This window comes from Anser anser (assembly GCF_964211835.1).
Source record: "Anser anser genome assembly, chromosome: 1".
Taxonomy (NCBI): domain Eukaryota; kingdom Metazoa; phylum Chordata; class Aves; order Anseriformes; family Anatidae; genus Anser; species Anser anser.
In genome coordinates, this window is record NC_139720.1 from 117,926,209 (window position 1) to 118,036,505 (window position 110,297).

The 110,297-nt window shown below is 43.2% G+C and overlaps 1 protein-coding gene and 1 long non-coding RNA gene across 3 annotated transcripts; one reads left to right on the top strand and one right to left on the bottom strand.

Annotated features, from left to right (window-relative positions):
• Positions 1-9,144: 9,144 nt before the first annotated feature.
• On the bottom strand, positions 9,145-16,329 carry LOC310892641. The gene is made up of 3 exons (XR_014578282.1): positions 15,786-16,329; positions 15,318-15,383; positions 9,145-10,733 (listed from the first exon to the last, which is right to left on the bottom strand). It is a non-coding gene; the product is annotated as an uncharacterized lncRNA (long non-coding RNA).
• Positions 16,330-16,477: 148 nt separating this feature from the next.
• AGPAT3 (1-acylglycerol-3-phosphate O-acyltransferase 3) lies at positions 16,478-108,141 on the top strand. Of its 2 annotated transcripts, XM_083820680.1 has the most exons (10): positions 16,478-16,702; positions 57,011-57,131; positions 90,359-90,585; positions 95,281-95,450; positions 95,630-95,791; positions 98,407-98,560; positions 99,013-99,115; positions 102,069-102,144; positions 104,367-104,565; positions 105,051-108,141. In XM_083820680.1, exons 3-10 carry the CDS (start codon positions 90,408-90,410, stop codon positions 105,137-105,139), a joined length of 1,131 nt encoding a protein of 376 aa, XP_083676806.1. In that variant the 5' UTR covers positions 16,478-16,702; positions 57,011-57,131; positions 90,359-90,407; the 3' UTR covers positions 105,140-108,141. The 2 variants fall into 2 exon arrangements, with proteins under 2 accessions (XP_083676806.1, XP_083676807.1); XM_083820681.1 differs by lacking the exon at positions 57,011-57,131 and having other exon boundaries at positions 16,482-16,702.
• The last annotated feature ends 2,156 nt before the right edge of the window (positions 108,142-110,297 follow it).

Consider the following 110,297-nt stretch of genomic DNA (forward strand, 5'->3'; position numbering starts at 1 on the left):
CAAACCATATCATCCTTGCAGGAAATGGCCATAATGAGCCCTCCATAGCCACCTAGCCCTCCCAATTAAACCTTCTGCAATACTGTGCATGAGCAACCTGACTCCAAGAGTATTAACAGTAATGTGTGACTCTGCAATCTAACAACACGCTTACATTAATATTATGAAATTACTGTTTGCATTGCAGTAATTCCCAGATACTCCAGTCAAGAGCAGAGCCCCTATAGTGCTGCTCTATTGTAGATTAAAGCTCAATTTATGCCCCAGGGAGCAAGCTTTCTAAAGAGAAAAAGGGAGTCCCTGCTGGTATACAGAAGGAAGTTTAATTGACTCCTGCCTGGGTGTGCTGCATTACCCCAGCTGAGGATACAGCCCAAAGGAGCTGTGACAGAAGGGGGATAAAGGCCAAGTGCCTGTGCTGATTGTATGCACAAGCCACTCTTGTGTTTCCCACCCTACTTTTATGTCATGGCTATGTCATCTCACCTCATCTGCCTGTTCCTCAGTGCATACTTTTAACCTCCCCCTGTCCAGCCACCACACACGTCCATTGATTAACCTTTCTTTCTCTTCATATGTACGGATGGTCAGTTCCTAAAGCCACACTTCCCTACCAAGACCTCCTCCAAACAAGTCTCCATCCCCTGTCCACCCTGAGGACACCTTCCAGCTGATCCCATCCCCACCAGAGCTCCTTCCATCCTGCCAGTGAGCATCTTGTGGATGTTCCCATATCCCTGGGGAAGTACTACTCTGACCCCAAGGCCAGCACACTCAGGGGTCAGGACCCAGAAGCAGGGTTGGTGCCTGGTGTAAGGTTTTTGGGCAAGGGGCAAAGAGGAACACTTCAGCTCCCTCACCTGTGTGTATTGCTGCAAATCATTTATTAATTGTGTTGAACGAAAGGCAAATGCCACGATGGTATTTCTCATCAGTATCTCACCCTGGGAATTGCAGCCTTTCTAATTGAGACAGAATAAGGGAGTTTGACTTCACATTTTTGTTTTCCCAAATTCCGGAGAGCTCAGACATGACTGCTTACACAAGCAGTAACCCCACTGTTTAAATGACAAGTTAAAGCTCCAGGGTTCAGCAGCCATGCCTGCTTAAAAGTAACCACAGTGCTTGATTTTGATTAATAAGAGTTTTGCCAATGGAGCTGGTAGAAATGTCTTATTCCCTGATCTCCTCTTGGATGCTAATCTGTAACGCTGTAAACAGACTGGTTTGTTATATTCTTAGGAGAGGTGAAAAAAAGATTGGTAAGGAAATATCCCCAAATATATCAAACTGTACCAGGGTAGAAAATGAGCATCAGTTTGATACAATGGGGAGAGATTTTCCTTTTCAAAATTGGACTGGTATCACTTTTTTTTTTTTAAAGTACATAATTTTATCTTCCTAGGTGATACAAAACCACCTTCATTACCATCTCAGCAACCTGGTAAAATCCTAGCTATGTTTTCAGTGTTGCTGCTTATCTACTGTGACTCACACAAGAGCTGTTCCACTAGTATTTTTCTTCACAATCAAAGCTAAAAATAATTGATGTCCCTGTAAAGGGACAAAGACTCCATCAGATAGGAAGAGTTTTTATTAAGCAATGGGAGTTTGTTTTGTTTTGGTTTGGTTTTTAATTTTAAGAGACTCGCTTGCAGAAGCAGCTTCTTCTGTTGTACAAGATTTTCTTAGGAGCAAATCAATGCATTTAATTTGATTTTGAACCTTGCTGCACAATCAATAATGTCTCAAGTCTGGAGGCAAACCTCATGGAAAGTGACTTCAATCTGAGATTGCAAATTAGTATCCCCAAATTCAGATATGAAATCCCTTTCCCAAAAACCAGGAGTGGTTTGCGTTTCACCGAATGCATATTAAGAAGAGGGCTATACATGCTAGTTGTAAGAAGAGGCCAAACTCTGGTGTTGCTCTGAAAAACTGCAAAAATAAGGTGTAGAAATACCCAAAAGACTGCGCTCCATGTCTTTATAGCCCTACAGGGTAGTCTGTTCTCATATGTGGATAAGTATATTTACTACTTCAGATGCCAGTGATGGCCATGCACACTTGCCCAAACCCTTGGGCTCTTGCCTCTGCAGTGACGTGCTCGTGCACGCATTGGATGGGAAGACAGAATAAGGTCAGGCAGCATCTCCTCTTTATTGGCTCTCTGCCCTGATTTTTTTGCAAACCAAGGCACATCCCAGGCACGTTCACTCTTTGCATGACTGGGCAGTCCATCTTACTGTGCGACTGCATCATCCACGTTACTCACTGCAGGAGGCTAGAGAGGTAAGCATTTACACTGGGACTGGATTAAGCAACTGGCAATCTCTGCCAAAACTTTTCTCCTTTTTATAAAACACCAGCTATCTAGATTTTAGGCCTTCCCTTCACCCTTTACCCAATTTCATCAGTTCTCTTGATACTCACATTATGGTCTATTTAGCCCAGCCCCCATTAGTCATATCAGAGAAAAACATGCATTTCTAGAGGAAAAATAATTGAGCTCTGTATTGCTTCGTGGCACGCGCATGTGTAAAGAAGCCTGACTGCAAACTGTGAGCATTTTGGGGAGGAGACAAGAGACAATGTAAGAATGACCTTTATCTTTTTGTGACAGATGGGAATTTGGAAGCAATTCTTGATTAGTGTAAGCTGTCCTCAGATTTATGTCCACAGATTCGACGGATGTGACAGTTAATTTTGACTGCAGACTTTCTTTTTCTTTTGGATTATTTCATTTTTTTCCTGTTTACATGTGCTTGCAAAAATTCTCTGCAGAGCATTGTAATTTAACCAGTGATGGTCTACATAGCTCTGGCTCTTTCTCACACGTTATTTGTAATTTCAAAGGGAGCTTTATTTAACAGGAATGCCATAGTGAAGGGCTGCCAATATTTTGACAAGCAGTTCCCACTGAAATTTACCCCTTTAGCCTGTGACAGACCCTACTAAGCACCTTGAATGGATGAGTTCACACAGAAGAGGGATTTGCAGATTATAAAGCACATGGAGTTGTGATTATGTAGGTTGAGGGTCTCTACAACACAAGCCGCCTTCCCAAAAATTGTATTAGAGCCTTGTCATCTGGGGGAAAACACCCTCAAAAAAGAAAAAAAATATATATATATATTTTTTTCAATTTTAAGGTTGCCAGAAGTAGGAAATCCACCATAACCATTGATTCAGCTTTCTAATGGATTGCCAGAAATGGGAAACCCAGTGTTAGTACAGCTTGGTAGTGGTTATCCCTGGCCTCACATTCTGGATTTTGCGTGATATTTTTAGTTTGGGTTTATAGCTTCGGTGAGTCAATTGGAGTTTTTGTTTGGTAGATGGAAGAGCCCTCACTTATCAGATTTCTGTTCTCATGCAGGTATTTACACCATATGATCTAATTATCATTCTCTCCTTATTAAGCTAAATGGTCTGAGCTACCTGAGAAATCCCAAATCTAATTTATTACCCAGTCATCAAGAACTGATCTGTAGAGAATTAAGGACATTCTTCTTGTCATGTCTTTGTTGTCTTGATTAAGTTTGTCTTCAGGCATGATTTTGGGATAGATCAATGCTTATTAATTTCTTCTTCTTTTCAACTTGTTGCTAACATGTTGCCCTCCTGAGTGACTCCGTCAGGACTATTTTCTTCAAAGACAGGTCCTCCTGAGGCTGTGGTGAGGCCACACTGGTTGCCCAGCTTTCTAACTACACAGGAGTTGGAGTGTCAAAATTGAACCCCTCGGTCCATGTCACTCTTCCTAGGTGCACCTCCCTTCCAGAGCCATTGGCTGTCCGTGTGCGCTCCTTTTCCTAATTCAGAAATTCTTTTCTCTCAGTAGTCTAGAGATTCCCCAAAAGGACTACAATTTATTGTGTGTCACGTGAAGCTGTGATGCTGATGCTGGAGTGCACCCTTACAAATGAATGGCCTGTTAATCAGTTCGGTAGGCCATATGCTATGAGTTACACTGGGAGGCTCGGCCCCAAGAAAGGCAGAGCACTACTTCTGTGGTCTCCGGGCTTGTCTTGAGCAGGATGCTGGTCTCCTTTGTTTTAGAGTGAACTTCCCAACACATATCACCTGTATTTCTTGGGCAGCTGGATTTGCATTTTGAGAGCACGCTTGACTATTTCATGGTTTCTGTTGAGCAATTGTCCACAGTGTTATCCCATACAACTCTCCTCTGTGATCAGGCGTCTCATCAGTTATTTGTTCCCTAATAACAACTTCTGGCTGTGCAGGATTCCACAGATCCTCTCCCCACAGATTGTGGAGCTCTGCTCACCCCTTGCTGCACAAAATACCACGTTGTCTCCCCAGCTGCCAAGAACTCCTCCCTGCCCTCCTCCCTCTGTGATTAATTCCTTTCTGCCTTGAATTTGGGAGGAACATGGCATTCAGAAAGCATTTTCCCCTTCCATTTGATATGGACTTTATCTTAATATTACCTAATGAATGAATTCAGGCAAATGACAAACAAAATTGCCATATAGTATTTACTACAACTCTTTGTACATATTTTCTGGTGTGTTATAGAATAGAATGCTTCCATGTAAAATGTTCAGTATATACAAATTGGAGAAAAAAAAAAAAAAAAGAAAGAAAGGGAGAAGTGGACAAAATGGAAAATGAAGATATTTTCTTTGGAGAAAGGGAGGAAAAAGAAGGAACTGATTTTGGCACCTCACCAGGTGTGTGAAAAAATGTGCCATATAGTCACGATCTAGAGCTTTTAAAAAGAAAAAAATAATAATTGTAAGGACTGTAAAGGTCCTAGTTCCTGGTAGGTAAGTTTCAGAACAACAGTAGGTTTGAATTTAAGAGAAATTCTTTGGGGAAATCCTATCAAACTTCCCTTCTGTTTCTTGCTAGAGTAGTAATGAAGGGCTCCTTGGAACTGCTGCCGGCACTCACTGTGCTGTGCCATGACTGAAGATTATGGCTTCACTGTTTGGCCCAGCCATAAGATTACAGCCAAATCAGAGCTGTGATTGCATCAGTTTCACTTAATTCCCTTTCTTGATTTAGGGGAAGAGAAAACAATGTGAACATGAAATTTTCTTCCTCTTTCTGACAAGGCAATTATGCTGAATGAATCGTTCTTAAGACTTATCTTAATTGTTTCTGGTTTTCTGCAGTACATTTTCTGTGTTTCTGGCGGGTTTTTTGTGTGTGTGTGTGTTGTTTTTATTTTTTTTTATTTTTTTTTCTCTGATAGAAGCTGCCCTTAAACTCCTAACTTAATAATTTCAGACTACTTTGCACGGCAGGTAGAACAACAACTATAAAATTTAATGCTGCTAAAGGAATTGTTGTCTATATCTATACATTAGAACCATAAATGTGTACGATCTGCAGGCAGTGAGCCTAGAAAATCTTTAATTCAAGATTGCAGATACTTCCTCTTATCTCAGTGACATTGCAAAGCATTAGTTAATCAAAACTCCTTGCTTCTGTGTCATCCCATGCTGACGGCCAGAAGCTCCCTACACAAGTTCAGCACTCGATAGTAAGACATTGCTGGTGAAGCTCTGAAAATTGTTAGCAAACCCAAACGGCCCAAGCCTTCTTGGCCTCCTGATTACAGTCAATGCAGAAGGTCCTATTGCTTTAACAGGTGTTGAATCAGGTTCATGAGGAAGAAGACTGGGTAAAAACCATCTCCACACAGCAAGTCCCTGGGCAGTCATGAAAGACTATCCTGGTCCACACTCCCTCCCCGGCTGTGAGAAGGTGCCTGTATCCCCCTGTCCAATATTCAGGGCTTGCCTGCCCGGACTGGTGATGGGGCCAAGGCTGTGGAGCACTGCTCAGTGAGATGAGCCTGATGCCAGCAGCTAGGAACACGGCAGGGAAGAGAGTTTACTTTGAGAGAGTTTACTTAAAGTCAATGAGACGGCACAGGAGGCATCTTCCAGGTACAGGTCCCACTTTACAATCAAATAATTAATGCCCACTAAAAACTAGGACTAGGACCATCCCCAAGTTTAGAGGTAGGTAAATAAATGTTGAGATGTCGGTGTGCTTCATCCACTGTTGTAATGACTGCTGTTACAGCAGAACCCAGGAGTCCTTGGCAATTAAACCCATGGAAAAAAATACAGAAAGCTAAGAGCAGATTTCTTTTTAAAGTCTCCAAAGAGTTAACTGAAAGCATCCTCTTTGTTAAATATGTCTTAAATTTCAAGCAAGGCAAATATTCCATACCAGTAGCACACTACCTTGGGATCTTTTTCCTTTCTTGTTTCTCCCTCTTGGCAGAATTTGAGCTGATTTCGTGCCTTTTAATGAGCTGCCTCCCAGCTGGAAATTACAACTTCTACTGTTTCCCAAACATCCCTGTTCAGACTGTTTTATCAAACACACTAATCATCAGTATTTGTTCTGTATGCTGCTTGGTGGAATATGTTGTAAGGAAGCAATGTCTTGTTGATTTGAAGAAGGAAAATCAGGCTATTAACTTTTACTCTCTACCTTCTCAGTACTTCCAGCAGTTAGTTCTAAGGCTGGAAAGCTGGTCTGTACACATGGGGAATGAAAGCAGGTTAATATACCAATTTAGGACAATGAATTTTGTTTCAGGATCCAAACAAGAAGAATTTGTTTCTTGCTTGTGCTTTATGACCACTTTATTTTAATCTGGGAAAAGCTGAAGGCATCACAGCAATGGACCTCTCAGCTGTCCTTTCCGTGTGGCAGGAGCGACGGCACTTAGCTCAGTCCTCAGCCATTATCTGAAATTTCTCATCTGGGCTGAAGGCACAACAGGTTGTGATGGATGGCTCATTTGGACTAGTTTCGCTCCTGCTTCGTCACGCCTCTTTTCCCCAGATGTGAGATGCAAACCCAGCCAGAGCGTGCAGCCTTGGGTGAGACCGTGGCTCCTTGCAGCCCATTCATCTTCATTACCTGCCTCAGCTGCCAGCAGCGACAGCAAAACAGCTCTCCAGACCAGCGCCACCGGTGGTTTTCCCTGTGGGAGGTGTTCCTGGTGGAACAATTTGGTTTCTCCTCAGCCCCACCTAATGCCCAGGCGGCATCAGCCTGCCTGCCTCTGTGGGCTCCCCAGATACAAGTGAGCTCCTCGGCCTGCCTGGCTGCCTTCCCCAATCACCTGCACGGCAGTAACGCAGGCTGTTGTGCTACCCATGCCTCTGCGCCCATGCTGCTGGGCCCCGGCGGGCTCCCTGGGCTGTATTTACTCAAGATGCTGGGCTGCAGTTTGCTCATCCCTGCTCTACAGGGCTGCTTTGTCCACAAAAGCAACTGGGGAGCTGCAGCCATGCAAAATGTACCTGCACCTATTCGTGCGTGCGCGCGCTGTATCCCACCTGCAGTACTTCAACACCTAGTTCTCTAACAGTTCTGTCGCAACAAATATTCCAATGTCAAATTCTGTATAAGCAAAAAATCCATTTTTTATATGCAAAGGTTTTTCATGGATCGGAAATTATTGCACCCAATAGTTCTATTTTGAATCCATAGTAATTTCAGTCATGATTTAAGGCATAGATGATGTTTGCTCATTTACAGAATCAGTCTTAGGCTTCCTTGTCGTTCATTTTTCAGCTCTTTTCATTTAGAAAATTTGATTATTATTGCATTAAAACCATTAAAATAGGTCATTTAAAAATTATATATAGTTTTACACTACCTCATACTTCTTTTTCCCAAACAGAACCTGTATAAGTTCTCACTAAAGTAATTACCTAATTTAACATACATTTATTCCAGGGCTTAATTTTTGCATTCTTAATGTACTGAGTAATATAATGTCAGTAAAAAAAAAGAAAATTAATTGGATGCTAATTTGTGCCAAGCACTACTAATAAAGAATGGAACTCATTTAAAAATGTGGGGAGTCAGTATTTCATATTTGAGATTTATTTGCAATAGAGCATTCACTGGCTACCCGTTGGCATTTAAATTTTTAAACAAAGGAAAGACTACCTGCTCCTATTCTCTAACTTAAAAGCATCTCTTAGATGTTCTAACTGCTCAAGTGATTGGACTTCTTCACGTTTTTTGAATTTAACAAGACTTGGAAAGAAAATCTTTCAACAATGCTTCTTTCCAGCCCTGAACAGCTGCTGATTTTAGTATCTTGCCACATATTCCCTTTCTTTAATTTAATTTTATTTTTTTCTGTTTCATGCTTTGTGGATACTGTGGATTTTAAAAAGGGCAAAAGTGTCCTTTTATTAAATTCTCTGAAGATGATAATACAACAGCAAAACCAGAGCATACTGCTTCTTTTACTCTTTAAGGGTCATACGATCAAGGAGGCTAATGTGGAAACTTCAGCTCTTGGTACCACTAAAGGCAGAAAATGGTAAAGATGCTTTTTAGGGAAACATCTATGTTTTTAGGCTTGGTTTACATATGATAATATTCTCTTGGTAGTAGTTTATCAATAATTAATCAGTAATCAGTAGTTGCTGCATGGCCATAAGAGACCGGTGTTAATTCCTGTCTCCTGGCTCTCTCCACGCCCACGTTTGGCACAGGGGAGTGTGCGGCTTGTGAATCCCACAGTTTCTGTTGGGAACCCCTGTGATTATCCAAGTCAGCAAAAAGCCTGTAAACCTGGGGGCTCCAAGCTCTGTGTTGCCTGCAGAAACCCTAATGAGCGCTGTCTCATCCCAAAAGCCAGTCCCCAGGGAAGAGGCATTATTATTGTCAGTGAATCTTGCCCCAGGACAGTTTCTGGAAAACAAAACCAGCAAGAACAAACAAACAAACAACAGCTACAAAGAGAAAGAAGCAGCAGCTTTCTGATACTCCAACACAGTACAGCACTGCGGAATTCAAGGCATGTCATGAAGCTTCAGCGCCTTTAGTGATGATTGATTTGGTCCCACCATCCAGCAGAATACTAAGCCTGTGTGTATCCTCCTGCGATGACTTTGGAAGCTCTGTTTCCCCACTGTGGTCTTCAGTTAGATCAAAGCAGAATTCATTTTTGGGACAAAGAACTTTGTCATGCAGCTTCATGTGATAATTTGATGATCCCTCATTTATAGATAGGGCTATACAAAAAAAAAAAAAACATCTCTTTCTTAGACTCTGTGCCAATGCTAACAGGCTTTTGCAGCTCCAGTCTCACAACTGAAACTCATGAAGCACCTGTTGTCCATTTTCTCTGAAGCCATTTTTCTTACTAGGGGGCTTGAAGTACATTACACTTACCCAGCACTTCACAAATCCCTGTTTTTTTTTCAAAGATTTTTTTTTCATGACAGCAGAGACAGTCTGCTCCTTATGACGATCCACTTTGATCTGCCTCAGAGGCCTCCTATCAGTAATTGCTGCTTTTTTCTTCTGACACAAATGCATCCAAACATTTCTTCCCAACTGCAGATTCACAGATTCACAGATTTCTCTAGGTTGGAAGAGACCTCAAGATCATCGAGTCCAACCTCCGACCTAACACTAAGTACTCCACTAAACCATATCCCTAAGCTCTACATCTAAACGTCTTTTAAAGACCTGCAGGGATGGTGACTCCACCACCTCCCTGGGCAGCCCGTTCCAATGCTTAATAACCCTTTCGGTAAAGAAGTACTTCCTAACATCCAACCTAAACCTCCCCTGGCGCAACTTTAGCCCATTCCCCCTCGTCCTGTCACCAGGCACATGGGAGAATAGACCAACCCCCACCTCTCTACAGCCTCCTTTCAGGTAACTGTAGAGAGCGATGAGGTCTCCCCTGAGCCTCCTCTTCTCCAGGCTGAACAAGCCCAGCTCCCTCAGCCGCTCCTCGTAAGACTTGTTCTCCAGGTCCCTCACCAGCTTGGTCGCCCTTCTCTGGACTCGCTCGAGCACGTCCATGTCCTTCCTGTAGCGAGGGGCCCAAAACTGAACACAGTACTCGAGGTGCGGCCTCACCAGAGCCGAGTACAGGGGCACAATCACTTCCCTCGACCTGCTGGCCACACTGCTTCTTATACAGGCCAGGATGCCGTTGGCCTTCTTGGCCACCTGAGCACAGGTGCTAAAGCACTTCTGATAATACCGAGTCTGCCGTACCTTACTCTCACTTCCATTTCTGGAAAATCCAGGCTGTAATGTGACTGCAGAACTGGCATTTCTCAGCAGTTGTGTTTCCTGAATTTGAAGCAAATCAACATCAGCCACGGGATTTCTAAAGCTGTGTGAATTATCAATGACTTCCATGCTCACTTGTGGGGGGACAATGTTCACCGTCTCATTTCTCCTCTCTACAAAGCTCTAGAAATGTGACAGTTACATTGAAATCTGCTATAAAAAAATGGTATGTGCAACAAACTGCAAACAATTCACCAGCATTTTGTAAACCAGAGCATCAGTAACAGATGTACAGACCAAACAGATACTATGATAGTCAATTTTCATTTTGGTGATGTCTTGGGAAAATTACTCATGCGGAAAGATTAACATATATAGAAAGACTACAAAACCATACAGATAAGCCTATCTGAATGAAATGTTGCCACAACCTTACATACTAGTCCCCATCTTGATCTGGGGAGTAATTTAATATAATACCCTTAGCCTACTGCATTTATTGATGGCACAAACAGGGTCTGGGTTTTGTCTTGCATATATTGTTGTAGCAGCAGTCTGACTCTGCTAGTATCACCAAAGCCACACCTGAGAAACCCAGAAAGGAGCCAGGTCCATGGATCAGGGGTTGTATATGATGTCAACAGATAATGCTGGACAATTATCTTGGGCTTCATTCATACCTTAGGGAGAGAAAAGTGATTTTTTTTTGTGATACATACAGCAATATCACTAAATCTTTGTCATTTTAAAAGAATGTTTACTGAGTTTCAGGCTGGCAAAGCCACAGATTGCTAAAGAAAAGCATTTTGAAGTACATCAAAACCATAGGGGGAAAGCAAATTCCCTTCCACATAACAGCACTTCAATGCACTACACAAACCATGCTTCCCAAACCAAAAGAGAACATCTCCTTCCACACAGCCGTAGGAAATCAGTTGTCATCTATATCAGGGATCTGGCACACTGCAGTCTTTTATCTTGTCATGTTTTACATGTTTATACATAACAGGGCAGCCTGCCAGCAGCTCAGGCCAATAACAGCAGCAATGGCTGAGCTACGAGTGGGTAGGTTTTTGCTGGAGCAGCACACGAAATAGGTATGGTGGTTTGTCAACATTCAGTTCTGAGTACTGGGGCACTTCCCACAGTGCTGATTGCCATTAAAAACACAACAAAACGGAAACGTATGTTAGTGCCGTTTGAGCTAGAGTGCAAGGTGCTGCAGCTGACAGAAAAGCTCTCCTTATGAAGGACAGAAGCTGAGGAATCCGATTTGCATTCACATTTTGGCCCCCATCCACCATTCTTGATGGGCAAAGGAAAAACAATTCAATAAGCTCCCAAAATTCCTTTAAAGACTCAGAAAAAAAAAAAAAAAACGGCCAACTCCATTTTCTATGTCTATGGCAAGTATCAGAAAATTCAGAATTAAGAAACACCGGTAAATTCAGCTCTTTCTCCTTGATGCCATGTGTTAAGTAGGGTTTTCATTTTCGTTAGGTCATCCTGCTTTGCCCAGATGTTTCCTATGGATGGACTGGGTCAGTTTTTCTCACACTGTGGTCTGGGAACCAGGCATGATTCATAACTTGTTGGCACGTGGCAGACAGAACAGGCTACCAAAACTCAGCATTAAACATACATGTCTCTTTCCCTGTACGCAAGCAAGAAAATATGCAGGGTTCACAAAAGAAAACCTAACTAAGAGATAAGCCAAGGCTTTCTCTGGAGCGTTATGTAGCCCTTGGACCAGATAAAGGAGCATCAGACTATGCGGTCTCCAGGGTCCTTTCTAGAGCCAGACTTCTGTAGCCTCACAACACACCACGTGTTGGATTTGTTCCACCCAACACAGGTGTTTATACCCAGCCGGGCTCCCCCTTTTGTCACGGGGACCCAGGCCTTGCTAGGAGAGCAAGTCTTGCTTGGCACATACTGCTGACAGGAGTCAAACCAAGGTAGCTTTTACCCAACATTTCCTCAGATCTAATTACATATATGACTGTGATCCTGCTTTCCATGTAGAGAAAAACTCCCACTGATGTTAATGGGTATTTTTTCCTTAAGAAGTACCAGATACGGCCCTTAGATTACATGGAAAAATATATAATTTCGATATAAGTCAACAGCGTTTGGTTCAGCTCAGAATGCCTTGTAAGAAGAACAGGACTAAAACTCACCTCAGGGCATCCAAAGATAAAGAATGCAATTTGAAGAAAAAGTATAGGGAGCTGTAGTTACAGAAAAAATGTGTATTGTGTATTTGTATTGTGCAAGGTTTTGTTATTTGCCTAGCAGCATGACCTATTTCTCAGCATCATGTGATTTTTGTATTGGAAGACTTCTGTAAAGAAGTAGAATTGCTTTTCCAGTGGGAAAGATACAAATCTGATTTTCCTTAATTCTGCCTGATAAAATATTATAATGTAATTTTTCTTTTTTTGTATTTAAACTTCATAAGTCTTTTGAAAGCTACATATGTGTAAAGCATATGCATCTATGTATCAGTTGTTGGCAGCATGTAGCTTCATTAAGTTTTTATTCAGAAAATGTACAACACGGAGAGAAAATCCAAATTAAATTACACTTGGATTTAATATGATTTAAAGACCATCTCCCACCACAATCGTGGTTAAGCACTTATCTAAAATGAATGAAGGGAATCTAAGCCACCTTCCATGCCTCTTGACTTATGCTGGTGCCTAAGTTTTCTGCATAAATTTGGCTTAGCTGCCTGAAGTTTTTTCAATTATGCACACAGAGATGAAAATCTGTGTATGTCACTACTGGCTGAAATGATTTGGCATTCCTAAAACACTAGCATTGAGAGAAGACAAAAAAATCACAACATAACTGAGACATTTAGAAAGGAGCTAGCTATACAAACTCAACAGCTTTTGAAAAGCAGGTCCCTTGAAGTATGTGCAGTTAGACACTCAAAGTCGGCAGTCCCTTCTGAGATTGTTGATATATCTGTTTTAAGCTTGTGACTTCTTCGTTTCTAGTTGTATTTCTTCTAACACACTGGAAGCATCGTAATTCCAGTGATAGGGCACTTCTAAGGCTTGTATAACTCAAAAGTGACCAAATGAAAGCGGACTACACTTTCCCAAAGGAAAAAAATGCTTTGTGAGTTGAGAAATTTCAGCTCTAGCAGTAATTATTTTTCAGGCAATTGCTAGAAAGTATGTATTTGTCAAAATCATCAGTGTGACAATACTGAGAACACAACAAAGTAGAAAAAACTAGAAATGATTATAAATGCAATGTTGAACATTTGGTAAGCTAAGAGGATATTCAGTTAGGTTGGATTTAAAATACTAACCTCTTAGATGAATTCTGTCTTTATATCCTTTGTATTACAAGCACATCAATGTGTTGTATCTGCATGGCTTTTTTTTTTTTTTTTTTGGTTAAGACCTCCAATTAATGAGGAAATTTGGCTTAAATTTAAGATAGGATGTGGCAGCATGAGCAAATAACAGTGTTGCTGCTAGGTCGTGCTTCTACTTGTGTGACCAATGCTGTGTACTGGCATTTGCTGGAGTGCCCCTGGATTTTGAAGACCCCATCCAGCAACCAATTCAAGCCTCCTTGACCTTTCAGCAGCTGATGCATCACGGCTCGAGCAGTGAGCATGTGGAGAACTACAAATGGTTGCCTGGCTTCTGCTCACTCCCGAAGTTAATCAGCACTTCACGGCAGTTGACGGGAAGTAATGAGGAGCTGTCTTTGGAACGAGGTGTTGAACATGACTCAGATACAGCTCAGTATTGAAAACGAACACGGAAACATCCTCCAGCGATTTCTAACCGCTTGAGAAACCAGAATGAGATTTTTGGGGGGCTATACCGGGTGTGATGGGTACAAAAGGGATACATTTCAAAAACAAAGAGAACTAACCGCGAGTAATGTTGAAGAGAAAGTCTCTTCAGATGGAGAGGAAATCTGTATCTCGTAATTATATTCATATTTTCAGAAAAAAATTACAAGACCATTGAAGATCACTGTAAGACACTTCCCTTCCAGCAGACCCTGCAGACCAGTTCGGGTGACATGAAACAGCTGCTTTCCCGATACTCTTAGATAGGTTTCAGCCACTTTGATGTTTTAAGTGGTTTTTGCTCAATAGAAAAGACTAGTACTGCTTTATTTGAAATCTTGCTTCATGCACACAGTGAGCATTGCTTCTGTGGAACAGCTCATTTTAAGCCTGGGGATGATAATAGATGAACATCAGGACATTTGCTCTCAGTTTCACTCCATGGTAATGGTCAGCAATTTACAGAGCTGTCAGTAACTCAGAAAGAGAAGATGCTGCTTGCCAGTAAGATGTCAGAGTGCAGTCGCGTAGGAAGGTGGAAATAAATTTCTTGGCAAACTTTACAGATGCTACTTTATTTTTTATTTTTTATTTTAATGCTGTTTCTATATTCACCATTTCTATTCCCAAACTTTAAATATATTTTATTTTCTTTCTCTCCCTATCTCTCAGGCTAAAATATCCCCTCCACATTCAGATCTCAGTTCTGATAATTTGATTGTTATATACACAATGCTCATATAGACTTCAAAGGACATTACAAGCACATAAGGACTGCAAAGTGGTATTGCCAAAGTATGATAAAAGTAGGGTATTTTCACTTTTCTGTAGTTAAAATTTGGGTGGAGCAGAAACAGGGTCAGGCAAGCTTAACTGTCTTCCTGTTAGTGATACAATCTGAAAAGTCTTCTGACTGAAGAAATTAGGTTTTTACAATTAAACTGTCACAAGCTACTTCTCTTAGATCATTTCCTTGAATGAGCCTTTGTTATCTGGAAACAAACTTGTGAGGTACACGAAAAGTTCACGCAAGGGAAAAACAGAAGCTGTGCAACACCCCCATTTTCTCCATCCTCGTGCAAAACCAGATGTAGCACAAAGCCAAGCTGCAATCACCTGTGTACTACTACCACAGACAACGAAGACAAACAGGAGGCTCAGCACTGGAACCCTCAGAGGAATGGTAGATTGCTTCTGTTTCGAGCTACACAGGAGGCTGCAATCATCTGCGATGTTGTTCGGGAGTCACAGAGGCTGCTTTAATTTATGGCAGCCTACTATAAAAATACAGCAGGACAGGAGACCGGCCGAAGATTTTGTGATTGGACAAGCCGGCATGGGCTGAGCAGCACTAGATAAGGCTGGTCAGAACTGCCAGCAAGAGGCTGAGCTGGGGGAGGAGATATCAAAAGAGGGAGAGAAGAGAAAGCTACGTACGCACCTGACCTAGGGCAAAATCTCTGCCTCGTACTAGAATCCACACTCAACTGGAAACCGGTAGCGAGTCCTGCGATAGTAAAAGCACAGCAATTAAAGGATTTAATGGCACCTCGAGTAAACACAGGACATGAATATTTAGATATCACTTGCGTGTACTTTTCTAAAGTAGATCCTGTTACTACGTTCTGAATGTCATAGACTGCAGGTGAAAGAGGGGAACATTCAGAACCTAAGCAAACGATAAAAATGCTTTTTTTTTTTTTTTCCCCCCAAGATCTCCCATGCCTGCTGAGGATAGCATGTTTTATTCTGATGATCTGGAGTGCGTTATGACCACTGTTTTTCAGCATTACTGCCTCATGCTAGCCTCCTCAAAATCCCCATTCTGGAACCAAACGAACTGATTTCAGAGGTAATGAACGCTCACAATTTCATTTAAAAGGCTCTGAGAGTTGCAAGCCGTCATTACCTTGAAAAGCAAAACCAGTTTAATAGAGGCATCAGGAAGGCTTTGGGAGGATAACCTCAGGTACTGGTATTTCAAACCGGTGTCCCAGCTGCAAAGGCTTTAGGGCAGGTTCGTGACTTCCATCCACTGCACCGGGAGGGAGGAGGAAGAGGGGAGGAAGAGCTCCCTGCTTGGGGCTACTTGTGGGGGGGCTCATGGAGCTCTGTTTTTTGGCCCAGGACCGAGGGAGCTGTCATGGCCCCGTACCGCTGCCTCCTGATGAGAGTGGGCGAGGGTCTGAACAAAAATACTCCTTTGTGAGATTTTCTTTTTCTTATGAAGAGAGGTCCCAACCTGTACTCCTTTTAGTCTACCGTGCTGTGGTGGGACCGGGACACAAAGACATTGTCGCTCTAGAGCGTTACATCTTCTTAAATCTTCCATTTTTCGGTGCGCGGTGACCACCCCCAATTCCTCCCCTTTTCCCCTCAGTTCGCAGCCGGAGCCGGGCCGTCACCTGCCGGCGGCGTGCCCCTTACCGGCCCCTCACGGCGCCGAGCCCGCCCCGCCGGGCCCTACCGGCCCCGACCCCGCTCTCCCCTCGGGGCTCCCGGGGCGGGGGCGCTCCCCCCGCCGCCCGCCCCGACCTTCCTCCTCCTCCTCCTCCTCCTCCTCCTCCTCCTCCGCCCGGCTTCTCCTGCCCCCAGCGGCCCGGGAGGAACTGAACGGGCGCCGCACAGGAAGTAGCGGCTGCGGGGAGCGGCGGCGCCAGCTGGGGCTGCGGCGCTCCATGAGACCAGGCTCCCGCAGCCGCCCGGCCCCGCTCTTCCCCGCCTCCCGGCACCGGCACCAGCGGCCGAGCCCGGGGGCTGGAGCCGGAGGCTGAGCCGGCCGCAGGCGGCCCCGGCTTCTTCCCGAGGAGGCGGCGGGGAACGCAGGTCGGTGCTGGGCTGGGGAGGGGGGTGCCGTGCCGTGCCGTGCCGTGCCGTGCCGAGCCGAGCCGGGCTGAGCCGTGCCAGCGCCCCCACCCCGCTGCCGGTGCTGGCGGCTCCCCCCCCCCCCCCCCCCCCGCCAGGCCCCAGCGCCGCTGCTGCTGCGGCGGAGACAGCGGGAGCCGCGCCGGGCCCGGCTCGGTCCGGTGGGGTGGGGGGAAAGGGGGCACCCTTGGGTAAAAGGGGGCACCCTTGGGTGTAGGGGGGCACCCTTGGGTGTAGGGGGGACACCCTTGGGTGTGGGGGGACACCCTGAGGTGGAGGGGGGGGACAGCCTTTGTGCGGGGGCGGCCGCTTTGCGGTGTTGCCCCCCGCCTCCCTCCCCCCCCGGGTGTGCGGAGGGTGGGCGAAAAGTGAGGGAGCAGCCGTGGAAATACGATGGTGTGGGCAGGGGGAGACCCGCTTGCGAGGGCAAGATGGAGAAGAGCAGACCCTATCGATCGGGGAGGGTGAGCCCGGTAGGATGTTGCTGTGCCCGGGTGCTGCCCTGGTGATGCTGATGGGTTTAATCAGCCGCTAACCTGACGTGCGGGCATCCGAAGCGATAAGCACGTTGGTTATCCCCCTGTAGCTTTTAATGCCCTGTGTTTAAAGGCAACTTAAGTGCTGAGGCAGAGCGCTACCTGCTTGACACCTCACCCGTGTGTTCATCTCTGGTGTGCCCTCCTCTGTGAGCCTTCCTCTCCCGCCCTCGGTCCGGCGGCGAGCGGCTGCGCAGCAAGCACGGGGCAGAGTTTGCAGTGATCTTGGGGCTCTTTCTTCAAAGCAATAGTAATCTCATTAGCTCAACCTGTGCCTCACGTTATCAAACTCATTGATTCCAAGTCCAATATAAACTTAACGGCCTTTCCCCCCCCCTCTCCTGCGCTGAGGGGAAGAGGCAAGGGTCCAAGATCATGAGTTTGCCCTGGGAGAATTGCTGATAGGTACGAGCGTGTTTGGAGGTAAAGTGGCAAGCGCTCCACTCGTCCTGGCGGTGTTCCTGGTGCTGGACTCAAGCACTGCTACCTCTTCCCCTCTGCACTTGAGGCTCTTTGTTTGAACTACAGGTCAATGGGTGAAGTTCAACATAATCACAGATAGGTATGCGTATTTTATGTGTTCTTAAGTTTGGTTCTATCAGCAGTAGCACCCATACAGTCATTTGTTTTAAGACCGCAGCTGGATACGAGGTGATGGAGTATAACGGAGCTGTAGCCTGCGGTGAACTCGCTTTGCTGCTGCGAGTGCTGGGCTGGTACAAAGCTCCTTGCAGTGTGAACAATTCCAGGCCCTTGGCTTTTAAACATGAATGTCCTGGTCTTTCTTGTCACTTCCACAAGAACCTTGGGTTTTGGTTCCCTTTTTGTGCTCTAGTCCTTCCCCTTAACTGTTTGTTACTGAACCTTCAGTACTAAAGTTAGGTGCATTAAATTCAGTACCTTTGTTCAACTTTATTTAAAGACAATCTTAAGTACTCTAAGGAACTTTTATTATCCCTTTCTGTCTTTAACTTCCACCTTCACCTCTCCGCCCCCTGCCCACGCTTAATTAGAGGAAGCAGGGTAGAGAACAGTGGGTCTCCAAATATAGCTTGAATTCAACAAGCACTGGGAGAACGCCTGACCAGACGGTCTGCGCTGCGCACGACTGAAGCGGCAGCACCACTCACCAGAACTTTGTTCTGTGGTTTAGCAGCGCCTCGCGCATAGCTCAGGCACGGCCTTGCTCGAGAGTGCCTGAGTTGTACCTGACAAGTGCTGAAAGCAGACCTGGCTGCAGCGGACGTGGTGTTGAGCAGAAGTAAGGGTGCTATTTACTTTTCCCTGTTTAATTTCTTTCACCCCCAAAGAGGTGTATAAGCAAATAGGACAAAATTCTGTTTACAGTTACGTGGAGCTCTGCTAGCGCCAAGTGTGCGTCCTTTTTCCAGCAGGAGCAGGAATGCTTTCTGCCTGGTATTAATCTTCTTACGAAATGAAACTATTGCATAGTCCTGTGCTAGCTTAAGTTTGTGTTTTTTTTTTTTTAATTTCTTTCTGCTTCTGTTTGTAGAAAGATGCATTGTTTTCAAATCCTAAATGATGTTTTGCATACTTGAGAAACTATTACGGAATGATTGGATTTGAGGCTTACTTTTTATGGGGAATTGGTGTGAATAAAGTATTGCTGGTAACTGAAATGAGTTCACCTATACTAAATCTATGATAGCTATAAATTACTGTGGGCTGCTTTTATGCTTTATAGAAATACAAAAACCCCAACAGGGGTTGCATTCAGTCTTGCTCCTTTGGCTTATGAGAACATAAATCTTGTTAGCAATGGCCAAGGTCCTGACAAATGTAATTGGCATCTGCAATGGCTAATAATGCCTTGTTCTTTCAGTGCTTTTTGAGTGTTAATGCTGATTATTGGTGGCTGTGCGATAGTCTGCTTATAGTCAGTGCTTGAACAAAGAAGAGGTGATTGGTACCTTGAATATTACTAGAAATGACAAAACGTGAATGGAACCATAAATCTTATTGCATCCCGGACTGTTCCGCTACCTTCTGGTGCCGAGCCCCTGGTAAGGATTCTCTGTCTACACTTGCATTTCAGGCTAACGTCAGGAAACTTTGGCTTGTGGTTAGTTCTTAATAAGCAATCGATATCATCTTTTGAAGTAAAACTAAAAGGGAGGGGATGTGGAGGCGTTAGAAGGTGTTATCCAATTTTCTTGCTTAACTATGAGCAGAAGAAACAGAAATTCCCAGGCCTCTGCAGTGTATGTGATGAAGACATTCTTAAAAGTGTTGCGTTAAAATCACTTTGCCGTCCGATAGGTGCTCTGTGGGGATTCTAGATGTGAGTCAGCACCCGAGATGGGGACCGATTAGAGGCAGGACACAGGCACCAACAGGTGAGATCCAGATGATCTCTGAGGTGCTTTGGGGCACCAGCAAATGAAGCAATAATCTCTGCTTCCTGTTTTGGGGTGTTAATTGCAGAAGTCCAAATTGAAAATGGCTCAGAAGGAAACAAACCCTTGGTTTACGTAGTTCTGATGCTCCTGAAATCAGCGCATACCTACGATTTACCAGTAAAAGGTTCTTGTGCCTTTGAGTTTGGATGTGTTCAGGAGCGTGCGAGACGTGACAGTGGTGAGAAGCCGGGCGCTTACAGCTGCTACGGACAAGTCATAGCAAAAATGAAAGAAACGTACGTCTCGTTTGTGAAGACCAATCTGTGAGCACTGCTTTCGGACCCAGTCCTTCACCACAGCACCTTGTTCTGCTGTGTCTTTATCTGTCGCTACCTAAGCCTACAGGAGGTAGACAGCGAGACTGTGTGGTTTAGTAGACGGGAGGCAGGAGGTTTGGGTTCATCTGTGCCCAGGTGAGGTTTCTGTATTGTAAAAAGGAACCGAGAGCCAGGGTGACTCTTTTTCCACCCCAGGTCTGTCAAACTGAACTTTTTCAGTAGGAGAGGGCAGCGACCAGCCAGGCTGGGATACTCTGGCGTGTTACCAAGGCAGTGCTGGGTGAAGGTTATGGTACCTTCTGGAGAAGAGGGAAGGAAAGCCGTATCAATGCTACGTATAGCTCAAGCCATGTGAGGATACAGCCCATCAGGCTGCTGGACAAAAGAGAGTATTGTTCTCACTTTTCTGTTTCATTCCTCTGTTTTATGAAGAAGTTGTTGCAGTTCTGGCACCCTGACCTTTCCCTGAAGTTGTTGACCTCTGCCTGAAATAAACCTGGGGGAAAGCTTGGACTTGTTACGTCTCCTTGCTGTGTGCTACTGGTGCTTGTGTTGCTTTTTTGTCTCTTATTTCCTCTTTGCTGTTCTCAGGCATGCAACTTCTAATGTGCATTTTGTAGAGGGAGAGCATAATTTTGGGTTACTGATTGCCCTGGGAACCAGGGAACCTGGGACTTGGGCTTTGTGAGACCTACTAGTGCAATGCTGACTTTTTTTGTGTACCTGTAGGTGCCAATTCCTTGGTAGGGAGCTAAGATGAAGTAGTAGCAGAAGGGAATAAACTTTCTGCTGCATCTTAGATGGGGAATGAAAGCCAGTGTACTGACTAGTCCTAGTACTATTATTTGTCTTGCAGTGGTATCAATAACGCGTTGTTTGCTTTCCAAACAAAAGATGTGGTCTGTGTCCCATGGATCCTTTGAAACTTTTTGTAGTGGAAACAGTAGTTCTCATGGCCAGCCTTGGTGCGGTCCTGTTGTCTAATTGTGACGACCGCTGTTGTTTGAGACTGCTTGAAAAAATGCTTGTCCTTGAAGGAGGTGTTGAGCTCCCAGTGGTTCATGAGAATGAAGGGGCACGTAGATTCCCTGTACGTTTGGAGTGCAACAGTTTAAAGAACATTACAAAGGGAAGAGGTGGATCAGAGTGTATGTTCAAACACTTTCAATCCAACTCCTCCTCTGTATTTGTATCTGTGGAAGAGCTGTTTAAAACTTTCAAAGTGTTTCTGCCTTGGTGTTTAGAGCTCTGCAGTGGTCAGGTTTAAGTAGTACGCCCCTGGCCCCTCTCCGTGTGTAGCACCTCTTCTCCATGCTGACAGGCTCTCTCCTTTGCTGTAAAGGAAATGGGATTTCAGCACAATTTTTAGTATTCTGTTTTTTTTCTTTCTGTTATTGTTCATGTGTGTTAGCATTACTTAGGTAATTATAGTGTGTTTGGTAGGAGTCCTGACAGCCTAAACTGAGTTCTTTGTCAAAAATGTAATGTTTCCCTTTTAATTAAGAAAGACTAGAACCAGCACCTGAATCTATTAATTAAATAGTCAAAGTTGATATCTATTTAGGATGTATTAGTGAGCAAAACAAAATGCATTTCTCACTGAAATATTGCCCAGAGTAAATGAGCTTCTGTGAGGCTTTTCTGTGGTGGAAAAAAAAAAAAAAATCTGTTGGTACTGCATCTGTCGCAGATGCGTGGTCGTGCAAAATTCATGTGAAATCTTTCCAAATTCTATGGGACTCAAAACAATAGGCACTATTTCTTCCTCAGAGCTCTTCAGAAATGTTAAATAATCCTTGTGACAGCCCTGTGAAGTGGGCATTGTGGTAATTTTTTAATGGATGGCAAAACAATTAATCGGCATTGTCTCCATCTGTACGGTGGCAGTGGGATTTTTCACAGTGCCCGAGGCCTGGCCTGCTGCTGCTGAAACTTGCAGCCCCATTAGCAAGGGGTGGCTCAGTCCATCTTTCTGCTTTTTCCCCTGCTGTAGCAGTGCTGATGAGAACTTCTCGCAGGTGCGGTCGTCGTCAGCATGGAGGTGTGTACCTCAGGTAGGTCCCTGCGTGTCCTCACGTGGGAGAGGAATTTCATGTCTTCTGTGGTTTTCTGGCCAGCATCGCTTCTTGGAGGAGAGGCGTGCAGAGCTGTTGGCTGTGCTGGCATCTGTAGAAGTTACAGTTCGTCTGCCTGGAAAAGCAGCATTGCTCGAATCGACTTTGTGCAAGTTTGTTCATCCATGGGATGAGGTCCTGGTAGAGCTCTTCCTGCTGGGCTCCTGCCAGGCTGGCCTTGCGCAGGGTTACCTGCTGCCTCGAGGCTGGGCTCTCCAGTCCCTCTGATCTGAAAACGCTGCAGATGCTGCTGTTTCCTTCGCTATGTGAACCCCGGGGGTATCGGTAAGGTGAAAGAGGTTGGGGTCAGCTGGACCAGAACTTCCCGTTCCGGGTGCTGTATCCGTGCTGTTCCAGGTCACGCCAGCATCTCAGCCTTTCTTTGCAGCCTGGCTTTGGTTGCTGAGATGTCTCTCTCTCTTCTCCTCCACCATTGCTGCACCATGTAACCCTTCCAGGAGTTGTAAATGCCACAGCAGATGGCTTGGGGAGGCAGTATCTGTAATTACTGTTGCAAGATTTGCCTAAGCTTGACTCTGTACAAAGAACGCTTTTTTTTTTTTCTTCCCTAGAGATTCAAAGTTGTCGGTACTGCAAATGCAGATTTGGTCTTTTCAGGGGAACACGATAGTTGAAATGTATGTGTTATGTGCTGATTCAAAAATGTTCTGCCTTTCCTCGTAACGTAATTCGTATGATGGTCTAGTGTTAGCAGTTTTCAGTCTCCTGCTGGGTCAGGTTTCAGGTTCCTGGTAGTGTTGTAGGCTGGACTGCTTATGGACCCAAATTTTGATAATGGGTGACACACCGTTAAATAACACAGCCAGAATCAGTTTATTAGATAAAGGTGGATTTTTAAACCCATTAGCTTGACTGGTAGTGTTACACAGGTTGCAGTGGTAATGTCGTTCCTTCTCCCTGCTGACCAGAGACGCGTGGCTATATGGTTGACCTGTGCATCTTTAATACCTAATGCAAGTCTTTTTGTCTCCCAGTTGCAGCTGTGATTGATGGATCCCATGCCTTGCATGCACGGGGGGTTCTTCCAAGGGCTCCCTTGCTCCAGGCACCTTCCTGCAGTCCTGGGCTCCCTACCAGGGTGTCTGAGCAGAGCTACTCCTCACTCAACACTCTGGTGCCCATGGCCCTTGGTTTATTGACTGTATAGTCAGTCTCCACGTTAAATTGGAGTTAGAAGAGGGATCAATCCAAAGGAGAAGAGAGGTTTTCATTTCTTCAGTTCAGTTAAGGTGCTGTAAGCAAAAGCGTGCAGGCCTGCTGAACAGCATTTTATTTCCTTCTGGTTTTCACAGCAGAGGGTGACAGCTCTGGTTCCTCCAACAGCTTCCTGGGGATGCTCACAGGTCAGAGCTGGAGTCCCTCCTTTCCTAGGGAGCGTGACGATCTGGTCAATGTTTCAGAGATTTTTAAAATTCACCTTGTCTGTAAAATACTTCTGGCTAAAATTTTAAGCAGCAGTTAGAATTTGGACCAGATTCCAGATCCTGCTAGTGTTCTTTTTCTGTTTGTTTATCACTGGAATCATGGAATCAAGGTGGTTTTTGGTATTTTTTTTTAATTATTTTTTTTATTACTATTTTACTTGTCCTTAGCTTTCCTGGCCACCCACTGGCAAGCTTTCCTTGAAGGAACAGAGTCCCATGTCTTCAGTAGTCTCTGTTCATAACTAACTCTTTTGAAACTTGTAAATGTTTTTCTTGTTGAATTTGTGTGTGGCGTCCCTCTGTGGAGAGGGCAGCTCTTTGAAAATAGATGTTTCGTTTACAGCTAGCACTGTGACAAGAACGTTTTTACGAGCTTTCTTAAGACTTGAGATTGCGTAAGCTGAAATGTAATGTACCCTAAGTAATGTAGTTTGATTTTTGTCTCCTCAGGTTCAGTTGTTTTTGATGGTGGAAGCTGAGCTGGCTAGCTTAACTTTCCAGTTGCATTTTCCCCAATGTCTGTCTTTGATGATGGTTCAAGACCTATCACCACCAAATGCTGCTGGACTCCTTGCAAGCCTTCCTACCCAAATACCTGACCAGAAAACAATCGATGAGCTCCCTCCTTCTGCACACCCAGAAAGTACTGAGTTCGCATGCCTTTCCTTAAAGCCATACAGCAGTATGTCTTAAGCTGAGCTCCAAAGGCAGGAGCACTCCTCCTGCCCTATGGATCGCTGGATGCTGGGAGGCTGTGCAGCAGCGGGGTCACAGTATAGGATCACAGAATATTCTGAGTTGGAAGGGACCCGTGAGGATCATTGGGTCCAGCTCCTGGCTCCATGTGGGACCAGCCACAAATCAAATTGTATGCTTGCCATGGTCCTCTGCTCTTCCCCGGCTATTATGTGCTGGCCTCTGCAAGGGATGTATTGAGTCTGGGTGGATCTTGGCTATGACCTGGTGTAGATATGCCTGTTTTCTACCTGGATCGTGCTCAGCCCAAGAAAGCGCATTCAGCCTTGCATTTGAAATTAAAACTTTGATCAAAATGGCATTTCTTCAACTTGCTTCTTGCAGCTGAGGCGATGGCTGTGAGCTGAGCACTGTAACTTTATTCATGAGAGAGGTTTTGAAGCATAGTCTTAGAATGAAGATGTCAGCTAAACATATATGTATGCTTATGCTATTAGATGTGTACAGTTAACAAGCAAGCTTTCCTGTGCATGTAGAGAAACCCTCTTGATGATAGTTTTCTTTTTCTTTAATCTATAAACTTTTGCCAGCAACTAACTACCTGAAAGGAAGGTGTGGGGAGCTGGGAATTGGCCTCTTCTCCCAGATAAGTAGTGATAGGACCAGAGGGAATAGCCTCAAGTTGCGTCAGGGGAGGTTTAGGTTAGAAACTGAGACATTTCTTCTCAGAAAGAGCAGTCAGGCATTGGGACGGGTTGCCCAGGGAGGTGGTGGAGTCACCGTCCCTGGGGGTGTTCAAGGAAAGGCTGGACGTGGTGCTTAGGGACATGGTTTAGTGGGTGACATTGGTGGTAGGGGGATGGTTGGACCAGGTGATCTTGGAGGTCTCTTCCAACCTTAATGATTATGTGATTTTAAGGAATTAAGCTTTACTGGCTGAAGAGTTTCATTTTAGTCTGTGTATTATAGGTTTTGTTGGGTTTTCAGTAGCAATATTATGCTGGCCAACGAGAACTGACCTAGGTGGTGCTGATATTAAATGGAATTTTTTGTAGCAGCTTGGAAAGTAGGCTTTGTAGCTTTCCAGGATTCAAAGGTATTAATAGCTGTACTGGAAAAAAAAAAAAAGGCAGGTTTCCTTGGTTTGCTGTATACGGGCACTCACAGCATCATCTTCATTATATTTCACAGTAAAAGCCAGGTAGACAGTGTTCATTGTCACTGAAATAATAGGACCTGCTGTATGCAACCCGTTTTGAGCCTTACTTCTTTAAAGTAACATGCCTGTATTTTTCTCGAAGCAATATAATCTCTTCCTTTCTTTTTCTCTTGTGACATTTTTTTTTTTAATATGCTAAACATTAAACATTTTCCACAAGTGCAGGGATCTCGGTTTCTTCAAGCTCCCTGGCTCTCAGTAAGCACCCATATGGTAGGTCGATGTTTGAAGGTTGAACCTTTGCTTTTCTTTGAAGGCACTGCGAGTGGGAAGGCAGTGCTTTACATTCATCTGCACCAGTTCTTCAGACACCAATTTAAAGGCTGCCTTGATGGATCCCAAAGGAAGACGTGAACCACCAGGAAGAGTTATCCGTGGATAGCTTGGCTTGCTGTGCCTGAGAAAGGAAGAGGAGGAGTTTTTGTTTGAGGGAAACAGTCAAAAGCTTTACAGCTCTTGGCATTGCATTTGAAATTAATGCTGGTTGCTCTTCACACCCACAACTGCTGCGAATGAAGGAACATCCGTTGAGGACATGATTGGGTTTATAGCATCGGAGTGAAGGAACGTCCAAAGAGAACGTGGGTTTAGGATTGGCTTAACACGTGTTTCCTTAGTCGATTTATTTTGATTAAAATCTTTGCGTAGATGGCTTTTTTAACTGAATATTTAAGCAAGTTGAAAGCAGGCATTTTACTGTCTCTCTTTAATTTGTGCTTGGTTTAGCTTTTTTTTTTTTTTTTGTTGAAAAGATACTGCTCTCATCCTCCTTCAAGAAAAAGTGGATTTAAGTTGTTTGGAAAAAAATGCCTACTATATTGTAACTCTGACAAGGAGGCACGTGGGTTAGGTAAAGAAACTGCTGGCTTTTAAAGGGATGGGCTCAGGCCAAAAAGTTTTGAGAATGGCCTAAATCACGCTGTGCGGTTTGTAAGCTCCCTTTATGACCCTTACACACATTGTGTTCTAAGTGTGAGCCTAGCAGTGTTACGTAGATGCTTTCACTGGCTGACCTAAAATAACCAACTTAAGATTTCCTTTGTGATTTTTTTGTCTTTTCCCCTCCTGCAACAGGCCTGTTCTTTTTGAATTGGTCGGTGTTACCTTTCCTGAGCTCTGGCTGCACAAAGAGGGCACAGAGCCATATTACCATGTGTTCAGGTTTCTGCCTGACCCAGCAGCACGATGTGGGGCCGAGGAGCAGGGGAGAGCCTCTGGGTGGGAGCATTTTGTCTCAGGGCAGATGGGGCTGGCTGTGTACCACATGTGTAGTTGGCTCCTTGCTCCTCCCCAGCGCATGGGGACGTCAGCACTGAGGAAAGGTTGGCAGCGTCTTTTCCAGTGGGATTGCAATTTAGTCTGGAAGGGGAGGAGTCCATCTGCTGGCACTCTTAATCCCTCTGCCTGAATAAGATCAACCACAGCAGCCTCACTACTTGGTGATATCGCTGCCTGTGTTCATTTGTGCCTCAGTGCGCTGGAGTCTCTTCTTTAGTTCTGTTCATTAACACTGCTAGGTTGGCAGAACGTCTGAGCAAAAAGAGAGCCCAGGCTTTCCTGTGTTTGTACCAAATACCTGTTTTGATGATAACCCAAACCACAGTGCTTTCACTTAGCAGTTCATAAACTTGAACGTGAGTCGGTCTTACAAAAACCCAGCCAAGCAGCCCACAAAGCCTCCTGCCCCAGGAGAAGAAAACAGACGAGGTAGGTTGGGATGCATGCACGCTGCTGTGATATGAGTCTGCACAGCTTGTTTTAGGCATCGCCTCATAAGGAACCCCTTTTCCCAAGGTCACATCTGTGAGAAGAAATGGAAAAAAGTCACCGGGAAGTCTGGAGAACGTTACCAAAGGGGAGGCTTACAGAATGAAGTCCTCTCTATGAAGAGGACGCTTGAAAGCCTGCTGCAGAGGAGAAGGGAGTGATCTGCTCTCCGTGCCCACTGTAGAGAGGACAAGAAGTTACAGGTTTAAGATGCAGAAGGGAGGGCTGGGAAGCTTTGGAAAAAGCTTTCTATTGCCAAATGGAAGTTATGAAATCTCTGATGCTGGAAAGAACTCAGAAAGAAAGGATCCTGGCAGATGCCTCCGGGAAGAGTTGGGGCTTGGTGCTCCCGCTCTGGGGACGAGGGTGCTGTGTCCTGTGTGGGAAATGCACCGTCATTAGATGTGGGCAAGGGGCAGGGAGGAGCCCAAGGACATACATTCTGGCAGCCCTCCACTGTCCTCAATGCTGCTGTGCAGAAATGAGTGGGTTGAGGGTGAGAAATTAGTGTTCGTGATGAAGCGAAAGGTGATGGAGAAGCTCGGCTATGAAAGGTTGAGGGCAGCAGGGTGAGGTGACCTGTTGGAATCCCCTTCAGCTGTGCACGCCGCAGTGTTGTTTTGACAGAAGCTCATGCTCCAAGTTTGCTCTCCTCTAGGAGCCTGGCGTGCTGTAAATCCCAGCACAGGGCAACACAGACCAGTCTGTAAGTCAGAGTGACCCTGGAGGGGTATTGGGATTTTTGCTCTTCTGGCAAGGGGTCCTTTCAGACAGAGGCATCCTCACATCTTATTTTCTAAGCATGTGGGAACAATTCAGTTGTGGCCCACGTGTGCTCCGTGCAGAAGGTGGAGCGAGGGAAGGTGTGCTGACCTTACAGATCAGCCTGAATCCGGGTACTGCAAGGACCGTGGTGTCTGCTTCCTTTGTTTTGCTGTTTCTCAGCCGCTGAGCTCTCGGTAAATTTCTGTGGCACTGAATTAATTCCTGACAACCAGCCAAAGTACCTTAGAGTTGCTCCGGCCAGAAGCTGTAACTACCAGCGATGTGTGGAGGGCACTAAACAGCAGCTGAAAGGCTGGGCAAACCTCATTCAGAAGTAGCCAGCGTGTGCCCTCGGAATTTCAATGCGAGCTCTGGTCCGCTCTACAGGAGAGCACTGCTCGCCTTTTTGGCGTTACAGCCACTGCAAGAAGCTGGTGGGTGCCGGAGTAGTTTTGCAAAATGAGAAGTGATGAATTAAAATCTTGAGTCAAGTTTCTGGCTCGCTGTACTGGCGAATGAGTATTAGAGACGAAGTAGCAGAAAATTATGGGCTGCGATGGTCTGTCACTCCATACGAACAGCAGAGAAATACCATCCAGCTTCCTGAAATGCCGTCTTTTATGCGTGGTATGCCTAAAATTGTTTGGCAGGACATATGGTCTTCGCATGTTGGTAAAACACAGGCGATCTAGGATGCTCCACACAAGGAACTTCTTGTTCTTTGTGTTCTCTCCTCGGCAGTGGCCAATGCCTAACCTTGGCAGTACTGAACCGCGGTCAGCTGCATCTGAAAAACTCATTGGAAGTGTGGATATCTCTCATGTAAATGAGACACAGCTTGCCTCCTTATGGCTGTGAGGAGCTTCAGTCTTCCTGTCACTGACTGTAGAGCGTGTGCATAGGTAGGAGAGACAGAAGAGATAAATTAAGCCTCTATTGAATGACTCAATAGCTTTTGTGTGAGTTCGTAACACGCTGCTTTTTTAAAATGCCATATGTTCTTATGAGAGGGGAGCCCTGCTGGGTTTCTGCCTTAATTCCAGAGTGCCCTTAAAATGTGATCCGATAAGATGGAAGCGGTGTGGATGCTAGCGTCTAGTACATGGATCCCAGATCTTGGAAGACCCTGATTTTTTTTTTTTGCAAATACAGCAATATCTATGGTTCACAAATATGATGTAATCCAGTGGAACTACACCTGTGAGAGGATATAAGCAGCAGAAAGCTAATGCCTGCACTTCACCCTGCTTGTTTGCTCTGACAGGCCAGCGAGTCCTCGTTAGCTATGTGCTTCTAAACCTGAGAGTAATAGCTGTACAAATTAAAAGTCTGCTGCACTGATACAGATCCTCCCTGCAGCTGCAACTGTCCTACGGCAACTGTGTTTAACAAGTTGTAACAGTGTCAAGTGCACACCGTTGATGGTGAAGTGATTTTTATTTTTTTTTCTGCCCCCCAGCTGGATTCCTGCAGGAAACTTTAGCAAAGGAAGAGGGTGGATCTGCTCAGGCAGGTGAATTTATGCATATCCGCCTTATCCTGAAATCTTGGTGTAATTTTCTCTTGTTCACCTCTTCCTCCTCTTCCTCATTTCGTCCCACTTACTGTGGGTTTTGTCAGGGCTCTTTTTAAGCATTTAATTCAGTTGCCAAATTGCAGTAATGAGCAGGTAAGTTTAATGCTGTGTTGCACGATAGATGAAGTGATTGTGCTAGCACTGCTTAATATTGATCTCTGTATTTGATTTTTGTATTTCCAGTGTAATTGGATCAGCTTTTCTGTATTGTACCTGTAACCATTTCTTTTCTATGCTGGCAGTGTGAGAGAGGGGAAGGAGGAGCATGGAGGGAATGAAAAGGACTTTTCACTACTCCTGTGTTTTCCTAGATTTGTGTTTATGCATGTGTGTCCGCTGGCAATGAGCGGTACTGGCAAGAGGACTATGGAGCAGGCCTGGGGTGTGAGGTCTCCAGAGCAGCTGGGACCTGGGCTCCTGAGGGGTGAGGACCCTCTCTGCTCCATCTGGGCCTGGGTGACCTCGGCCTGGGGCTGCAGTGCTTCTCCCTGAGGCTAACAGCAGCCTGTGTAGGTAGTGCCAGCATTTTGGCTATAAACGAAGCCAGGGGGGTTTGGGGAAGGGTCTTTGCTGAAACAGGGGAGGGTGCAGAGGGAGATGCTGAAGGGGGAGGCTGTACAGAGTCATCCACTCTGCCTGTCGCTTCCTTGCACTCCTTTGCTCTGAATTCCTGGAGCAGATCTCTCCCGGCCTCTCCTTACGTCTTCTCCCACCTCCCTTTCTCCACCCCCTCACCCACAGCTCTCTCCCTTTTGCCTGGTGGAAGTGAGTTTAGATCCTGAATCTGCTCGTTGCCAGACTCCTTTCTTTCCTCCAGCGTGTCCTCGTCGCATTGCTTCTGCTTCTCCCTCCCCTCTCCCCGAGCCGAGAAGCTTCCCCCAGCTCTGGTAGAGGACGGGAGGGCAGAGCTGTTCTCCAGAGCACTCGTGCAAGTGTTTAAGAGCCGCTTCCCATTTTTAGGGTGGCAGTGTCTCTGCTTTTTCTAGGGAGTCCTAGTTTGCTGCTTCGGGTCTGGATGCAATCCTAATTTATGTAGAGATCCTATCTTAAGACTTGTTCAGATGTTAGCTGTGCACAGACAGCTTTGCAGTTCCTGTGATGGAAGTGATAGTTTCTGCATGCTGAGGGAGTTGTGTAAGCTTGCTAAAGACCCTGGTTATATTGGCCAGTTCTCGACGGCAGCTTTTTAAGTTATTTGATGAGAAGTTATTTTGGGAAGAAGAATGTAATCGGGTCAAAAATCAAACTTCAGCAAAGGCTCATTTATTGTGTACGGGTATGTTTCGGTTGCTGGGCATTACTCACAATGGAAGAATTCAAGTGTTCAAACTCATTTTTACTGGTGGTCTTTCCTCTTGGTCATGCGTGGCTTTCTGACGTGGTTTCATTTTGGACTACCAAACACTGATTTCTGTTCTGTATTAAATGTACATTGACTGTCTATTGGAAGTGTTTCACTGAAAATAGTAAAGCCTAAAGGGGAACAAAGCCATTTCCTTTTTTTGCCTTAGTGTTTTTTGGTAGATCAGCTGTGGTTATGTTTTGTCATGACCTATAACATTCCTAATATGAGTTTGAAATTCAAAGTCCTGTCAGTAAACAAAGCAAAACCCTTGTAAGATGAGGTGGAGTACTTGGTGTCTACAGCCATGCTTCTCTCGTGTTTGCTTGTGGTATCAAGGTGGCTCTTATCAGTGATCACAGCGGCCTGGGAGAGCAGGGTAGAAGGCACGTGCAGGTAGAAAGGACTTTCAGAAAGCCTGTGCATCAGGCAGTTAATGTTTAGAGTCAATGCCTTTGATCCCTAAAATACAGGTTTTTGAGTTTGTACGGTATGCTCCTCCATATAGGAGCCTGATCTTGCTCTTAAGAGAAACTGCCATGATATTTCATAAAGCTGTAGTGGGAAGTAGTGTGTACATGTACCAGTGGACTGTACAGGAGTACAGTGAAAACCAAGTCCTTCTATGCTGTTATCTTCTATTTGCCTTCTGTGCAGCTCAGTTTTTAGTGTGTGGTTCTTTCATGGTCGCTGTTCGCAAAATTTCAGACCGATGCCGTGCGAAGTATTCCAAACATTTACTTTGAGAATTCATCTTTCTCATCTCCACACCGTATTGTGTGGCCTTTCATCAAAGGAGTGTGCTGGAAGGGAGCAGGAAAGTAGAAAATTAGGTGCTGCAGAGTCTGGTGGGGTGATCTGAGCACCTAGTGTCATTTTAGGGACTTCAGGATGTTTCTTCTGGCCTGGAACCACTACTCTCAAAGAGCGTTGGTTTCCCAATGGTCTGGTATCACATCGGCTGGCCCCTTGTGGATGTCATGGGTATACAATGTACATATGTGAAAATGGCATTTGGTGCCTGTGTTTAAAAGCAGAAAGCTCCTCCATAAGCATTGGTAAGAACTTCAAAGGAACAGCTTTTTTTTCTGACTGGTAGCCCAGAAGTGTTCCTAATTAATAGGCATTTCCTCAAACCTCAGTTGTCTTCACCTCCCTGCCTCAGTATTTGTCTGTTTAAAGCCAAAGCTTGAAGTGCCAATAAGCAAATACACCCATGGGTAAGCACATGAGCTCTGTTTAAAGTTACTTGACTCCCACAAAGATGCCATTTAATTGCTACGTAACTTGTTTAAGTTGCACTGAAATGAAAATCTGAGTACTCTATAATAAAGGAACGTTGCATGGATTCAACGCTGCAAACATGCAAGTGTGTGAGCATGTGAACAGCGTGGCTTCAAAGATGTAGGGTTTGGTTTATGGGACTGGAAGTGCTGTAAACCCTAATATTCTCACTGTTGGCAGGATCAAAGTTTTTACTACGCATTAAATAGTTTCCAGGCAGCTGAGTAACATGTGTCTGATTGTTTCCTTTCTTCCCTATTCCTGGCTGACAGTGTCATAGTTGTTTTAATGAAATAATCTTCATCATACCAGAGGCATGCTGTCAGACAAAATGAGCAAGGTAGTGAATGGATTGCCGCAGTGAGATTTTGCTTCTAGTTTCCCACTGTCCCTCAGCACTGTACTTCCAAACTAATAAATAAATCGGAATACTAAGTGATAGCTTTGTAATACATCTGATGTTTTAAAGAAACAGAGGAAAACATCTCCAGTGGTTTCCAGCTGTGGAAAAATATTTATCGCGTGAAGAGCAAAGGCATTCCCTAGTAAAAATTACAATTAAAAATTGTAATTGTCATAATCATCATCAAAATCTGAAATATTCCTTATGAATCAAAGAACCATAGTTACAAAAACACCTTAGAATAGAAAGTGTGATATCCGTTTTGAGCTGTGGAAGGAACGATTAGTGTGGATATTAAGACAAAGCACAGCCTCTGAAAAGTGGTCACATCAGTGATGCCAACTCAGGTAAGACTCATGGAGTCTCTGAATGTTGTTGGTCTTGGTATCTGAATGCCTACCAGAAATTTAACTGATGCATGTTATTTGGTCATTAAACGTTCATTTTGAATTTAAAAGCAAGACAAAACCACAAAAGCAACAACAAGAACAACAAAAAAAAACACAGAACCAAACAACCTCCCTATATGCAGATGCATGTAAAGAAATCTATGTAGATTCAGTTGTTTAGTGCTTTCAGTAAGCATTTCGTGTTTTAAGTACCTTTCCAGGAGGGGAGGCATACAGTGGAAGGAAAGAAGTGTTGTTGTTATTTAAGTATTTATTTCTTTTCTAATTTTTTTCATGTCCAGGGAAAAGCTGGAGTATAGTTGGCGGAGTAGAGATGGTGGATAGTTTTAAGAATCAAGCAATAGGTAGAACCTTAAGCATAGAAAGGAATAATTAGAAACCTTCCCCCAGTTTAGTAACATACGCACATCTCTTTAGTAACCAACACTTCTTCAGAGGATGTTTAATCCAGGTTATTGTGCTGCTGAAAAGCAAACATCCTTTCCTTTGGAGTGCATCAAATGCTGGTTACAGTCGTAGTTAATGTCTGATTTCAGAAGAAAAAGTTAACTGCGTGTTTATTTTTGCTGTTCCTTTATCTAAAAATCAGCCAGGACTTTGTATATGGGTCAAAATATATTCTATTCAGTAGTGTGTACATTGTAAAGCAAACAGTCTTGATTACAACGGTGTTATAATGTTATAATGAAGTGGATAAAGAATACTGTAATTTGTGATTTCTAAATAGTTCAAAGTGTGTTTAGGGATTGTAATCAACCACTGCTTTGTGGTGTGACAAATTGCTGGCCGTGGGGCTGAGCCAGTCTCCATGGGGCAAGCAGAGCTTGGGCAGGAGGCGGTGCTGGAGCATGGAGCACTTCAGTAGGTGGTGGCCGGGCAGGCTGGCAGCTTCCAAAGCCAAGTGTGGGTCCTGGAGAAAAGCACTGCTGAGAGCTCTGCGGTTCCTTGTGTCCGCATTGCTGGATGAAGTGTGCCCAGAGAGAAACCTGCTCACGTTGACTTTTGCCCAGCGGTAAAACTTGTTGAGGGTTACGACAGTATTTCCCAGATTCATCCTTCTTTCTATCAGCAGCACCAGGGTTGACCTGTGAGATAAAGAGGGCATTCGTATGTTTGCTTTACCTGTGCACTTTACCCTGGTTATGTGGCTTTTCCAAATGGTATTTATGTTTTAAGCAGTGTGAGATTGCGGCTGGATCTCTGAAGGATGTCCTGTATCAAATTCTGAAGAGAGTGGTGTTATGTAAATAGTGTTGGTAAATAATTGCCGTTCCTCTCCGGACGTGGTTAGAACAAATACAGGCTTGGTCCAGCCGATTTAGCAATGCCTTCCTAATCGCTTGACATGGCAGCGGCACGTGCAGTTGGACACGTCTGGCAGTAGCAGGGTGTGCAAACGTGCAAGCATCTCACCACCAGCTGGTGAGCTCCCGGGGAGCGTAGCATCATCTGGGTCTTCCGCGGATGAAGAACAATGTGTAAACTTGGAGCCAGCAGTCCCTCTGAGTCACTGGTGTTCCCTCAGGTTCAAGTGTAGGTAAAGATGGGAGGGTGCTCCTGGAGGAGGCTGTGAGCTGGTCTTTCGGGCGAGTGGTTCCTCGGGTCACTGTTGTCTTTAGGAGCCATCCGTGGTGCCTGCAGCTTGTTGGGCAGCACACAGCGCTCCTCACGGACACCTCTGAAGGCCTAAGTCTGTCGGCTTAGTAGCTGCAGGAATTGCTTGTTATGTGTGGAGTGGTGCAACCATATTTCTGTTCGTTAAAACGGGATGGTGAATTGATATTTCAAAGTGATTATTAGGCTTGGGGGTGAGGAGAAGCTGGGAACTCGCAAAGGGAAAGCAGCAGTTCACTAGCTTAAGGCTTCTAAATATCTTCTACAAGTCCACTTACACAACTGTCAGAGCGCTTAATCCATTTACTGCTGAACGCACTACACTTAGGAGGATGCTTTATCAACATGGAATTTTATTTTCCATGTGCCATTTTAACCTTTATGTACATTGGTTTGTCATTTTATGGATTCCATACTCCTGGAACAGCAAACTTTTTTTAAAATCTCTCCAACACTTAGGAAATGTTGTCTTCATGTATGAATTTGTTTCCTGTGGTGATAATAAGGAGACTGTTTTCTTCTTCCATAGTATATAGAAATAAATAAGTGCTATGGATGTAGAGAGCATCTCACATCGTTGTTGTTGTTTGTTTGTTTTTTTTTTTAGTTTCTTAGTAGGATACAAGTGGCTCTATTGTTCTGTTTTAGCCACTCGTGGTATCTGGGAAATGAGGATGAAAGGAAGCCTAACCCTGTGCTTAGAATGACAGCTGGGTGTGTGTGAAAACAGTTTTCTGACATTTTTATACCATGACTGTTTTGCATTGAGCATGAAGGGAGGCTGCCTTACTGTGGTTCCCCCATCAGTCAAGTTCAAAAAAAAAAAAGTGTCTGGTTCCTCAAGATTACACTGTTCATTTTGTAATTTCCCTTTATCCTTTGTGTTTAAACATTTTGTATGGAGAAAGATTTTTTTTTTAATGACTTATTTGGACAATGTTAGTTCTGTACAGTCAAATGTTGTTGTCTTTTTTCTTTGATTTTTAAAAAAAAGGCATGCTGTGAAATTAATCTGAAAAACAGTAGGTAGATCGAAAAAATAGGACTACTCTTTTTAACAAGAATAACAGAGCTCCAAGGAGCAGAATGATTGGAAGCAGAGGAAAGTGCACACATGAGAAAGAACAAATTATATTTTTTATGAATATGCTGTTTAACAGGTAAAAGCCTTTCTGCATGGGGCATGAGTAAACTACGTTAGTGTTTACTTTCATTGAGTCACTCTGGAGTCATTTGACTATATCTATACATTAAGGTCATTTTTGTCTCTCCTGATATCTCCAGAGCAAATGCTGCTTGGGGCATCTTGGTGCAGGTCACTGAGCTGATCCGGGGTAGTATTGCACCAGCTGTGGAGAGACTATTGGGGACTGAAGGAGGAAAAGATGGAGGGGAGAAAAACATGCCTTCAAATGTGTGGTGTTGTTGTTGCTTCAGAGTGGAAGAAACTGTATGGATGAAACCGGAATGTAGGTGAAAAGCAAAAGGAGTTTTACAAAAAAACAAACAAAAACAAAACAAAAAAACAACAACAACAACAACAAAAAAAAAAAAACACACTTTACTTTCCTAAGACTTCTAGAAATCTGATTTTCCCTCAAACTTTGGACTTTTGCCTATGACTTCTTGTGTACACGTGTGATGCTGTGTGTGCATTCTACCTTTTTTTCCCCTAATGACAGTGCTCAGTTACAGTGTAAGCTTTCTTATAGTATTTACCCACTTAAATTTTTTTTTTCCTGGATGTGATTTTTAGAGCAAAGGTAGGAATAAACTGAGATCTGATGAGAGAAGTGATCTCTTACGCCTCCCCCAGCGCATTACCTACTGTACAGTGCCTGGCAAAGGTGAGAGAAGCTTGCTCTGCTGCAGTAAATCAACTCTTTTACCGTGTTCAGAGGCTGATTGCTTTCACCGATAGAGCCGTAAGCAAGACAAAACAACTTGCTTTAAAGCTTCCATGGCTAATGAATCGGTCAGTACATTTTGATTTGCTTTATATGGCTTGCCTGCTTAGCTGCACCTGACTCTGAGGTTCAGGTCTTTATGCCGTTATGCGGCAAGCCTGTTTGATGTGGTTATTGTCACTTGACCCCAAGGCTTTTGCTGGGAGAAGCCAAGAGAGAGACTTCAGGTGGGTAGTCCCGTGCTTCCTCTGCTTTTGTACATTGATACCTCGTGTGCTGGTGTCTCCTTTCCTTTTGCATAGATCACACCGCCTGCACGCATCCGATCCCCCACGGAGCCGATGTCCAGGTAGAGTTTCGCTGCTGTGCCTTGTCACGTAGCTCACAACAGCAGAGTAAATAAACAACGGCTGTATTGATCAAGGCAGCATGTGGAGCAATATAGGGGCTTTAAAAGAGCACCTGCTTACACATTTCATTTGGCCAGGGGATCACTGGTTATAAGGATTTGTCATCTGCAGGAATAGGCTGTGTGTAAATCTGATGGGGTGTTTTAGGTTGGGCATTTTCCAGGCTTACTGTCATCTGGCATCGTGCACCACCTGGGTCGTGTAAGGGCAGTCCGTGTGCCACATGGGTGCCACCCAGCTGGACCTGGATTCTCTGCTGCTGGGGACTGCATGCTTGAAAAAAATTCGCCCTTGAAAGAGTGATCTGAAGCAAACATCACCTTGACTCCTCCTTGCTCTGTCTGCAGCCCGGTCTCCTGCACAGAGCTGGTTTCTCTTGTCCAGTTTTTCCTTTCTCCCATGCCTGTTCAACTAAAAGAAATAAGATGGTTACATATGTCCTCTTGGTTTCTCTTTTTAGGCTGCTCATCCTCATTCTAGTTCATTATCCGTATGCTTTCTTTGTTTACCCTTGTATCATCTTCTGTACTTTCTCCTTCTTTTCCTGTCCCACCTCCTTCGCTCACCCACCTCGAGTCTTGGGTCGCAAGCCAAAGGCAGAGGCTCTAAGAACCGTCCCAAGGTTTTAACCCCATGTTTCATAAATCTGTACCTCAGCTACGACTCGCCTCCATGAGAAGCATCCAGACTTGATTTCAAAATGCTTAGTCATGAAGACTACCCTGGCCCCTGTGGGTTGTTCCAGCAGCTGGTGATCTCTGGTGTACGTGGCATATAATCCAAGTTTTTTACTTTCATCCAGAAAGTGATGGCTCTCATTGACCAAGCTTTAGGCACGGCCGCTGTGTTTTATCTGCCATAAAACTTGTTTCTGTGTGGGGACTCAAACTGATAAAGTTTGCTTCGTTTTTCCTTTTTTTTTTCCCCCCTCCTTGAAACAGCTGTTATTGTTGGGTCTACTGCTGAAGGCTTGTTTTCTGATGGCTGCTGCTGTTTGTAAAGCTCTATTCATACCTTTCAGCCTGTGAACATTATCCTTGAACTCCTGAAGGCAGCACTGGGCATGGCAATGCAGCAGCATGATGGTCCCCTCTCCTGTTTATATCAGCCCCTCTTTTACACCCAGGCCCTGTTTGTTTTTCTCATTCCTCTCCATGCTGCCTGACAGTCATCTTGCATCTTCTACATCTTTTGTTGCTCCCATTTCTTTTCCTGCCTCTCTTACAGAATTCCCTTACCTGCTTTGCTTCCCTTTGCTCAAGGACTGTCCCTGCTTCAGATGATGTGGGTATTTTTCTCTTCACTGTTTCCCCAGGACCTAAATTTTACTTTTTGGGTGGAGGGACTGACCAGTTTGAAAGCCCCTGAGCAAGTACTGAGAGACTATTAAGATGGGTCTGCTCTTAAGACTAGCTTTGGAGGAAATAATGATCCCAAGTCATGAGGCTCGCCAGCCAAGGGAATTTAATACGTACATAGTGCCCTCCCTTTCTTTTCAGCCCCTTGGTATTTAGAAATAAAAAACCTGCCTTTTTGCTCTTCCAGGTGGCTGTCGAAACAAAGCATTTGTGGGGAAAATAATCCTTTCAGTCACCTGGGAGAAAAACAGTGGAAAAAATCACCAGAGTTGATTCATGAAACCTGGTATTATTAAAAACCTTGATGGACAGGCTGAGTGCATTAGATTTATTCAGACTACAACAGTAAGGACCCACTCGCTTGAAGTCTTTTATAACTTGCAGGGCGTGAAATAAGTCATGGAAGCTGTTGATTTTTCAATTCACAAAGGAATGCTGGAAGATGCTTGAGAGAGTGAGTACTTTCTTCCTGCCTTCAATTTAACAGTCTGCCTGTTCTGGGGAAAAATGCTGCTCCTCTTTGAGAGGTCATTCACATATTCAAATAACAGTATGCGGAAACAGAAAACTCTTTCGGAGCAGGTGTCCAGAGATGCAATAAAAGATATCTGCTTGTATCTCATTATACCTGTCTTTACAGAAATCTAGTGAGTGAGTCTCTAGTTGCCAGTAGGAGAAAGCAGCACTGGCCCAATAAATACAATATCTGTAGCAATATTAGATAAATACTGTTATAGATACAATGATATTGTTACAGCTACCGTGACAGAGCTGAACAATAAAGAAGAGTCCCACTGGGAGCAACTGAAGCATCATCTTTCTCACAAACTGAAAGCTCTTTTCTGCTGTGTGGAGAAAAAGGACAAATAACTAGAACTTCAGTATGGGACACGTGTGAGGCATTAGGAAAAATTAAAAGGTCAGATTGTGTACTGTTCGCATTGAGGTTAGAGCCTCGTGTCTCAGCTGGCAGAATTGAGGTCAGTTTTGTTGTTTTATGTTTTTCTTTTTCAAAGAAAAGAAAGGATCTGTCAGTCTGGCATAGGAATAAAAATCCACTCTTGTTCCTTAAAGTCTCAAATTGCTTGGAACAGACTGTATTTTGTGAAAAGCTCCTGGAGCATATGTGCATTCATGGTTATAATTCTTCCTTACGTAGTTTTTTGCTTTGATGCTTGAAGAGTGCATCAGTCCTAGAGGTGGGACGTTACTGCCATTGAAAATGTCACAGGTGAGGAGACAAGGGGCAAACTAGTGTTAGGCTGAACAAAAGTGTGCAATGTGTTTTTGCCCCATAATACTTCTCTGTCCTGTTAAAGGGGCTTGGGAATACAGTTCATCAAAGCTGGAGCTGGCCCGTACCTTTTATTATGGGTTTAATATAACTGATCTGTGACTTAGCTGGAGGGGCAGGAGGATGCTGATCAAATCTCTGTAACCAATAAAAACCAATTAGAGAACAGGGCATATTTATCAGACGTTTTACAGGCAAGAATACCTGGAAGCTTTATCTTGTGTGATGAATAAAGAATTCTGCTTGTGCAGGTTTCTTTTAGTAGTGGTGGCAAATTTTCATGTGAAGTACTGATAATGTATTTTAGATAAGGGCTTGTTCTGTGTAAATACTTCTGTGCAGGCAAGTATTTGCATAAAATTTTTCGTTAGAGTAAAATAATCCAGAACACATCCACCTGATGGCTTTAGCCTTGAATCAACGCACTTGCATGGCAGCTTGTTTTTGCAAGATTAGTAAGCTATAGGCTCTTCACTTACCTGCTGTTTGGTCTATCGGTGCTCTGGGATTCACTTTCCAGGAAGCTTTTCCAAGGACAGCAGGTTATTGCAACTGTGAGCCCAAATCCTGGTTCCTGTGATTCTTCTGCCCTTTGCATTTCCCATTTTGGGGTTGCTGTCAGGCAGCAAAGCAGAGCCATTGCTTGGTGGCACGATCCAGAGTCATGAAGTTATTTAAGCTGCAGCACACATCTGCATGATCACACAGCTTGCTTGCTCTGCCCGTTCAGTGCTGTGGCTTCTCAGCTGATCTGGGTGGAGGAAGAAATGCAACTGCTGCTTTTGGATGCCCTTATCTGCAGCAGCCTCTCCTGGAGATGTATTTGGATATGGAAATGAGCGTGGCCTGATAGGAAGAGATAGCCGCGCAGGGCAAGGGCAGCTGCTGGTGGGAGCACAGCCGCCGTGTGCTGGAGGTCATCTTGGCAGAACTGCTGCTGGTCCGGGGCAGCTTGGCACAGGAGCAGGTGGATGTGAGAGTTCCCCTCTGCTTGGCTTTCTCTGCAGCTGCCGCTGCCTGGGAAATTGCCGTCTCCTGCTGCTCCTACGTACTTATGTCTGTGTCTTCCTGGTATTGTGCCTGCTCTTGGCACGAAGAGCCACGTGGCAGTATGCTGAAAGGCAGCAGTGGCTCCCAGAGTGTCTTAGGGTCACTGATGAAGCCATCAGTTTGGAGCCATCCGTCTCCCAAACAGGCCCCTCGGTGTCTCAACAGAGAAATGTCACCTTACACGTTTCGGAAATGGGCTAACTGGCAGAGGCTGGGGACATCAGGATCCTTAAACTCATTCCAGCATCTTTGTCAATGAGAAAAGAACTTGTGTTTTAGAAGGATGTTTTTCCTACAGTTGCTGTGGGTAGTGACTTGCTTGCCATTCCCTTGACTTCGGTGTTTCACGAGCAGTGTTTGTTGTTGTTTTTGTTTTTAAGGTGAATGGCAGCCTGGAGGGCTGTAGGGAGAGCACCTCATGGCAAGGCTTGATGCTGCAGTCTTGAATGCTGCTTTTCAGGTGCTTGAGATTGTCTTAGGGGAGGGGAGGAAAGGAGGAGGTGAAAACCTTGCGTAGCAGAAGAGGTGCAATAACCTCTACAACAACTGAAGAGGCAGGAATTGGGCTGTGTAGGGTTCCTATGGGGAGCTCAGCTCTGCTGTTTTGGTCCAAGGGCTTTTTAAGGTTTTTATAAAAACAACTTAATAGGAAACACTTCAAGTTTTTTTTGCCTGTAACCATATGAAAGTTACAGAGTGAAGCTAACAATGCAGCCTTTAGGCCAGTGGACTATAAGTTGCTGCAGAAAATATCCTCAAACTAGTGCAGGTTTCATGAAATACAGCTGTAAATATGTCACAAGCTCATTGCTTTTGGATGCACCACTGATACTATCCTTGAAAGAATTTTTATGGGTTTTCCTTTATCTTTGCTGTGTTTTGTGTCTTGGTGCTTCTTGCGTGTGCAGTATCAAAAGACTTGGGTTTTGCTGTTCCAACACTTTGGAGTTGGAAGGGAAGTGCCCGTGGCTGGATTTCTAAGGGAATGCATTTGTTCCTTATGGGCTGTAGGATGTGCTTGGTTGGGGATGGCAATTATAGCCAAGAAAACTGCACCAAAATGTTTTTAATTCAATGGTCTGCTCCTGCATCAAATTCAGCAGCTGTTTCATAATATTGGTATCTTCTGCAGCGCTGTCCTCTGCCAATTCTCTCTTCTTTCCCCAAGGAGAGTGTGCACTGGTGAGCTGATTCATCAGCCCAGTGATTTGAGCTGTGTTCAAATCAGTTCTTTCCCCAGGCCTCAGAGCGTTGTCCAAACATAAACAGGAGTGCATGGTACAAAGGTTTTAGTCTATAGCTCTGCTGAGGAATTTCCCTCAGCATTTATGAGGGTCCTGTTATCCTTGTTGGAGGTGGAACATTTCTGTCCCCTCTTTCAGGCAGCTTGCCAGATCTGCCTAGCCCATTCCCTGAATTTACATTTTGATTCCCTTCTCTCCCTGACACCCAGTTTGGCTACTCCCTGGAGTGAACTGCCTCATTTGGTTTTCCTTTTGTTCTGCAGCTGTTTCTTCCCTCTTTGGGGAGCCAACACCAAGGTCCACCAGAGGATTTACGTCTACGTAGGGATAAGTTAAGTGTGAGAGAGAGAGAGACCTGGTATTTCCGATTTCAGTGGCTGATAATCAGTTTTGGTTGGGATTGTCAGGGTGAGCATCTAGTGCAGGAACTGGGAAAGCACAAAAATAGAGCAAGTAATTACTGAAAAATTCTACCTGTCTCTAGAAATAGTGTTAAAGATTGGTGTAATTTTTTTTTGGTGAATATGGAGCAGTCAGCTTTGCTTGGCCTTCTGGCCTGTCTTTTAGCAGCGTGGGTCTGGCAGTAGAGTATTGCCTCAAGTAACAGTGGCTACACTGCTTGGTCGGGTGCATGCAAAAGTAAAGTCATACCCTTGCATTAAACTCTCTGTATAACTTGCAAATCAGCACAAAGTCCAGCAAAGAACAAATAAATAGGGGGAAAAAAGGGGAAAATAGGCTTTTACAGCAGTTTACCCTCAGCCCATGAGATCAGAGAGGGCTTCAGATCCTGAGAGGCTGATTAATACTAGCTCAGTGTTCGATAACCTCTGGCTTTTTGAATGTCATGTTTAGAGGATGAAGTGGAAAATATACCCATGTGAAAATGTTCAAATTCAGGATATTGCTCAAACTGGAAGTCAAAAGGACTGTGTAGTTTGCTTTTCTGCCCTTATCGGTTGTTCAAATATACGTCCTAGTCTCTGACTTTTCTAGTAGTTGTAGTGACTATAACTATAAAAACAAATGTAGGCCTTGTGGGGAAAGGAGGATTTAAAAGGCACCTTCCCAGCAGACACGTCAAACAAAAGTTTATTAAGACAACCAAGCCCAAAACAACAGAACTGTAGTGCAGTACAGCACATAGTACTCACAATGCCTTTTTAGCAGAAAAAAAACCTCTTCCCAGCAGTGTGGTGCTGGGCTTTGGCCTGGGTTTTGGCGCTGCCCTCTGTGGATTCTTCTGCACAGGGAGACAGTCTCTTTGCCAGAGGAGTTGTGGCTGACTGGATCTGCCTTGGTCAAGCGTGCGGCGCAGCAGGAGCAGGCCAGTAGATCAGGCTTCGGTTTTGTGGGGTTTATGTCTCCTTAGTGTTCTCTGCATTCAGGTTAGCCTGCTCCCCAGACGCACGGCCCTCCCAGTGCATGTGCTGCAGAGGTCTCTGAAGAAAAACTGACCCACTGACCTCTGCTCCTTGGACTGTTCCTCCAGGAAGTGTCAAATTGTCATATGTCTTCTTTCACAGGAAAGGTGCTAGCACATCATTTCCTTGCCACTAGTGCCTGTGCAAGCATCTTGTGGGATCAAAGTTAATTTCTGTTCCTGCTCACTTGAGTGACCCATTCAACCTGCTGCCTTAATTAACCTTAATCAGCCTGCTGACTCTATGAGATTGGTGTTTTTCACCACCAGCTGCCCAAGGAGCACAACCAAATGGCCAAACTCTCACCCTCCAGGACGTTCTGTAGTTTGGGGAACAAGGCAAAAGTAACAACTTTCTCAGAAGTTTTGTAGCAGCTTTGTCTCTGGCCCTGGTGGGCAGGTTTGGTGTATCAGGATGCTGTTGCCCTCGAGACATGAAATGACCAGCAGTGGGCACAGAGCCTTTGAGTATGAAAGGTCAAGGCCTTCTGCCATCAGACGGCACCGCATCTCTGCTGTCCCCAAATGAAACACTAGCAGCCCAGACCTTGCGCAAAAGAGGGACTGTCATCTGTAAAATCGCATGACCTTCAGTTCATACTACCAGTGGTGAGCTGATATGGGGTGAGCGGGTCCGGTCTGGGTGTAGTTCAAGGCTGTCTTCCAAACCTTTTAGCTTAGCGTAGTGCATGTGGGTGGTATCAACAAGATAATCTGGGCCTTTGCTCTCGGTGAATCCCCAGGCAGTGTGTCTATTGATTTCAACCTGCTGCCTGGCTCAGAGCCACCGTTAGGTAAGCAGTAGGGGCAGCCGTTTGGCAGTCCTGCAGGCCTCAGACCATGGAATGGGATTTCTGGGCCGTGGCCTCGTATCTTGCCTTGTTGAGGTGGAACGTGTTTCCTGGTCCTACCCCCGCAAAAAGTGAGTATTTCCAATTTCCTCTGAATCACAGGTGGCTACTGAACCCTCATGGCACTGAGAAAGTGGGTGAGTCTTTTCTCAGGCCCTTTCATCCTCTTCCTGCAACTCCTTCCGTGCTGAGCCTCCAGGGACCCTGGGAGACATCTGCAGGAGGAGGATCATCACTAGGGAAGTATCAGGAATTGGACTGGAGCACTGCAGCTCACCCTCGATGACCAAATGTAGTGAATGGTTTTCAAGTTTTCACACTTCTTGAAATATGAAAGAGGGAGCAGAGTGAAGGGAAGTGTGTTACTGTGCTTGACCACTGCAAGAGCTACTCCCTGCCTTGCATTCCAAAGAAATGGAAACAGCCCAAATCATGGTCACCATCAGCCATAGATGAAATTGAAAGCATTGCTGTGGGTAGTGCCTCTACCACGTTATCAGCACATACCCTACTGTGCTGGGGAAGTAGGTGGCCAAATGTCAGGGTCTTTGTGGGAAGCCCTGGAAGAGCAGAACAGGCATGTGCTTGGTCACCAGGACTGAGCAATGCTTTTGTACAGGGTAACAGTGGACTGATGCGTTCTGGTTTAGCTGCTTGCTATGCTATGAGCAACAGCAGTCTTTTGCCCTTGTGGAATTGCTTTTAAAGGCATGACAGCCTTCCCAGTCAGACTGCTGATGTTTGTTTTGACTTTTAGCAGATGCAAGATCAGTGCACTGCAATTCTGTTTGAACTCTTGTGCACACACCCTTCTTCCCTAGCAATGGGTATAGAAAAGCAGTGAGCTTACCTGGGTTGGAATCAGAGATGTTAATGCAGGAGGTTGTTGATGCTGGCCACGGGGGAGAAAGGAAAAAAGTTGTCTGTTCCCTGCGTGTTGATGTTTCCCCACCTGCAGGGTCTGGGAAGGGGAAGCTCAGTGATGATGGAGGCTGCGCTGTTTTACAGAATCTCCTGTGTGCTGACCCTGGCCCCAGTGCAGGCACGTCCCTTTGTTCGGAGGTAGGGTTGATGTTGTGCCCAAAGACCTGTTTGAAAACGTCTGTAGCAAGGGTATGCCTGACATGTGACCCCCATGGCCTTTAAGAAGGCAACCTTCATCCCCTTGATCTGTGCCACTGATTACCAGTCCTCTTGCACTCCCAAGTCAGCAATCTTGCTCCTTGGTTAGTTGGCCACCTCTTGGCACTGGAGATGCCATGGCCGCCTTTCAGCATAGCATGATGAGCAGTGCTGTCTCCATGTGACTCCAGGTGTCACCATGCTGGGTCTTCTGTGAGGCTGAAGGGGTTGATTTTGCTGTAGGAAAGGACATTTGGAAAGAGCACATTCAAAGTAAAACTAAGAAGTGGCAGCATTCAGCAGTAAAGAAGGCTGCAGAAGAGGGAGGGCAGGTGTTGAGGAAAGAGAAATGGTACTGAGGCAAGAGAGGCCTCAGTGAAAGATGAAGCGGTTTATGAAGAGCTGAGAGCTGGCGGTTAAAGTTGAACATAAAAGCACACTACTTAGGGCTATGGTGTGCCCTTTGCACTTTTCTCTGTTTAGCAGAGGGTATTCCAGGTATTGCGTAAGGCTGTCGGAGTCTCCTGCTGGCTGCCTGGGATACACTGGAGGACTTTGGGGAGGTGCGGCCTGCCTGTTGCATTGGATGCCTGTGTCACCAGTGGGCTCTGGGCTGACGCTAAGTGGATCTTCTGATTTGGTTTCATCCTAAGGGAGTCTGGTATGTGCACACCAAAATCATTCTGTGACCGAAGTCAGTGTGCCATAAGCAGAAACTATGAGGTGTTCCCTTCAAAAGCAGAGCAGCGCTGTGGATTAGTGTACAGTTTTAGGTCACTTGAGTCAGCGGCTTCCTCAGTGCCTTTGCTGGCTATGGCTGGGTCTCAGTGATGGTCTTGCTTGTCTTTCCTTTCTGCTTTTTCCAGCTTGTCATACTAGGGGCAGGTGCTGGAGGTCTTGTTGCAGTCTTAAGTCCTCTGAAAGAAGCTATTTTTGTAGCCCATGTGTTGGAGACAATTCTCTGGACTGCAGCACTGCTGTCCTGGGAGTGACCCCCCCCAGGTTGTTTGTTTGGATGTGTCCTTGTGAGTCGGTGTCCCTGGCTTTTGTAAGGAATCAGCCCATATCTTTAGGATGTCTGCAGGGCTCTGCTTGGAGAGGCATGTTGGAGGTCTCCAGTACTGAGAAGGGTATGTGAGAGACGCTGTGTCTGTAATTACAAATGGGTTATACCTAGCTGCATGTTACTGCTTTCAGTAGTTATACAGGTGGTTTCACAGGTTATGTGGTCACTTTGACACCAGAGTACTAACAAAAGCCACAAAACAGCTTAATTTGGACATTAAATAATATAGCAGAAGGGAAGAGTGCCGAAGGTGAGAGAGAAGAAGGAAAAAAAACTTACTCAAAATGCATGTTTCTGGACAAACTTTTTTTGCCATGCTTACTCTGGAATTTAATCCGTTTTGAAAAGGGGATTATTCAGTTCACAAAAGGTAGACAAATTGTATGGGAAAGAATTGCAATGTGAGCTCAGTGGATTCTAATCCAGGAAATAAGAATAGATTTGTTATCCCTTCTTCCACAGCTATACTCCTGAGCAAACCCAAACTTTGTGTTGATTATGGGACATGGGTTTGACTTGGTTGTGGATTGTGTTTTTTTCTTTCTTTCTACAACTTTGGATATTTCTGTTGCCTTGCTTTGGGGTACTTTGCAATGATAAACTGTTCTTTGGCAGTAAAAGAGGAACTGGCAATAGTAAGAGAATTTTTTTTTTTTTTTTGGGATGAATTTGATATGGTTAAGAGGAGAGGATTCTTGAATTAGAGCTAGCTATTTCTTTTTTGTTTTCTCCAGGAGACTAAAAATTAAACCACAGCTGAATGGGAAACATTTTAACCGTGTGTGTGTGTGTGTGTGTGTGTGTGTGTGAAGTTTTTTAAAAAAAAAAAAAAAAAAAAGTAGTTAGGTGGGTTTGCTCAGTTAAAAACCTTCAGAGCGGCTTGTTTTAAAACTGTGTAAATTTAAACTAAAGTCTTGCTGGCTTCCATAGTGCAATAGTGATGCAGTTCAAGGTCTTCAAAGGCAAATATTCAAGGGTCAGTCTGCGGTTGATGTAATGAGACACATATACTTCTAACTTGTAAAAGCCTATCGTGCAGAAGTAGGGATTTTCCAAACCTTGAGGCAAGTTGCAAACTGAAGTAATTTGCACTGCATCAATTCAGTAATAACCTGACTCTGACTGAACTCATTCGTTTGATATCAGTGTGTGCAGTGAGACATTTCTGGTTCAGTTTCATGCTATGGAGTCCCTTGCTGTCTCTTGTTTATTCTGGGATTAGAGAGCTGTCAATACATAGGTAATGCCAGTTGGAAAAAAAACTTGGAGGGTATGGCTGAGTGATGAGATACGCCTCTTGTAGATAGGGGTTGTCTGGAAAGAAGACTGTCCTTCAAGGTCAGAGGAGAGAGAAGTTTGAAATTTATATACAGGGGTAAGTATTTTATCAGCGTCTTTCCCCTAATACCCCAAGTTTTCCTGTTATGATATGTTAAGAGACCTAGCATAACACAAACTTTTCAAATAACTGTGGCTGGGTAACAGGTACCTTTCTAGAGCAGGAAATTGAAATGCTATTAGCTTCAAAATATATTAACTGATTTTTGATGATATAAGACCCTGTCTTAATTTTTCTTTTTTAATGAAAGCTTACTACAACTAGGAATAGCTTCCTTGACACAGTCTGCTTTTCCTGCCTATCAGAAGTATCTCTTTCCCACACAAATAACCCATGCCTTTGGTAATCTGTATCCTGCCCTTGAAAACAAATTTTTAGCTAATTTGCGTAAGATCAGAGGCATGATGATATTGGGGTAGAATAAACGCTTTGGAGGTAATGGGACCTGAGTCTTGTGGGCAAGAAAGCGACAACTCTAAGGAAACAGAGTAAGGAAGAGAGAAGTAACCTTTTGTTGCTTGAATATTACCCAAGATGCTGCTGTCACTGCTGACTTGAGGTTTTGATGAAGTATGGTGTGTCCCGGAGCTGGAGGTGGTGCTTTCATTTTGCTTTTAATAGCTATCCCATAAGGTTTGTTGAGATTTTTTTATGGGGGGCAGGCTCGTGGTGGCTTACACCATTCAAAATACTTCAAGTTAGCAGTTCTTAAGCATAAGACCAAGGTGTTGCATCAAAATAGAATGACAAAAGGGTTAGGCTCAGGAGTTTGCTTTATGGTTTTTTTTTTTGAGCACCTCTTTGTAACTGAGAAAATGTTATTCTGTGTATACTCGTAACCCTGAGGTAAGTATGGTTGAATGGGTGGTGTGATATGCATGTTGCAGTGCTCATCAAGCTAAGATTCATAAAGCAGGCTTTCCAGTAGAATATGTTTCCTGGTAATGCTTCATCAGGGATCGTGCTTTTTTTTTCCTCTCCAGTGAGAGACAAAGGAATAAATATAGAACAATTCAGGTGCTAAAAATATCCACAAGCATTGACGTCTGCTTCTTTTTTTTTTTTTCTTTAAAAGAGACCTTTTGGCTATTGAGCAAGATGCTTCAGATCTGCTCAGAATCGTTTTGGCTGCAGTGATTTTTGAGGGAGAGACAAGTCATCTCATCTTAGAGAATAGCGTATCTTGGTTTGATTTAAGATTGCGATGTGGGAATAGACCAGATGCTGAAAAGACTTGGTGTGGGTGATGGCACGAGAAGTTAGTTTAATTACTGTAGCTGTAGAATATGGGCATGTATAATCTCAGAGATTAGAAGACTGCTCAGCTCTTGTGTTTATGGAAAAAAGATACTAAATATCTCAGTCAAATACTGAGATATATAATAGATCTCACTGAAAAGATGGTCCCTTGATAGGAAAGCTGCTTGTACTGAATGGCTTCAGATACAGTCTGGATTCTGGCCTCCTTTTAAGTGTGAGATGAGGAGATGAATAATCTTCCAAAAGATCTCTAATCTTAGAAGCTGAGATTTTTCAGAGCAGGAGAAAGATATACTTGAAATGGATTTTAAAGTAATTCTCAGTTTGCAGATGATCTGCTGCAGACATGATTCCTTGCATATAGTTTGCCACTGAGTACATTTTGAATAGCCTTTAGAGATCTCTGTTCCAAGAACAAACTTGTGAATCAATTAATGTATTTAAATTAGTTGAAGATTAGACTATTGCTTCAGTGTCCGGCCAGGTAGGACTTCAGAATTTATTAATTCAGCCCCACATTCCTTTATTTACAAATGGTGCATACATTTCAGTGTCCAGAAGCATTGAGATTAGCCAGAGCAGGTGCATGCTGCTACTCCTGCCGCTGCCAAAGGGGCTGTGCACTGGATGATGCTCAGGGAGGAAGGGTTGAGGCTTTTTGGCATCTCGCAGGTGTGTAGCAGCTGCTAACTTACAACACAGGGAGTCAGAGGGGTCCAGGAGGTGTCAGCCCTCCTTCCTGACAGATATTAACCTGGCCTGCTTGTAAAGGCTTCTGGCAATTGCTCCCCTCTCTCCTCCACATATGTGATGTGATTGTGTGTCACCATCTTTCCTATATGAAAATAAGTTTCTTTAAAGCCAGCCTGGCACGGCTGTGGGGAGCAGGCCGTTCTGCAGCCCCCTGGGTGTTTCAAACCATGACCACCACATCCTGCCCACTGCCATCCCTTCGCTGCGGTGCTGCTGCCTCCCCACTGCCACTGCTGCAGCCACTTCTCCCTTTCCAACTTAACAGCGGGTCAGATGTATATCACGGTTTAGGCGTTAAAAATAGCTGGCACCTGCTCTGGCCACGCTCACCCAGGGTAAGCTGGGGCCCTGCTGCTGCCTGTGCCAGCCGCGGGGCTGGCGTGAGCAGCGGGAGGGCTGTGGTGAGGCCTTCTCCACCTGCCGCAGGTGGGGCAGCCCCAGCCCCTCAGGGGGCTTTGTGTCACCCGCTGGCGGGCTTGTCAGCTGCACTCGTGTATGGTGAATAAAATACTCATCTTCTGTCTCTGCAGCTGTACTCTGTTCTATTTGAGTTATTTTACTCTGCTTTTAACATTAAAAAAAAAAAAAGTTTACTCTTTTGCTGTGTTTGGCCAAGTCCAAAGTCCAAGCTAGGACAACGTAAAGATAATGCATCCTGTTAGGAATTACCTTGTTGTTTTAGATTGTAATTAGCTCAAGCTCCATCAGCCTTCTGGAAATCTTATTTATGTATTTCTGATTAATTAGAAATACTATGAAGATAGTAATAAAAAACTTCCCATGTGTAAACAAGGTGGGGGGGGACACTAGTTCAAAGGCCAAGGGCACAAACTTTTCTGGAGCACATAACACTAGGCTGTGGCATTTAGCTCTGTTGAAGAAGTGTATTTGAAAAAGAAAAAAAAATCTTATTGGCCACTTTTGCTTGGAAAGGAGTATGTGGAACATATCTGATTTCCTGAGATCCTGAAGAGCTGATGCGTGCAAAATTATCATCTCCTTCACTGAAATAACTTCACCCGTAACAGAGAAGAACACTTTTCTCAGAATACAGGTGTGTTTAACTGTACTTTCCTTGTCTGTGCTATTGAATGAGACATGACAGCAAATGCGGCTAGTTTCACCGTTGCCCATTCAGATCTTACGTGCAGAAGTTCAGAATTTTAAAGCTCTCTTTAAAAGGCTTTTACTTTCTTAATGCAGACTGTGAAGGCTTTTGGGCAGGGAATAAATGTCTATTTAGGTCTGCAAGTGCTTCAGAATACATTTTATTTCTAAATCCTGCTCTTCACGTTCATTAAAGTTCTTAAGTAGGTTACTGTTCTATATCCTTTTAATTTCACTTGTGTCTGAGTTATGAATAAACAGAAATACATGTAATTAGTTTAGTCATGAGGAGCAAAAGAACTACAGAGGGGTAGGAGGATCCCTCAGCTACAAATAGCTGCCACGCAGGTTCGTGCCTCGTGTTGGGATGTGGCTCTCTTGCCAGCAGGTTGCTGGTGCGAGCGCTGATAGGGGTGGGTGCTTTGCAGAAGCTTGGAAGCTTGAAGTGTCTCCAGAGTCAAGGCAGAGCATCAGGTGGACAACAGTGAGACAGGTGAGGAACAGTATTAGAGAATATTTTTAGCCAAGCCTGCTTGACTCACGACCCTGGTGGCAGTCCCTTGTTAAAAGGTACTTCGTGTGGAGAGGGGAGAGGAGTCTGTAGGTGAGCTCAAGGAGATGTTGTTTGTCTGCATAAGGGTCTTGGGAGGCTACAGTCTTGGGATCCACTGCGTGGTTGGTCTCTGAGTCACTTGGCCTTGCTGTGCCTGGTTTTCGTCCTTTACAGATGGGAAAAATAGACTTCCCCGCACCACAGAAGGGTGGCAGAGTTCTCTGTGTCAGCACTGGGGAGAGGAATACTCAGGGGATGTGAGCCACAGGGATCTCTTGTGGCGCGCGTATGGGTGGGACCAGCTGGCACCCCCATGCAGCCTGGCTGCCTTTCCAAAGGGCACTGCTAGAAACTTGGAGCCTGTAAAGATATTTCTGTCAAATACTAACTGGAAATCTCAAATCCCACAAGGTAACTCCTTCAGATTAAAATTATCAGTGAATCCGTAAGAAAATAGTTAATTTAAAGTACCTGGAAAGTCTGCTTGTGCAGAGCAGAAAAATTAGCAATCAATCTCTTCTCATTAGTGACTTATTACGAAGAATTGTGTTTTGAGATTTATTTTTTTTCCCCAGACTGAAGGCCATTAAATGATGTACAGCTCTAAAAGCTATCTATAAATCTACTGTACACCAAAAAAAATTTCAGAGTATTGGGAGAAAAGCTTGTGCAGCCTCATCAGCGCACTGTAGGTTTCACTCTGAATGTGGTGCTGGGACTCTTGGTCCCCATGATTGGGACAGGGCATGAAATGAAGGCAGAAATCTACCTATGTAGGCTTTTAATCAGAGTAAACTCCAACATAATTTTCCAGCTGCTGTATATATATATTTTAAATAAACAAATAAGAGTCATGACAAGAATGCACACTCATCAGGGGTTTAAACTAAGCAATTTAGTTGTGAACTGGGGCAGCTAAGGTTCAGGTGCATGTTCCAGTTATGAAGCAGTAATCCCCAGCAGAAGGCTGGGACATAGAAAAGAGGGCAGTAATGTTTTAGCTGTCACAGCTGAAAATGCTGGAGGATGCTTATCTATCAGAGCCCTGGCTCCACAGAAAACTACAGACAGGATTAGATGTAACTTGTCTTCTGCTGGTACACAAGCTCGCTTGTGGTGGGTAAACAGAGAAGTTTGCAGAATTAAGAGGCCACGGATGCATTCACCTGCTTCACTTTGCTTATCTGTTCTCCGTCTTACAGAGAAGCTCAAAACTGAAGGGTTTGGTTGCAGGTTGTACTGGAAAATTAAATACTTTGTTTGCTGCGGAAGTCTAATTTCTGTCTTGAAAGGGGAGAGCATCTGTTGTTGGTCCATGTAGGTCAGTAGTCTGCCTTGCTTATAAAGGATGCCTTGTAGAAGGATTTACAGCCAACACAATGATTGGTATTTTCTCTGTCATCTCATAGTTTCCATTTCTTTAATGAGTCTAGCTCCTCTCTTCTCAGTCTACTTAAGCCACCTGTAGCAGCCATGGCAAGAAGATTTACAGTTCAGTTATGCATTGGATGGGCAGAACAACAGCACTTCACATGAAGTGTTTTAAACCCCTCATACCTTTATTGATACTGCCCGAGTTTTTCTACTGTGACTGAAGACCTCTTTCTGAAAGCACTTTCAGGGTCTATCATTTCCAGTTATTGTTAGTGAAGAATTAAGTTTTTAGGTGCTTTCTTTCTAAGATATGATGGTCACAGTAGAAGGAAGGTGACAAGAAATAATTTGCTGAAGCCCTTCAGTGGATACCTGTATGGTTATTAAGTGCTGACCTTGTGAGATGATGCTGAAGACAAAGCTGGATGTATTCAGCTCTGAGTCCTGTATGTCCTGAATGCTGGAATGCTAAGAATATTTTCAAAGTAGAGTTAGTAGGGTAGCTAATGGAGATATGTTTTTGGGGGTTGTTATATTGAATTCAGTGCAAGGTGCTATGCAAAAGAAACTGCATCAGCTTTTAAGCGTGCATGTGTATATTTAATTGAAGAGTTTTTTTGAAATGGAAAAACGTGTGTGCTTGAATGTGACTTTTCTTTGCTCAATGTATTGCTTAGATGTGTGTGTGTTCAGTCTAGGCAGACATCAGAACAGAGATTTGATATATTTGCAGTTTCTTGTCCATGGTTATACTTTGAAAAAAAAAAAAAAAAAAGTGGAGAAGATAAGGATCCTGAATTGAAAGGCTCTTATGTTAGGGCTCAAATACTTGTGCAGGCACCAATACAGTAGAAAGTGTCAGACCAAACTTGCTTTCAAATCCTGTTTTCTTGCATAACACTGCCTTGCTTCAGTACTGAAACAAATTATTCTACCAGTTGCAGTCTTTCATTATGGGAACTTTGACCTTAGCATTATCAGTTTTAGTGGAATGTCTGCATGAGAGAAACCATACAAATGCAGTGAAAAGGCAAAGATCCCTTTGAAATCCATGAAGGCAGTGTTCAAGAATCACTTCAAAAGCAGGAAAAGTACTTGTTCCAAGGAGCAGCTTGGCTTAAGCAATGCAATTTGTTGACCTGTAGCATGCTTTGTTGTATCAGTTCTGCAGATTGCTCTAGCATGGGATATTGGGAAGTAGGACTTAAATGTTTTTATGCTGAGCTTTTATAATGAGCACTTTATATTACTGTACACATGTTTGAGAGTTGTAATAATTTTAGAAATTTTATTTATTTTAAATTAGGGGATTTTTTTGCTTTTTTGATGTGTAGGGAACGTTACTTGAGCTCTGTAGCCTCCCCTCTAAGTCAGCTTTTTTGTTCCTGTAACCCCCACACTTGTACCAACTTCCCACAACCAGCACTAAGAACCAGCCGATCTTGGTGATTGTTTTATAGACCCTTCAGCGAGTTTTTGGACAGGACAGCCACAAAAATAGTTGGAGCTGTAAAGAGCAGCAGGTGTTGTATTGTAAATATGATAAATAAACTCATTAATATAACGGGCCTCCTTAAACATGTAGGTTCATGGTCATGAAAGCTTCTCCGACAGCTTTGCTGTTCTGGTTAGGTTGCAGCCTAAGCTAACTCCTGGCCAGCTGATGGCAGTTTGTTCTGGTATCAGCAGCCTTTCTGGCTTATTCCCCTCCCTGATGTTTATCCTTATTGTCTAACAGGGGGCAAGTGCACCTGCTGTAAACCGCTTCATTCAGCCATGCATGCAGGTCTCCGTGCATGCTCGCAGTGTGGAAGCCCTCCTTCAGACTTGCTTGTTCTAGATCCTCCTTCTTGAACATGGGCCACATCTCCTGTACAGTAGTCCAGATGGGATTTTAGCAGGGCCTCCCGTGTACTTCCTGTCCTTGCTGGAATTGCTCCTCTGGATGCATCCCAGGATTGCACGTGCATTTTTCACAACTGCATCTCGGTGGTGACTGAGGTGTTTTGTGCTAGGATCAGCTAGCACATCCAGGCCCTTCTGCTCCAGGCACTGGTCATCTTCCAGCGTCTGGCTGGGGCTTGCTTGTTTACATATGGGGTTGTGCTTTGTACATTAATGTGTCTCCATCCCGCTTGTATGGCTCCAGCCTTTGAGATTGTGGTGCCTGTTGTATGACAATTCAGTTCACATTTGTGTTGAAATTGCTTCCCAACTTTGTCATCAGCTGCTGTCATTTTTTATTTTTACTTTTGTACGTACACCATCATTTGGTTAAAATGAACCAAAAGACTGATTTTAGGCTTGTGTTTAATGTGTTCATTAGTAACTTCGATAATGTCTGCAACTTTTTCTTTCCATGCTGTCTGTCACCATCTCTCTTGGGCCTGGTGTCACTGTTCCTCTACTGGTCTCCAACTTTGTTTACTTAATGTACCACCACATGGAAAAGCATGATTCAATGTTTTCTGGAGATCCAGATAGCTGAGAATTACTTGCACTTATTTTTAGTAATCTCCCTTCAGCAAACCTGTTATGTCCTAGTCTGTCTGTAGCTTCATGTTTTCCTCCGTCAGTCTTTGGTGAAATCCTGTGTGCCATTGATGCCACATGCTCATGAGTTCTGTAGTCATTTCTATGCAGAAAGTCAAACTGCATCGTAAAAGCACTAATATTAAAGTCTTGAAATGAATCTACACTTTCCACATTTGGAGGGAATGAGATCTCTTGGTTTGAAAATAGCTGGGTTTAATTGTGTTGAGCAATTGTGCTTTGGTTTCTTGGACAACTTGCGTGAGAAAGAGTTGCAAAAAGTGGTGTATCTCTTTAAAATGCTTGCCTGGTCATCTCTCTTCCTTGTCTCTAATGACAATGGCAAAAGATGGTGGTACCCTTTGCTCCAAAAACCAGCGAATGCATTTTGACAGAAAACTGGCCTAGGGAGCGGTGCCAGCCCAGATGGACTGGCAGACAGCGAAGTCATTAACTGCATACAGACCTAAATCCGAGGTAGCCCGTTAGTTGCTGAATGGCTAACTAGTGTTTGCTAGTGTGCTTTGGTGTCAACGTGAGGGCTGCACAAATTTGTCAGAACTAGGTCAGAATTAAGCAGTTTTTGAATGGCTTGGTATCCAGGGTAAATACATACTATGTGATCCTACATGCCCGGTCTGTATTTCTGCTCCTCCTATACAGCTGTCACAGCACTCTGCTAGTGTCTAAGGGATTGAGTACTGATTACTTCCAGTGCCAGGTATCTGCTGGGAGTTCTTTCAGAAACCCACCTCTTCCTGTAGACCCTACACCCTGGTTAAAATCAGTAGTAAATGAAGCAAATGGTGTGAGAGGAACATTTTTGCTCTTACGGCTTTAATCTTTGGTAAAGGTAGCGGTGGGTTTGAGAAATGCTTTGTATTCCCTTCTGTGATGCATCTAACTTGCAGGGCAGGTGTTTGAAGAACTTTTTTTCTTCCTTTATTAATTATTATTTTTGAGAAAATCAGGTTTTCAGTCTAAAAATGCCCCCCCCCCCCCCCCCATAAACTCAGGTTTAACAAACTTTGTATATTTCTGCACAAACCTTGCCGAGCTTGTAAGGCTTGTGAAATTACATAAAACACTTTAAACAAGCCACCTCTGGGTAAAGTACATCTCTAATTACTGAGACTAAATTATGTAGAAAGTGAGCTTGTGTCTGAAGTAAATCTTCAGTTCAGTAAATCTAAAATTAAATAATGATTAACTTAATTGCTTCAGGATCATAAAAAAACTGCTCTTAATAAAATATAGGGATTAAGCGTGTGTTTTGAGAGTGGATAATTGCTTCTGCTTCATTTTCAAATAACTTCTATCAAGACAGGGTTTTGTAGGTAAAAAGAAATACCTTTTGTTATGCTTATTAGTAAAGCTAGGAAAAGTAGGCTAGTCCTTAAGTATGCAAGCCCCTTCTCCATCCTGAATAGGAGCTGCAATTTCACTACTAAATATAAATTGAGAACATTTGCTTTTAATTTCATAGATATGTGCCGATCAGACCTTCTGAAAGCAATAGTAGTTGTTACCTGTGGAGCAGGGTGTAATATTAGTATATGGGAAGAGGTTTCTGTTTTGTTTTTGTTTTTTTATTTTTTTCCCCAAAGAGAGAGAAAGATGGGTAATATTTATAGAGAGCGGTTGAGTTAAAGAATTTGTGACCAGGGTTAGCAGCTCTGTGTTGTTTGCATTGTATTTTGCTTTTAAACAAAGTATTTTCACCTTGATTCATTGAAGAATGTCTTTTTTGCTTATAGGCAAATGAGAAAGCAAATCTCTTGAAACATAAGCAGTGGTACTTCCCTGGAGGGAGGAGATGGGAATTCTCCTGTTACTCTGAGAGTTGCCAGGTGCCAGAAGTGGTCCGCAGTGGTGGTGGTAAGAAAGAAATCTTCCCCCACGTTTCTGTATTTGCATTTTGTCTGTAGCAATAAGATGCTTTTAGAGAAAAAAAAAAAAAAAAGAGTGCAAATCCTGTTCTTTTCATAGATCTGTATGAATTGCTAGGAGAGGCATCAAACGTCTCCCACTCTTGGTATTTAATTTAGGGATGAAACCTGCGCTTCAGCTTGGTGCTTGCTGTAGTGTTCGCTCACGCGCTTTCTTGAATGCTGTATCTGTTGGTAGTAACTGCAGCAAAGACTTAACCACAAATAAACCTCTAGAGGACTCTATAAATGCTAAATTGTCTCCTCCCCCCCGAAGTGTAAAAGGGGAACTGTGGCCTTACAGTGCTTTGAAGTGCTTCTTACAAACTTCTTAGAAATCTTTTGAATGCTGATTCTAGGGTCATCTTAGACTGGGCTGCCTTTAATCCAAACATTCTTAAATTTTATCTGATAACAACATGTAACAATGTGAAGTTACAGCAACAGAATTCTTATTTTTGACCTTTTTTGCAGTCTCTCATGCATAAAAGGTGACAGCAAAAGTGGAAGGCTGATGAGACCCCACTGACACAGCAATAGGACAGTTTTTCAGGGTAAGATTTTAAAACCCTGGAGTGTCTAGTGTCAGATGTTGACATTTTAATGATGATCTCTGTGATACCCTGCCCTCTTTGTGGGCTATTAATAGCTTTTTTATAAGAAAGCAATTTACTCCTGGTGATTTTGCACACACATGCAGTGTTGCTTTAGTATTTTATGATGTTTCAAGGTCTATTATAGGATGAGTCTTCTCCCACAAAACTTTAATCTTTGTGAGATTTTTTTCAAAGCTCAGTTTCACAGAGCAATACCTACTGGATCATCCATAGACTGTGTTCAGGGCATGTTTTCTGACTCCATGCAAAGGTATACTCCATTTGAAGTTGTAGTTTTTCCTGCTATGAAAAAATGCTAAAGCATTCATCATAGGTTATATTGGGTGGGCAAATAACCACTTCTGCAAGCCCCAGGTATTCTTGGATCAAAATTTTACACACACTTTAGTTATCACACCTGAATCTGATTAATATTGACCATCTGCAGCTTTGGTAGGTGAAGGGACACAGATGAACAAAGCCTTGTTACACTGTGGTGGTGACCAGCGACTTTCAAAGCTGGTTCTGCAGAATGCTTTTACTCGCGCTCATTGCCATCAGTGCAAAAGCAATACCCCAGCAATGCGTGAAAGCCTATTTTTTGTGGATTTGCTGTTTTATAGCTTATTTTTCAGTTTATATGGCTCCAATTTTTGCCTTTCTCCTTTTTGTGTAAGGCCTGAAAAAGCCATTGACGCAAGTGTTACTGAGAAGCAAAAATATGCTGGTGGGGGACAGGATTGTATGAACTGTGCACGGCTGTTGAATTTTCAAGTTCTGCTTCTGTTTGGAGAAGAGGGAACTTGGGCTTCAGGCACCTAGCCCTGCAGGCTGCAAAGCCTGGTGCCTGTGCCCCTTGTGTAGCATATGCCTGGGTCTTTTATCTCTGGTCGATAGAGCCTGCAAGGAGGAATCGTCTGGAAATGAAATGTCCTGAATAAGGTGGATGGCCATGCTGGAAGCTGCATGGGTTGAATAATCCCATGAATAATTCCTTCACCTTCTTGATTGTTTAGATAAATCCAGAGCGGGTCGATAGATATTAATATGGATTAGAGAAATTTTACTGAGAGCTTTTCAGTGTCCCAGTGGACACTTCTTACGCAGAACAAATCTCCATTTCATGAAGCAAAGCACAAATGGTACCAGCAGGCACGCACTCAAAGAGGTGAGGGACTGACTTATGGGGAGACTGAATTATGATAGCATTTCTCGTACCATTATGTCCCTTCCTGTTGAGGCTCATGCATAGGCAGAGGCCCTATGGGTACCATCTGCTGTTTTTGTCCTTACTGCACGTCTTCATGGGGAGATTTCTCTTTCTTAGGCTTGCCAGCATGACAATTTTGTAGCAATTGTTGGAAGAGTCATTTTTAATATAAATTTAGTTGGGGGTCACAGGGAAAAAAAAGTATTTGCAAAGACAAAGATCCAGCAGGCTACAACAAGAAGCAGCTCACAAAGGCAGTAATGACAATCGCAATTTCAAGAGTTTCTTTTAGTTAAAACAAGGAGAAACATAGAGTACATTGGAAAACTGATTGCATTCTCTGTTTTCATATTTAATTTACCAGCGTAACAGGCAGCTTCGAAACCTATGAAACAGAGGCTTCTTCACTGGCAGACTGATACTCTAAAACGCTGCTACCAAAGACACGTTCCCTGCTGTTAGTCTGTGGGATGATTTTAAAGCCAAGAGTCTAGTTTTCACAACACACAAATGTAACATTCCCTCCTATCTGTTTTAATAGCACCCTGAGCTGTGATACTGAAAATGAGAAAGGCCTAGTGTTCTTTGGTAGTCCAGAAGCGCTTAGTTTTCTTTGTTAGTTTTTCTTTTCCAGAAGCACTTGAGAAGTTACGTTTGTTTGTTTTATATGTGAATTATAGCATGGAGCATTCTTCTGCCAGGTGGGAACTGTAGCTCTGAACTCTTTCAGGATGGGGATATAATACTGCTTTGATCTCTTTCGCTTTGGTATATCGACTCTAACTATTGAGCCTGTATATAGCCGAGAGGTAACAGAGGGTGGCTCTCCTTAGGATTTTCATTTGGAAGAAGTAAGTGTACTGGCTGTGTTTTGTGAAGCACTCAGTCCTCGTGATCTATGAAGAGAGTGGGACTACACGACTCCAAGTTTTGATCCCTAGGAGGCTTAGGGAAAGAGCAGCACTATCAGAAGATGCTGGCTGTGCTTGGGAGCAGGACCCAGCACTGTTCAGTCCTGCCATGGTGGTCACGGACCAGTCCGAGCATGGGAGAATCAGTGGAAATCAAAGGCCCATAAGCTGAGTCTCTAGACCCCAGGCAAGAGAGTTTGGTAACTGCTGCTTCTAGGAGCAGGTGCCTAATTGCAACTTAAGTTCTAATTTAGGTTCTTAAAGCTTTATGAATGTGTTCTGTAGACTGCCTTGCATAAAGCTTAGCTTTAAACAAGTTTGCTGTTAAAGCCTGTTTCATTTAAAATAGCTGCACCATGGAGCTGGATTGTGCAGGGACTAGCTCCCTTTATTCAGCCAACTACTGCTTGCCTAGTAGGGATATTTATTTTGAGAGGTAAAAGTGATCCAAACTAAAACACTGTAGAAGAAGCTATAAAGGCATGTACTATTATGTATTTATAATTGCTCTGAAAATGTAAATGTTGCAATGGGAGCAGTTGTTTTCACTTGTTTTTTAAGTTGTGAAGGCCACGTGTTCAGAACCTTTTGGCAGTACTTCCTGATGCAGCAGGGAGTACAGATGGGGGAATATGAATGCTGTTGCAACCAGCATTATTATTATGCCACGTAAGCAAGGTCAGTTCTGTCACAAGGCTCTGTGCCTTTGTCATCCCTTAAGGGAGTCTCTGTTTCTGCCTTGGTTTTGGTGTTCAAGTTTGTTTGGACCCCTACCCTGGTGCACAAGAATGGTTTGGCTCAAGACTGCGGAGTTGGAGACTGCACAAACATATGCATTTGTGGTTGAAAATGTCTGGCAGATAAGAGATATCCCTCTCAAAAGAGAGCATCCTTTGTTACTGCCACAGTGTGACAACAGAAAGGAGGAAGCTGAGGGCAGCGTGAGGAGATGATGTGGCTGCTGTTGTGCTCCACCATGGAGGAGAAGGGGTGTGCAGGTAGGGCAGCAGCTCAGGCTGCTCAGCGGCACTACCAGGCCTGTCGGATAGTGATTTTGCAAGTCCCTTCTGGATGGCTGTCAAGGAAGACACTCCTCTACTCTTCTGAGTTTCTGCCATACTCAGCAAGGAATCATCTAGAAACTTTGGATATGTATCAATGTGGGAGCAGAAGGGCTAACGTACAGAAGCAACTTCTGTGATTCCTTTTCTTCTGTTGCAGATATAGGAATGCTGCTTAGTGTTGTGGTGTGTACCTCAGAAGGAAAACACCTTCACTGCTAATGTAGCACTAGGGTATTTGGTAACACAAACTTACAGCTCAGTTGCCTGTGCTGCTGTGTTCAGGCTGCTCATCCCTCGGTGCCTGCCAGTACCAATTTCTTAGATTTAGTTAGGTTAGCTGTTCCCTAAATCAGTCTACTGAAATGATCCGTTTTCTTTTTTATGAAATAAAAATTCCAATGTTCTAAACAAAAAAAAATAATATATGGTTTAGCTTATTTTTTTTTTAAAGACCTGAGATCAGTAAGTACTCTAAAAGCAGTCACACAAGCAAACCTCAGGGCTGCTAACCCTAAGTACGAGTTAAGAGTGAGCCTCTTGCAGTGCCTGGAGTAGGACTTGTGAGCAGTCAGTCAAATCAGATGTCTAAATAAGCTCCTAGTTGCCCGGAAGTAATGAAATTAGTTACAGAAAAATACTTACTAATGCAGCAAAGTTTGAATTATTACAGATATTTCCAAAACCTGGCTGCTTACAGTAAAGGTAAGAGGAATTTAAATAGAATGAATCAAAGGAAGTAATTCATGTTTAATGGGCTTAAAAGTGAACAGACCTGACTTCAGACTTAAGAAGCAATTATACATTGCTGAGTAAATAGCATGAAAGTTCTTGTTATGTATCTTGATTGGAGAAATATTGATTCTTTTAAATTAGTTTTGGTGATTAGAGCAGTCTGTTTATTTAAAACGAAGCTAGCATGGTTCGCTAGATTCATTGTCTATAAATGTGTTCTATATTAACACGTCACATTGAACTGCAGGCAGTTTTTAATATCGTTGAGTATCTGATTTTTTGGCATATAATTGCAGATGAGCTAAGGGTTATTCTGGCAGATAAAAATGAATCATAAGAGCATAAATGCTGCTTCTCAAACCATTACTCTTCCTGACTGAGGAGCTTTTGAAGAGCACTGCCAAGCTAGCAGCGATGGCATTCAGAAATCGTGGCACATAGGTTGTTTTGAATGTGAGGCTTTGCTACAATAAACACCTCTGTTTACTAATTAGTTTCTAATTTTTCAAATGACAGGGAGCAATTTTTGATTTGGCACTCCAACTATTCTGAAACGATGCAAGCTCCAAGAGAAATGGGTGCCTGCTTTTATACTACTAATTTCAGCTGATACGTCTTTTGGTGCTTTATAAATGTGCCAGGTAACAGAAAACAATCTCTGCTCCAGTGATATTGTGCATCTTTGAGAGAAGTGGAAGTGATAGTGTGGAAGGTATTGAGATGTAGAAGTTTCCATGCACACAGTTGTCTGCCTTGCTCGGGGTTAGGTCATTGAGCAATCTCCCACAGTTGGACTAGTGTCAGTACTATGACACCTGTAGGACTGAGAAGGTACTCACAGCATCAAGATTACTTTTAATGTCCTTTTGTCTAGATTCAGTCTGAGCTGGTTTATGTGACGCGATGATAAAAAGAGCAGAGAGCATCTGTCAAAACGTGAGTGCTTTTGCTGTCGTTTGGGGTGTAGCCCTCATGCAGACTAGCTCTGAATTTCACTGGTGCAACAGAGGCATGCGTTTTTAGTGGGCCAGTCATTTCGAGTATCCCTGCAGTCTTCAGTAAAAAGATACTTAGGTCACCTCCTTCTCAAAAACTGCATTAAAAGGCTACTGTTTGGAAGAAGCTAAACAAGCGAAACTGAATCACGAAAATGCTAACCGGTCCTCAATTTCTGATCACTGTTGGAGTTCAAAGTCTGCATGTGTTACCATAGAAGGGACCCCTGATCTGAAGAATTCATAATGATTTAACTGTATCCTACAGGAGGTGTATTTATCAATAGGATGCCAAGCTACCAAGAGATGAAAGATCTTAAGGAATGAGGAGAGCTACAAATGTTTCTTTTCAGGTCTTTCTCTCATATGGGTTTTTAAATGGATGGGCTGTTGGCAGAACAATTTCTGTTCAGTTTCCCAGCTGAATGGCCAACAACAGTCCAAATTTTAACAGCATACAAACTTTCCACTTCCAAATTAATCTTTTTGAATGAGTTGGGATAATGTGTTTATGAAGTGGGTTGGTTCTAATTTAGAAAGATTGTGCCATGTGCAAAAGCCTGTGTTCATGTGCCTGAAGTTCAGCCTTACATTCAAAATTCGATGTTCTAATGGTTTGTTCTTTGTTCTTGTTGGTATGTTTTGGGGTGTTTTTTTTTTTTATTTTTTCATTTACACCAAAAAGATTGTATGCTGTGTGGCTGCTGTCAGTCTTGGTATTCAGGTCAGAAGGGGCTGGTGTGATCTTGTCTGAGAACACAGAACAAAAAAACTTTGCCCAGCACGTATTTGCTTTTGCTATCAGTCTGCTCGATAGTCTGCCCTATCTTTTTAGAAAGATACCCTGTCTTATGCATATGCAAAACGAGATCTGACCACAGGGATGATTATGAATTCAGACTGGTAACAGCATTGTGAAATATTTGTCAGTCAAATCACCTGAAGGAAGCATAGCTGCTGTTTTCTGGCTGGAACACGCTGCTGGTGACAGTTGAGGTGATAGGAAAGAGCATACAAGTTGGATCCTGCACAAGGAAGAAGGGGGGCAGTGTGGCTTGCTGGCCTTCTCTATTGCTCTTTCATGCATTCTCACCGTTTGGGTTGTAAAAGGCAGACTGTACAAAGTAGCGTTGCACTGAACATACTCCTCCACAGAATCAAGCTTGGGTTCTGTACCTGTTGTTATTCCAAGCCACGTTTTTCACCTATTATTCTTTCTTGACTCTAAATAATGGGGTTTTATCTGAAGCTGCCTAAGTGACAATTAGTCACCCAGTAGAACACTACCGCTTCTGGTTTTAGTATTTTTAGTTTTTTTTCCCATGCCTCTCTTGTTACTGAGATCTTCCAAAGCCAAATACTTCAGAAGAAAGGCTTTCATCTTCTATCCTTCTCCTGTATGGTCCACACCTCCCTCCCAGACTGAACCCCTGCAAATTTTGTGGTGGAAGCTTACACTTCCTATAAAGAAAGGTCTAGAGGAGGTATCCTTGTGCACGTAACAAATGTCAGCCTGGTGACAATAGGCTAGTTAGTCTTCTGTGTTTGTCACAGATCCATTAAGAAACTTGTGGACGGTAAGTTACAAATGCATGGTGTGTATTCTGCTCTCGAGCTGTCTTTGAGAGCAGCAATGCTCCATTGCTGGTGAGCCGTGAACAGTTAGAAGTTTGGTGGCACATTTCACAGAATCACAGCATAGCAGAGGTGGGAAGGGACCTCTGGGGGTCACCGGGTCCAACCCCCTGCTCAAGCAGGCTGTCCAGGACAGTGTCCAGGTGGCTTTTGAAGATCTTGAAGGATGGAGACTCCCCAGCTCTCTGGGCACCCCATTTGCAGGGTGCAATTCTGCAAATGCTTTTCTGTGGAATTTCTTCGTTTAGTACAGGAGAGCATGAGCAGGGGAAAATTTTCCTGTTTCTCTTTTTTTTTTTTAAGCTGTGATTTGTACAGCATATGGATAGCTCTGTTGTCACGTGGGGCCTTCTCTTTATTGCATTTTTGAATTATTTGGTGATTTATTTAAGCATCTCCATCCTGGCGGGTGAGGTAGTGGTAGCAAACGCTGAAGAAGTGTGAAGCATAAGAGAAGCCAATGTGCTTAGTGTCGCATGTCCTGGTCCCCTCTCAGGAACGGGTAAGGTGGAGGCGGTCAGGTTGCCTCCGGGAGCCTGAGAGTCTTCCTGCTCCTGCATGGTTCACCCGTGGCACCAGTCAGGCGGCCACAGGGCTGTTGCAGAAGAGTGTTACTGTGGCTGCAGTCATGAGATATATCACATTGCTCGTGTTTTGCAGACAGTAGTGTTTCATACCTAAAATTTAAAGCAGCTCAGCATTTCTTGAAAGACAGACTTCCAGTTTCTTCCCTATTAGTATGCACTACATCAAAGAAAAGCTTTGAACTCGAGAAGGGGCTCGTAGGCACGCATGCAGTGTTTGCTGAGACTTCATTTAGCAGCAGTCAAAAGCTTCTCCTTGTTCAGCCACAGCATATTTGCATGTTGACAGGTATCTCCTGGTTGGCTTTTTTTTTTTGAGGGTTGATTTTTGCATAATTTTCAATCCAGAAGGTGAAGTGTATCATCCCTCTTTTAACACTTAAATCTTGGATGATAGTGGATTGGATTTTTTTTTTGTTGTTTATCCCTTATTTTGCATCCCTGGCTTAACAGGGAAGGAAACTGCCAGAAAGCATTTTCTAGATTCACCCAAGCTATGTAGAAGATGTAGACTCAAATTTATAGACACGTGCCTCTATCCCCATATTCCTCTTCCTATTTTTATTTATTTATTCATTTATTTCAAGCCACCAGCCATTCTCTGTGGCTGAAAGTGGGCTTTTGGATGGGTCCCTGAATTTTACAGCTTCTTGCGTAGATGCATGTATGCTCATGAAATTTCTATTGTATTTTATTTTTATCTGAATACAAAGGATGAATTCCCACCTGCTTTGAAAATTTAACTACTCTGAGCAGAGGGGAGCATTTTGTGTAGTCTTAAAAATGAGTAGACACTACTGAGGTTTTTCTTAATCATCGGAGACTAAGACTGGCAACATAGTTTAATTATGTAACATTGATTATTTCACACAATACAAGAGGCCTATTATTCAGAAATCATTTTGTACTAATAGCACTTCTGTTAGATAACTCCTTTCTGTTTGTTATGTAAGGGCTGGTATTATAGAATCACTGTTTGAATACCAGCACTATAATTTTAGAATTGCTTTTATAAATGAAATACCAGATAAAACTTGTTCCAGATATAGACAATTATTACAACTTCCTAATTAATTTTTTTAAATGAGGCCTCTTGATAATTGCTACTCTTGTTTTGGTTTTTATTTACAAAATCATAAGGCTGTCCTGTGCCCAGCCATGTTCCATTATATGCAATTTTTATAATGAATATTGTGCTCTGGAAAAGTAGTGATCAGCAGTCCTGCCAAATGGTGATTCAGCTTCACCTACAGAAACATTGCAAGGACCAGGTTACAGATTGTGCATGTCTGAAAAACCGGCTATCTCTGAACTACACCTGTGTTTGTCCCTTAGGTTCTTGTTACAATACATAACTTTGTATTTATAACTGAGAACAGAAACAGTGTGACCAGTCTCAGGCTGGGAAAGATAATCCATGGAAACTTCTTTGGAGCCCACAAATACTATTCCCAAGCAAGAAATTTGGTTGCAAGCTGCCTCCTCAGCTGACACGGGTGTGAATAACAGTGAGGCTTCCGCCTGTGTAATCACAAATGTGGTTGAGCTACAGGTGAAGTTGGAAAAGTGTTTGAAATACGCCTGGACTTTGCACAGGACACAATGGGGTAGGAAGACCTGTTGAATTTGTGCAGAGAAAGCAACTGATGTTTTCCTTAAAGTCGTGAATGCTGGGTTGTTTCTGTCCCAGTTGAAAGTTGTTTTTGTGAAGGACCAGGTTCATGGGACCTTTCTCACTGCACTTTCTAGCATATGGCATGCTTATCTTGTGCTTGCTTTTAAACTCAGAGGCAGCTTCTTATGCTCCTTTCTTTTTTCCACCCAGCTCTGCTGAGCTTCACGCCAGATAAAATCTCCTATTGGGCTGTGATTTTTAGATTCACAGCCTCTAGTTTCCTTTTTGGCCGTGTTTCTAAATAGTTGCAAGCATTGTGTGTTTCTCTGATTGTCAGACTTCCTGTTTGTTTTCTCTGGCACACTTTTGCACTGTCTCTCCCCACTTTACTAGAACCTCTGTGGCTGCACGTGCCGGGCAGCAATGGGTTTCAGGGGAGACAGAAGTACCCCACAGCTTGCTGTATGGCTGCTGCCCAGGTTTGGTCAGCAAATGGAAGCGCTGGGTCTGCAATGCCACTTCAGTTTTTCTGTGGTATCTCAGCTAGATTGTGCTCGGGTTTGGTTTCTTCTTGCTCTTTTTGGAGGCCTGGCCCTTCTCACATGAGGATCAGCTCTGCCAGCTGAAGGGCCTGTCCCCACGCTGAGGGCTGTGGTGTATCTGCGGGTGAGCAGCAGCCACGCTCTTCTACCATCTACCTGTTTTGTCCCACTGTGGCCTTGGCCTCAAGTCTCTGTTGGGATCACGGTGCGGAATGGCCCAGCAGGACCTGGACCTCCGGTAGGCTTCTTGCTGCTTTCTTTCCCTGGATCCCCTGTCACCACCTTGTTAACCAGCCCACAGGAGCAGGCCTACTGCAGCTCAGGCCTCCCCAAAGCCCTGGATCTGGAGTAGAAGAGAGAGAAAATACCGTCGCCTGTAGCGTGGTAGAGCTCTCCTCCAAGACCTGCAGAGGAAGGGTAAGGGCAGCGCAGTCCCAATTCCCCCTCCACAGAAAGCACCCTGCAGCCTGCTCCCCAGCTGGCTGCAAAGCCCCTTTCTTTATTCACATTGTTAAAAGACCTCCTGTCTTCACACTGCTGAGGCACATAGTCCTCCAGCCTTAGGAGGACTGTGCTCTGGAGGCAGACCAAACCCTTTCTTTGTGGCCATGCTCCCCCAAATCTCCTGTTGGCTCCTCAGAGAGGAGAGGCGGGCTTCTCTTTCTTACCGTCTAGGGTTGTCCTTTCTCAGGTCTTACGAAAAACAAACAAACAAAAACCACCACCACCATAAAACATGTCAAGCAGCAGTACTGGGCATACATACCTCATCACGCGAGTGAATCCAGTTGATTGTAGCCTGGTAATTTGCTGTAAGAAGATTACTGGATTAGAGCACAAGCCTGGTTTGTCAGCACCACCACCTGACAGTAATATTTATTGAGAAGTATTACCAATTTTAAATGTTAGTCCACTTATGCCCCCATCGTGCCCTCATTCTTTGAGGTGAGAGGGGCTTTTTTAGTGCAGTGTTTCACGACGCCACGTAAAGAAGAGGACACCTAACTTTTTTTCCTCCTGTTGCTGAGCCGGCAGTCTTAGTAGCTGCAGCGCTTCCAGATTTACCTCGATGTGCTTTTGTCATCATAATCCCTCCTCCATGTCAAGACTGATTTGCTTTCCTAGCAAGGACTCACGTCGCCCATTTTTTGCCCCTCCATTTTTCCTCCTCCTTTTTTGGTTTTGTTAATCAATAACGGACTGGGAAGATGCTGGTAGGCCAGTCGGGTGCATGCTTGCTAGCTGGAATCTGTGCTACGCTCATTGCGCTGGCTTTAGCCTATTACTTGTACTGGTAAGTTGGATTTTGTGCCGTGTCTATGGCAGTGCCGCCTTCTTTAAAAGGCTTTCCTGCATGGGATAAAGGGTGGTGGTCCTTTTGCATTGCTCTCAGAGGCTTGATGCACTTACTAAGGTGCCGGCAGCTGTAGATAGCATCCCTAGTTCCTCCCTTACCCATGCAAATGCCCTCTTAGGTCTCATGGGATTCAGTTTTGCTGCTGTTTTTTGAGGTTTCTGTGTGTTTTTATTCAGCTGAGAGTATGAGGGCTATACATGCCATAGCAGGCATTTGAGAAGACTGCAATTGTCTTTCCTGTTCATTGTGAGAGCCTTCTTAAATTTTCATCTCATTTTCATGCTCTTGGTTACTATTTGTGTGGTTGTCTCTCTTGGCACAGAACTAGGAAACCAGGCTGTGACAGGCTCACAGTTGGGGTGTGTGTCCCTGTCACGTTATTTGTGTGACACCTGTGTCTTCAGCACTTCATGAGAAATCTCAGGCAGGTGTGAACAGAGGACTACCGTAGGGCTTTTTTCCCCCCACCAGGAGCTCAGGAGGATGCTTTGCCCTGGGGGCCGGAGCAGGTGGTGGCATGGAGATGCTGGGACAGAGGCTGGGTGTTCCTGGCTTTTCCTGCATGTTGGCGGAGCCCTCAGCAAGGTGTCTGCGTGGGCTCTGGGAGAGGTAAGGGCAGCGCGGGGCTGCCCCACATTTCTGGGCTGGCATAATTTCTCCATGTGCCCAAGACTTGCAGCCAAAAAGAAATCTCGGAACTTCGCAGAGCTGTGTCTGGAGTAAATAGCAACTTTTTGAAACCTGAGTGCAATCTGTTGACAAGTTTTAGTGGAAAAATTACATGTCGCTTCAGCTGTAAAAGAAAAAGCCTGCTGGAGCCGTAATTAATATGGCTATGATTGGAGAGCTTTCCGAGGGATGTGATTTTGGAGAGGACAAGTCCCCAGAGTAACGTGTGGGTTCTTTTGTTTGTTTGTTTTATAAAGCAATGAGGAAACAAATAAATTAAAATCTGTGGGGTGATCTTCTCGCCTTTTGTTTTTGCCAAGTATTTCCTCCAGGCAATTATGCTTGTGCTGTTTACAAGCCTACAATCCTCTGTGTGCGTACGCATGCACTTCTAATATTGACGAGTTTATTTATGTTTCAGCTTTACAGTGAATTTCTGCAGATATGTAAGCTTTCAGCTGTACAGCGTAGCAGCACAAATTAAAATGTGCATCATTACTATCCTCTTAAGTCTTCAAAATGTTCAAGAAAACAGGACCTATATAAGCGACATAACATTTTTAATGTTAAAAAACAGGAAATGTGGAGCTTAAACATGTTAACTGCTAAATGTTTGTGGGTTTTGTAGTTTTTAATCAAAGAAGGTACATGTGGTAGGTGTATATGTGAACATATACTAATTCTGCAAGTTTTGACTCACTGTTAGATTGTATGTATGATAACAGTTATGCTTTTGTAATGATACAAATGTAAACTTGTGTGCATGATGTACGTGGGTATAGCATGTACATCTGTCCTGTAAATTTTTTTCCGTGTTGTCCACTCAAATTCTTGACTTGAATCCAGGTCAGATCTACTTTGCAGGACAGATTACAATTCTGCACGCAGTGGGAATTAACTGGTATTAGATCAGATCTTCTTCAGCAGCCTCAAGGTTCAGGAGAAAATTAATGACATCATCTATTTATTTGTGAAAAAGAAGCTCATTCAAACCCTTCTGATTAGATGTGGATGAAGCCTAACAAGAATTCCTCAGTGCTTTCTTGGATTTGTTGGTTTTAGTTTTTTTAACTCTTTGTTTTGCTGCTGCTTTATTGTTGCTTACCAACACTGACTTTGGTAAATATTTTAAATAATTAATTTTTTAACATGTCTGCTCTGTAGGAAGTAAATAGAAAGACTTAGTAACTAGAAAGACTTTTATTTTAAATGTATTTTTTTAGTTGATCTGCTGCAATTCTTCTACAGTACCCTCAGACAGAGCTGGGGTGATTAAGATCAGAGATCACCAGTTCAGCAGGGAATCAACTTTGCATATTGAGAGATTAACCTGTTTTTTCTGTAATTCCATCTGTGGTCTTTTGCTTCTCCTGGGTTGGAGCAGCCTTATTAGCTTGCTGGATAGGAGGCATTTTGGTCACCTTCTGGGCTAAATGTAGTTCAAACTCTCAAAGATTTCATCTGAGGAAGCAAAGGGTCTTTGGTACTGTGGGATTTAGTTGGCACCGTGCAGGCACCTGGGGCTGGTTCCCTTGCTGTGAACCTGATGCAAGAACACTGCCAACCTCAGCAACAACCCAGGAAATCCAGCCAGCATGCTCTTCCAGAACAGAAAAATAATAGTAATAATAATGAAAAAAAGCATTGTTCAGATACGTGAAGGCTCAGGTAGCTGTGATAGATATGCAAGGGACTGTAACAGTTACGACTGCCTGTGATTTCAGGAGACTGTATGTAAAATAGTCCAGAGACCTCACAAGCATCTTCACACTTACACTTCCACACACAGGCTCATTCTGGTATTGCTATGAACACCTCAAAATATACTGAGCAATCCATTGTATATACAGGTTGTAGTACAAAACTGAAGTCCACAGAAATTATTACATGAACATGAGACTGCAGATTTTCTTTTGCAAGGCATTACTGCCACCGGGAATTTGTTTGGTTAAAGTCACCCCACAACATGAGACCCTAAAAGAATTTTCTTTCCTCACTAATCAACAGATTGCTTAGTACATAAATAATGGATTTATCATTCTATATGTGCTTGTAATCACTTAATATATAGGATAAACTTATAATCCTCTGCTCTATTTTTTGCTTTGGTTTTTTTGTTCTGTTTTTTTTTTTTCTATTGAGCCATTCCAAGCTAACATTTGGCCAGCAAAGGAACCTGAAATACTAATATGTTTTTAGTTAGACTGCTGGGTATACTTCTTATTACAACTTAAGGTAATTTAACTTGATGATTTGACCATGTTCCTGGCCCTGCCTTGTAACTTCAGTCCTATGTTGAAATGCCTGGACTTGCCATGAATGTAGATGCTTAATGGTTAGATTTGATGAATCTATTTTTCAGAATTAAGAGCAGAATAATTCAGATCAGAGTTTTGGCTACTGTTGTACTGTTGTCTTGTGTACTGCAGTACTTTAGCATTTTTTGAGAAAGGGTGAGGCCTATGCTATAATTGCATGTATATTCAGGGAGTTTTAATGAGATGCCTAATTGGCCATTTGTTTTGTTTGCTTTATTGATCATAATTGTAGCTTGCTCTCCTGATTTCAGGTATTTGAAACAATAGTTTAGCATGCGATCTCTCATGTCATCTATCTTCAGCTTCACTTAGATTTTATTAGTATTTGCCATCACTGTGTGCTTGGAGTGAATATTTGCATTGTACAATGAATGTTTTAGTTGCCATCAATCTGGTATTTTAGGTGGAATAACCTGGAGATTTCTACTTTGTATGAGTTAGAGGAATGATTTACACACCAAGGGGCCAGGCACTTCCTGTGTCTGTACAGAGCCTGGTGAAGCTGGACCTCAGGATGGTGGAGGACTTGGGGAATTACTGCAGTGTAAATGCTACGCTAATCAAATATGAACTTAAAGTTCTCCTCCTGTCAGTTTGGTATTTGATTTGTGTTTTTTTTCAGAAGAGGATAGCACAGGGGAAGTCTGTATAGTGGCTGCCTATTAAAATATTGTTTTAAAGAAAGATTCACTTCTGGGGAAAATGAATAGGCAAAAAGGAATAGCCAGATCTTCTGTTACTGCTTTCGTACCACTTCCCAAACTCTTATGGGAGCAGCACAGCTGATGGAAGAGCCTTGCTCCCTGAAGAGCCCCCATCTTCCCCGGCATGGTTGAAGGGGGGAGAGTGCCCTTTTCAGAGAGGTGGGCCTTCGGGGGGAAGCTTAAAAAGCAGATGCCTCATCCATACTAAGCACGTTCACATATCTAAACACTGGTCTACCTCACCAGCTCTTAAAAGGACTTGAAAATGCAAAGAGGGTTGGTGCCCTGCAAGTCAAGGCCTTCAGCACTTGGGCCTGCTCTGCCCTCCCAGCGGGATGGTGGGTGAAACACGCGGTGTCCCCAGGCGCCTCTGTCCTTGCTCTGCGCCTGGTGGCAGAGCAGAGAGCTTAAGCTCTAAGCAGGCACAGCTTACGGTGCTTGTGAAGCCAATGACGTTTCTGGGGTTGAGAAGCTGGCATTTTTCTCAAAACAAAATAGTGGGGGAGAGAAGAAGCATGCTGTGGTTGACAAGTTCACTGTAGAGAACAGTGGTGAGATGGGATAGTTCTGTCAGAAGGGACCTACAAAAGTCATCGAGTCCGACTGCCTGACCACTTCAGGGCTACCCAAAAGTTAAAGCACGTTACTGAGGGCATTGTCCAAATGTTTCTTGAACACTGATAGGCACAGGGCATCAACCATCTCTTTAGGAAGCCTGTTCAGTGTTTGGCCACCCTCACAGTAAAGACAGGTTTCCTAATGTCCACTTGGACCCCTGCCGGCCCAGCTTTGTGCCATTCCCCTGCGTCCTGTCATCAGTGACCAGGGAGCAGAGGCCAGTGCCTCCCTCTCCATTTCCCCTCTTCAGGAGGTTGCAGAGAGAAACGAGGTCACCCCTTGGCCTCCTCTTTTCCAGGCTGGACATCCCAAGTGTCCTCAGCCTCTCCTCACAGGACATTCCTCCTGGCCTCTTGGCCAGCTTCGTTGCCCTCCTCTGGATGCTTTCAAGGAACTTTTTATTTTGTGGAGCCCAGAACTGCACACAGTATTCAAGGTGAGGCCACACCAATGCTAAATGGAGAGGGAGAATCGCCTCCTTTGGCTGGCTAGCTGTGCTGTGGTAAATGCACCCCCAAATGTTGTTTGCCCTCCTGGGTAAATGGTCTGCACCATCGTTAAGGGAGGCAGAGGAAGAACAGATCTGAGCATTGTACAGAAGCTCATTTTTTTGGGTGCACCTGTAGAGATTGTTGGACTTTGTGTGTCGTGATAAAACATAACATCTATTATTGGTGGATAACGTGTCCGTTACCTATGGGCTGCTGTGATTTAAATATCACCACACCGGTATAAAACCCCTATAAATTCTGCTGCTATATTTAGGCAGCTTAAACTAAAGTACTGAGAAGATAGGTGTCCTTCATTGACTCAGTAACTGTCTATGAGATGAGTGCCTACAGATTAGACTGCCAATGTCTTCCTAACACACGCGCAGCACCAAACTGTCTTCTAAGAGTGCAGAGTATTCAAATTGTGAGTTATGGAGAAGTTGAAGCTTTGAGCAGTATTCTGAATGTGGATTTCAGGGGGTTATTTTTGTGCTGTTGCTGCTGTTCATAGATCTGCAAACATGGAAATCTTAAATATCTGAAAAGTCATTACCCAAAGGAGTTTGTGAGTACACCCGTGTGCATAAACTGTGAGTTCATCCAGGCTGACAGCATTGCTCTGTATTTAAATCTGGTGGTTTGAAGGGGTTGAGCTTGGCAGATTTTCAGCCTGCTTCGCTATGGCAATAAAACTTACACTGTTGGGCTGTTCTAAAACATTTCTCAAAGTCCATCTCCTCAGTCGTGTGTTCTGAACTCACTGAGAGCTTTCCAACCACACTTGGCTGGTAGGTGGAGGTGGGATAGAGGGTCTTCAGAATATATGGATTCCCACAAGCTTCGTGGAGGTAGCCAAAGAAAGGAGAAAGGTGTTGTTAAGATCCTTGCCTTAGGGAAATGTTGAGACATAAATTTGGGTGTTCTTTGATATCATGCATCTACAGAGATGTGAGCTTGTAAAAGTGTCAGTCAACACAAAACTGCAAATTTGTAGGTAACCAGCCTTTTGGAACCGCTTATTAAATTCCTTTCTTCAGCAGGCTGCTTTGTAATGATTAACGGCCAGCTCCTCCAGCTCTTCTCTGCAACCAGAGCAGTTGTTATGCATGAGCAAATCGGCGATCCCGATGTGTTTGTCAGAGTTGTAGCAAAGGGAAAAGATGAGAAATTGAAGTCTGGAGAAAAGACTGGAAGAGTGGTTGTCAACACTGCACAGCCTGTTTTTACTCTTGAACACAAAACAAGTTGACCTGAGGGACTTTGCTGATCGTGCCTATTGCAGTGACTGCTCCACCACGGACCTTTTTGGAAGATACGACAAGAGAGACCAGCTTCTTAATGCTGTTGAAGAAGTTAATGAAAGAAATGCTCTAAGTAATATTTAACTTGCATCTATCTTGAGAAGAAAAATGGGTGGAGTTACTTTAAATCAAAATTCAGGTTCACAGAGCTGGTAGAGGGGAAAAAAAAAAATCTGTGGCTGAGTTACCTGATAGGGTATGTGTATACTGCAACTGGGAAGTGATTAGTTTTAAAGGAGGGGTGAACTGCTTGTAAGAGTAGCCATGGCAACATAAAGCTCACTGCAGGCTGCAAAAACCACCTGGGAAGTGGAGTGAAAACTCGGGCAGCTTGGATTTAATTATTATTACTCAAAATGCATCGCCTGCCTTCCTGATGAATGCCCTTGATGACATTTCAGGGAGGGAAGGGGTCTCAGAGTGGTCTCCCATGGTCAAATATGAGGTCTCAACATCCTTTTTCCTAGCGGGATGTAATCGAAGGCCCAGAGTTTTACAAGCATTCATTAACAAAATAGTAATGATGAAAAAGTAGAAGGACATATAGATGGAACATATAGGTGAGACCTCCAGAGTGTGCCTTTTGAGTTTGAGGAGGCTTTCAGCAAGGCTTATTTCGCAAATAAGTTGGATTGCTCAGGACTCTGTCCAGCTGGGTTTTGAAAACATCCAAGGGTGGGATTTCCTCAGCATCCCTGGGCATCTTGTTCCGTGCTATACCACAGTATGTACATTGTTAATGCAGTTAGCAGTAGTACAAATTGGTGTCGTCTTTTGCCATCTGAAAAGAGCGAAGGGAGGCAAGGAGCGGACTTTGCTGCTTGTTCCTTTCAGAAGTAGTTCTGGGCAGGTGAAGGGCTGTTGGAGGTGGGGAGTCTGACCCCCGACCATTGCGTTTGGGCTCTTTTAGTGTGGCGCTTGTGAGATATGCCTGGGGGATGTGTGCCTGGCTGGACACAGGCCCCTGGTGCTGCAGGACGTGTGCCATGGCAGGCCTGGCTCCTGGCAGCCAGGTCGGTGCTGCCTGCCTTGGCATTGGTTGTGCCCGAGTGCAGGCAGCCAGAGGGTGACTGACCAGGTGGGAGAGGCTTGCAACGTTCAAGGTGATGCCATACTAAGGCCAGTAGCCATACCCAGAGTTTGAGGAGCTGATGGGCCTTCCCATAAGTCAGCATCCAAAAGCGAGCAATAGGGAGGTATTCTGGAGGCTGCTTCTTGGGAGAGGCCGGTTCAAAATGCGAACCAAATGTCTGAAGTTTGGTGGTCTTGAAACTGAAGAAAACCTGGAAGCAGCCCATGGGTTTTGACTGTTGGCAGCCTTTATGTCTGGGAAGGGAAGAACCGTATCTCATGCCCGCATCCAGTTCGGCCTTGTCTTTATGAAGACCTGCCCTCATCCTGCAGTAGGAATCTGCCAGGCAAAAAGATGTGGTCAACAGCTGGGATCTCTCTCCTTCTCCCACTTGTCCTATGGTCTGGAATACATGTTCATCAGTAGCTGTTCTGAGGTAATTTATGCCGCGTCAGCGTCATGCATGTATTCTGGTCGCTTTTTTACAGTCCAGTTTATGTATAAAGCTAGAAGCTGAAAGCCAGTTTTTGGGATGTGTAGCGAAGGTCATAAAGTGCTCACAGGAGCTGTCACACAGGGAAAGACTGAGGAGACAAATTAGCCGTATATATGGGAGTAGGTAAGAAGACAAAAATGCCATCAGAGTATAGATATCAAGAGTGCATTAACAATGAGGAGAGGAAGAAGCTATGAGAGAGAACTAAATAGAAATGATAGCTTGAAAAGAAGTGTCAAGAAAAAATGTTGTTCTTAAAATACAATAGCTCTTGTTCAAAACTTTTTTAGCAGAAAACAACTGAGGGAAGTGGCTTGTAGTGACAGAAGATTGATGGGAAACTTGAGTTCTTGGGAAATTATTTTAAAAATAAAACTCACAAACCATTAGGATACTATTTTGTATCTTGTGTTCAGGAATAGCGTCAAATGCACTTCACTAAATAGACTTTCTACTTAGTGCATATTGCTATGACAAGGGGAGAATTAAAAACGAAACCTTTCTTGTTCTCAAGAGATCAATAATAGAGGCTGCACTGCTGAAAATAGAAGTTTACGTGGTGAGGAGACGAGATAAGTCAGGGATATTTTAGGTTTACTATCCTCTTGATGTGTCTGAGAAATTTTTGGATTGACCAGTGATTGCTTTGCTAGCCCACTGGGAGCAAGTCTAGTCGGAGGAAGCCGATGCATGGGCAGAGCGAAGGAGCTGCAGCAACGTGAAATGTGCAGGCGGGTGGATGCGGCTTCCTTCCTGCGCCCAGAGTTGGGAAATGAGTAGCCAAATTTACTTGTCTTTTTTCTTTTTTTTTTTTTCTTGGCAATTATTAAGCATCTCCTGCCTGACTAAATCAAAGTGTGGTGGTGGTGACATTAATGATGCCTCTGTGACATGGTAGTAGCTATCAAATTGATGTCAGAACACCAGATTGTCATTTTACTCCACAGATTCAGCAAATTGGGGGAGTGGGGGGAGTAGTGATGAGGATTTCTTCTGACATATAAATAACTACTGTAGTTGCATATAGCGAGGGGAGGGAAATAGTGTGCTAAATATATTGGCTTGGAGGTGGAGAGTGACGAACAGAAATCCTGTTCATGTTGCAAATTCAAATGTATAAATCAAAGAGGGAAGCATGGTCTGAGGGTGGCCTCTGCTCCCCCGTGCTGCTTTGTGCCTGTATTCAAACTTTTGCCTTCCCTGCTCTCAGCTGTTGAGCTCTCTGCCTTTCAAGGCTGCCATCTTCATCCTGCTCTTACCTATCTGAGCTGCAGTTGAGGCAGAAGTCTTGAGAATAAAGTTTGGGCATCCTCCCTGCTCCTGGCTCCAAAAGGATCCAGAGAAGCTGCGGTTTTTGAAGGTTTGTGCTCTCTTTGCGGTTCTCGGGCTGAATTTACTGCTGACCTCAGCAGTAACATATCAGATTCTCTGTTTTGCAGTTGTGTGGCTCGCTTTGGAAAACGTCCCTCCACGTCAGAACTAATTCCAAGGGACAGCTGGGAGCCACGTGCTTGTCTTGGAGGAAGCAATACGCTGACCTGAAAGCAGGCGATATTTTCCAAATGATGCATTTTTGAACAATTTTTCACTTGTAGCTCCCTAGACCCTTTGCTGTACTGCGAGGAGTGCTGAATTACTGATGTTATGAGATTTATTCTGACTATCTAGAAAAAAAAATCTCAAGTTTTAATGAAATCACTTGAGGTGGCTAATTACTCTGTTATTTACTGCTTCTACAAACTACTTGATGGCTAGTGCTCTGACAGGCAGTGACTTTCTGTATGCAAAGAGGCCATAGGTTCTCTGAATTTTTTAGCAGCTTATGAGCTGTACAAATAGGAGCAGGTGGTTTGGAAAAGGGTGCTCCAGCAAATCTTTGTCAGATTGTAAATCTATGCTCGGAAATGGAGAAACCCTAAAGTTTCTCACTGAAATATCTTTTTAACCTGCTTTAAAAACAAACAAACAAACAAAAAAACAGACGAAGCGTCTTTAACCTGTTCAAGCTTCAGTGTTTGGGACCTGAGGAGAGACTTGGTACAAAACTGAAGTTGAGATTAATGTAAGTTAGAAAGTATGGTAGGAGTCAAGGTAGTGACAAATGAATTAGCATTTTCCCCATAGCATTCATTTAATGCTTAAAAAGGGCTCTTATCAACATCTAGACATCAATTAGACCAAATGGTTTTATTATACCAATCATAATTAATGTAGTTTCAGATTTTTGTATTCGTAAGAACACATTTTCACCTGTAAAGGCAAACTTACCTGGTTTTATAATTCCAGAAAAAATGAAAGGCTTTGGAAGCCTGAAAACCTCCTCTGAACAGAATTATTTTCACCAAAAAAAGGAGTAACCGTGGCCAGAACATGCTCACTTTCAGAACAGAACTCTACTGTGAGGGGAAAAACAAGACTTAAGTACCACGGAAAGTCTCGCCCCATTTAAAATTGAGACCTTATTTTCTCCCACCTGTTTTTTGGTACAGAGATTGCGAGAAACTCTTTCCTTCTTCAACTCCCAGTCGGGTTTTCAACTTCGAATGAACTAGGCGAAATGAAGAAAATAGTCTCTCTACACCTGCTAGCTCTATCGAAACCAGAAGTAATTAAGGCAAAAAGTCTTTCTTCACAGCAGGAATTGAAAGTGCTTGCATTTGAGGGGAAAATGTAAGCATAAGCATTTGCTCCATAGGAAAGGCTGAAAATAATAGAGCTGCTAAATGCAGAATGTGATTTCCTGGTGCTTAAATCTTGACTTGACCCCCAGTCAGGTGGGGCAAAAGTCCTGAGCTCTTCGAAATAATAAAAGTACTGTTTTTCAGCTGTATTGAGAAGAGCTTACTGAGGCAACTTATAGCACGAGTTATTTCTGTGGTTAGTTGCATGTTTGCAATAGAATATATGGTAAGTTTTGATCTCAGTCCTCTTTCATCATTTTCGTCAACTGGAATGTGTTTAATTTTTTTTTTAAGAAATCAAACTAAAAGCCTGAGCTTTATTTCTGTACATGTGTGTGTGGTGCTGGATCTGAGCCCCTCTGGCACTGTTGGTAGCACCATTGCTGGCCAGTGGAACCATGCCCCCAGTATTCAAGGTATTTATGACACAATAACAGGGAGCTGCAGAGAACAAAAGTCAGATAAAATGAAAATCCATCACAGGTGTATTTTCTTTAGCATTTGTGAGGTTAAATGTAAAGCAAGGATCAGATCCAAGCCATTTAAGAGTTGGGAAGAATTACTACTTTCTGTCCTTTTGGAAGAGAGTATAGATCAGATAAATTCTGACTTTCCTATTACTGTGTATTTGATAATCTGTGCCTTGGCTGAACAGGAGAAATTCAAATGACATCAATTACTTCTGTGGAAAGGAAAAGATTTGATATTCTTGCCGCATTGCCTGAAAAAAGGATTCATGCTTCTGTCAAAATGCAAATTTTTATCACACATTTATGGGATCGCAGATACTCTGTAGCATTCACATAGGCATGTAAACAGCAGTGTGATGGAATAAATAACGTGCTGACTTGATAAGAACGTTTATTATGGCCAGCCCAGCCTTGTGACATTATGTGTAAATTGTGGAGTCTGCTCTCCTAACTTGCAGTTCGCACCCTGTCCCTGATTACAATGGTAATTACGTACAGACCATTTCCTCCCATATGCTAGCAGAGCTCCTGGGTTAAAAATGAAAGTCTGTGAGGCCTACAGCTGCTCTCCTGGAGACTGCTGATAAATCCTCTGCATGTTATATATATGTTGTAGCGAAGTGATTTTCAAAACCGCGCCTACGTGGAATTCTGCTTTGCCATACTGAGACCAGGTGAGGAGCCCTGTTTGAGGGTGTTAGTACACTGCTACCCACCAAATCTGCCACACCTCCAGAGCAGCCAAAGCGTGAGTGCTTGACCTGGCTAAGACAGGTCCAATGAGAAGTAGATTGGCTCCTGCTCCCCCTCCCCAGAGGTCTGGGGCCCTCTGTCATGTGGAAACATTTTCCAGTCCCAGCCATTGGATTGGGCGCGTGTGTTTGCAGGCACTTAGTCCTGCTGCTGTGTGATGGAGAAATATTTTATATCGTTTCCTCTCTATGAGAGAGGGGTGTCTCTCAGCTCCTCCTGAGGCTTGAGGAAGAGGTACTAAGAGGGGTATCAGGGCAGATCTGCGTGGACAGCTGTAGGCTGTTGTTCCCCTCTGTCCACCTTCCCCTTTGGCCAGCTGAGACCCAGAAGCCCTAAAGCCACCCCACTGTGGCACTGTGCCCAAGCTGGTAAGTCGCAGCTCGGGAAGCTTCACCTGCCAGCAGCAGCAAGCATGCGCAGTGCAAGCAAGTGGGCAATCAATAGGTGCCTGTGGGGTCCTGCTCTACATCTACAGCATCCTAAAGCTTGTACGTTGTTGTCGTTAAGGAAAAGATTTCCTGCGTCTCCGGTTTAACTCTGGGAGCAAGTCAGAAGCGTGCAGATACCGTGGTTGTTAGAGGTTGGCTGGCTTGTTTTTCATGGCAAGCATTCAAAACTGCTTGCATGTTTTGTGATGCTGCTGGCGGTTTTGTTTATCGCAAGCACAGTGGTTAAATGTTGTGTGAGCTGCTGCCGAGCCATGCAGTAAGCTCCACCTAGCTGTTGGCTCTCACAGGTACCCGCTGCCTCACATACAGGGGGTGAAGAGGTGCAAGGTGTTTGCAGATGCCACGGAAACTTTCTGGGATCCCACTGAGGAGTGAACCTGGCTGGGAAAAGCGAGGGAGCGTTTAGCACCTAGATGGTGCTAAATGGGAGAAATCCCATCCGGTACTGCTTGGCAGGTATTGCATCCTGGTGGCGTGATTTTAAACACCTAAAATGTTAAAATTAACATCCTAGCGTTGCCTGTTGTCTGTTGCACTTGAAACGGGGCAGAAGACCTTGCTGTTGCACTCAGAATGAGATTGCAGCGAGCTGTTAGGGGGACAGAAATTACTTGGCTGTCAGTCGGAGACCTGAAGTGGCACTGTTAGACCTGCAGGAGCGTGCTAAGTTGTCCAAGAGCTTCTGCCAGCCTGCTTTTACTCCCTAAGCCTGTGTGATCTGGAAACTTGACAACATTTTTCAGGATTTGGGGTTGACATACTGACTGGATACCCAATGGGAGGGCAGTGCCTGTAGTGCTGGGCACAGTGGCTGAATGGCACAGCAGCGCCGTGGGACGCCTTACAGAGCCAGCAAGCTGCCGGGATGTGCAACAAAAAGGAGGGAGTGATGTGAGAGAAGGGAGAGAGGGAACCAGGGAGCTAGCAAGGATTTGCACCCCAGGTCTCCCATTGTGGGAACAGGAACTTCTGGGCTTTGGCTACAGTGGCAAAGAGGGACCAATAGCCCCCCACAAACAAAAAAGGGTAGGGGGAAGCTTACAAGTTCCTAAGAGGAGCAAGACTGGCAAAAGCTGTTCAACAGCCATCTCTGACAGAGTCATATTTAACTGCCTGTCCGGAGCCATGAGGAACTTGGAAAGCTGTTTGTAGTTCCTATTTGTGTCTTAAAATACACGGAATACAGACGGTGTTCAAGCTCATGCATTGCATCATCAGATATCTTGCTGTGTGCTGTTTTTTGCCCTGTTTTTTCCTTTTTTTTTTTTTCCCTTGTGAATTGCAGCCTTGTTTTTCCCCCTCTCCCTGAACAAAAGCTGGAGGCATCCCTTCCCACTGTGCCCTGCCGTGCCAAAGGCTGTGAGAACACGAGTCCCCCTTGCCTTGGGTTGATTTTTTTACATCTCTGCCTCTGCAGCAGAGGCCGCCTACTCACTTCTTCTAGAGAGGTAGTATCTGTGAGGTTAACTTCTGTGGTGCTGCAAAGACAAGCCCCGTGTAGCCCATAGGAATACTCCACATGGAGGAGAGGTGTGGGACCACGGGCACCCTTTGGGAAGCTGGTGCATTAAAATGTGCACCTTCACCTGCAGTTTAGCTTAGCTGCACTGCAGTAAGGCTTACTAAAGAGCAATTTCTTTCTGGTTCAGTCAACCAGAGTTGAATAACTTATATTTTTTGCCCTTAACTGTTGGCTTGTCCCCTTCCATTAAAGATGAAACCAGGAGTAACATCTGTCTGTCTGGTTTTCAAAATGAGTCTAGTTGTATGCCACACAGAACAAAATTATATGTGGTGGTTGTTATTGTTATTTTTCTTCTTGATAGCAAGCAGGTCACAGAACTCAAATTTGAACTCAAATGCTTGCGGTCTGGTAGATCTCTGTAATTAATAACATTCACATTTAAGGCATGCTTTCTTCAGGCTGAGTTCTACAAGGGCTCTTCCAAGTATCTCTAAGTACATACCCGTAAGCCCATGTGTACCTGTGAGAAATGCGACAAGTTTGCAGAGTTTTCAAATTATCTAGTCTAAATTTTACATGCAATTAAGTTTTTTTGTAATAATACAGTTTTAGGAAGAAATGATTGACAGAACCACCACCAACAAAAAAACCCCGTCAGTATTGCTTATAACGAAGCGAAAGTGCCAGACTGCAGACTGAAAGATAGCAAGTGGTGTTACGTGTGTACGGGGAGAACCGGCACACCAACACCTACAAGCAGTTGTGAATGACGTGTTGTAATTGAAACTGCCCTAAGTGTGCTAAACCTTAAGACTCTTTGTCCTCCTGAAATAAATACGACGTACATCCATGCACAGCCAGGCCTTGTCACCGGACAGCAAAACCGAGAATCCTGTAGTGTCTCACAGCTGCAGCAAAGCGCACTATGGAAAAAATGATGTCACCCGCGTTCACTGTTTGGGCTGAGCATCACTGAAGTCATCTGGGCTGGTTTCACCCAGTGAACTCGCAACACCATCTCTCCAGTTTTCACGTCATGAGCAAATACTTACAAAAATACCCCTGCTTTCTTCACAGATAGATGCCTGCGATGAGAGAGGTTTCCCAAGCAGTTCTTCCTTGTGGTGGCTGCCTTGCAGTCAGCACTCTTCTAAGCAAGTCAGGATTCATTTCGGTTATCTGATCCATTTGTTTAAATAGAGGCTGAGCTAACTGGGGATGTATGTTAAGCAGAAATTGAATTTGTGCATACTTGCTCTTTTTTTTTTTTGCATGCGCTGAGTACAATAAAAGGAAATGGTTGAAATCAAATTTGGAGAATAGCCATTTTAATATTGTTTGTGTTTGCAGCTGTAATGCTGTAGCAACAAGTTAAGAAAATATAATTTCACCTCTAGCAGAGGCATTAACAGTGCTTTCTGCAGCTAGCGAGGAGGCTTAATCATACTGATAACATTTCATTTAGGGCAGGAAAGAAAGGGAAGGCTGCCCCTCCAGTGCGGTGATAAGTAGTATCAGGAGCTGCTTTATCCCCTTCTGGTTCCATCAAGTCTTTCAAATGTTTTTCTCTACTTTGTTCTCATTGTCTGTGGTCTTCTGTCTCTAAAATACAAGTTAAACAACTGGTTATCTTGATTTTTATTCATTTATTTTGAGTGATGCATATCTTGATAGGAAGCTGCCCCACGTTTTAAAAGCAAGCAGGAGCTCTGGGCTGAAGTCCCATAGGACTCTTCTGGATGTTCTTCATAGGGCAGTGGGGGTGGTGGGGTACTCAGCAGATGGCACTGCATAGAAAGGCTGCCCCACAGCTGGGCCGTCTCCTAGAGTGGGACTATGGGGTGAAAGGTGGCTTTCTGTGGTCACTCCTCAGCGGTGCTCGCTGGTACGTGGAAATTATTCACTGCCGTGTTTTATTTTGTAACCTACTCTCTCTTGAAGCATAGTCAGTAAGTTCATAGTCTTGTAATAATAACATTAAAGAGTTGCAAAGAGTGGAGGAAGCAGGAGCAAGGACTGGTGTTTCTGCTGAGGGTGTGAGTACCTCACCTGGCTTGCTTTCTGACCTTGTAACAGTTTCTTATGTTTACAGAAAGCTTTATTGCTCTGACTGCTGTTGTCCAGAGTGACCATCACATCATGCCTAGAGTTGTCTGCTACGCTTTATTTCATGTTCTTCCGCTACGGGTAATTTCTCCAGGTAATTTCTTCAGTCTGCACGCCTATTAAATGATGATGAATGTCAGAGCAATGTACACAGCTTTTTTTTTTGACCTTGATATACCAGCATCTCATTAGGATGATGAGTCAAGCAAAAGTCTTCCTATCTGCTGTAAATAGACTAATCTCACCAATAAACTCATCAAAAATCTCTGAAGATACTGAGCCAAACCTATTGACAATACTGGAAGTTTCTGTGATTTAATGGATTGTAGATCCAGACCATTAAATTGAACATATTTGAGACAGATAGTGGAGATAATCTTTCACTCTTAACCTTTTCTAGAAACTGTGTCGTGCTGTTTCAAAGCCAAGAGTGACAAAATTTCAAGGAATAAATTCTCATGGTGGTAATTCAGCAACTTTTTTTTTTTCTTTTCTATTTAAGATCATATTTGTAGTTCTCACAACTTGGAAGCGAATTTGCATCTTTGATGACCAGAGTTTGGTGTATAGTTCTCTTCCATACACCTTGATTTTGGAAATTCATGACAAGCAGGATTTTTTAATGAACTCTGAACCAGCCTTTCATTTCATTGAGGGATGTGCAGAGAAATTAAATCTATATTGTATCAGAAACTAAGATAATCTTCCTGCCGTGCTTATGTTTTAAATGCTAGGTCTATGGCAGACAGTATGTCATGCCGTCTGGGATGTGGTTGAGTAGTAGTCTATTATTTTACAGTATATCTGGAGAATCCTTAGTACAGGCTGTTCAAATGGATACCCAAACTATTTTTACCCCTTATTTCCTTTCACTTGCTTTCTAGTTTTACTGACTAACTGCTGTTGATTTAAGCTATGTTTTCTAGCTACTTACATAGTTCTTGTTGCCAGTGGTTCTTACAAAACTGCACTTCTAAAATAAATCAGGCCTGAGGGGAGACTGCTTTTAGTGGTGACATGGCAGAGTGGGCAGGAGCCTCAGATTGCTTTGTTGAAGTCTGGTGCAAAACCCTGGGTAATTACTGTCCTTTGGTTTTGTAATTCTTCTGCATCGTGTGGGTTAGGCTCCTTATCCTGGAAGGAAATGTGGTACAGTGGATGAAGAGGAAGACTATCGATTACCTACTTTCTTCCTGAGCATTTTCTTACAGTAGGAATGTTTGCTGTGATTGTATCATTACACTTTCAAAAGCTGGATAGCCACTGCTCTTTTGGCTTTTAGCTAGAAGAGCGTTGTATATTCTGCAAGGGAAAAGTTTCTTAGAGGTAACTGAGAAAGTAACTTGTAAGCATTCAACACAACTCATTAAATAACCGGCATGTTCTTGCGTGTTGTGTCCCAGAAATGTCCAGGACAATAATTCACTGCCCTTATGGCAATGTAGTACCTCTGAGAGATGCAAGGTTGGTGAGACTGGGACCTTTACTTCAATTTATCCACCAAACAGGGCCAGGCGGTGGCATTATATGCTTTCCGTCACATCTCTGCCTTGACTGTTGGATAGCTGATTACTACCCATGGATTTTCTGATCTTGTAAAGGGAGGTAAGGGAAAGGATGCTTTATGGTACTAATTTTCATAGCTGGCTTTAAAAGCAAAGTGAGTCACTAGAGGAAACTGGAAAGTAGAAAGTATACTGAGAGAAGTTTTCATCAACTCCTGGCTGCTGCTATTCATACCTGTCCTGCTTATCCACACAAAGCAGCTCATGGAACAAATAGTCCTCACTTTGAACAAAAAATAGCTTTTTAATTTTCCTTCAGTGTTTTCAATAAGCAGAGTTTGTAGAATTCTGAAAAACGGCGAGGAAACTGTCGATGAGATATGGCCAACAAAGTGCCTTTTGTACCCTTTTGTACCGCTTTTCACTTGCAATGTTATAAGTTTTTCTTCATAGACACGGTTTGCCAAGTTCATACAAACATCAAGGAGGCTTAAAAAACCCAGCATGAAAAATACAAGAGCAAATGGCAGAATTCAGTATCACAGGGTTTCGCGTGATTTCTCAACTAGCAAAAATATGAGGTAGGTAAAATACTAGAATTCAGGGTGGGAGCAACATGTTCACAGCAAAGGATGTCAGTAATTAGTTTCATAAGTGGAGATAAATATGGTACAGTAGAGCAGAAGCAGCTGGAGAATAGAAACAGAGCATGCTCAGAAAACTGAAGACAAATGGCTAAAGATGTAAGGACTGGCTGCAGCAGCTTCTGTTGTTGTCAAGCATGGGAATTCTCACTGGGCTGGAATATTAGAACTGGTGGACCAGTTTCTAATTTCACGCTCGTATTCATGCATACCTTATGAGTTTCAGAGGGTTGTACAACATGGCAACAATAAATGAATTAAAGCCTGGAGTTAAAACTGGAAATACTGTACGTATAGAATGATTAATGGCTTAGTTTTCACTTTTGAGTTCACAAAGAAATTCGTATTTCTTGAAATGGCTGTAACGTGATTAGTGCATATGCTGCATCTGTCTTTTAAGCTGATTTCTTAATGACATGAGGCTGATGCAATCTTGCTGTCTCTGCCATTCTCCTTTCTAATGGCTTTTGAACTTGGTGGCAAACTTTAGCCACGTTTAACAGAGGGGTGAAGGTCTCAGAGCAGGTTAATCGTTAGGACATTCATGAATATAGAAAGCTGGGTAAAGGAGAAAGATGATATTTTTACTGAGAGGCACATAGCATCTTAGAGATACCAGCAAATTCATGTGAATGAGGAGCCTCAAGACTCAGCTCTTGCCCTTTAGTTGAGAGTGGTATAAATAAGGGTGGGAGCTCAGAAAGATGCGGAGCACTTGAGAACTTTCTCACTGGAGAAGAATAATACTGTGGGGAGTGGTCTCTGACTTTATGAAAGTCAAGTGACCCTGCAAGATAAGGCACTAAAAGGTAAAGGAAGTTTGCCACTTGGTTTGATTGGGGTTTTACGCTACTGCTCCCCTGCAGCATGTGTGAAAAGTGGGCCCTTCGAGAGGCTGTGAAAGCAGGGAGGGTACCAGAGGTGCCCACAGGCCTCAGTGTGACTATACAGGAGGAAATGGGGGTTGTGTGGTGAAAGGCCAGTGTTGGGAAGATGTTGTGGTTTAACCTGGTCGGCAGCTAAACACCTTTTAGGAAGGTGTAAACACCTTTTAGCTACTGTTTCATTTTCCCTTACTTTGGGAAAGAAGGGGAGAAAGAGAGATTTTACTAGCATGTCAGTGAATACGCTCAAAAGAATTGAACCGTGCTGAGACCCACCGTCTCAAGCTAGGACAGATATTTACTTCCTAGGTGCTTCACTCAGCTGATCTTCGTATATGCCTGTGAGATACAGAAGCACTGCTGCTTGTTCCAGCAAATGGTGATTTCCCCGTCCTCTTCCCAGCCTGTCTCTGGGATTCAGTAAAACAGCTGCTGACCTGACCGTCCTTTGCCTGTTAGTCTGCCCTGAACTGCCTGTCTGTCCTACGTGGTCGGGAATGCAGAAAAATAAAGAATTCCTGGGTTAAGATTAACTTCATAGATACTCATTTAACTGCACTTGACTTTTTAAGGTGACTCACCAAAGGGACACCACCAGCTTTTCTTGGGCTGTGGTACTGCTGAGGCCTGCAGTCCCCACGTGCCCAGGGGTGCGGGCTGACGAGGCAGCCAGGCCGTGTCCCCAGGCAGAGCCACACAGCTCTGGAGTCCTGCAAGGCGATGCCCAGAGCACAAGGGTGATAAATCCTACTTCCACACGCAGAAAGCTGGAGAAGCAACATGCCATGGTGTCTCCAGCTTCCCCTTGGGTAAGACGTGATGTGTCCTTTTGGGTCTAACACAGCAACATCCTTAGTTTAAAGGACAACCACCAGCACGCTTCAGACTCTGCTCAAAGCAAAGAAGGCATGAAAGTACAGCCAAACCACTTTATTTGAGGATAATACTTGAAATTTTCTTGTTCTCCTTGCTGTTTGTATCCACTTTGGCCCTTGTCTGAAAGGGACCAAGCTGTGCCTTGAAAGGTAGTAAGAACTGTGACACCTGTGATGGGCACAGGCACCAGCAAAGAAATATCCGTGTGGAGAGAGAGAGAGAAGCTGTTCCTTTCAGGCTTGGTTGGACTGGGAGTTGGGATGGTTTAGATCGGATATAGAAGGAATTTCCTCACAGAGATGGTGGCCAAGCAGTGGAGTGGGCTGCCCAGGGGAGTGGTGGAGTCACCACCCCTGGGGGTATTTAAGAGACGTGTGGACGTGCTGCTAAGAGATGTGGTTTAGTGATGGGACTCAGTAGGTCAGGTTGGTCATTGGACGTGACCTTGAAGGCCTTCTCCTGCCTAGCTGATTCTATGATTTTGTGACAAGAACGTGCTAGTTGAAAGACAAATGAACCCATTGCTGTGTTAGGGAGACGAACACCGGGTACCACAGGTACCTCCTGTGTGGTGTGGGAGCGGCGGTGTGGGGTTTTGGCTGCGTGAGACAAGTGTACCCTGCAGCCCTTCAAGGAGGGGAGAGGAAAGGAGAGCTCCACTTGCTTCATGGTGAACGTGAGTTTCTGCTTCCCAACAGCTGTTCTTAAAGTAATTTATTAGTGGAAGAAATGTTTCTTCCATTATTATAGGAAAACACTGGGAGAATTTAGATTATTCATCCTAAGCTTCAGTATCAGCTTTTTCAACTCTTTGCTTTCTGTGGTAGGCACAATAGTTGCTATATTGAAACAGATTTTCCTCCTCTGTAATGTGCTTCTGAAGTGGCTAGATTACTAATGATGCAAACAGATTTTAATTGTGAAAAGGCTAGACACTGCATGAAAGGCACTAACTGAGGTGTAGAAGAGACAGTAAGAAAACAAGCTCTCCCAAGTTAAATTGCTGTTGAGTTTTATAAATAGCACCATCATGTAAGCAGGTGGCATCTGGTTCCTGACAGCTGGCAGGTACTTTATTTTCAGGCTTTGGGAACTTCTGCATCACTTTTGGATGCTCAACTTGTCAAGTGTGCTTGTTACCATCTACTGGTGGTTCTGGTCATTTGCAGCACTCGCGGTGACAGAACATGAATACTTTCAGCAAACTTTGGCTGAGGCAGAAAATGAGGGTCATGCCTTTACTTTTTGGGTGAGACACAAAGGATGTGGTTTGACAGCCTGGCTGGACAGCCTGGCTGGCCTCATTAAAGGGCTTCTAGTACCCAACAGTGCCAGATAGTGTGGTGTTTGGAATAAACTCAGTCAGATGGCTTGTTTAAAACATTTTGTTGGGTTACATATGTACAGGTGGGATTTGCATTGGGTCATACTTGTCTAAGATACCATGACTTTGTGCTGGTTCACACGTCACCCAGCTTTCTGCGTCAGGTATATGTAAGGCCTGTGCCTGAGGTAATGCTCTGGCTAATTCAGGGGAGGTAATTTTCTGTGCCAAAGCTCTTTACAGATTGAGTTTATATTGCTACATATCCTAAGGATTTTTTATTATTTTATTTTTTTTTCCCCGTGCTAACTACTATATCTGATTGTGGAACTGTGGCTTGACAAAGCAAGACGTTACTAAACTTGCTCCAGCGTGGTTTTTGAATGTGCTAATACTGAACTTCTTTTTCCATGCTGTAGCTTGCCAGGTGGCTTCTCTAATGACCAGCCCTGCTCTTTTCATCATGAAACATGCTGCGGGGTGAAGAACCTGCTCTGCAGATGGGCTGCTGTGCTGTTCTAGTCAAAGCATGTGCAGAACAAAGCCTCTGAAGCCCAGCAGCCCTCACTCAGTGCTTGTTCAGAAGAAGTGTGCACAGAGCGCTTGTGTTGGAGGCAGGCCAGGAGGGCATCAGTTCATCTACATGGCTCTCGAGGCTCAGGATACCAATAAACCCATGTTTATTGGGTGTGGGGGGGATGAGGCTCCTGTTGCAGTTAAGAGAGGGCACAGCAATTACAGCCCAGCTTGTTGGCTGGTGGGGGCTCGACTGGTTCACTGTGAGCACGTGTCTTTGTGTTTCTTCCAGTATTAAGTCCAATTGTACGATCTTTGTCCAAAAAGAGGTGTGAGATTTGTCTTCAGCTAACAATAATCTTATTAGTGGGCTGTAAATTGAAAGTAAAGATTTATTCCAATCTTTGCTGATGGTGCAAATCATTTCCAATTTGTTGTGTGAAGACCTGAATGAGGCAGGCTTGGAGAGGAGGTTTATAGGGCTGGGTTTCTGTTGCTGAAGTTGCATGGACTGTTTATTTCAGTGCTCCCATTTTTCCCTTCCCCAGGGTTTGTAAATCCAGGCTCAATTAGATGCTTTCTTTTCTCTTTCAGGACAATTATTCTGAGTGACGGCCCTTGCACACGCTTCTGAGTGGTTATCATGGGCTTCATTGCCTTTCTGAAGACCCAGTTCATAGTTCACCTCCTCATTGGGTTCGTCTTTGTTGTGAGTGGACTGATCATTAACTTCATTCAACTATGCACACTAGTCCTCTGGCCCATAAACAAGCAGTTTTATCGACGAGTAAACTGTCGCCTTGCCTATTCGCTTTGGAGCCGTGAGTATGCTTGAAGGAGACGTGAGGTCTGGGGATGGGAAGGGGGGTGTCTTTGGTTGCTCTTTGCTAATTTAAGGAAGAAACACATGTATGTGTATGCACGCACAACAGAGAGAACTGCTAAGTTTTAAGTAGACTCCTTCAGAGCAATTCAGAGCAGCCATCTTTTCTGAAATATTGGGAAAACATACAGGAGTCAAGTGACTGAGACGTACTGTCACTCTGTCCTATAAAAGGAGTGGATAGTAAAGCTCCTTGCTACCCCGACCCTACCTTGCTTGGTGGGAAACGGCTGATCAATACTATCATTGTCCTGCATCAGAGACTCTGCTGAGCAATGGGAGAAAGGGGAATTCAGAGACTGCTTCAGGTATTTGGTGTAGCTGCTATGTTGACCACTTACTTAGGGGCACAAGTTGACTGTGTGATCTGCAAGGACAGATGTCTGTCTTAAACATCTAGCGTAAATGCCTTTGTAGCTGGGCTGTGTGACAACTGCAGTCTTCTTATGCCCTGCAGTATTCATCTATGACACCTATGACTCTTCTTGTAAACAGTTTTCATCTTCTGCCTGTGGGAGAGCTCTGCAGTGAGTTCAGCTGCTTTGATTTCCCATTTTAAGACCTTTGCAAAATTTCATCCCTGTGAATGGTTTTCTTTTTCCTCACACAGCTTAACAGGACAGCAGATTTCTGAAATGAATGTTTAGAAGGCTCCTTAGTCCAAATGTCACCTCTTATTTCAGGAGTGAATCATCCAATGCATTTGTACATTTCCATTCTCCATCTTCTCCCAGTATGCATGGCCACTTACCTTAGTGTTCAGCATCCAACTCCCACTTTGGATAAATGCGTCACCTGAATGAGTACTTAAATTACAACTGAGCAGTCCACTGACAGGCACCCACATTTAAGTCATCAATGTGAAGTATTACCAATAAAAATGCTCCAAAGTATCTCATTTGATTGCTTTTTAAGGTTTTTGTCTTTGTCCTTCCTGTGCTTTTTGTTCCACCTATTTAGACTGCTGTCTAAGAAGCACAGGAGAAGGGAAATTAAGTAGAGTGCAAACTGTCAGGAGAAAAAGGTATTGTAATGGAAAAAACTATAGACAGAAACTTCAAAATTAGCTTGGGGCGTGAGATGGAGGTGTATGGGATTTTGTTTTGCTTGTAAGAATTTCTTTGTGCTTTTTAATAACTCAGAACCTGATCTCATCCTGCAAACTATTGCTGCACAAGTAGCCTTTTTTCAGAGGATGCGTGCTGCTTGTGCCTGTAAGGCTTGTAGATTCACACCCTTGATTTCTGCAAGTTAGCACTGTGTGTGGAAAAAGCATGTTTTAAATGCTGTAATCTATACTTTGTATACACTGAAAATAACCTACACCGTTGTTCAAAAAGGTTTGGAGAAGTTGAGTAGATAATTGGATTGCACCTAGGATAACCCCTCATATATAGCCTATTAAAAATTAAACGAGTGAGAAATTAAACTGAAAACTAATGTAAATGTTACGTGGGATTGCAGAGGGCTGATGGCCTGTAGTGGAAGAGCTGGCAGAATATGCACTTCAATTGTGATTTATAATGAAATAAGTGGTGTAAGTGTAGCAGTTCAGCTGTTGCCATTCATAATGAAATCTGTTCTATTATACGGAAACCTTTCGGCAGTGAACCTACAGCTTGGTGTTCTATTCTAGATGCTACATTTTGGTCACTCGCTCCAAACTGTTTGGGTTGAGGTTGAGAATTTTCATGTAGGAGCTCTCCTTACAGTAGTTGTCTTCCACAAAAGCTGTTCTGCCAGTCTGGCAAAGGAATGGTGTGCAAGAGTAGATATATAGGTGGTTGTGTGTGTGTGTGTGTGTCTCCACTGAAAACAAGGCTCTATTGCTATATTTCTTCTTAAATGCATAAAACGTGGCTTCAGAAGGGAAAGGAGATAGACTCTACCCAGTGTCCATGGCAGACCTTTGGGGAAAGAAAAGTAAAAATAGCAAGAGAGGGATGTGTTGCACTTGAAAACTTTCTAAGAAATAGTGAAGCACTGAAATAAGTCATCTGGAGGGGCTGTGATTGAGATATTTAAGGACAAGTCAGACTAGTGAGCTCAAACTTCTGTCTGTTAGTGAGGTGGCATCCCCTCCTCCCCATCCTTCCTGTCAGAGCCTTCCTGGAGTAAATTGGTGCTGGGGATTTTTGTCAGACTCTGGGCTAAAAGTAAACACTTCATTGCATATTTAATTCATGAAGGGTAGTCTGTATTCCAAGTTTTCTTGTGTCAACTCTTTTCAGATGACTCATGCGTTTGGATAGCAGTGTGGATAGTCCAGTTCCAAAAACAGTCTCTCAAATTTTAGTACTTTAAGCCAAGAGATGCATTGTGCGTCTTGTTTATTTTGTTTCTGGATGGCTTGTGAAGTCATAAAACCACTTGCTTTGGTGTGTTGGAATCCAGACAGCAAGAAGGGTTTTTGCTGTAGTAAAGTTCTCAGTGACAGCTACATGGAGTATCCCAAATGTTGCATGTCTTACCTTCTCTTGGCTTAGAAATAGAGGCTTGCTGTATCATTGACAGGATCAGTACACATGAAATATCTGTAACACTTCCCCCCCCACCACCACACACACACACACACACACACACACACAAACACACACAAAAAAGGAAATGAACCCACTCCTTGTTATAATAATTAAATCATTTATCAGTACGCTTGCAAAGGACATCTGTTTCCTTATATTAATTCTCTGGTTCATCAACCCTCCTCTTTCAGTGTGAACTCTGAGATCTCTAAGCAAAGCTTCTTCCACTGTTTTGGAATACATAGTGCAAGGAATACCTTGCAGAAAATCATCCACACCTGCCTCTGCAGAATTTTTACCTGATCTTGAGGAAAAAACAGACCCATTTTATTTTTGATAAGAAAATTAAGTGTCTGTGCAGATACTGGAGGTGTTTAGAAGGGGAAAGTGCTTGGAGTATTACAATTTGGTACCACTACTCCATTCTCCTGAACACCTACTTGGAAGAGCATAGATCTAAACTGAGGGCATTGATGTTGTCCTCTTTCCCCTTGCACTAAGCCAGCATAATCAGAGCAAGAAAGGTAAGCCATCACATCATTCCCGAAGGAGACAAAGCTGTAAAAAAAAAAAAAAAAAAAAACTTCTAGCTGGTATAAAGTTTTTTCTTTTTTCTGCTGTAATTCCAGTCAACCAGGGTTACACTCTTGATCAGCAAATTGCATAAATTTTTTTATGCCTCCCAAATGAGCAAGTCTCAAAAACAGTACAGGAGAATAGCCTGGCAGATAAGTGGTCACACAAGGAATACAATCTGAATAACGAATTCTAAAGAAGCTATGTAGCTTCGGCAAGTTAGGATCATTTTCCCTACTATTCACCTAGATAGTGTGTTTGCCTTCTCATTGATGTGGTGCAAAATTGGACTCACTCTTACTTGGCAGCTTAGGTAGAATACTGTGAATTGTGGTCACGCTGATCAGAAGCCCTTGTGCAGGAAGGCACCGCTCCATTTTACAAAACAAGGGCCTCCCGACAGGAAGTGGGAGTACGGGGTGGCAGAACCATGTAGATGTGGAGAACTGAGAGGTCTCCTTCCAGTTTTGCATATCTAGGCCCTGCATATTTGTCATAGTAACATCAGAAAAGCTGGAATTTTTAACTGCTGCAGTTGTGCTACCAAACTTCGATTATATCCATAACTTACTGAAATGAGAAAATACCAATGACTACAGTTTGCATGGAAGCAAATCTTCCTACTGGGAGAATGAACTATTCTCATACTTTTTATAGATGTCCCATGATACCAGCAATACTTTCCATCTGCCTCGTTGTACTGAAATGAGATAAATAGGCTAACCATAGCAACTACACTAAATGTGTGATGAATTTAAATGGAGGGTCTTTTTAAGATGAAACAGATGGAGGTGGAAAATAAAAAGAGTGAATAATGAAGGAAATGTACAGAGTGGAGTAAGAGAGACACTGGAATATTGAAAAGTTGGAGAAGACAGAGGGGAAAGGGCTCATTCTTCGCTGTACAAGAACGAAGCAGTTTACTATTCCTGGCTTTGCACAGGTATTTTGATAAATTAGCTTGATTCTGTGGTGCTTCTCACTCTGTTGATGACCATAACATAGAATGATAAGAGTCCTAATATTAAAGTCTCTTGCAGAAGACCTGTGACATCATATGCACTTAAGAGCCGTTTATTGGTCTGTTTACTTTCATAAAGCTTGCTTCATGTTGAGTAAAAGCATTAGGCAGCATCTATGCATAATTTGTATTCCACCTGGGAGAAAGTGCACTCATTTAGTGGAGCAATCAACAGCTCAGCTGCCTGTTTTCAGGTATAAAGTTTTGGGTATTTTTTCTGGTTATCATGAGATTTCACATTCATACTACAGTGCCCAAACTTGCCACCATTAAAAACTTGTTAAAGTATTCATAAAGCATATATCTAGTTCCCTAAATGCTGCTTAAGGATAGTGTTGTGATTTGGTCTATACCTGTACAATCTCTCGTTTAATCCCTACTGGATTGTGTTGAGATGACAACAGTGTTGTCAGGAGCCAGAAGAGTCCAGGCACTGAATGGGGCTGGAGACTAAATGCTGAACGTTTTCTGTAAGCATCACCTCTAACTCATCTGTCTCCACCATGTTTGTCAGAGTTGGTAATGCTGCTGGAATGGTGGTCAGGCACAGAGTGCACCTTGTTCTCTGACGAGGCTACTGTGAATACCTTTGGGAAAGAGCACGTCATCATCATCTTGAATCACAACTTTGAAATTGACTTCTTGTGTGGCTGGACTATGACAGAACGCTTTGGAGTACTCGGGGTACGTGGTGCCGTGAGCTTTCCCTTCATCTGAAGGACTATGGGTCTATTTTAAACCCATGCACGTAGAGTTTTCCAGATAAAACTCCATCAACTTTCCATCACCTTAACCTTAATGCTTTTGTTTGATACACATCAGCAAATGACATTTTTGGATTGTTGTTTTTGTTTCTCTCCAAGAGTTCCAAAGTTCTCGCTAAGAGAGAGCTACTGTATGTGCCCCTAATTGGCTGGACGTGGTACTTCCTTGAGATTGTTTTCTGCAAAAGGAAATGGGAAGAAGACAGAGATACGGTTATTGAGGGATTAAAACGTTTGGCTGATTATCCTGAATATATGTGGGTAAGTGTCGGGTTCCTCCGCTAGTATCGACTGCTGGAAATGAAATGGTGAAGGTGGCACTATTGTGGTACAGTAGCCTTGTATAGCAGGAGAACGTCTGCTCCCTTCTGTTCCTCACGTGCTGTCATGGAAAATGTGTTCTGTTTCAGGAGGTCTTTTGGGATATGCTTGTAAAGTGTGGCTCTGTTTTCCTGTTGGTAATTAAAGGCATTTGGAAAGCAGTTCAGAAGCTTGCACAGATGATTTAGAAGCTTATAGTGTATAAATCAAGCTTGTGTAATACTTAAAAATAAGTTCAGATAAAATGTATGCCTTTTTATTATTTTTAAAATAATAAGTAGCAGCTCATATTTGACTACTAATGCTATATAACCTTAAGTTACATTTTCTGAGGTAGACACAACAAGAATTTCTTCTGGTTTTGAGTGCATCTGGGTGGGGTGGATGCACAGACCATGAATTTTAGTAGGAAGCTCTTCTGTTAGTATGTTCTTTGATCTGTAAAATTAGATGTTTCCTAAAAAGTCTCTATGAGAACATATGGTAAAATTACAACTGTTTTTGCAGTTATGCTTCTCCTTTTTATTTGGACATTATTTGAAGCCAAGGGTGGGACATGTATGTTTCATTATGTACAATGTTGTTAGATTTTACTGCAGAAATACAGTAGTATAATCAACCTATTAGCCTTCTTTTAGCTTTGAATGCGAATGTTTTGATAAGTTTACTGTTTAGCTTTTATAGCAGTGTGTTTAATGTGGAGTTATTTGGCTCATAAAACATTTTAAGATGCTTTTTGCACAGTTCAAGTGAATTTCAATATTCCATAAAGCTTGTTAAAATGAATAGTGAAATAGTAGGTCTTGTACATAGTGAATGGATCATTTGGTTTTTTATCATTACAAAAAATACAAATAATATCTGGACAACGTGTTTTAAACTACTTAATTGCTTGAATACATGGGTATGAACTAAATATATCCTCCTGATTAATGTTTAAACATATATATATACACCAATTAAAATATGCCAAGACTTTATTTTAATTGCAAGTCTATACGTTATAATGATTCTATCATTGATAACCAAGAACTTGTCTCTAGGGAAAACAACAAAAAAAAATGTAAATGCAAAACATAGTTATTTAAATCAAGACTTCCTACTTGGTAATTTAAATCATGATTAAAATTGACTTGAATAAATCAATTCCCTATTTTTTGTGCATTCTAAATGTTGCAATTAGCACAGTCTGTGCAACCTTTCTTCGTTAGGTCTTTTTCACCCAGGCTTTGTGGTGCAGCCTGTACCTTGCTCACATACTTGGCTCGGAAAGGTTGCTGCACCACTGAGTACAAGAAGGGGAGAATTTGGTGCAGCAGAAAGAGAACTTGAATTTAAGACCAGAGGCTGAGCGTACAATATTGGCCTCTGTACCTTCAGCTGTTCTCACCACCTGTCTGTGGTGGTTGGTCAGGCTTTGGTAATGGGAATTCATTCCCTTAAGGGCCAAATGAAGATTGCAGGGCCAGCTTTCATGCTGTCGCGCACTCAGGCACTTCTGACTACTGTGTGTGTGGCTTTGCAGTCCTAACATTTGTTCGATTTACCTTTTATGATGCATGTTGTGTATACACTACAGAGAAAAAAGTCAAGCAGCCACAGCACTGACAAATAGCAGGTATATGGTGACTCACTCAAGTGTTTCTTTCGAACTGCAGCATTACAGCATTGCATGATGCTGCTGTGAGAAAGAGCAGTAGCAACCTTACCTTCCTGCCGTGCCCGTTGCTTACTTGTGATGCAGAGGTTTGTGTTTTTGAAAGCTGCACTGTTCCCAAGGAAAAATGGATGTCCACCTTTCAGAAAAACCAGGGATAAACAGAAGTTCACCCCAGGGCGCTCAGATGGGCTTTGTTTGTCTGCTCTTGGATTTGCTTTGCTTCTGGTCTCTGTCACAAGTAGAGCAGATATAACAGAGATGCTAGAGAAGGGCAGATCAATTGTTTTGTGCTGCATGAAGTCGGGGTGGGAGGATTTAAGACTTTAATTGTTGCTCAGGATAATACACTCAGACTGATGCCTTACATTGTGAACAAGGTAAAGGCTTTAGAGAAAGGCACCATTTTTTATGAACACAACCGATACAAATTAAAAATAAAAATCAGAAAATCTTTCAGGCAAACAGGTCTGTCCTCAGATGAGTAGTTCTGGTTGTACAGTACAAATTTTAAACAAGCAGGCTAGTGATTAATGTGTTTTTTTTCTAAAATAGTCATGTACTGATAATTGGATTGCTTTCTCTGATTTGTAGATTAGTCCATAACCAGCCAGCTAAATCTTTAATGGATTGGGTTTTTTTCTTTTTAAATAAACATTTCAGGTATAACTATTCAGGTTTTTGTTACCTTAAATTTGCTTCCAATGTAGTTAAATATAATCTATGCTGAATGAGTTGTAAGGTGGTACTTGTGCCTCCTACTTGATGATCAGATCAGGTAACTGAAGTGTGTGTGTGCACTAATGTATGTTTACGTTACAAAATTTTTTTTGTATTCTGCTTGGTTTCTTGTAGTCACAAGATATCCTTGTTTTTGCCTTCTGTCTTATTTTACTAGTTTCTCCTGTATTGTGAAGGAACTCGTTTTACAGAGACCAAGCATCGTATCAGTATGGAGGTAGCTGAATCCAAGGGGTTGCCTAAACTGAAATACCACCTATTGCCCAGAACCAAAGGCTTCACCACTGCTGTCCAGTGTCTCAGGGGAACAGGTACTGGCAAGCTGCTATTCATTCTTCACATTGATTGTAATGTTTAGCGCATTGTAGTATCCTCTGTTGTTCATTTTGTCCATTACAATTAGCAAGCTGGAAGTAATAATCATTCACCATGTCAACTGTAATTCATGCCACATAACTGTTACCACTCTTAAAAAAAAGTAATAAAAAAAAAAAACTTCTTAGGTGTGTCATTGTTGCTTAGTTCATCATGTCATCTTGTGTTTTGGTAACACGTGCAGCATAGATGGGAATGTCAGGTGGCTGAGAGAGGAAAATAAAACATGTTAAATAAAACATGTTAACACAAAATAGTGAAGGACTCTGCTACCTGACATCACTAATGCAAGGCTTGTGCAAGGCCCTGTTGCTATTTAATGCAAGGGTGCTGACAACGTGGTTGCTAGAATTGCTGATATAACATTTTTTTTTCTTTTTTGCAACAGTTGCAGCAGTGTATGATGTAACACTAAATTTCAGAGGAAACAAGAACCCCTCCTTATTAGGAATTCTTTATGGAAAGAAATATGAAGCAGATATGTGTGTAAGGTGAGCATATAGTGATGGTGAGCCTTAAGATGCATGCTTTGGCGTGTTGAAGTGTATTCAGATTTCACAGGGAAGCATCCTCTGCTGTAGTCCTCTTTTCTTTGTCATTCAAGTTTCTCTGCAGGCCACAGAGACCTCCTTGTCATGCCCCCACCCCAGCTTCAGTTTATTTTCACGTTTCAGATCCCCTCATTTTGCCCAGCAAGTCAGAGAGCACTGGACGGACTCTTTAAGCCTGGGTATAACTGTACTGTCTGTCCAGCTGCGGTTTCCCCAAACTTTGTGCAGTGAGGGCACTTGCATGCCTCTCTGCTGGGAACAGAAAGGAAGTGTTCTGTTCCCTACCCAGTCCCTTGTGAGCATATGTATAGTATAAATAGCCTGCCCAGCATCAGTAGTCTCCTGTAGAAAGTGGCGTAAAGATCCTTATTGTGCCAGTTTGTTCCCTTCTCTCACATGGCTTGATTAGCAGATTAGAAGTTAAATAATGCTGAAATTCAAATATATGAATGAGGTGGTACATTCCTCACGTTTTTTTTTTTTGCCTGAAAGAGTGACTGCTAACCCCTACCTCCATGCAGCACGTATGTGCATGCACGCACAACTATGTGTGCTTTCTCTTTCTTGCTTTCTCCTTGTTGCTGCCTTCTTCAAAAGCTTCTTGTGATCATAAAAGCTACCAATGCTTTCCTGTTGAATTTCCTCTTTTCCCTTTTATGTCTGGACTTGACAAACGACCTGGTTGTTCTTCGCACAGTTCTTCTGACAGCTCACTTCTGGTACTTGAAGTAGCAGGACTACTTGCTACTTCCCCTACTCCGTTCACCTCTGGCCTTGGGTCTGTGCACTGCAGGTGCATAGCACTGGCTCTGTACATTGTCCTAATGAAAGACAGTGTGTCATGCCAGAGCTTCCAAGGGTGAAAGACTTTTTAGGGACCTGCACTTTATTATCCATTGTGTCAAGGTACTGCAGCAACAGTTCTGTTGAAGAAATGCTGTCCCAGGGGAGGCAGGGTGCTGCAGCCCTAATGGGGGAGGACACATCTCTGATGAGGAAAGTGAGCAGACGACTTACCAGTTAGTTAAACAGCATGTAAGGTGGTTGCCACCTCTAATTCCATACTGGCGCTACATGTGTGTTATGTATTTACCTAGATCCAGGGTACACGTGCAAGGATGTACATCTGCATAGTTATACACTGAGCAGCTGCATTCAGTTAAATATCCTGTGGCTTGCTAAGCTATCCTATGGCTATTGTATCTCAATACAAGTAAGTTGGTCTTATCTATTGGTGAGGAGAGAAGAGAAATGTTTTCACTAGTCTTTAGAAGAGATTTGGTTTCATAAAATTCTGTTAAAGATAGTGTTGCCAAGTGAAATTACTAATTGTACCCTGTTAAAGAAGATAATAACTATGTTTTTCTGTAATTTTTATTTATAATATGTTTGTGGACTGAATCAACATTCTCAAGATGTTTTTCTATACTTGAAGCTTCCACACTGTATCGGGGAGGAAACTATTATAAAAAAGAAACTATTTTTTACAGTCGTCTTGCTGAAAATTAAACATGTCCTTGATGTGCCAGCAGACTTGGCTTAGATAGAGAAAGGAAGCATGTAAGCTCTTGTTCTTCATATATGCGTATGAAGCTACCTGTATAGAGGTAAGAAGCTTAGCTCTCTGCAGATGATCCAGTCTTTCTCCTGACCGGCTCCAGAGAAACTGATTAGCTAAATTAGTAAATGTTGTTGCTGTGAGTACCCTCTAGTGGTGATACCAATACAGTAAGGATTTTAGCAGAGAGCTTTCAGCAAATGAGCTGAGCTTTTTTTACTGAGCTTTTGTTGAGCATTATTTATATTAATTGCGCATCTCCTCCTGTTAGAGCTATTAGAAGGAAATTTGTAAAACCTAGTTTTCAATTTGTTTATAGGATGCAGAAACTATTAGAAATGAATTAGAATATCTTCCCTCTGCTGCTGCAGACTCAAACTTGCACTGTGGAAACATATTCCCTAGTTGAACAACACCAAATAAGTTGTCTGTGGGATCACTGTGTCTGTAGCTCTCCCAAAAGCCATAGTTCTGTTCTTACCGCCTGCCCTGCTGTAAGAGGGGCCTGATACCAACATATGAATGTTAACAAAATGTTTGAGCTTGAGGGTAAGAGGTGTGTGTGCCTGCCCTATACAAACCAAGCAACTTCTTTCTGAGTTGATCCAGGATGCAGAGTTGTGTGCTGCTGAGAAAGGAGACAACACAGACATGCCATTAACATGCTCACCTATCAGAAAATGAATGAATGCAGGAAAATAAGTTGACTCTTCACAACTAGAATCTTAAAAGGCTCCTGTTCTCAGTGAGGTCAGGTCAGTACCCAGAGCTGGGCATACTTTTCCTATGCACTAAGAGAACTATATGCCTCTACCTGTATGGCCAGAGAAGCAGAGAGAGAGAGAAGAAATACAGACTCTGTAGGTGTTTTCCTTAGAGTTGGTACAAAGTGAATTTTTAACCACCCACCTCTCATTCCTTCAATTTTTTTCCCTCACTAGCAGAATATAACAAACAGTTATCCTGGGTATTGTCACTTTTGCTTGACTTTTTCCAGCTCTGGGTGCTTCTTTCTGAGCTCATTGGAAATCAAACAGTAATGGTTCCAGTGAGAGGGCAATAGAGTTTTCATGGGAAATGCTTACTTTACTAATGTGCTCAAAATTGATGGGTGCTTATACAGTTTTTGACTTAAGAATCTGAGTTTTTGGCAAAGAATCAGGGGTTATTTAAGTCCCAGTTCTTCTGCACGTAAGAGCTCTGCCATTGGTGACAGTATTACTTCTAGTTTGTGCCCTTTACTAAATGGGAGGTCTTCCCTCATAGAGATCTAAAGTCAAACACCTAGATTTTGACTTAATTCTTTTTCTTTTTTTCATCTCTCTACTAAACTAGGAGATTTCCTCTGGAAGACATCCCTCAAGATGAAAAGGAAGCTGCAAACTGGCTTCATAAGCTTTATCAAGAAAAGGTAAATGGCTTTGCTTTCTTTTCTCGCTTTCAGGACTTCTAGGGGAGTGTGTTAAGGAACTGAGAAATGCACACCATTCCACTGAAGGGAGAGAAGAGATGGAAATATTGTAAATAATTTGGCAGCCATCCCTCAGACCGCTGGAAGGAACATTGCAGATGAGCTGTAAGGGAGCCCCTTGGCCACAGAGGGTTGGCTAGTGAGTAGGTCTCAAATTGCTGGGAAGCACAATGGCATTCGTAGTTAAGGCTGAGTTGCGAAGACGGATAGCAATCTACCAACCTTCTTATGTTCGTCATCTCCCAGATCTCTGTCATACTCTTCTAAAAGCTCCATATTCCCTGTGATGTTTTTACGTACTCAAGAACTGTATGTTGGGGCAGCAAGTCAAGGCTCTTTGCCGTAATTGTCCTTTGCTTTCATGTTTCTTCCACTGTTACTTTCCTTCTGCCTTCATGCGATACCAGTGCAGTGGTCTGTGACACAGTACAGATAGCTCCTGGGATCTGCTGCCAGGGACCGATGTAGCACAAGGCCAGAGCGCCTTTGGAGGGCTTAAAGGTTTTTCTCATTTCTTTTTTTTTTTTTCTGTTAGATGGTTGCTTTCTTGACTGCAGATTGAACAGTTCTGTGGGGAGGAAGAGAGAACTGTAATTTACTTTGCCCAGCCCTAATTGGTGGTTTGTTGAGCTTCAAATGTGTATCTTGATATGTGTTACTCTTCTGTGGGGGAAAATAGGAGCACAGAAATATTAACTATCCCCGTCTTTTTTCTGCTACGATAACCTATGCTGCAGCATTTCCAAGCTTATGCTTAGCCTGTAGGTAGGCAGCAAGTTATAAGGGTCTGGAAGTTTCATTTTGTTCATTCTAACCTAATTTGTTTGAATACCTAAACTCTAATGCGGTTCAGGTGGAGGAAAGTTACCTTACAAAGAGCAGTAGTGACCATCATCTATATGCCCCCTAACCCTGCACCTCCCATTGGCAGGGGTATCAAACTGGCTTGTGAGTCAGTGTAATACAGGATTAGAGAGCTTAAAAAAAAAAAAAACTTGAATCCTGTCTCCTGCTATCATGTTTGTGCCTTTATCTAATTCCCTTGTGAAGAGACTCGTAGATGTGAGAATTCCTTCTGAAATCATGATATTTGAGGAGCAAATGTCAAGATGTATTGTTGAGGGCCCTTCTTTCTCAGTTTCTTTGTTAAGCAGTAAACGCGGGGCTAACCAGGTGCAGCCCAGAGCACCCACTCTGCTTGGCTCTGTTCCTTGGGCACAACGCTCTGCTGTGCTTGCAAATTGAGGTCTTGGTGTTCCTTGCTGATGTTTGCTGTACTCCATTCAACTTTGGTGAGAGGTGTTGTCAGGGGAGGTATTATTTATATATATGGGTATTGTATATATTGATCTTATGGTGGGAGCAATATGTTGTAACTGGAATCCTTGAAATCGATGCAGTGTACAATAGGTACGTCCTCAAAAGGCTGTGTTACTGGCAAGAAATGCCTTGAGCTTCTCAGCCCATCATAAGGGAAGTTAAAAGAAAAACAGCTGAAGTAGGGGGGAAAAAAGTAAGAAATAGCCTAACCTGAACTATCCTTGGTAACGGCTTGGAAATCTCACAGAGCAGTCTTATAAACCTGTGGGAGAATATGGGCATGCCACTCTTTCCTGTTGTTTTGTGATTGCATCTGTCTGCAGGCTCAGTTGAGAATGCAACTGCTCTGTTGAAGTTTTGTGGTTACGTACAGTGCTGTCTAAGCTGGTTAGCTTGTGCTTTGCCTTCTTTTAGCTGTATACGTAGCACTTTTCTGCTGTGACTTCGAGAAAAGTCAGCATGATTTAGTAAGTAAAAACAGGAAGAAAAACATCCAGCAAATAGGTAAGTAATGTCTGAATTGACCCCTGGCCTGACAGTGCCCTAAATTCCTAAGAAATTAAGAGAACAGATGAAAATATTTGGTAGTGGAACGGCTAATATTGTTTCAGTTTCTTATTGTGGCCAACATGGCCTTCAAAGGGCTAATACAGTAGCCTTGGCAGTCGACAGAAATGCCCAAACAGCAGAAATGCAAAAACAGCAGATGGAAATGGATGCCATGTAGTCTTGACAGGCATTTACCACAGATGACGTCCCTGATGTTGTTCTGGAGTTGACTAGTCTTGGATTGCTTAATGCAAACATTATGAACATGTTTTCATCTGTCTTCTTTCTTTCAGGATGCTTTGCAAGAGATGTATAATCAGGAAGGCGTATTTCCTGGCCAGCAGTTTAAACCTCCTAGGAGACCATGGACTCTCCTAAACTTTCTTTTCTGGGCCACAGTTCTCCTCTCGCCTCTCTTCACATTTGGCTTTGGAGTTTTTGCAAGTGGATCACCTCTCCTTATCCTTGCATTCCTGGGATTTGTTGGAGCAGGTAATAAAGAAGAGAAGATGCTAAGTACAGTAACATGTAACAGGATCCGTTAGCTTTAATAAGTTCTGTATATTAATGAATATCAGTGGGACTTGCAGAAGAGTACTTGGGGCTCATTTTGTAGTCTTTTATCTTGTATAGCATTTTTATCATTTGAAAAGCATTAATCTAGGCAGACTTGCCTTCATATTTTAGGCAGCATCTGTAGCAATCAATATCAAGTGGGTCTTGTAGCCCATTGCTTTGGTGCCTGAAGGAGAAAATACTGACTGCACACCTTGTCTGTGATATTTAAAAAATAAAAGTAAAAAAATAAAAATTCATATGCAGCTTCATGCAGTGCACAGTTGAAAAGCAGTTGTTTGTAATTGCTACTGAATTTGGTCTTTGAATAACTTAAAACTCTTCTTGTGTGTTTACATGTAACCTCCTAAATCCTTGAACTGGATTTAATATGTCTCCCTTTTTTCTGTTATGTTTTAAAGCTTCCTTTGGAGTTCGTAGACTGATAGGAGTAACTGAAATAGAAAAAGGCTCCAGCTACGGCAACCAAGAATTCAAGAAAAAGGAATAACTGACAGCTGCAGTTCAGCACATATAACGAGACTATGGTACCTGATTAACTTCAGTTAAAAAACAAACACTTAGAAACTATCTTTTTCTTAATAACTGATGACTAATATTAATGAATAAAACTTGAGCCAAGAATGAAGAATTTGGAGGCATCAACTGAAAAGAACGCATCAACTTTCTGCCTGTTAAAGGATTACTGTAGTCAAACTATGGGAGAAAATCTGGGGTGGGGGGGAGGAGGAAATTAATTTTTCTTGCTTTGTTGGGGGTTTGGGGGTGGGGGGAGAAGAGGTCATTGGGCATGGCCATGTGCATCGTCAGATGACTGAATACACTGGTTTCTGTCAAGAGCACTACACTCACTTTTACAACAGGAGCCATTGAATGTTTCCTCTTGCTAAAGCCAACATAGCGTTTAATTTTCAACTTTTTTATTAATGATCCAGGAAAAAACAACCATTCTTTAATTAATTATAGATGTTCACTGGACTAGTCTCTTTGGAAAGGTTGTGTTTTCATGGCTACAGATTAAATCCTATTTGTATGTTACACTGATACATTTTATTTTCAGGCAACATCTTAAAACTTCTATAATGCAAGAGAATACATAATGGAGTTTGGAAGCAGTGCGTTACTGATCAGCATATGACGTAGAACAGATCCATTAGTATTAAAAGAGTATAAAATTCTCATCGTATCTCCTGCCAACTGCTCAAGGCTGTTTGATTTCTAAATATTACCTCAGTCTTGAGTGTTGTTAGCCCCGTTTCACATCATGTATGTATGTAATTTTGAATCTGTTTGCATTTGTTTTGTTTTCGGAATTAATTTTGACCGTGGGATTTGGAGTTGTGCAAAGAAGGAAATTTATTCAGTTGTCCCGATGTTTTTTCCTTTTATTTCTGTTCACGTCTGTCATCACCAAAGTCCAGTTCAACCAAGATCTCTCAGTAAACTGGGGGATAACGGCAGAAACTAGCACAATAGTTTTCAAAATCTTGTATTTTACAAGAATTCTGAAAGGAGAGGTCTGTAGCAGTCAGATTCCAAATACCGGCATCTCTTGAACTTCTAATGGGAGTTTTGACATTGATTCAAATGGGGACCAGGATCTTACCCTGTGTGCTGTAATGGTAGGGTGTGCTGCACTTTCTACTTGGTTGTGTTATAGATGTTAATGTGAAGAATATTGCAAGGTGAGTTGTGCTGTTAAGCATTAGAATGAGTGTGGGGTCTCTTCAGGGATTTAAATATCTTTAGTTTTGCTTGTTGTCCTTTGGATTTTTTCACTAAAATAGAGATCAGAATCATGGCTGTACCTCTTATTTTTTCATAAACGCACATTTTAAGATTTTTTGCAGATTGCTGCTCTGTGCGCAGCTGCAGAATTATTCTCAAGTAGATGGGAGCTATCTATATGTTTAAGTCTGAAGGCCAAAATCTGCATTTGGCTACGCTCAGAAGTTGGTGAAATGGGTTGCAGATCTACAGCTGGGGGCAGAAGCCAACTCTTGAGGTCTGCCATTTTAGCTGCCGTTTAGAATATTTATCTCACTTTTGCAAATAGCAGATCTTATCAGAGCACTGATTGTTATTTTTCATCTTTGCTCTAGCAACCACAATAAGAGAGTAATCATCTACCTTCTTTTCATATTTACTCCGTTAGAATGTAACCTCTTCTCCCACAGGTTCTTCTGTCTAGAAGAGCAATTTTGTAACTTGGAAAAATATTTTCCTGTGGATCATTAGTCACTGTTCTGTCATGCACTTGTTTTTTATTAGTGGTCTTTCCAACAGAATGATTTGAAGGATAACCTATGTTGTCTGTCTCCTGAGACTCATCTTCACCGAATCATTGTACCTGTAGCTCCAGCATTAGTGTATCATCTTTCTACCCTACAAAAAGTCTTCCCTAAGACAGGGGACACAAAACTGTTGTTCGTGTTGGTAGAAATTGGAATATGATTTGGGAATTGAGGAGAATAGATCCTAGCCATGACTCTGTTTTCCTTACTGAGTGTTTTTGTACTCTGTCTTTAAATATGGTTAGAATTCTAAATGCTGATAAATATAACTCTGATTTTTCCCTGTTTTTTAACCAGAGGGCTAAAACCAGTGAGCTTTTCTTTCTTTTCATTCCCCCCTCCCCTTTTTTTCCCCGTAAGTAATTCAGTAATGGATATAATTCTTGTTTGTTAGAAAGATGCTACACATGCTGTATACTTGCTTCCTGAAGATGGTATTGAGTGTATATATAAACTGTACCAGCTTAGCAAAGTGAGGCTTGCAAAGCAGGCTGACCACTGGCTGTTTTATACTTACACTTTGGGTGGTATATTAATAGGGCATGACAAGAATTTGACAAAATAAATCCCTTCTTAATGTTGAGAAGAGGGGGAGTGCTTAAAGGGGAAGGGAATTAATAGCCTTTCTCTTTATGGGATTCTTTTCTCCTCTTAGTGCATGTAACTCCTTATTAGGAATCATGGGATTAGTGCATGTACATCAAGGGGAGAATAATCAATGTTTCATATTTTCTTATAACTTATTGGTCATGCTTTGTTTTTCAAAATATAATACATGCATCATCATTTACTTAATTTGCTCTTCTAAACGGACATATCAGTAACCATTTGGAAGACCGAAATATACAGCAATGTACAAAACAGTGAAAAACAACACAAATCTCTTCATTTTGAATTTTATCTCCTCAAATAGGAGTTTTTATATACGCACGAGTGCACACATACACAGAGTATGTATAAATTAAAATTACTGGAAATAGCTGAAGTTAATGTCACTAACGAAGATTAGCAGGTGGCTTGGATTGGAAAAGTGAGCGTAGATTTTATATCTTACACTATTTTCTTCTGGTTTAATAGATTATAGCTTGTATATTTGACTACCAAGCCCTTTAAGAGCAATAATAAACAAAAATATATCATGTTTTTTTGTCTTTTGCTTTTCAACCATGCTAAGTTTAATAAACTTAAAGCTGTAGGATCATTTCCTCTCTCCACCTTTCAAAACATTCATTTATTGCTTGATCGTTTAGATTAAATACCATGTCCTCCAGTATGGACCTGCAAGCTGACTGTCATGGATCTCAGCATTGACTCTGAAGGTGACTAATGTGGGCCATGACAGCACCCATCGTTGTCGTGAAGAACAACGATATTGCTCTCAAAGTGGGATTTGCAATTCCAAGATAGCATCATGTCGACCTACGTCTTAAGAAGCTGGTGGGAGAGCTCTGAGGCTACTGGTGTTGTGATGTCTCGCAGTTAGGAAGGCACAAAAAGCTGATGCTGAAGAAGAATGGGTTGTGATCTGTCTGGATAGCTGGTATCCAGAGGTCTTGGCTCAATAGGGATTACAGTTCTCTGTTGCTCATTGTGGGCTGAATGTGCTCTTGCAATTGACTTAGTGTTACTGAGCAAAATGTGTGTCTCTGGCACAAAGAGCATGGGCAACGTTCCTTTGTTCTGCTTTAACTTATCTTGAAGGGCTCTATACTTAATTGCTGACCAATGAATATGACTACTACCTTTTGTCCTAATTGCCTAGTGTTCACAGAAAAAAGTGAATGTGTCTGCTCACTTCCACGTGATACCACTTGTCACATCTACTGATGTCTGTATACTTGCTTGCCTGTATTTTCTGCAGATGGTTCGGTTATGACCTCCTGGCTGGAACTTGGAGCTTTCCAGTTCAACTAATACTAGTGAAATCATCTCACGTAGCTGGGTTTTTGTCTTCCTGCGTTTTGGGCACTGGTTGACATGCTCAGTAGGTATGAAGTGACATAACTCTGTTTAAGTCTACTGATGATGCAACTTTGCTGCTTCTGAGCAAAACTTTGTTGGGGAGGGTACGTCCTTCCCAGGCCTGCCTCACATAGGCCCGCATTACCTGGTAACAGGTCTCTCTCTGGCATCAATGAAACCAATAAATGGGATTTCACTAAGGCTGGAGCAACTAACAAGGAGTGGTCAATGTACATCTGATAATTGCTAAAGGTACCGTTTCTGTCTGGGACTACCCCAAAACCTGTATTCGCTTCACGTACATTTTGATTAGAGAAACATGGGGTTGGAGGCTTTTACTAATGCTGAATTCACACTGTGCAACGTTTCAGATTGAAGACAGACAATGTTCACATATCTTGGCATCTTGGAGAAGTACATAGTAAGTCTAAGGTCAACATTGGACAGACTTAGCCTGACTGTGTTTCATACAGATGCTGAAGGCCAATGCAAATACAAGTGAAACATCCATTCCTAGGTTTGCTTTTGGAAATTGGACGCACTGGAGTAGCTCACAGCATCTCCTGGATGCCCATGTGCTTATGTCACTTCGTATGAAGTTTCTCGCTCGCCGTAGTCCCAGTTGCATGATCCTGGCTTATGCCTGGGAAGAGAAGCCCTTCTTCTTCATGGTAATGCTGAATTTGTGCTTTGAAGCAGTTTGTCACACCTGCTGGTTTCCGTATTTCTGAACTTTTGGATCCATAACGGGCTGCTCTGGAGCTGCCAGCACTGGGTGAAGCTGGGGTTTGAAGCAGGTACAGTTTTGCTGAGAGCTGCAACATGCATAGCTGAATGGAGGAGAAAGACGGACAGATACGGCCAAATTCTTTCCCCCAAGCCAAGAAATGGAAGAATTGCCAGGAGCTTTGTAAACCAGAGATGAGCATGTATGTGGGCAGGCAAATTCTGATCTGTAACATGAATGTGAAACCACTTGGTGACAACTTACAAGGTAACCCTCACTATTTTCATGCAACTGGGGTCAGAACTGGTCTTGAAGGGCCTATCTCCTTGTTACAGAGGGCAACTTTTTATTTTGTCACACCTCCTATTTATCTTGAAGAATAGTTTATCTGATTGTCGCAGTGATCTCTGCACCAAGATCCCTGCAGATTTAAATAAATAAATATTTTTGAGGGAAGACTTTCTGGAAGCCAGTGTAATGGGGTGTGAAACACATTTGCTACCCACCAGAAAATGTCATGGAAATACTACACGATTTGGAGTTGGGAAGACAGTGGATTGGCATCCATAAGCCAAACGTGTCATGTTTCTCTTATCTTTGACCTCTCTAGGTTTATAGAAGATTGCCTGGATTTCTTAAAATGTTACACCCATACAGACTAGCAC

Excerpts from the sequence above, each read along its gene's own strand:
- AGPAT3 (XM_083820680.1), top strand. The coding sequence starts at position 90,408 with ATGGGCTTCATTGCCTTTCTGAAGACCCAGTTCATAGTTCACCTCCTC. Across the intron at positions 90,586-95,280 it reads TGCCTATTCGCTTTGGAGCC|AGTTGGTAATGCTGCTGGAA; the intron begins GTGAGTATGCTT and ends CATGTTTGTCAG. Across the intron at positions 98,561-99,012 it reads CCAGTGTCTCAGGGGAACAG|TTGCAGCAGTGTATGATGTA; the intron begins GTACTGGCAAGC and ends TTTTTGCAACAG.